Source organism: Haliotis asinina, chromosome 2, assembly GCF_037392515.1.
Source record: "Haliotis asinina isolate JCU_RB_2024 chromosome 2, JCU_Hal_asi_v2, whole genome shotgun sequence".
NCBI classification, from domain to species: Eukaryota; Metazoa; Mollusca; class Gastropoda; order Lepetellida; family Haliotidae; genus Haliotis; species Haliotis asinina.
Window position 1 is genome coordinate 14,340,953 of NC_090281.1, and position 115,210 is coordinate 14,456,162.

Sequence of the window (115,210 nt, forward strand, 5' to 3'; positions counted from 1 at the left end):
ACAGTGTACAATACATACACGGATGTACAACATTATACAATACATACCAGGCTGTACTACATTGTACAATATGTACCAGGCTGTACTACATTGTATAATATGTACCAGGCTGTACAACATTGAGCAATACATACCAGCCTGTACAACACTGTAGAATATACCCGGCTGTACAACAGCATACAATATATATCCTGCTGTACAATACTGTGCAACATACAATCAGGTTGTGCAATATTGTTATATATACTTCACACTGTATGTGACTGTACAATACACACTAAGCTATACAACACTGTACAGTCTACACCGGGATATTCTAAATATACAATCATGTAATAAAAGAAAAGATAAACTATCGCGGTCAACATCGTCAAATTCTTTCTCATGAGGCACATGACTAATCTGCTAAACCTTGCTCGATATGCTTACCTAGATATTTTCGGGTCCGATCTGAGATTGTTTGTCCGCACTGAGGGACCCCTGTGGAATAAAAATAACCACAATGATGTCAGTGAGTAACACTTCAAAAGAAGTCCATCTGTGTTCAGTGGTTGCAGATGTGACTAAGATCATTAAAAATATTCACCAATAAACAAACAAAAACAAAAATTAGCTGCTGACTTAGGTTCTAATATCTGCCTTCAAGGTCCAGATAACCCTGTCAACATTGGTCACCCTCAGTCATGTTTAACCAAGCATCCCAATGCTTTCATCCTGTCCATGTTAGTGAGTATCAAATGTCAGTTTATGACTTACAACAGTAACTGTGGAAAGATTAGTTTATAACTGGTTCCCTAGTTCTTGTATTTATGCATTTACTTTATTTCCCAAATGACAAATTAACATGGAACCCCACTTGCTTGATACCACAGAGTGATTGAGCTGTATCTTACACTGCTTTTAGCAATATTCCAGCAAAAGGGATTGCGAAGGGACACCAGAAATGGGCTTCATACTTTCTACCCATGTGGGAATTCGAACCTGGGTCTTTGGCGTGATGAGCAAACACTGAACCACTAGGCTATCCCATTGCCCTTAGATTCCATAGAAAAACCATAGAAACAATACCTGAGAAAGAAATCCTCGTCAGAATCATCTCCATCGAGCAGTCCTTGCTGAAAATACCAACAAAGGATTTGTATTACATGATATCATATAAGCTGTATAGTTATGGCAATGTCATGCTGACAAGAAGGGTTATATAACACTGTCATGTATATCACTGATGATATACATCATATCATGTAATGTAATAGAAAAGTGTGAAAGAAGGATGAGAACGTCCTTTTAATTTACTCAAGTTTATATGCTTTCCATCATAACAACTGTAATCAGGGTAATATGTATTTGTGCATCAAAATATATACTACCGCCATCTACTGGCAGTTGGTTACCATGGTTACATGTTTCTCTGTATGGTCAGGTTCCATAATGAAATTGTTTCATACTGCATTATTCAACTGACAATCAACATGATATTCAACAACTCACGTAGACAATAAATTGAATAATGCTAAAATCATCTGCCATATGGCAACTTGTGAACTAATACTCTAAGTAACTAACTAAGCATTTAGTTCCTCTAATCATTAATCTGTATTTGTCCATAATACCCTCAACATATTATATATAATTATATAATATGCTGTAAAACTGTATTGCAAATGTAAATGAATTATCACCATTGGTCAAACTTGACGATGTGAGCTTATGTTTGCTTAGCAGCAAAGCCTGAATAGACAGGTTTTCAGTTAACCGGGACAGAAAGTCACCAGCAATGTAACTTCTAGTGTCACAAACTTTTCAGCAATAGGATATGCTAATGTCTGATACATTTGTTGTATCACAGTGTTCTCGGAAGGATAAATTCAACAGATATTTTCTGTATCCGTTAGGGTCATATACAGATACCGATGCAAATTAGACGGGTCATATGCAAATTTTAGGAATTACTTTCACAGTGTAAACAAACATGGCGTCAAGGGTCGGTGATCGTGTCCGGATTGACGGCCATGGTTACAGTATGGTCAGTCCTTTGATCCATGGTTATGACAGTTTGAGTACATTATGAATCAAATATAGAAATCCATAGGTTTGCGAAGATACCAAAGACAGTTTCTCAACCGACTGTCAGTGTTAGCGAGAGGATGGCATAGGAATCCAGGTGCACAATGTCACGCGAACATTAAAGTGTATTTGGTGTTCAAAAGGGTAATTGAAATCTTCTGAAATTCCACACAAATTTTTTTGTTATTTTTCAAACATAAGCTAAGATTTGTTGACAACAATGCGTTCTTTAACATAAAGCTTACTGGGAACTAGAAGACGTAATGCACTCAAATGAGTGATCAGTACAAACTTGCGTCACCAGGCTTGTGACGTCATGTATTACTACACACATACTTGTGACGTCATAGATATGCAGGCACATCCCATGAAATTTAGTTTCATGATCTGAGGCAAATGAAATCGTATTTTTTTTAAATTATAAAGTAAGAATGACACTGTATGGTAAATAGGTTATCACGCTCATGTGTGTGGGGATAGTTAATATCCTGCATTACGAATAAACACTATGCATTTAGCTCGCCAAGGTTTGCTAAATACAATGTTTATTCCTAATGCAGTATATTAACCATTCCCATACACACTCATTTGATAACCTATATTGCTCAGAGCCAGGTTCACCTTCCACAGGGTGATCTGGGAACAGAAGCCAGCTTCTATGCTCTCACTCCTACTGATGCCATTGTGTTCACATTGTTTAGTGATGGAACATTTAACCAAATCCCCAGTTACAGAGATAGACTGGTGTATCAGAAGAACACAGTATCCAGGAATATCACCTTCACACTCAGCAGACCATGAAGGTCCGGGTTTGAATAAGCCTTCAGTAACCCATGCTTGTCATAAGAGACATCTAACGGGATCGGGTGGTCAGGCTTACTGAACTGGTTGACACGTCATCAGTTCCCAATTGTGCAGATCCATGCTCATGCTGTTGCTCACTGGATTGTCTGGTCTAGACACAATTATTTACACACCACCAACACTATAGCTGAAATATTGCTAAGTGCAGCATAAAACTAAACTCACTGACTCACTCACACTCAGCAACATACAGACATCAATAGAGAACCTTGTCTGTATGAAGGCAGGAGATTGAAAACAGCATATGTTTCTTGGGAACCATCAAGTGTGCCAATAAATTAAACAATACTTATGGAAACTGAATGACTTGATATCATATCATAAAGCTTATGGATTTAGGAACGGACAGATAAGGGGTAAGCATTATCTATAATCAAATGCCCAAGTTGCCAACAACACTACTCCCTACCATTGAAGTTACAGTCCTAGACTAACTAACTAGAGAAACATCTAGTTTCTGAAATGAATGGACTGTATACAAAAATTGTTTCTTTGTACAGTCAGTGAAACATGTGGTAATTTAAGTTTGCATGAGCACCATTGGGTGTACTTGTTTTAGGGGACTATAGTCTGTCTTAAAGTCTCTCCACCTGCACCACATTATCTCCTCAGCATGTTCTGCAATGCTTAGCCCTAAATGAAGAAAGTCTGGACTTCCCAACTCACATTGGGCTCCTTTTCAATTCAAATGGAATTATTCGTTTCCACCAAACTTTTATGAGGTGTTAGTTTAGACAGACTAACACCAATGGGTTAGTCACAAGTCCACAATGTCAGTATTGTTTGCTATGAGTACCATGTTACTTTGCACCCCTGAATACACACACAACTGAACCAGATCAAGGAAACGGAAAAAAAATATTTTGAGGAATACATATGTTTTCCTAAGGATTTGCACTCCGTGAACACGGAAGCACTCAATAACTCAAAACATCAGGTACCCGTTCGACGTCATGGGCTGATCTGAGGTCCGAACTGTCTGGTATTCTGGCAAACTTGGGAGGCATCTTGAGGTGTAAAAGCGGTATCAAATGCACACAGTCGTCAAAAAGCAATTTCCTTCTTCAGCAAGGAAGTACAAGAAATAAAAGCAACGTTGTTTACAAGTAAAGTTACTGGTTTTCGGCCGATACCATCATACCAGTCGATCATGTATCATAAGTCGCTCTCTTGGTTAACAGATTAACCAATCACCGTGGAACCCATCACGAAGCAAATCACAATAAAACAACTAATCCCTTTCGTATAGATTTTCTTTCGTCGTAACGTGACACATTCAGTTAGAAGCCTTCTTCCAGGAGAGTTCTCAAATGGGAGGTAACTCGTTGTATAGTTGTCTCCCTTCTACTATTACGCGTTATTTGGTGCTGATCTTATGAATCTATTGAATGATTTGGAAAAAATAGATATGGTTATGAAAATGTACAGATTGGCAAATTTGATGTCAGGGACATAAAATTACAACATATTCCCTCCATCAAGGTCAGATCACAGGTACCAGGTGTAAGCATGCTGGTGCGCTCTTTGTATGAAAGGATTGCGAAAAGTGGAGGGGGTGGGGGGGTGTGGGGGGGGGGGGTCCTGGGACAATATGATAACTTGTCTTTTTCATTATTGGAGTATTGTACGAATACTTGGAGGTTATTTTGATACTTTATCTGCGCATCAACAGTGAGTATAGTCAAATTATAGTAACAGCTGGATTGATGATATCTGTGTTTTAATGAGGAATGATAAGCAGTGGTGTTGCTTTCTTAATTATTGGTTAAGCTGACTTAGATTAAATATCCTAACATCAGGTTTAATGTCTTATTGCCATCCTTTCAAGTTTCCAATAACAATCTCTGTCAACTCGTGCATGATAGAATTTCCAGAGAATTGACAGAAGCGTTTTATTCCTTACATCTCCGGGTACTCGATTCCGTTTGGGGTCAATACATGCGGGTACACGATTCCAATTTTCTCCTGCCAGTCTCAGCCTTGCATTGAATGCTGTCTTTTAGAAAATATAATCATCATGGTCTCAAGCACCGTATCGCTTGTTGTGTATCTTTTGTCACGTTAAGGCAAATGTGTTCGAGAATAGGCTCAATCGTTGATTGCCATCTTGTCAATCACGCACCTGACGTTAGACTGATCACCTGATAAGCGACATTGTTTACCGCCCTTTATCTACAACGATACATGGACCTCCCGCCGTATGGTGTAACGGGCGATTGCTGAGTGTCCTGTTTATTTCCAAATTGATAAACATAATCAATCAGTTTACCCCTGCTGACATGATTACCGTGATCGTGCTCTACTGTCAATCAAGATATGATGAACACTGCCGAGTGTCAGGCTAACACCTGGTTTTGTCACTTATTGTAAAGAGAGAGAGAGAGAGACAGAGACAGAGAGAGACAGAGACAGAGAGAGAGAAAAGAAAAAAGGGGGTGGGGGATGAGCCCGTAATAAGATTATTAATTGTCATGAGTTTAATAAATAATGAAACTCAGAGAAAATTGGCGAATTCTTAAAAAAAAACTTTACACAAAAAAGGCAACTGTCAACATGCATGATATTTGCACTAGCATTTAAGCAATTTGATACCGACCCTCGTGAAATTCATTTTCATTCGGTTTGCAGTTGGTTCCTCCAACTTAGTGGAGTAATTCATGTTCGATGTCACCACATATATACACGTAACATAAGTGCTTTAGGCGAATCTAAACTTTTGGTGGGTAGTGTATAAATTGTTCTATACTGGTGCATTTTTACAAAATGTTAACGGTAAATATAATAATCTGTTTCCAAGAATCATACTAATCGCTCATAATCACTTGGTATATACCTATAAGCTACTCACTGCTCTGGTCTTTTTTCGTTGTATATTGTCTAATACTAATAAAAGAGCAATATGCATGAAGTGCTTGTACATAAAGTGAGGCTTTAAAATAACACAAACACCAGCAACTTTAAGAAATATGTCAGTCCTGGACATGGAGATAGAGAGGAGGTAGGGAAAATGAAAAATAGAGGGAAGGGGGAGTGCAGACGGGGAAGGGAGTTGGAGGAGATTGTTCTAGACAGGCACATACAGGTGATATGGCCTGATCACGATGTAAACCTTCTAAAATGCCAAGCAAACAGTTCCGCTGAGGAAAAATATCACAGTACCTCAGAAGACGAATGATTGCAAAATGTGATGAATGGACCTCACGCCATTCACTGGCGATATGGCGTGATCACAAATTCACGCTATTCCGGGTATGCCCACCCACGCCTTTGTTTATATTAACCATCTGCACGGCCCCTGGTAGCTCCATGAATGGGTCGACGCAGGGTGTACTGTATCAGCTGATACAACCTCTGGGCATAAAAGCACTCTAGTACAACAGCACGTATCCTTCGACTATCCATCTGTTGTGATATAGGGTGTTTGGGAAGCCTGATAGTTAAAGCGTTGGCTCGTCACGTGGAACACCCGGATTCGGATCCCGACAATGTGTGAAACCCATGTTCCCCGCCGTGATGTTGTTGCTTAAACCACAACTCACTAACTCAGTCAGTCAGTGTTGTGATATGAGGGACCATTCATAATTTATGTACAAAATCTGTAACTCCCCTCTCCTCATACCATAATTTCTAAGCATACCTTTAAAACATTTTTAGATATGAAATTGCCCATGTACAAATAAATTATGGACGGTCTCTAAACTGGCCAAACTTCACACCAGTAATTACGTTTAGTACCTGATTAGAAATAATCGACGCACAAAATAAAGGCCATCCAATCAAATTACGCCCATCAGCCAGATGGTTTCTAGATGGATTCTGTGCAAAGTTACTGATAAATATTGGTTAAAGTGTTCGCTCGTAACGGAGGTCCGGGTTCGATTCACCACATGGGTACAAGGTCACGATAACAGCCAACACTTCACACGCTTTCCCTAACACCCCTACAAACACATCCTATTCCGGAGGTATCTACCTGCCAACTCTGAACACGCCATGCATATACCTACAGTGACAAGAGCGTCTGATACCTTCTTACCTGGAGAGTAGATGTCGTCGACTACGGAAGGCTGACAGTGATGTTAAACGCACTGATCCTGAAGCAAGGCTGGGGAATCCATCTATGTTTTTCTACAATTACTGCATAGTTTATGTGAACGTAATCAGACACATTAAACATAACAGTGAACAATCACGACATCTGTTGCACGACCTATGCCACATGGCGTGGTCTGATGTGCTGGAACAACACGGCCTGATTTTAGCTGGAACACTGACAACGAGCATGCTGATTAATAATCTAATGAGTGTTTTAGGCGTTTAACCAAGTTCTATAGGCGCTTCACAACCACAGACCCCTGTGTCGGTGCTTGCATATTTCAGACACCAATCACACATATATATCAATATCCTTACTTTGTCTGCAGACGGACGAGGTTAACCTCACTGACCAGGAGCCCGTTTCACAAACCTCTCGTAGGCTTAAGGTCTCGTAACTTTTCTCGGAACATTGGTACCTCCTATGTTACGGTATAGGAGGTAGTGATGCTACGAGGAAACTTACGAGATCTTAAGCTTACGTGAACTTTATGAAATGGGCCCCAAGGTGCAATCTTAGCAACGCAAAAAAACTTAGCAAGGCTAAGGTATTCGAGTTGCGGTCGCCTTAGCGTTAAGATCGCTTTGTATAACGGCGCCCAAGGCGTCCGACTAAGACCATAGGTAAGATCCATCACGGGACTCGGTCATTATATGGTATATAACGTTTACAACTATGGTTTCTTGTTTAGATCCTGATTAGAATCGGCCTCCAGTAACTCATGCTTGTCGTCAGAGGCAACCAACGGCAACCTAGCTGTGGTCAGACACGCTGACTTGGCTGACACATGTCATCGGTTCCCAACTGTTTAGATCATGCTATTGATCACTAGAATATCTGGTCCAGACTCGAATATTTACAGACAAGACCTTATAGCTCGAATACTGCCGAGAGTGGCATTATAAAACAAACACCTTGTTGAAATCTACGGTGTAAGCAATCATGGATATGGTCAGCTCTACTCTCCTCTGCAATTTTAGTGTAATCACTTCAACAAATGACGCCGCTCTAAAACCAGGTACCGAGGAAGTAAACTTCATTTCAATATGCAGATGCATGGGCACCTCCATTAACTGGACACATAGCCAATGACAACGCGAATGTGTTACCGACAGAACCGTGGCACTACCATATAGTATGACATATCTCTGGCCTGAACAAAGGACGTCACAGCCATCTAAAATATGAATTGTCCAGATGATACTTGAAAAACAATCTGTGCTTGGGACTACTGTGAAGAAAGTGAGTGAGTGAGTTTAATTTTCACTCCGCTTTAAGCAATATTCCAGCAATATCACGACGGGGAACACTAGAAATGGGCTTCTGTGAAAATGGAAAATGTCTACCAGGATAATATAGTTATATTTTCTAATGGTTGGTTTGGAATCTGCAGCAGACAAAATATCCAATTCCCACACAGAACATACATAATAATGTACCCCCGCTATGTAGACAAACCCATTCGCTTGCTCAGAATTTGAATGTCACCGCTTTACATAAGGCATAAAACAATAAAGGAAGTCTACACATTGTCAAGCAACATTAACAGTTGCTTGTGTGTTGCACGTTCACAGCTGCGTTTCAAAAAGTGAGTGAGTGTGGTTTTGCGCCGCTTTTAGCAATATTCCAGCAAAATCATGGCAAAGGATATCAGGAATGGGTCTCACACATTGTACAGATGTGGCGAATCGAACTCAGGTCTTCAGAGTGATAATCCATCTTTAACCATTAGGCTATTACCTTGCCTTTGGTGTAATCCCGTTCGTACCCTAGACACTGTCCATTTTGGGCTACACTTCGTTCGCAATGGCCCAGACTCACAGTGCCTGAACCACTTCCTTCGACCAGATCTTTCAGTCATGCAATAGCGTTAAATGAAGCAAGTGTAGATTTTCTTTGATTCAGCTGCAAGTTTTGAATTTCGATGGGACTCTGTTGCATGTCAGTAGGATATTTTTGTTTCAAAATCATCAATTTTCATCAATATGGGTTAGACTAACGTGGGTCCCATGCAGGTTTCGGTTTACAGAGGTTCAACTGTGCTGTATGTGAACACAATCTTTGCCTTTCGTGCATCTTGACACAAGTATTTATATCAGCACAAATGTAGTGTTTCACCGCAGCTAAATGACATTTATTCTCACTAAACTCACAGGAACGTCGTGACCGGCACGACCATGTATTTTTACAAAACAGACGTTCCCGAAGTCTGACACATCCCCACGGTGACACATGCATCTGATGTGTAAATAGGGGACTTATGTAAATATTCATTGTTAGGGCTAATCCATGTAGTTAACTGGCCCTGAATAAGGACTATGCCCAAAAGCATATCAGTTCACAAAACTCATTCACATATCCAGAGTGAAAGGTGTCCGTAATAGCTTTCGAGCCCTGACTAGCGTTGTCTCTCTCGGTTAATCATACGTGGGTATATGCTGCAGTGAGTCATTCTATTCAGACTCAATACTACACTTGATTTGATCGTAGGTACAGTGTACTGTGAAATATGCATATAGTTTATGCATCGGGAACCTGTAACACATGTATGGAATTGACAGTGTGTTATTATAGGTTTATGCAATAACTCTAAAATGTTCACGGTATGCGCACAGGCTTCACACCGTATTAAGGCAGATATGCCGTATGCACCGCTAGGGTGTCTGCGATCTCTTCCATGCTTTAAGTTACGCACAAAAAATGTACTTAACACGTTTTATGAGCAGTTTTTAGGTAGTTAGATTATACAGTGTAAGCTGTCTAAACCGGCACTCACTAGGACTGAAGAAATAATCCGGTTTAGGCAAGGTACCGGATTGCAGAGCTGATGATAAGTGTATATGTCATGAATGGGACTGAGATTTTATGCCAGTGTTGACAACTTGCCGGATTGGAGATATGCCGGTTTTGACAGCTTCCACTGTATATCATTGTACATAGTAGTATTTATTTGTTTCCTACAAAATGATAAAGTTGCTACTACGTTCTATGAGTTTCCGTTCGAAAGGTTATATACTGGCGGAAAAAAGTAAGTGTGCACAACTTAAAATTTCATTAAATAAAAGTTATTGGAAAAATTCTAAACAAACGCTAAATAATATGTAGCTAATCAGTCTGCATGAAAATTGACGTCACATATCGCACGTGGAACGTACACTTTAATCACAATGAACTTACTCAGTTTTGTATGTTTTTTACACCTGAAGGTCACACTCCTGATATTGAAAAGTGTAGAACCTTGATTCTTCTTTAACCTCAGAGTGTAGTGGAAAACTAGTTTATTTCATCCCAAACCGCGCGCACGTCATGTCACGGTTCAGAGAAACTCAAAGTTTGCACGCGGTGGGTATGCTGGACACTGGAATGGCTCACAATGAAGTGGCCAGACATTTTGGTCACATCATCTTAATGTTGACGTTTTCACCATAATGGCTAATCCTGAGTTGCTCCCATCTAGTCCCAGCATGGTACCCTACCGACTGGAGATCACCGACAGGCACGTTTTATCTGGTGCCAACAGCATCTACGGTACAGGAGTCAAGATGAGGATTGTGTTTTGTTCACTGACGAGTCGAGATATCATCTAGACAGCTCAGACGGCAGGGCAAATAGTGTACAGACGGAGAGGTGAATGGTGTGCGTTTTTCAACGTCGACAGTTTGGATCTTTGGTATGCGTTATGGTATGGGTAGCCATCACATCGTCGGATACAATGGTCGGATACATTTCGTCATTGGCCTTGAAAATCAAACATGGTCTTCGTGTGTTTCAGCACCATGGTATTTCGTTGTTTTTGACAATGTTTCAATTCACTCAGACGCAACGAATAATGAATCAGTTGCTTTACTGTTTGTTCTAACATGTAGATTAAAATGCCTATTAAGCACACAAAAAGTTGCATTTAGGCATCCCTGCACCAGGTCGACGAACATGACTACATATTTTGCGGCTTGTAATAGTATTCATTTACAAAGTAACCAAACATTTCAAGAGTAACTATAGTAACATTAACAGTTACTGTCCCTGTTAAACAATGGCGGGCAATATTTTATCGAGTTAGGGCAAACAATCCAGTGAATGACACCATGAGCATTGATCTATGCAAATTGCATGCATTAACACATATCAACCCAAGTTACCCGATCCGCCTGTTACGACAAGCATGGATTCCTGAAGACAAATTGCAACACGGGTCTTCACCACAGTCTATGCGTGGTGGACAAATGTATTTAATAGAATTTGAGCGGGCAATCAAAGTTCATGTTAGACTGATTTTATCCATCGTGGATGACATGACTAGAGCTGTTTTGCTGGACGAATAACGTGCCAATAAATTATCTCATACTATCTGGTTCCATTTGATACGGTCACGTTGAAGCTACGAGCACGGTTTGGGGAAAACGAGATTTCTGTAGCAGTGACTTTCCCACACTAAACTGTCTAGACAAACAATGAATCGATTTGTAATTCACGCGGGCGGGCCTTATCAAATGTGAATGAAACCCTTCCTGTACAGACGTCCCACAAATCGGTCGCATAAAAACGCAACACTCATTTCTCAAGACGATTGCTACGAAACATTGTCTGCCGACGGTGGTCACGTGACGAGTTCATTGACTCGCGTGTTTGTTTGCGCCTGCACCTGACTCTTGTGAATGGCAGGTGCAATGTACACCAATGTACATAACACTGTACCGTAAATCCTTGTATCATGTTCGCTTCGTGTAGTTACATGTCAGGTCTACGTTCGATACAGTGATGTTATAGAATGGCAGCGTGTGTACGAATGTGTAACGATCCCGTCTGGTCTTTCCAAAATGTCCAGCATAGACGCTCAAAGACTCTATGGGTCAGGTCGCTCGTCCTCGGATTATGTGACGTTTTCTTAGACACGAACGATCAAATAATTCAATCACTGACCATTTTTGCCGCATATTATATTTACCGTAAGGGATTAGTTTTACCAATTCCCCACTATTCAGCGCCTCTGAATGCCAGATAGCAGGAAGAGTGTTGTTAATGCCAAATGTCTCTGGTGAGAGCTGACGCAGATAGTTGTTGTATCCCAGCAAAATATCTTACCTTGATGTGACTGATTTAAACATAGCACGTTTTTTCCTGCGTTGTGAGAAAACTCGAAAAGTGAAGAGGTCGAGCTGTCATTATAGAATATAAATCCATTGACTATCACATCATAAAAAATGCTAAGACTGAGTTCTATAGATAGACCTCGGCTGAGAACAATAGTTGACCGAATGTATTTGACACAGTGGTGCTCGACAAAGGAAGATGTCAAATTTGTTGACAATGATTTAGCTGCATGTTCAAAGGGCGACTTTGCATGACTAAAACAATCTTGTTCATGTCAAAGATGTCACAGAAGCGAGTTATTTTGTTTACTTTTCGATGGGTTGTTGACATTCTGCAGATGTCAGGGTACATTGGTCGATACGTTCAATGTTTCACAGTTTGTGATTAGCGGACGATAGAACAGATGCAACCAAACCCAAAATGTTAACGATCATTGTATCTTGTTTTCACATTTGTCACTATTCTTTTCGCACCACCAAAACAGCCATCACTATGACTGAGCAGACACCGGTATATATTCTGCAACAGAGAACAAAACAGAATCACTGGAGCAATGCACTAACGACAATGCACCGGTGAACAGGACGGCTGCATGCACACACACACACACACACACACACACACACACACACACACACACACACACACACACACACACACACACACACACACACACACACACACACACACACACACACACACACACACACACACACACACACACACATGAAAACGCCTAGGCTGCCGACAACTCTGACCTAACATGGCAAGGCGCTGTATGGGGAGTAGAACAAGTTCCCATCAGGGGCCTCTCATTTACAGTAGGGAATGAACGTGTTACAAATCTTACCCTCAACGCATTTTAAAGTGACAACTTTGATTATCCTAACTTACCCCTTCGTATCTCTACATCGTTGCTCGGACGGGGGTAGCCTTGTGGTTAAAGCGTTCGCTCGTCACGCCGAAGACCCGAACTCGATACCCGGCATGGGTACAATGTGTGAAGCAAATTTTCCGATGTCTCCCGAAGTGGTATTGCTGGAGTATTGCCAAAACTGGCGTAAAACCATACTCACTCAACATCGCTCAAAGTCATACAATCTACTATCAATACCCTTGTAATGTGTTATCACGCAGCTAGTACCAGGAACTAATGTCTCACAATCGCGTTGGAAGTTATATTCAAGTATCCCCTCCTGTTTTAAGAGTATAGTGGTGTCGCGATCGGCGGTGTGGAACAGGTGGTGGTATTAGGTTTGTTCGCGTTAAATTCACCATATGTTGTAGGCCGAAAGATTACCAGGTTGTTGTCGAACTGCTCCATATATTCTGTCTCTTGTCAAAGATGGCATCGACGCGTGTCCTTACACACAGTTTGTGCCAACGGTGTCCACAGGGCAAACATGCCATTCTTCTTTCTTTGTTTGTTTGTTTGTTTGTTTGTTTGTTTGTTTGTTTGTTTATTTATTTATTTATTTATGCTAACTGGAAAATAACCACTAGTGTATAAACGTTATGTTCGTTGTTATAGGAAATTGGTGAGTTTTGATTTACACCACCAGCAATGTACCAGCATTACCACGGCGTGGGACACCAAAATGTGCCCATGCGGGGAACCAAACCCGTATCTTCATAGTGACGAATTGACAAAACTGTATTTATTTCTTGTACATTTTGGCAGTGTACATGACAATAGTATATGTCACCATGTAAATTTAAACAATAATCTGCATTACGTTATATATGCCTGGCTATTATAATTTGTATGTTTCCTTACTCTTGTATATGTGTCAAACTTGCCCGAGTAGATCCGAGTAAGATTTGATCTTCAGCAATCATAAGAGGTAACTAACGAGATCGGGTGGCCAGACTCGCTGATCTGGTTGTTGACACGTGTCATCGTATCCAATATGCGTAGATCGCTGTTCATGCTGGTGATCACTTGATCTCTGGTCCAGACTCAACTACTTACAGACCGCCGCCATATACTAGTAACTGGAACACTGCTGAGTGCGGCGTAAAACTAAATTCACACACTGCCAAGCAATTGCTATAGTGAGTGAGTGAGTTTAGTTTTACGCCACACTCAGCAATATTCCAGCTACATGGCGACGGTCTATAAATAATCGAGTCTGGACCAGACAATCCAGTGACCAACAACATGAGCATCGACCTGCTCAATTGGGAACCGATGACATGTGTCAGCCAAGTAAGTGAGCCTGACCACCCGATCCCGTTAGTCTTACGACAAGCATAGTTGCCTTTTATGGCAAGCATGGATTGCTGAAGGCCCATTATACCCCGGGACCTTCACGGGTCAGCAATTGCTATAAAGATCGTAAATGTTCATCATTTAACTTACAGAAAGCGGAAACACCTAAAGTCACCGAAGAGCGTCTAAAATATCATATTAACCTGCGAAAGGCATTTGGTATGGAAACTAACTCAAATACCCGATTGTTTAGCGAAAACAATCCATATATTGTAAACCACTACCTTATTTTGAGGAATATGAAACCAGAACTTGATGCCGTGAAGATCGGGGTTAGAACTGAAAACATTGCATGTCCTATAAGGCAACTAACCTTTAAGGCAACTAACAGCCTATGAGCTCTTCCACTGCGCAAATCATTTATTTTCTCAACAACAAATTAATAATGTCCTGCCATGGAATTGGCCAGACTTGCTACTATGCAATATTAATCGGTTTTAGTTAGGAATAGAAGGGAACCGGTCAAGATGACCACGTGTCAAAAGCCTCCCGCCAAGACGTCAAACAGATCAAACAAACTCTACAACAACAGACACCCATCAAGACGTCAAACAGACCAAACAAATTCACTGCAACAGACCCATCAGTATATCAAAAAGACCAAACAAGTCCACAGCAGCAGTCCCAAAAAGACGTCAAACAGACCAAACAAACTCTACAACAACAGACCCATCAAGACGTCAAACAGACCAAACAAACTCTACAATAACAGACCCATCAAGACGTCAAACAGACCAAACAAACTCTACAGCAACAGACTCATCAAGACGTCAAACAGACCAAACAAACTCTACAACAACAGACACATCAAGACGTCAAACAGACCAAACAAACTCTACAACAACAGACCCATCAAGACGCCAAACAGACCAAACAAACTCTACAACAACAGACCCATCAAGACGTCAAACAGACCAAACAAACTCTACAACAACAGACCCATCAAGACGTCAAACAGACCAAACAAACTCTACAACAACAGACCCATCAAGACGTCAAACGGACCAAACAAACTCTACAGCAACAGACTCATCAAGACGTTAAACACAATAAAAAAAACCTCCACAGCAACAGACCCATCAAGACGTCAAAAAGACCAAACAAGTCCACAACAACAGACCCACCAAGACAAACAAAATAAACAAAAACGCCACAGCAACAGACCCATCAAGACGTCAAACAAATCAAACAAACTCTACAGACTCATCAAGACGTCAAGCAGACCAAACAAACTCTACAGCAACAGAACCATCAAGACGTCAAACAGACCACAAAAACTACAGCAACGGGCCCATCAAGACGTCAAACAGGTCCACAACAGCAGACCCATCACCACGTCAAACAGACAAAGCAAACTCTACAACAGACCCATCAAGACGTCAAACAGACCAAACAAACTTTACAACAGACCCATCAAGGCGTCAAACAGACCAAACAAGTCCACAACAACAGACCCACCAAGACAAACACAATAAAGAAACTCCACAGCAACAGACACATCAAGACGTCAAACAGACCAAACAAGTCCACGACAACAGACCCATCACGACGTCAAACAGACCAAACACACTCTACAACAACGGACCTATCAAGACGTCAAACAGACCAAACAAACTCCACAGCAACAGACCCATCAAGACGTCAAACAGACCAAACAAACACCACAGCAACAGACCCATCAAGAGGTCAAACAGACCAAACAAACTCTACAACAACAGACCCATCACGACGTCAAACAGACCAAACACACTCTACAACAACGGACCCATCAAGACGTCAAACAGACCAAACAAACTCCACAGCAACAGACCCATCAAGAGGTCAAACAGACCAAACAAACTCTACAACAAAAGACCCATCAAGACGTCAAACGAACACAAGCTCTACTGAAAAGGGTCGCACCAAACACTAATGGAGCTCCTGAAACACACATATTCCAAAGCCGAGGAGCAAGACAAAGACTATAATTGTGACACATAATATCCAAAACTACATATTTTTGTATTGACTGTTGTAATATGTGGCAAGCGAGAATCAACAATTGCGCCAAACTCTAATAAAGCTAACATAATGGAGGTGTTAGTAATGTCTCCTTTGTGAAAATATTCAAGTCATTTGAAAATATCCGCTTAAATCCCTCCGCCTCAGTGCGTCATATTAAAGATCACAGAACGAGAAACTACTTTTTTCAATAGCTGTTACTACATTAATCTGTACTTAGAGTGCAGCCAGTGCGAGAGGGTTGTCCCATGCAACAATGCACTTGTATTTAGTATATATGTTCGTATTGATGACAGGAGCTGCGTCTGGCTCCCATGCTGAGCGAGACAGTAACCTGATACACACAAAGCTTGGTGAGTGATTTATATTCAATGTCAGTGAAGTATTCCGCTTGACTGTTCCCATAAACCGTATTTCTCATGACGTTCGTAACGTCGGATTCATTGAAAACAGAAACTAGTTGAATCATATTTGTGAAGTTTACAGTACTTTTTGATAAAATCCTTATGCGCACGCCATCTTCACTTAACAGAAAGTGCACACATGCGCTCAAATGCAACGACATGCACATGCGTTGACGCCCACTGTAACAACACGACATACAGAGTTACTTCCCTTGGATTATACCGTGGTCGGTTGGTTCGTATCCCAAGTGTCTCTGGTGATGACCAAGGCTCGTTTGTTTTTTATCAAAGTTATGAAAGTGACAAAACATGGTACAGTGCTTACAAACAAAGCTAATTCGTCCATTTAAATGAACAATTACGCTTAGAGGCAACACTCATCTCCGTCGGGTTAATCACAAACCGAGTGAGTGAGTAAGTTTAGTTTCACGCCGCTTTCAGCAATATTCCAGTAACATTGCGGAGTGGGTCACCAGAAATGGGCTTCATACAATGTACCCACCGATACAGTTACTGTTTTTCGGCAATGTCGTTTCACGTAATTGTTTAACCTTTACATTACCACAACATTACCTAAACAACGTATGAAGCAATCATTCTCGTTATTTAAGATTTGACTGAAATATATTTCACGTTTGTGAAGTGGGACATAAAACAACGTAATGTTTGCATACCAGTTTGTATTTTAATAATTCCGTTTAAACAAATGAAATAAACTCATACGAGCGTGTAATATTACTCGTCATAAAACTATGGAAAACAATAAGAAATATGGTACACAGTTCAACGTAGTAAGCAAGTGTATTGTCAGCCAATCAGGTAATAGTATTTCCTCAGTGGGCGTGGCCTAATATTGTTCGATTCTTCAAATTGTGCGATTAGCCAACTAAATGCCGCAGAATCACTAGACACTTATACAGATAGTTTGTCCAAACTGATCACTCGGTATTCTACTGTATAAAAGTCATACACCCTTAGTAAGAATGTAGCAATACTATGACGCACTCATTTGGGTTATTTATTTTCAACAAATCAAAAATTAAAATAACTTATAAGATACACCCTATTTTGTCTAGAACATGTATTTTATTAATTTCAGTTGTTAGAAGCCCTTAAATAATAAAGTGCTATCGATGAATATATCCCATCTTCAAAATTTTCAAAATCGTCTTACTGAAAGTTAACGAAACTCAAAGTTAGGCTAGTAGAATCAACATGCTATTCATTCATGTTGTCTCATGCACCTTCTGGGCTGTCTGTGAGTTGGGGGTGGCCTAGTGGTTAAAGCGTCTGCTCGCCACGCTGAATATCTAGGTTCGATTCCGCATGGGTACAATGTGTGAAGACCAGTTGTGGTGTTACCGCCCTATATAGCTGGAGTGCAGATTGTATTCTTCTTTTATAAACTTATCAACTAATCAACTTATAAACTTCTGTCAAGATATGTTCAAACTGTCACTTTTCATAACCATCTCATTATTTAATAAGGTCTTGAAAGGCATTTAGAAGTTGGACAACATGAATACGACACTTATTTTATCGATAACATCTTTTTTGTTTTATTCTGATTCAGAGCTAATTACGGCTCCTTGCACTTCACAATTATTAATCACGCGTTACATGAATATATAATATATCGAGTCAAAATATTAAACGTATACTTATTAAACATCATACATTGCCTTTGTACAAGATGGTCCTCCCACTCTACAACAAAAATCTTGTATTACTTGGATACTCTGACTGAATGATTAATTGGTCTGCGATATAGGTAAAGAATTTTGGGTTAATAGCTGTTTACAAGAAAGAGCAATGTACATGCAATTACTTACAAAATATTTTGAAACGAATTCCTTCAAGCTAATTTTATGTTTTTAAACAGTTCGTCAAGACTGAAACAGTCAACACGGTATATGAATTCACTTCCGACACAAGGCAAATGAATTTTCTTGCTACATAAAACAAATGAATTACTCTAAATCTTTGCCAGAGGGCACTGAGAGATGAACGCCGCTCAAAGTCGGTGGAGCGATTTATGTAAGTGTGCTATGGTTGTGATATACCGTGTATCGTTGCGTAACCAGCAAATAAGGTAAAGTACACTAGCGTAGCATCGTTCATTTAGGCGACTAGTTTTCTTTCATAAAGAGAAGCACACAAAGTAGGCCGCGATCCCACGAGGAGGGTTTACGGTATCCCTGCAAAGCCTTCGCTCAGCAAAAAGACATCCCCTTTTACCCACAATGCAGTGGTGATTTGGTCGTGAGAGAGCAATGGCGGCGTACAGTGCAGCCGGGTTGCGACAGACAACTTCGAAAAGTTGTTCGAATGGAAATACTCGAGGGAAGATGGTTTCCTTTGTTTTAGCCATCTGTCTGGGACTTTTGATGAGGACTTGCGATGCCCAAGAGGATCCTCCAAGAGGCAGAAGCAGTTGTTACGATCGTCAGGGTAGAGCTCAGCGGTGTATGCCTGAGTTTGTGAATGCAGCGTTTGGACTGCCAGTGGAAGCCACAAATACATGCGGAGTTACTTCCACCAACGAATATTGTCTGCAGACTGGAGTAACGGGAGCTACCAAGTCCTGCTATTACTGTGACGCGAGAAGACCCGGGTATAACCACCCACCCGAGTTTATGACTGACTTCAACAACAACTACAACTGGACGTGGTGGCAGTCGGAGACGATGTTGGAGGGAATTCAGTACCCAAACGTTGTCAACCTTACTCTCAATCTCAGTAAGTGCTTCTATAATTGTTCATTTTCAGTTCTATCTATTTTCCATACTTTTAAGAAAAAAACAAAACAACTACACTTATTATACACTTATAGAAAATTAGAAAGTTTTAATAGTATTTAAAGTGGCTTTACTTTCAATGACAGTTTAGAAGTTAGAGAAACTTTAATCATTCGGAATACAATCAAGCAAATTTGAAAGCCACTATTGTGTATATGATCCAAAATTCAGAAAAGTGAAAAATATGATTAGTAGTTTACATATTTTTTGAGAAACTAATTAAAACCCAAGTTGTGCAATGTTTGTGTTGCTCACCCAAGAATTTGCAAGTATTAATAAGGATAAAGTAACTGTCTTTTCAGGATTCAACTGTTGCCATTAATTTGAAAAGTATGTTCATGTACATCAAATGCAATTTCATGATTGACACCAGTTGTTCATTTTGACAGTACATTGAGTTGAAACTAACATCAATGAGTCATAAGTAATATTATAATATTTTTATACCATGAATATAAAAATACAGCTTCAAACATTACATCAAATATGAGCTTTTACTATTCCTAATTATTAGCTATGTTAACATGTAAATAGAAACTTAACAAAAATAATGCATAGTGATTAAATGAATCCCTCCAAATAAATACAATATTCAATATGCTGACTTGCCACTCATAGGGAACAATTAGTGGAGGTGCAATAGGTCACTGTGAGTTACATAATAAGTAAGCCTCTCACAGCACTCCTTGCCTTCTGTTGTATAGGGGCAGTGATGCATATATTTGCTTTAGACTGAGTGTTGGAAAAGCTTGTTAATTAGCAACTAACTATTGCAGCATTGTTCTTTTCCATCCGTGGGGGAAAAAATGGTGAATATAGGTTATTATAACCTGGCGTTTATTCATCCTGAATTATTTCAGCTCATAGATGTGACAATATATTTACTTTCTGGTGGTGTTAAACACAGTAGCAGATAAATGTATTAACTATGTGATACAGTATTAAAAATCTAGTCATACTTTCGCCCGTATTCCCCTACATTTCATCCATGAGGAAAAAGATCTATATATATTCAGGTAATATGATATGACTAGAAGGGGGATACAGGTGGAAATCTTTCCACCGTTATAGTTTAATACATTCTGAACATGATATGTCATGTATAGGAAGAAAATAACAAACTTACAGTCATAGTTGGTATAATGCTTGTCAGTGCAGCTACACTGAAAGTGAAACATCTCTCACATTAACAATAGAGAAGTTGTATGGCCTCAGAACACCCACCACCACTTCCATTTCTTTGTTAACCAGAAAATATTTTAAACATTTTAAGTTCAGTTACGGAGAAATTATCAACGTCTTGTTTACATTATAGAATGTATGGTGTATCCCCCGTGCAATTATCGTGGCTCTTCTCCACACACGAGCTGTAGGTCACACATACAAGCTGAGTACTACTTCCAGTGAGCGCGTGAAGGAATATGTCGCATAAGCAAAATTTTTGCAGAATCTGTGTCAGTTGCTGCTGTTATGATCTGCTTTTAATCTGTATATCTTGCTCAGGAAAACAGGGGATAAACTTCTATAACATTACATAATGGAGGCATCCTTTATCATGAAACACTGACAAGGCGTACAAGACAAAGAAAGAACATTCATAAGAGCTAACTTTGTGTCAATCTACTGTTTATGTAAATGGCAACAGAATCTGATAGCATAGCTGGAGCCCTGGGCCCAACTTTATCTATGACACATCAAGGGAAGGGGGTGGGGAATTCATTACGCAGGGGGAGCTCTAAGAGGAGGGAAGAAGGAACCGATAAGGGGGTCAGGATCTTGGCTACTGAAGAACAGATAAGCCAGACTAAGTTTCCAGGGGGACTGATGCTGCTGTAAGCCATCTTGAGTGTGTTACAGGGAGACTGTGAACCACATGCAACTGGTGGTTTATAGTACAACAATATTGTTCTTTACTAGAACACAAAAGCCTGAAATGAACCATCTTCCTTCTCACAGAGACCCATTTTCAATAATGGTATTTAATTGATTACATCAAAATATTCTCTCTTTTTGTTTAAACTAAGCATTAGTTTGGTGTTTCGTAATTCAGTTTCACAGTCCCTGAACCATGTTATATTTCCCTTTTCATAATGTAAAGTATCTCAGTGAAGCCAGTCTTTGTGTTTAGCATCTCCCATATTATAAGGCTCCTTTCCAATTACAGTATTGTTTGTATGAAAAAGGTTTTTTTTCTCAAGAGGTGTATATGGAAATTTTAGAGTTTCTACGAAGATTGCTTCAAACTCAAAGGCAGTATTGGGTCTGAGGTCAATTTTTGCTCTGGTTTGTTAGTCTAACTGATGTATCATGATATGACACAAATGATGTTCACATTTGTGTTGAAACCTACTATCATGCATAGACAGGCTTGTCTTCTCTGATTGGCATTCTAAAAGCTGGGTTAATGAAGGATGAGGACTATTTCTATGGATATACAACTTCTTTATTCTGTGTAGGCGTCATTTCAACATAGATTCTAATGGCATCATCATCACTTGATTGACAAGGACATTAGAATCTGTGTTGCAACATTGTGTATGCAGAATGAAGAAGTTGTATATCCATAAAATAGTTCTCATCCTTCATAGACAGGCTTGCACAAGCAGGAAGTGACCTATTCCATGGTGTTGATTTATTGCCCTGGATCCAGTGCCATCTGTAGAGAAATTGGTTTATACATTAGTGTGAGGTGGTCTTTGTTCATGATCACTGGGCCAGCCGAAATAATCCCACATGTGTGATGAGTTAAGAACCTGAACATTCACATCCTGCATGTATAGATCCCGAAGATAGTGTTAGAAATTAATGATGGGTGTTTGGTGATCCTTTTAATATGCCTAATAATATCCACGAGAGGTTTGATTAAAAACCAACAACATAGAAAACTTGGAGGACCTCATAATGTTCTTTCACTGAATGAGCTTCAGTGAGTTTCACTCTCATACTGATTCTTGTCTTCATGTAACTCTTCAGTTTAATGGCTTATGAAGACATGAAACATTTTTGGGCATCAACATCGTTGTGTATTAAACTTTGATAAGCAGTACACAAAGGAAATAGAAGTTGCCCTGAAAATTGGTCATGTTGTAGCAACTTCAAACGCCAACCAAAGAGTTAATATCTCATGCTGTATAATTTTGGTAGCATCCATCTGACTGTCATAGTAATGAACTGTGCAACAGTTGTATAACATGTTACATGTGAAGCCTACAAAGGTGTATCAGCCCTCAATCTGTAACACATGTTGCTTGGTGAATCACACTGCCACATGTTACAACAGTGTTTATAATCAAGGTGGAGGATATTGTTTATATTGCATACTTGTGGTTTCAGTGGTTTAAGTATGTGTTTCCTTTGGGAAGTGGATGTCCGATGTGGTTTGATGGGTTCATTCATGATATGAATCATATCCTACGTAGCACTGTCATTAAGATTTTATGTTTGAAAGGTTTTATATTTGTAGGCTCAGTACCCTTACAAGGGACATATCCAGGACTCCAGACAAATGGCTATGGAAGGCAGTTTGGGAATATATTTTTTTCTCAAAAAAACCCAGATTAGTCAATGAAGTACATGTTAGTTTCTCCCAAAGCTATAGCATTAGCACCAAATAAGGAATATGAATCAAGAAATTTGTGTTACACAAAATGACTCAAAAGAAAGAAAGAAAGAAAGAAAGAGAAATCTGTGATCCAATTTGACAACTTTTACAGATCAGTTAATTTGTAAGTATAGAGCACCTGAGCAAGTTCAGTAATCTGTCATACAGACCCTGAAACAAACATCCAATTAAGCCAGTGCAAGTCTAGATTATGTGGCATGTAGATTTCCACAGTTTCAGGAAGGAAGAAAATCTCACTCATTATGTTCTATTATTCTTTATCATGAATCTTCTTGGATAAAATCTGTTTAGTTCAGAGAGAGCTGTTGGTCTACAAATCCACATACGTTCTTGTTTATTATTCTCACTTAACAGTGATGCCGGATTAACCAACATGATGATAATATTTGTGTTGATAGGTGTGTTCATAGTCTGAAATAGTGTCAGGTTACCATTATTGGTCTGGACAGATCACCTTCGACTTTGACAACTTTTGGCATCATTCCCAGTAGAGATAGTGTCATGGACAAGCCATTTTGTTGACATAAGGACATTTTACTGGAGTTGGCGTGGCTGTGTCTAGTGGTTAACATGTTCACTTGTTATACACAAGAACCAGGCATCAATTTGCTACATGTACAGTGTGTCAAGTAATTTCTTGGGTCTTCTGTCATGATGGTAACAGAATTTTGCTAAACAGGGCATATGAGTATGCTCTTGCTCCAGATTTGGTCTTTGAGCAAGTGACTTGAGTAGGAGACTATGTTATCTTATCATCTGTCAGCTGGTATAATTATACTCTAAGGCTGTGTGAAAGGATTTTTTTGTTTTACAATCCTCACTTCCAATCACCCTGCCTCACATTGTTGTTTTGGACCAGTAGACAGAAAGTTTCTACTTATGTCTTAGCATCTTATGAATATCCTATGAGAAGTGAAGCTGCATGTTAATCTTGTACATTGTCTAATAATTTAAACAATGTCTTGAACTTGGTTTATCAATATATCATAGAGTTTTCAATGCCACCTGTCTGACATTATGAAATGAGTTGGATGAAAAATATTTTTTGGCCTTAATGTTACAGTTGACAGTCACAACTATTGAACTGTTGAACATATTTCATGTCAGTGATAAAAGATAATGATACAAAATTGTACATATTGACATAACCAAACATTCTGATAGTTAGGTTATCAATACAACAAGTAGTAGTGGAAATGATACAGATACATTTAAATGTTGGCTACAAATGTGACAATCAGTGAGGCATTGCACATGTACATGTAATAAAAAGGTTGTAAATTCTGGGATAGCTATCATGCCCAGATCCTCTGAAATCCACAGATTTAAATGCAGATCAGTTGATCTTGAGATTCATCTAAATAAGAGGAGAAAATATTTAGAAGGGGTGATGTCCCAGTTATCAACATCAAGTACCCATCATCTGTGTCTGTAAATCTGTAAACAAAGCCATGCTTCCACTTTCCTAACTGCTTTCTAAGCTAATACTTGATTGGATCACTTCAGTCAATGTAGCCTATTAGAATCACTGTTTTAGACATAAATGGGTAAATGCAGATGGCAGCATGAATGATGAAAGTTTCTTTTGGCGATTTATTGACAGAAATATAGTGGAAAATTTGATCCGTGATCAAGAAACATGAATCAGTTATATCGATAAAGAAGTGAGGAATACATTTAGATGAAAATGGCTTGAAAAAAAAGTAACTGTCAAAGTGAAAATTGGAAAAAACTTCAAGTGAATATCAGAAAATTTGGCAAACTTTGTAAAATAGGAAAAGCAATTTTTTCTGCGAACCCATGGAAATCCATTGATCTAAATGCAAATCAGTCGATCTCGGACCTTGCCCCCAGACCCTCTGCTGCTTTTCTGCAGAAATCACTTTCACCTGTTGCCATCCCTGTTAATTATAATATTCTTGTTATGATATGCAGACTGGTAAGACACATTAGGTATTTATGCCATGCCAAAGGAGTTGAAGGCTTCAAAACATACCCAGGAATACTGTGCCATGTATTTGCATATTTTTAGTTGTACATGTAGTGTGTTCAGACTAATCTGTGTTGTGATGTTGATGTGTTGATGTACAAGGATATAACAAAGTTCAGCTTGGCTGCCCTGGAGAATATTGCTTTGTATTACATGGCTAATGTTACTTGTGTCACTGAGGTTGGAGCACCCTAATCCAGACTTGTGAAATATTTTGACATTAAACCTGTTGAATGTGTAGTAGGTATTTCGGCATTTAAATATATGCCCATGATTGACTTGGACAACTTGTTTCAGTCATTATTGCTCTAACATCACTCATGAATCAAGTAAAGAGTGAGGTAAATTTCTTTTACAACCTATTAAAATCTGGCACTCTCTGGAAGTATATTTGCTGTACAAATACCAGTAGTTATGATTCAGTTGTATGAAGTTGAATGAGTGGGTGGGTGAGTGAGTGAGTGATTGAGTGAGTGGGTGGGTGGGTGGGTGAGTGAGTGAGTGAGTTTCATCCTTTCAGCTACATCCTACAGATCACACCATTAGACATGGGCTTCTAACATTGTACTTGTGTGGGAAATCAAATATTGGTCTCACGATGAGTGAACACCTAGATACACCAAAGCAATGTTAATAAGAAATGTTTCAATAACAGTACAGATCACCAGGTCCTAATATTAAGGCAACATGTTCTGATTTCCCAGAAATGAATACATGGACACAGTCCCTATGAATTGACTAAGCTTGTTTCCTGCTTGAGGATAGCGTTTCCTCTACCCAGTTTTCTCATGCTTGGAACATCTGCAGAATTTCCTGTAGCTGTTGGTGGTGATGGCTTGGGCTTGTCCTGTGCTGGTTCTGGGTTCCTGGAGAGTCATCAGAGCCAGATTTCTCTTCTACACGTGGTTGTGCTGCCTCTCTTCCTCAAGAACTTTCCCAGTTTAAATACTTGAAAGTTACATTTTATGCTGGTTTGTTTGTAAATAAGATATGGAGGAAATGAGGCATGTTCCCACTCTGGTTATTGTTGAACATGTTTCGTAACTGTGGTGTTGGAAGTACGTTTTTGTCAAAGAGGTTTTCCAGGATTTAAGAGAAAGACCATTTCAACACAGAAAGAAGAGTGATGCAGCCGTTCACAATATGAGATCATGCTAAAGATCTAAGTTCAGTACCCCATGTGGGCACAATTTTTTATTTCCATTTTGGGTGTACCCCTGTCTGCTGTGTTTCCACCTAGACTTTCACAAGTCTCTAATGTAGTAATTAATGGTTGAAATGAAAATTCCTAAAAAGATATACCGAGATAAATAGTGGCTGTGTATCTACCTTGCCTCTAGTTATTTTTAAACTAGAAAAAGGAAATTCCAAAGCAAACAAGAAGACAAATTTGTCCAACATCACTTCCTAGCCTCTGTCACTGTCACTTAACATGTTCTGCCTTGGGAATCTGCTTTTACAATATATGTTAATTCCTATTTAGCTACATCTTTTCAAGAAAAGCAGTTGGTACCGACCAAATTTTCGCACATTTGATACATGAAAATAGTAACATCTTTGAAACATTTGACATGCCGTGCGTCCCTGTTGGATGGTGGTTTAAGTAAATGTGTTGAATATAACTGAAATATTCTGAAAGCAGCATTAGACCAACTTAGTACTGTGTAACCTGGTTTTTGCTGACATACCACAAAATGCCATATTCAAAGACGTGAAAAAGACTTTATTAACCTACCTTTTGGTGACTGATTTAAATATGAAACACTTTTATATGAGATATGATTATTTATATCCTGAGGCAGTCTTTCCAGCTGATTCAAGATGTGGGTTAACAACTGAGCAGCTGGGTGTGGTGTGAGCCAGATTAACCTACTACTGAAGTGTTAGATGGGATGGGGTAATTATCAGATTAGGTTGTAGTAGGCTGTTTAGATGTAATCCTGGATTGTGTACCTGATATGGATTAGAATATTGGCCTTCAGTAACCCATGATTGTTGTAAGAGGCGACTAACACGATGGCGTTCTCAGGCTCGCTGACTTGGTTGACACGTTATTGGTTTCCAGTTTTGCAGATTGATGCTCATGCTGTTGATCACTGGATTGTCTCAGAAATTTACAGACTGCCATCATATAATTCAAATTTAACCTTTATGTAACCTTAGAATGAGGGCAATCAAAGAAATCCAATTAATATAACTTTGTTTTTCATGTCTAGGTATCCACTTGTTTATCTTAAATAAACACATGTTTATGACTTTTTATCTACCACGTGTATTGGGTAAATAAATATTCTTGCATAATAATAAAAACTTAAGCTAGGAAGGGACCACTTTGACCATTACGCATAAGCATGCTATTTGAGAAGATGAAAATAAAATTTGTTTTTGCACTATCACGATGCAGCGTGGTGTGCGAGCTAAGATGCCAGACTAGTAATCCAGCAATTCTGGAGGTGCCGGGATCGAGCCCACCTGTGACCGGGTGTGAAAAACCTAGGAGTCAACTTTGCGTACAGACTCTATCAGTGTTGTCACAACCCCTACTGTGCAGTACACAACTTTGTGCACTTAAAAGAACACACAAATCTCTTGGTACATGATCAGATGATGGCCACATGAATACGTACAAACACATAGTTGCGAGTACAGCAACGTGCAGTAAACATGGATAAAGTACTGTGACTATGTGTCCCAGTCCACCCAGCTGTGAATGGGTACCTTGTGAGGATAGGAAAGCCACATTAGCTCGATGCACCTAGTAGTAGCAGGCTACAAGAGTTGTGTGCTCTACAGGGAGTTGAGATGAAAAGAACCTGATGTGCCATTGTGATTGACATTGAGGAAAAACAAAGCGCCTTTGAGCAGTTGAACTGGCAAACTGGATATTGGTGCTACACAATGTTTAGTATAATAATAGTAATATCACACCTTATCTGTTAACATGACACGTTCAAATGAGCACATGGTAACTTCATACTTATAATTGTTTTATGGCTGAAAGAATACTCGTATCACCTTTAACCTGTGTTTTCTCACTTAAGCATTACTATCAAATTATAACCCTACCATCATTTAACTAGGCACTACATTGTCAGTTCAAGAGATATCGGGTTAATTCTTTTTTCATTTTGTGGGGGAAATCGTGTGTACTATGTATCTGTCCTTATCTCATATCGATCATGTGGTCCCTTTACCGGAGACCTTACCCATGTTTTATGCTGATATATAAATATGTATTCTTTTATTTTATCAGCATATTTGATGATTGAACATTGCTTCTTAACAAGGCAACATAGTTGATATTGAAATTTCTTTTGTGATGTTGTGATGCCTAAATACTCTGTCTCAATACTGTGATAAGTAGATACATAGTCACATAGTAACACTTCTATGGGCTAATTTCATTGAATAAAGATGCAAAACCCTCACAATGCTATGGAGGGCATTGTGACATTATCAATTAAACTATCACTTGCAAACAGATGTCAGTGAAGTAGTATAGGGAATGATAGTCCGAAAACACTTTTCAAAAACCCCTCTAAAAAGCCTCATTTACTAAATGAGGCTTTGGTGGGACCATTAGCTCTTGCTATTATTGCCCCTACTACAAAGCCACGCCATCACGTTTACCGTGACTTGGCAGGCGGTAACACTGTGCCGTACGGTACGATCAATAATTCTTCTCTTACAAACCCCCTACCCGGCCCATCCCTCAAGTAGTACAAGTTAGGTTCGTCGGCTTTTATATCCACTTTATCTATGTTGTAAGTTTTGACTGACCATATAGGATCGGTGGCTCGCTTACGGCTATCGCCCCTATGTTATGTTTATATCGATGAAACAGTTTAACGTGAACCGCCTACGATCTCTTTGGTGTTCATAATAAAGGCTTGCTGGGCTTTTTGTATTCCCTGTGCTATGTACTTTTTTTTCTCATCCTCGCTGATAGCAGACTTACGAGACTTGGATCGAATATCTTGTTTCATTCCGTTATATTTTTTGAGTTCAGAGAGGATTGAACTAAACTCCTCTTCTGAGATCTTACTGTCAGAGAGTGCCGTGGAAATTCGCTCACTCACTGTGTTCAGCTTTGCTTCGGCCAGAACCCTGATCTCGTCGTGTTTCAATACCTTACGATTAAGTCTGCGTGATACTAACTTAAGCGCCAACCCTACCAACCCTGTCACCCCAGCCGTTATTTCAATACCTAGCACTATAGGTGCAGCCACGATGGTAGTTAACAACCCAACGCCTGCCGCCCCTAGTCCCATGCTGGTTGCCATAAGGGTAGTGTCAGCCCCGTCCACGATATTGAAAGCTCTATTATATTTTTTACATAGTGCTTTCCGCGTGTCACGGTCTTGTTCTAGTTGACGTTTCATATCACATAACTGCCTCAAGCGGAACCCATCTACGGTTTCCAATGTCTTCGCTACTTCCTCTACAACTGGGTACAGGCCCATCCTATAATGTATATTTTGAAAGATATTTTAATTGGGGTTCAGTTAATATTCTATCAATGTACTTGAAGTCTACAAGTTCTAGACTACTAGTCAGGGCAATAGGTGAGAGCCTAATAGACTTTTCTGTTGTAATAGAAACCCCAGGGAGGCTTATTAAACGTTTTATAGAACCCGTGGGGGTATCCTGTTGTATAACAATACGACAATATTGGTATATGTAAGACCAGCGTATTGACACCCCGGGTAAAATTTGGTGTACTATTGGGGGGTCTCCATCGAATGAATCCGTAAAGTAGACTTCTATGATGAGGGTGAAAGGGGAGGATATTCTATCAAGATTACTGCTAAATGTTAATTTATTGTTTGGATAAACATTTAACCCCTTTTTGCCGTGACCAATAGATGGTATGTGTACTAATGCCCTCTCCGGAATGAAATCCCCGGCCCAGATACCATTGTTCTTAATCTTAGAGACAAACCCATTATTTAATGTGATATAAGGTGAGGTGAATGTTAAGTTGATCAGCCATTTGGGCTCTTTTAAATCTGGTAACGGCACCCGTCTGTACACGTTGTCTTTGAAGTGTAGGATGTATAATTCATCTTCCTCACCAGGCTGATCGAATCCCTCCGTATCTCCCAGGTCGTTAAGTGTAGTGTTGGGATGATGACTAGTCATTATTATACTATTATGATATAATTTCCAACTGGTTTTCTGATAATAATTCAGGGGTTAACTTAATACCCATGAAGTGTATGTTGTCAGGCAGGAAGATATTGATTAGTGATATCTTATTTTCCACGATCACGTTGACCCCCTGTAGACTGGTCTTGGAGTCGACACCCACCCGCACGTAAACGTTGCAAACTTGATACTGGTGTCGTTTCACCCACCCGAGTTTGATCCCCTTCACGATCTCGACATCATTCACCGATGGTTCCCCTAGGTAGACTTTGATGAATAGTGTTGAGTTTGCCGGTAGACTCTCTAGTATCTTGACCACGCCTTCGAATTCAGACACCAACTGCAATTTCACGTTTTGTATGGCTGGTTTACTCGATAGCATGTGGGCTGCTATAGTGTTGACTGGGCTGACGACTATGCTACGCCTCTGAGTTGGGACGTAAGCCACGAGCAGGGTTCCATTGTTTACGACTTTGTTTAGGTGGTTGTCTTTGTTATCCGTGAACACGTAAGGGGAGACGAGTCTAATATTGAGAAACCATTTGTTATCGGGTAACAACACCCACTTGTCATCTTCGGTGAAGACGAGCATATATGGTTTGTTTTTGACGACGGTAGTGCTCTCAACATCGTCTAAGTCGAACAGTTTACCTCCGAATGATGGGTATATTCTCCAGTTGTCATCACCGGTGTTGACGAGGGCGTACTTAGTGTTGGCTGTTGCTCCTGTGGTATCTATCATATCACTTAGGGCTCCACCGGAGGGGATTTCAACGCGTTTGTAAATGTTGTTTTTCAGTTGCAAGGCGTACGATTTACCATCTACTCCGGGAGCGTCGAAACCGCGTGTGTCTCCGAGGTCGGAGATCCCGATATTGACGCATTTTTTCACTCCGGGCCCTTGTGCGCTGGTCATGTTACGTGAAGCGTTAAGCTGAGGTATCCTATATTTACAGGATTATGATTTATATCTAACACCGATATTGTCAGTTCAGGTATGTTACCCTGGGTTAATCTCTTATACTGCCGTGGTGAAAATGACTCGGTTCTACCGTCGTTGAATTTCTCAGTTTTCACCGGCACTGCTCTCAGTATAGTGGAAGGGTGGCCTCCTTGAATGTTATACGTTGTGCTCACCTGACCGAGATGAATGTATAGCTCTCGGTACGGTACTAGTTCGGGTAACTTCGTGCCTGTGACGGTTGTTGTTGGTTTTATCTCGTCAGGAGACATACCGAGTATCCTCGCTAATGGTCGGCCGAGCCTCAAGGAGGTTCTTCCGTTGTTGATTAACACCACTGTGCCGTTTGAGTCGTTCATCTTGAGTTCGGCTCCCAGGGGTTTGAAGACCTCATCGTTTAGCGAGCACACGCTGTAGTAGCCGTCAGTTATTTGACTGCGAGTTCCACTGACGAACAGCTTATTGTTGCTGATATTAATGTTAGTCCATTGCGGTAGGTAGGTGATATCGCAGAGTGCGACTTCGAGTTGACCTGACGTGTTATCGATCGCGTGCGTCAGCTGAACGGCCTCACCGCTCGTTATTCCTGGAAGTGTTATGTACATATTATAATATATGAATTATAAATTATAATATGGATTTAGCACACTTGAAAATCGTGGTGAATGCAGATGGTACGGGGTTTAAAACAACCTTTATTGATATCTTTGAAAAGTATGTTGTGTCTGTTAATAACGCGCAGGCGGTGGTAAACTGGAATCAAAACCCAATGCAGTTTTGGCAGAACCAACTCAACTTTGCTGTGTGGTGTGCGACGACAGGGTCGGGTGTGAAACCAGACTACGGTATAGACGAACTGAGTAAGGCGGTTATTTTGTTTCATATTTATTATCAAACGAGACGAATATTGAAGGAAATAAGTGCTCCTCTTCCCCAAGATAAAGCGTGGAGTATGACGAATAACCCCTATGATAGACGCGCTTATGAACGTATTTGTGGGGAGTTTGAGATTCCAACGAATAAAGACTTTCGCCTTCCTGGTGTGAACCATGGTCTCGGTATAGTTCTCGTGTACTTCTACAGGTCCGGAAAATATTATGCCGGTTCTAAAGATGGTTCATACAACCCAAACCGGCATACATTTACAGGCCCCACAACGAATGAAAAGATCCATGTCAGCTGTATAAAGCAAACCAGTCCTGATGCAGCCACAGCCTGGACTAAAATGATCTCAAAAACATCGAAAGGATTCACTCGTGCTGGTACAATACGCTTGAACGACTCGATTCGAACGTACGTGTGGGCGCTGTTGGGTGCGCAGTCGATGACGCGTTCTAACATCCTCGGTAAGGGAACTGCTTACGACGCTCAGACACAATTCGTTTCCAACGTTGATGATGCTATCAATTCACCAGTTGATCTCCCGAGGGCCATCGAACGCTACCAAAACGTGTTAGAATACGCCAGATCGAAAGTCAATTACGTGTTCGGCGTGGGGTTGTACATGGCCCCGAGTGATATGCAACTGAGAATAAAAAAAGTGGTGGGTTATAACAACGAAATAGTCATAGCCACGAAGGATCAAAAGTTGGGTATCAACCCCGATATTAACACCCCACATATCCCACACACCCAACCACGTGAAACGGGTATAGTTGCGCCACCACCGGAGCCTAAAGTTCATGTGGAGGTACCCCCGGGGGGTGTGGGGGTTTCCACCACCTATCAGCAGCATATTGATAATAAAACAGCCTTAGTGGTTGGTGGGGTAACTTTGGGACTTATTTGGTTAAAGATTTCTTAGCCGCTACGTACACCAGACCCACCACGGCGACGATGGCTGCCCACAGGTTTTGACTGAGCCACATGGCAGTTTTAGATAGAGCGCTCAACAACCACGAGACGATGCTACCCAGGATGCCGGGAAGGGCTTCGGCGGCTTTACCAGCCAGTTTAGCTAGGCCTTCCCCGAGTTTTTTGATCCAGTCTTTAACACCACCACCGCCACTTGGAGTTCCGCCGCCGCCGGCAGGCCCCACAGGGGTTCCTCCCACCAGTGACACCACCAGGGTTGATATGATTAAACCCAATGCAGTCAGAATGCTGGCGATGGTGATCCCTTGCTCCCGGAATAATATCCGAATCCTGTTGGCTAAAGTTGTATCTTCGTTCAGTATTCTATCGATTGTTTCCCGAATGCGACTGATCTGGGATCGAAGATGTTCACGATTCGAGGAAGCGGCTTCCAAGCGTGTACGTCTCTCGTCTTCTAAATCGCGTAGTCGTTCATTGATACGACTCTTCATATCATCGTCGTCAGTTTCGGTGAGTTTGGTTTTTTCCCTAGCGATGTGCTCGTCGATTTCGTTCAGTTTCCCCATGTTGTTCACGAGTTCTCCACGCACGCGTTTCACGGCTTCGTCTAAGCCGCGCAGTTCCCTTACCGGAAAGTCAAATCCCGGTAACGGTTTGTCCCAGTAGGTGCTCAACAGTTTTTCTATGCTGTCCGAGGCTTCTGTAGCACGCTCTGGCGTCATTTCATCTATAGTGGTGAGGTGGGATCTGGTAGCTTGCAGATCTTCTTTAACGGTCTTAGGTATTGCACCACCGTAATCAGGCATGTTTAGATGTTCACGGATAAATTCAGCACCACCATTGCGGCTGGCTAGAGTTGACAAGGCCAGTGGTTTTTTATTGATCTTGTTAAAGAGGTCAACCCCTGGGGCAGACTTAAGACGTAGAACACCCTTTGTATCAACAAAAAAATTCTTATGGTATATACCCTGTGGTTCAACGTAGTTTTTATCTCTTCTTAAACTTTTGTAATAATCATTTACCGTTGTTTCCAAGAGTTCTTGGTTCAATGGTGAACTAGTAAATGAGGTCTCCTGCTCATCAGATGCCTGGGCACTAGCGCCCCGCATATCATCCATAGGTATGTCTTCATCCATTAGTATTTAAATATATTTTATTTATATATAACAATGTACGGTAGAAAATTAGATCCTTTCAGAAAATTGAGAGAGCCATTAGGTGCCAGAGCCGTGCGACAGTCGGTGACCATCACCAACAATCCCAGCAAGATAGACCAGAACCAAACTCTGCTGGTTAGATTTCCAAACCTTGGTGAGAATGACCTCATTGTACCAGGCACTGTTCGACTGGCGTTCAATATCACGTTGACCTCCGACAACGACAAACGCGAGCTAGTGCGGAACGTGGGTCGAGCTATCATCAAGAAAACGACCGTCAAGATAAGCGGTAACGAGGTACTGAGCATCGACGACAGCGACGTGTTTCACTGCTACAAGGATCTCTGGAAAAGCGAGAGAGAACGAGTCAATGATGTGTACCAGGGCATCAGCAAATCAACCCGGGCGCGCATAGGGTATGTCTTCACGCAAGACCAGCAAGACAAGCTATCAGACGGTGAAAAGGCCATAGCTCTAGCATACGGGAATCGATTCTGCGTGCCGCTCGACTTCGAGTTGCTCACGGGACACGCGCCGTTTTACCAGGCCGCGCTGGGTGATAGGCTCGAATACGAGCTCACTTTTAACGACTATAGCAAAGTAGTGCGTACGCCGAACGGTGATGAGGCCAGTTATTCCATAGACAACATCTCTCTGGAGTTCGACATGGTCACTAGCCCGGAGCTGGCCAGGCAGGTTCGAAGTCAGTACTCTGGGAAGATGGCTATCCTGTACGATCGCGTACTGAGACATAGATCAGTCGTGCGAGATAAGAGCGACACTGTGTGGAATATCAACCTGAACGTGCCGGCGCGATCGATGAAAGGTATCCTGGTCGTCCCCGTGGAGGATTACGATCCATTCCGGAGGGACAGCGAAAAGTTTTTCAACCCCGAGATTGAAAAGGTGGAAGTTACCATCGAGGGCGTGCCCAACCAGCTGTTCAGTCATGGTATGAGACCACACCAGCAGTGGGATGAGATAAAAAAACTACCAGTGGGGGATTACATAACAAAGGACCTGGACCTCGGCTCCGTGCAGATCGGTGAATACCTGACCACCAAGTACGCCCTATGGTTGGACATGCGATCCACGGATGATGATAAACTGCACGGTAGCGGGCGCCGTATAGATAACGGCAGCGAAGGGATAACCATCCAGATTACTAAGAAGGCTCAAACCGCTGGTAAGTTGAAATTATATCTGTACGTTATTATGGACGCGCAACTTAATATAGACAATGGGAGATTCGTGCAAGCCATCTATTGAGGGGGGGACACCCCCCCACACCCCCCGAGGGTACCCACCACTACCCACTGACCCACACTGCGCTATCATATGCGGGCAGACTGGCTGTGGGAAGACCGTTTTCGTGTTGGATATGTTGGAGGGTTACTACAAGGATGTGTTCGATAACATCGTTATCATGTGCCCTACTCTGAGCATGAATAAAACGTACGCGCGACCTTGGGTGATGACGGACCCGGATGTACACAAAATCGACCCTGGAACACGCCTGCAGGACTGGTTGAAAGCTCTTCACGAGAAATTTAAAGGGGAACCGACGCTGTTCATACTGGACGACTGCAGCGCTAATCGCGAGATAACAAAAAAGAGAGACATGCTATCGTACCTGGCCTTCTCCGGCCGGCATGCAAATCACAGCGTCTGGGTGCTAACGCAGAAGTTCAACTCGGTGTTGAAAGACCTCAGGGAGCAGACGCGATGGGTGGCCTTATTTCACTGCAAGGACAGGGATTCGTTCGAGGAGTGTTTGAGAGAGAACGATGTGATGAGTAAATTAGAACGGGAACGGGTGAAGAAACAGCTCGCTGAAACTAAACACGCTAAGCTCGTTCTAAAGACCGACCAACCAGTAGCATATATAGTATGCTAAAGCTAAGCAAAGCTAAGCAAAGCTAAGCAAAGCTAAGCATATAGCTATGATATTTGAAGTATTTGTCGTGTGCAACTTAACTTTCATTTCTCTGTGTTTTGTCTGCATCGGGTATTATATAGTTAAAACTAAATCTTACTTGTTATATTATAAGATGGAGTGTGAGGAATTGCTCGAACAATTGTCGCCCGCAGGCCCCACTGATGACAAGCGAGAGAAACTGGTGGCGTTGGCTGTTGGTGGCAAAGCCAAACATTACTTTGGAGACTACACTCCGGATAAAATTAACAAAATGTCAGCCGAAGAAATCGATAAGCTGTACGCTAGATACGAGTCCCGGCTCGGAGCAGAAATGACAAAAACAATAGGATCGGCTATGACCCAGATATACACCGGTATTGTATCACAATTCCTTCCCATTCCACCAGAGCGCCGACTTTACCTGTGGGAAGACCTCGAGAAAGACCCTTTTATCGAACACGCCGTGAGCTCTATCAGCTGCGGGCTGTACCACAAATATGGTATGTTGTTGGCTCCAGTGACGGCGGCGATTATCACGGCAAAACATTGTCAATTTGAGAGAAAGAATAATAATAATAGTATAGATGGATGCTGCACAGGAAACCCCAGTGAGTCCCGAGGTGACGGAACCAGTGAGTCCCGAGGTGACGGTGGAGACCACTTCAACAGTAACCAGACAGAAGAATCCTAAGAGAGTAGCTGCCGGTAAAAAAAGGTGGTGTAACCAACATAAAGTGGCCAACCCAACCCGACTGTTGTTGGCTGTAGGTGTAACTGCTGCCTTGGCTATCTCATGGTTATATACACGTGAGGGACGTGAGGTGGTACCTGAGGTGGTAACCCCCACTGTGGGGGGTACCCCCACCGTCGACCCGCATATCATGTTATAATTTTAATATTTTATATCATATACATAATGTCTGAGGGGAAAACGTTCGTCAACGACGCATACCACGCCACAGTGGTAGCCAGTCTAGCAGTAGGGTACGCTCGGTTGACTAAAATGGTGCTTAAACAACCAACTATCAAGCTAGATTTCAACCTGCAGGATATGGGTATGCTCATAATGAACCTTGGTATGGCGATGGCCACAAAAGACATCCTAGTAAAACAAGGAATAATACCTGATAATATAATGAAATAAATATAGGGATGGCCACGATAGCTATGATGGTTGGTGGGGCGTTAGTGAATGCCCTGGCATTTTCCGGGAGTAATTTCCTCTTCTCGAAACTACGAGATGATCACGCGGCTGAAATACAGGAAGAAAGGAAGCGACACGATCTCGCTACTGAGAAATTACAAAGAGCACAGGCTGAGTACGCTAAAAAACGCCTCCAGAGGATCGATTTTATTAATGAACAACTCACGCGTGAAAACCATGCCGTTCAAACATTCAACGATGTCGATGAAGCAATGAAAGAATACTATCTACTAACTGGTAAACAATTGGAACCGCTCAATAAACCCACACTCGCTCAGTACTACACACCATCCAAGGGACAAATGAATCGTGAACTGGGCTTCATAGTGTTGGGTATAACAGCTACTGCGTTGGTTGCTAAGCAATTAAACTAAAATACCTATATAAGTAAACATGAGACCCGCTCCATACCGATGCGAATATATACTTATGGGGAAGACCGAGGCCTGTGGTAGGAAATGCAGGAATCAGGGGTTCTGTTGTTTCCATATGGGAAGTCCTAACTACACGTGTTCTGTGTGTGGTATCGGGGTTAAAGGGCACTACTGTTTATGTAAAGCTCACGGAGCGAACGTAGTCAGACATCAACTCATATACGAGAATAAAAAAGGCTACATAAAAGAACGTAGGCGACTGCTCAAGATAGACTCCAATTAGAGATTATACACACCTACGTATAGCTATGTCTGTGGAAAACATATTCAAATATGAACTGGCCTTATGGGGCAGCTTCAGATTTAAGATAATAGTGGACGTGGTATGGATTAAAGAGGGTGTTAAGTATACTCACCCCTTCGAATGGGAGCGGGATATCGCGTCTCAATACCATATAGAACGTTTTTCGAGTATAAGTGAATACAAGGAATACTATACCCAAGGCGAGTACTGGATTGAAACAGCCACACTATATATTTTACCAGGTACGTGGGGCGATTTGACAGAATGTCTAGAATTGTACCCGGCCACCAGAAAATATTTTTTAAGAGTTACCTCCCCTTTACTGCCGACCAATTAGACATTGATTCTCTTAGGTGTAAACACTATGGCTACTGTGCGCGAGCTCAAGCGGGCCGCAAAGCAGAGAGGTGTTATCGGGTATTCTAGAATGCGGAAGCCAGCATTGTTGAGATTACTAGGTTTAGAACTCCCTCCTACGGTAAAACAGTTAAAAGCACAAGCGAAACAACTTGGATACACGGGTTATTCAAAACTGGGGAAAGCCGGGTTAACCGCATTGTTATCACATGCCCCAGTAGCACGTCCAACTGTAAAACAACTGAAAGCCGAGGCACACGATTTGGGGTTAGGTGGGTACTCCCGTATGAGGAAACCACAGCTTGTAGAATTATTACGACAGAATAGAGCTGTTGACCTGCAGTTCGTTCGCACTGAGCGCGCTGTAGGCAACTATTTGAGAGGTTGGCGCATGCACGTTGATAGAAACATAGACATTACGGATATAAAGCCTCTGATAGCTGATAAGGTCAACCAGGAACTAAACAACCTAGGAAGTATCAAGTTTCAGATCACAGTGAAAATGTCGCTCGATAAGGAGGGCTCCACAGGGGTCACTGAGTACGTTCAACCTTACTTCCGAGGTAAACAAGAGGTCGTCACACATACAGAGACCATTGACGCATCAATCGATACAAGTTTTCAGCAGATACGAGAATACCTAGAACGCTACACGCACATGGGGTCCGGGTGGGCTGTAGATAAAATCGATAACGTCTATCTAGATATAGCTAACTACGTGCCGTTCAGAGGTGGGTCATACCTAGCCTTGCCTCCCTACTATAAGAACAAACAAGCCATAGTAAACGTTAAGAATAGAGGAAACGATTGCCTGAGGTTATCTATCAGGTCAGCTTTATTTCCAGCTGCCACTAATCCGAACAGGCCTTCTAATTATCCACAGGACGATGGGCTCAACTGGGATGGTATAGATGAACCCACCCCAATATCCCAGATCACTAAAGTAGAAAAACAGAATAATCTGGCTATAAATGTCTTTGGACACGAAGGTAACACAACAATAGTACACAGGGTCAGCCCGGTGAAGGATTGTCAAGTTATTAATTTATTCATGATTCAAAAAAGTGAAAAGTATCACTACACGTGGATAAAACATCTCAGCCGGTTGTTGCACGACCAGTCGAAACACGTTGGGGAAAAACACTTTTGTGTACGATGCCTACACTGTTTCAGTCGGGCCGATTTATTAGAATCCCACCTGGAGGATTGCCAAGGTGTTGGGCAGACGGCCATACGAGTCGACATGCCTAAGGAAGGTGAAAATATCCTAAAATTCGACAATCACAAGAATCAAATGTCTGTGCCTTATATTATATACGCCGACTTCGAAGCCTTAGTTGTAGGGGAATCATCCACTAGTGGGAGTTTCACACACAAAACACAAGAGCATAAAGCCTGTTCGTTTGGATACATTGTCGTCCGTTGTGACGGGGAAACGAAAGCTCCGGTAGTGTATAGGGGCCCTGACGCGGCTGAAAGGTTTCTAAAGTGTTTGCAGGAGGAAGAAAAAATTATTAGGAATACATTGTATAAAATCGCTCCAATGCGTATGAACCGAGCCGACATGCTAGCTCACACCAGTAGCACTAACTGTCACGTGTGCGACTCGCCACTTAACGGTGATTCGGTGAGAGATCACTGCCACATAACTGGTAAGTATAGAGGCGCCGCTCACAACGCGTGCAACCTCAAGCTTAAAATCAACCCTAAGACAATAAACATCCCCGTTGTCTTTCACAACTTGAGAGGGTACGACTCACACTTGATCATGCAGACCATCGCGAAAATCGATGGTAATATATCGTGCATCCCCAACAACATGGAGAGATACATCTCCTTCAGCTTAAACGGACTTAGGTTCATTGACTCGTTTCAATTCCTCCTGTCGTCACTCGACAGTCTGGTCAAGGCCAACAATACCTTCCCTATCACAGATCGATACACAGACGCCGAGACTAGACACCTGCTCATGAGGAAGGGCGTATACCCATATGAGTACATGGATAGCTGGGCTAAGTTCACAGAGACCAGACTACCTCCTATCGACTGCTTTTATAGCAAGCTGAATGAGGCGTCCGTCTCACGAGACGATTACTCGCACGCGATTAACGTATGGAATTAACTGGGTTGTAAGAACCTTGGCGATTATCATGACCTGTACTTGAGGACAGATGTACTGCTGTTAGCCGACGTGTTCGAGACGTTTCGGCAAACATGTTTAAAGCAGTATAAACTCGACCCCGCATGGTATTACACCAGCCCAGGTCTGTCGTGGGACGCCTTGCTTAAAAAGACCGGAGTTAATTTGGAATTGCTCACAGATTACGACATGCACCTATTCATTGAGAAAGGCTTGCGAGGTGGGATTTCCATGGCATCCAAACGATATGCGAAAGCAAATAATCAATACGTGAAAGGTTACGATCCTAACAAACCAACCAATCACATTCTCTACCTCGACGCAAATAACCTGTACGGCTGGGCCATGAGCCAGTATCTACCTACAGGAGAATTCGAATGGGTACCAAACATTGATATTATGAGCATTGCACCAGATTCGAACAAAGGGTATATCCTCGAAGTTGACTTAGAGTATCCCAAGGAATTACACACATCGCACAACAGCTATCCCCTTGCACCCGAACGTATGAAAGTTAACACAGACTGGATGTCTGAGTACCAACATAACTTGTCAGGTGGTCGTGTGGCGGACGTTGAAAAACTCGTGCCTAACTTAATGAATAAGACCAAGTACATAGTTCACTATCGCAACCTACAGCTGTACCTGTCATTGGGTATGAGGCTGACCAAAATACACAGGGTGCTCATGTTCGACCAGAGCCCATGGATGGAGCCCTACATCAGAATGAACACAGACCTACGAAAAAAAGCCACCAGTGATTTTGAGAAAAATCTCTACAAGCTCATGAACAACTCGGTGTTTGGTAAGACTATGGAAAACCTTAGGAAACGTGTAACCGTGAAACTGGTTAGATCTAGTGAGGAAGACAAGCTCAGGAAATTGATAGCCAGTCCGGCATTCAACCGTAATAAAATATTCACAGACGACCTAGTTGCCATACACATGAAGAAAAGCCACATAAAATTCAACCGACCTGTTTACGTTGGGATGAGTATCCTCGATTTATCCAAACACCTGATGTACGACTTTTACTACAACGAGCTTAAGAAACAGTACGGCGACAGGTGCGAAGTGCTGTACACTGACACGGATTCCCTGCTGATGGAGATTCGAACCGAGGACGTGTACGAGGATATGAAAAAACACATCGATTTATACGACACCAGCGACTATCCTAAGACCCATACCATGCACAGCACGGTAAATAAAAAGGTCCTAGGTAAGATGAAGGACGAGTGTGCTGGCACGCCAATAGCCGAGTACATAGGTTTGAGACCTAAGATGTACTCCATATTGAAAGCCGACAATAGTGAGATCCGAAAAGCTAAAGGGGTTAAGAAGTATGTGGTGAAACAACACATCAAACACGCCAGATTCAAGGAGGCCCTGTTCAAGACCCGTACCTTTAGGCATAAGATGAACACGCTTAGAAGTGATGGACATAAGATATACGGACTGACTATAAACAAGACGTCCCTATCGCCTATGGACACGAAACGTTGGATAGCTATTGATGGTATAAACACATACGCGTATGGATATGAAAAAATTTGAGGCTATTTATTACAGCCCGCGTGGATATTGGAAAGGAGCTAGCGCAGTAGATAAGCTAGCTAAAATGGCGCGAGTATCACCGGAGAAAGCCAAAGCGTGGCTTGAAAAACAAGCCCTGTGGCAGATCTATTTGCCAGCGCCACGCTACGTACCTAGAAGGAGTTTCGGAATTAACATACCTAATAGAATTCACCAGGCAGACCTACTGTTCCTACCTCATGATAAGAGGTACAAGTATGCCTTAACCTTAGTGGACGTAGCCAGTCGTTACAAGGAAGCCGAACCCTTGACCACGAAAGATTCGGCCCAGGTAGCCAGAGGATTTGAACGTATATACAAACGCAGCCCGCTGACTTGGCCAACAGAGCTGCAAGTTGATCCCGGACGGGAGTTCATGGGTGCCGTTTCACAACTGCTAGCCAAACACGATACAAAGGTCAGACGTGGCACGGCCGGAGCCCATCGCAGCCAAGCTATAGTTGAGAGATTTAATAGGACTTTGGCTGAGCGCTTGTTCGGTCATCAATATGCTAGGGAAATGACAACCACTGGAAAACGATCGACTGAATGGGTAGCGAGGTTACCCGAGGTGGTGTCGGCAATCAACCATGAAGTAACCCGGCTCACTGGTAAGAAACCGGCAGACGCTATCAAACTAAAATCAATAGTTGCAGAGTCGGCCGCTCCATTGCGTGGGAAGGAGAAACAGATACCAGATAGGGCCCTAGTGAGGTATCTATACCAGCCTGGGGAACACGAGGGTGATAGCCGTAAGCGAGCCACCGATCCTATATGGTCAGTCAAAACTTACAACATAGATAAAGTGGATATAAAAGCCGACGAACCTAACTTGTACTACTTGAGGGATGGGCCGGGTAGGGGGTTTGTAAGAGAAGAATTATTGATCGTACCGTACGGCACAGTGTTACCGCCTGCCAAGTCACGGTAAACGTGATGGCGTGGCTTTGTAGTAGGGGCAATAATAGCAAGAGCTAATGGTCCCACCAAAGCCTCATTTAGTAAATGAGGCTTTTTAGAGGGGTTTTTGAAAAGTGTTTTCGGACTATCATTCCCTATACTACTCAGTGAAGAAAGATGTGTCAAGGAACTTTCTCCTTTAGCCTGGGATGTTCTTGAGTCTTACTGGGTGACTAATTCCAATAAGACCGTGGTATATTTCTTATAGCAGCATGCTGGGCTGTATAATAGATAGTAAACTTGGTTTCTCTGTTTATTGTTCAGTGGAGGCACAGGGATGTGGGTCAGTACATGGAACATTTGTCTGTGCCAGTTGTCTCTTCTGCAGGAGAGCTGGTATCTGTTAGATAAGTCAGCTGTATATGATTAGTATGAACCAACCATATTTATAAAAAATTTGTATAAAGTCCAACAATGAGTCAGCGGCATGCACATAAATCTGAAGTAAACAAGGTGGTACAAGATGAACTGAAGACTGAGATTATGAGCATTTATCAACACCAAAGCGGAATGATTATATGCCTGATGTGTCAGAAACCCTGAACAGCCATTTCTGTTTCAGTTGTCTTTAACATGCATGCGGTACTACAAGGGATTTTTCTGGGAATGCTTATAAAGAACTGTCAGAATAGCCACCATGTAGACTAATGCTTAGTCTCTCTGTAATTTATGATTTGATAGTAACAAATGATCCCATTTAAATATATATATTTAACATTAGTGAAATGGTTCCCCAAAAAGTGATTGTACACATTCAGTATTTCTGAAATCTTGTATACAGGGTACCGTGTAATTTTATACCTGACAGTCGAAACTTTCAAGATGGACATGAAACAGCATATATACCTCACACCTGAGGTGTACAGTGACAAAATAATTGGATTATCAGAATGGCATTGAATTTCTTTCTATGCTTGCATTGTAGAGATCCCTTTACCTAGAAATGTGACATGCTTGAGGGGCTTTGCCTCGGTTGTAACTTGACCAATGGTCATCTGTATTGGATTGTTGCCCTCCTGTTGATCCTTGCTTTCTTGAGGTGACCCCATGTCCCTTGGTCAACACTGAGGGGAGAGGATACTGTCCCATGTGACCATTAGCAGCACAGCCACAGGATATGGCTGTTTTGGGAACACTTACAGTGTTTGTGCATGTAGACTTACTTCCAAGACCTCACAAGTGGGGTAGATATACACTTACATCCAAGGCCTTACAAATTTGGTAGGTATGTCCATGTATTTGCATCCAGAACCTGACAGACTTGGCAGTAAATGGACATACATATCAAGACATAACAAGCTCCTAACATATGAAACTTTGATAGTGTACATCATAGCATAATTTAATTGTGGGGGACTGGAATGAGTTGTTACGCCAGCAGGTGCCTCATTTGCTGATAAAGGACTTCTAAACCAAGCTCTACTGGGTCCTGTCCCATAAAGCTTATGTGCTCACAAGTCACAATCTTTTACATAGACATATGATTGCTTTAGGGAACTGGTCCTTGGGTTTTAAGAATGAGCCTGTGAAGCATGCCCGACACCCAAGAAGGGGTTAAGTGGCCCCTCATGTCTCTTGTTGCTGAAGAAGCAGCTGGTAAAGATTTAAGGGGACAATAGGATTAATGTGATTTATTCATGGCTGGCTGAATCTGTTCAAGGCCTGTTGTTACAAATCTGCACATTGTTGTAACGGTGGTTCAGCCTCGAGAGATTTGAGTGATGGTCTTTTAGTGGCTGATGGCTCTGTTTGCTTTGGTATGAACTTCCCAGACATGTTACATGATAGGGACAGTTGGGGGGTGGGGGGAGTGGTTAAAGTGTTTGCTCATCATGCAGAAGACCCAGGTTCGATTCCCCACATGGCTGCAATGTGTAATTTTGCTAAAACTTAAGTCCAATATGGAGACATCCCAATATCCCACAGGCTGTATGTCTCATAGACTTAGGGCAGTCATTGCATTAACAATGCTCTGCGGACAGGAGTCGGGTGCTTCCAGTAGAGTGAGTTTAGTTTTACACTGCTTTTAGCAATATTCCAGCAATATATGAACTGTGGACTCCAGAAATTGGCTTCACACATTGTCGCCACATAGAGAATCAAGATGACGAGCAGATACTTTAAGCTCCCGACTACTTCCCCGTCCCTCCAGTATAGAAAAGGCCTGAGGACTCTTTAGACTTATGACAGTCAAGGGTCATATGGTATCCTCTCATCTGTGACACTGAAACAAATATATCCAAGACGGCCCATGAAGGGTGTGTGTGTATATACCCCTGCACACTCATGACCCACCCCTCACCCCCTTTGGGATCCAAATGTGTTATGCACATTTTTTTAGTAAAATATGTCAGTTTCAGAGACTAGATTAGTCTGGGTAGCTGCGTGGTTATTGCATTTGCTCATTTAAAAAGACGATCCGGGTCACTCACTCACTCAAAGAATGGTTTAAGTTACTCATTCTGACTTTTGTTTAAACTTTGAAAGGCATTTGGTTGGAAACAGTTGATACCGAGAATGTATGTGTAGTATTTAAACTGCATGACCATAATCTAACAATGAATATTTTTGTAGGTATTTATACAGTGACCATACAATCTTGACCAGCCCCTTCTTTGCCCTTATCTACCTTCATCTAACTGTTGACTCTTGGCTCAGAGGTGTACAGTTTGGGCTAAGTACTATGAGCATATCTGTGACCTGTCCAGTCTCTCCTGATAGTACCTGAATGGGTCTGATTTATGGTGTATTTCACTCCCTTTATCAAGATCACAGCACTTGTACAACCACTCCACTTCACAAATCGTGACCTACATCACAGACAAATGTTTTTTGACAATGTGAGTTTTGCTCTTGATTATACAGTGTGCTGCCTAGGCATCAGATACTGTTTCATTAACATTAAGTTGTGTTTGTTTACTAATCTGGCTTTGTAACCATGGTCTGTAAGCAACTGATTCTGTTTAAGCTGATGAGTCTGCACCAGACAATCCAATGATTGACTTCATTGTATGATGGAAGGAAGTAACAGGTATTAATAAGGGAAATTGCTATTCATACAAAAGGATAAGGAAAACCTGTATCTTTCACATTACTACAGCTGATCTGTCATGTCATTATAGGCTGCAGGAATACAAATTGTGCATAACTCATCAACTGAAATAATAAGAAAGAATCATATATTTACATGAATGCTTGTGCTAAAATATGCATGGTTAGAAAACACAGGGTTTCTTTAACATGGATAACAATTTATTGTGATATCTTCGCAATTAACCCCATTCCACAAACCTCAGACGTCTACACAACAGAGGCAAGAGAACCCAGTGCATGCTCATTGATGGTAGTCCTGAACAAATTCTCAAATTTTCAGTTTTCTTGAAAGAACAAAATTGACTCCAAGCGTGAACACTGTAAACTCTGAGGACTTGTGTTAAATAATTTCCAAGATTGCACATGTAATTGAAACGAATTCTTCACATGGTTTCAAAGCTGTTTATATGATCTTGATGCTGTTGAAAGTGATGCAGTGCATTGTTTAGGCTATCTGCAAAAAGCTGAGAGCCTTGCTGGATGGTGGTAGATGGCTGAAAGTGTTCACATGTTGTCAGCGATGGCCAGCAGGTTCCCTAGCTGGGCATTATGTTACACCATCGGAAGTGAGTGAGTCAGGTCTGAAAGTGGCTCAAGTGCTAACCAGCTTCTGGCGATTGCCAGCCTCCTTCATAGGGAAACAGTAGGATTTATTTGTGTTGATTTTCATCAAGCATGTCTGTTTTGTTCAGTGTTGTATATTGTGCATTTGGTCAAAGTGAAGATAATAAACCTGTCATAGTGATGCTTATGTATGTGATCAGTATGATCTGGAATTATTCAGATCTGCTTAGAGGTAGATATTCAGCCTCAAGCAGCGATAATTCCATGTAGGTCACAATTCCCAAATGGTGAGAACAGATTTCATAGTCACCCCCTCATGTATTACTCAAACTTGACTTTGTACAGGTGACTTTTGTGTGGCTGATCTATTTAATTGTTGGGTTTTCAGATTCACAGCCAAGTGCTCTAAGGTTAGAAGCAAAGGTTTAAACATGACTGTGAGGTTTTGGCAGTAAATGTAGGATGGACAATCCTTCCTCAGTGGGTCTACTTTTGGTACCAGATTTAACCTGATATGTTTTGAAATGTACTTCAAAACCTAGGTTTAGAAATGACCGGTGCAAAGTCACAGCAGAGGTCTACCTGATTCTGGAAGGAACCTACGTTACTACAGACAAAATCTGAGATAAGTTTATAATCCAGGGTATGCAGTCATAACAAGGCATCCTGTCATGCCCGTTTTGTGTTCAAGGTCAGGGAAAGTGTCAGTACCATAATCTTGTGAAACGGTCAAAAAAGGTGAAGATCAAGTAGTCAAGTTGAGGTTACATGTGATAGCAGGACTAGCCGTAAGTTCTCTGGCACACATTTGAACTTGATCTTTAGCGGTTTTAGTGCAACAAATCATGTCACTCTTAGGTTCTTGTTTGGTCTTGAAGCCCATTCTGGTGTCCCCTGTCATCATATTGCATGAATATTGCTAAAAGCTACCAACATGCAAAGACCTTCTTAATTAAGTTGTGATTTCAGTTGCATTTATTTCAAAATATGTAGTTTTCACAGAACTGAAGCAAATGTCCATTGAGGCAATACTGAAAGCTGCAAGTAACCACCAAGAAGGGTTCAAGCTGGTTACATTGCCTGATGTACCGAGTGCCCTGTTGTCTGGTGGCCCCATGCAATGACCCTTGCGGATCAGTGGGTAATCCAAGTGAATTCCTACACATCTTCACACAGACACAATAACACCTGGCTGATAACTGGTGGCTAAACAGACAGCTGGTGGTTCCGACTTGAGACTTTTGTCTCTGAGTCTGTGTTGGCAGGGTTGACTGTTGTTGCTGGGGCTGACTTATGCTGATGGTTCAGTGTTGGTGCAGCTGAATTTTGTGCCACAATGAAGCACATACAATACCTTAGGCAAGTGAGTTTGTTCAAAATTGCCAATGATCAACCAGCAGAAAATGGGTACCAAATGGGATAAAGTCATGTCACTAAAACCGTCTAGAGTCTCACAGGTAGCTTGGGTTAACCGTGGTAAAAGTGTGCATGGAGCAATGAACAAGAGGTCACAACAAGCATGGTGTAACTACTTCATCAACAAGAGTTCAAACTAACCATGGTGTAACTGCCTCATCAACACCAGGTTACAGTAACCATGGTGTAACTTCCTCATGAACAGAAAGTCACACTAACCATGGTATTACTGCCTAACCAGCGTAATACTACAATGGCCAGTGTAACAGCTTCACTAACTTGTTAAAGTGATGGTGTAAGTTGAAATACTGTTAAAAACAGGGATTAAACGCACACCACTCATAATTGCATTATGCGAAGTCGTGACCTGATGTTTTTCATTCAGGACACAAATCTTTTGATGTTTGCAGTGAATTAATAGGTGATAAGTCTGTTCTCTTTGATGATGAAATATTTCTGGAAGTAGCTCTCCCACACAGACATTCACTCGGCACACCTGAAGGTAGTTTCATTGCAAAATGTAACTAGACATTTGTTGTGTTGGGAGATGTGTGCATTAAATGGAAAGACTCTGGATGATGTGTACCAATACATAGTTATCTGAACATATACAGATTGTCAAAATGTAAATATTTTATCATGTTCATGCTAAAAAAATATATGACAGATGAAAATTGATTTTGATAACCTCCTAGTGAGATGTAGCCAGTCTGTCTGATCTGTGAAATATGTGAACCATTTGTGAGTCTGTTTCACTGTTTGCTTGACTCAGCCCACAGACATGCTGATCTAGGCACTCTGCATGCCTTTGCTTCCATATTTGGAAGTTACAACATATTTTCTCGTCTGAATGTTCCAGCAATAGATCTGTTAGTGTAGGTGTTGAGGGTACGCCTGCTTGTTAGCCTGATGACATCAGCTGAGTGGACATGAAGGCTGCATATCTGTTATCAGTGGAGGAAATTAACTGATAGCGATTGTCAGATATCATATTGGCAGCTGGGTTGCATTGTGTTAAGTGCATTAACTTACTTTGATTGTTGGGTTGATTTTATTGGTAAATAGACTCATCTGCTGAAATTCATCACTGTTCTGTGCTCTGTTTGAACTATATTTTAACTTCTTTGAGAAATTTTCTTTTAGAAGATGTTAGTCTTGTTTCATGACTTAATCTTTGTCACGTTCTGCAGCCTGAACCTCTCTGGCAAGGGTGTGTTTGAACATGCTGACCATGTGTAATGTTAAATTTATCTGTTCAAGCAGAGATGTCTCTCGTCTAATGACACAGTCATCATGTTTACATACATTTGATCGCTTGTGTACCTCCCCACTCCATAGATTGTATTCTGCCCATGTTCTCAAGAAGGTCATCCAGAGGTCGTCATGATGGCTGCCTCATTGTGGCTGACCAATGACCAGTCCTGACTGAGTTGTAATTGTCCTCATTGACTACTCTTTTACTCCTGTCAGGATAGAGGTGTGTGGTATGAGGTTCATCTAAGTGCATTTGGCTTCCTGTACAAAGAACATTGTTGTCATCTGATTTCATGGCCAGAGAAAATTGAGTTTCTGAACACTGTTCCCAGCCAGAAAAATGTCATGTTCAGCTATTAAATTGAGCTGTTGTCATCAGTAAGTTCAGGTTATTTTGGTTACTTTCCATTAAGAAGCAGATGCAGTTGACAACACTGCAAAGTTATTTTATATTAGAATCAAAATAACTGTGTTGGCTGGCAAAAGATGTTGCAGTGAATGCTGCTGTAGTTGGTGTCTTTTGGTGATATAATGTGGTACTATTTCTTCTTCTTTTTGTGCAAGATAAACGTATGCAGTTTATGTCTGTGAACGTCAGTATGTTTTTCTCTGTTTCAGTGATGTTGGGCTGGTTGTTCATTTTTTGTGGCCTGTTGTTTGGGTGTAGGTGGACCTCTGTAGGTGCTACGGGGCTAGGTGTTGGGCCATGACTACTGCATTTGCCAGAGGGTCTCTGTCAACAGAAATAAGTTATGATTCATATTTTACCTGTGTTGGGCACTAAACATCACCTATATCCCCTGGACAGTCATAAAAGAGATGTATATCACACAGAAGGGCCATTAAGAAGCATAATGTACCATGTCCATAATAAACATGCTCTCCTGGACAATGTAGTGTTTAGTATGTCATAAACAAGCACCCGCTGGACATGTCAAGCCATGTTTAGTGTATGTAATAAACAAGCACCTGTTAGATGCTCTGTTCTGTTTTTGATATTGTCATGATAAAACAAGCACCTGTTAGATGGTTCTGACATGATGGACGGTCAGCACGGTTGTAGCCAGTATGTTCAAGATGTATACCCGCATACAGGATATGTTAGGACATGTTGGGACATGTCAGATCTCCATTCAAGGTGTTGTAATACATGGCTTCCTGAAATGGACATAGATGCACAACTTCATGTGTAAGGCAACATTATTAATTGTCAATAATCAAGCTATCCTTGTCTTTGCCGACTAACTTGTATGTGACATGTCAAGCCATGTTTAGTGTATGTAATAAACAAGCACCTGTTAGATGCTCTGTTCTGTTTTTGATATTGTCATGATAAAACAAACACCTGTTAGATGGTTCTGACATGATGGACGGTCAGCACGGTTGTAGCGCCAATATGTTCAAGATGTATACCCGCATACAGGACATGTTGGGACATGTCAGATCTCCATTCAAGGTGTTGTAATACATGGCTTCCTGAAATGGACATAGATGCACAACTTCATGTGTAAGGCAACATTATTAATTGTCAATAATCAAGCTATCCTTGTCTTTGCCGACTAACTTGTATGTGACTTGTCATTACCATGGCAGCTTTATCCATTGCAGTGAGGGCACACACTGCTGTGATGGACAGATTTGTGTGATTACTAATGTTAACCTATTTGCTCACAATGTCACAGACAAGGCCAAGCAAGTTTCACTTACATGGAAAAATGCCAAGCAAGTTTCACTTACATGGAAAAATACCCAGCAAGTTTCACTTACAAAGTTTCACTTACAAGGAACAAGGTCCAGCAAGTTTCACATATATGGAACAAAGCAAGTTTCGGGATGAATCGAACATGGTCCAGTTAGTTAGGTTCACTGTAGGATGGATAAACTTAACCAAAGTCCATTGTTAGGCCAGTTTGTCACAGAAAAAGTTAACATCATATACAGTGACAGTGTCTTCAGGCAGTTCCTGATATTCTCATCATTCACTTTGTATGCTGAGTTAGCTTAGTGGTTAAATCATTTCAAGTCCATGAAGCTGTGTAAAATCCAACTCACTCACTCCTTCAAGCCAGATTCACTTCACAGAAGATGTCGCCCTCATACCCTGTCACGTCACCACTTTCAAGATTCCCTTCAGACTATGTGCATCTGTCGTAGGGAGATCCCTTCAGAGATGTTCATATGGGCTCTAAAAGGGGTTTCAAATGGGTCCAGATATATAGGAGACACAGACAACTAGGAGCTGAACAGTAGCCCAATGAATCAGTATGTTAATTACCTGTCACACTGATGTAGACAAGATAGTGACAGGTGTTTCTTGTATGGCCCACTTCAGCCGCCACAGATATGGGAGGAATGTTTGTGCCGGCTGTCTGGAAATACTGATGTGTTATGGTCAACTTAACTAGTTTAGTAACTCTCATAACAGAGATGTTAGACTTTATGATGGTGCACACGGATGGAGTAACATAGTGTTTCCCACAGGATACAAAAAGGTCAGGGTGATGTGCATGCAAGTATCAGTTTATCCATGCATATTATTTTTCAAGGCTCAAGGAGCATCTTTTTTCACTTAACTTCAACATAAAATAAAAACTAAGAACAACCGGGTGTTGATATCTATTATTGTATTCTTCGTACACAAATTTTTTGTAGAACCAGCTGAAAGAACTGTCTCATTTTCTTCCGTTCTTCATGGACAGAAATGTGACAACTTTGTCAGAAAGGCACGGTGTGTCAGAAAAAGGACAGGGTGCAAAATAATAAGGGTAGGGTGCTAGCCCTGCGCCCTGCTAAAAATAGAAACACTATGACATGTTCTGAAAATGATGGTCAGTATCGAAAACTTAAGCTTACAACCTGTGACACTGATCAAAGTAGTTGATCAAAGTAGTTGATCAAAGTAGTTGATCAAAGTAGTTTTTAATTAAAGTGACTGATATACAGCTGCATGCTTTCAGTTGATATTGAAAAGCAGACATTCTTTACATTTATAAGTCTGTCCTGACAACAGGGTGCATAGAGGTCTTGTATTATCTTCATAATGTTTCTGACAAGTCTCTTACCGGCATTGTTGTCTCCTAGCCTTCAGGTCTGGTGAGATACTTAAGGTAATCCTGTAAATTGAACTTTCTAATACTTAAGCACTGGTAATGATGAAAGTTCATAATGCTATCCCAACACCTACCCCACACCCCTAAACCCAACAAAAGACTCCACCTACCCACACCCTTCAGTCAAACAAAAATCTTATCCAGCTTTTATAACCTTGTTAATATTGTCAAAGCGTTTTATTTCAAAATTTAAAACCTAATAAAGTATCTAATTAAAGTCCAATATTTAATTCAAGTGACCATTTTGAATAGAGTTCAAGGGTTACCGAGGGGCATGGAGTGTATATCCACATGACAGCCACTACCCATACATAACCATGATTTTGGCCAAGCCACACAGTCTGTGTATGAATCACATTAATTCAGGTCATGTGTAATACACCTCAGTATGGAACAGCATTCATGGTTTTAGTGCATGTGAATTTTGTTCGTTCTGATGTCCAGAAAGCATTATATAATCGAGGTCAATGCAAATTGAATACTTACAAGCTATACAGTTTCAAGTTAAGGAAATAAAAATGCAACATGAATAACTATAGCACCTTCTTGTTAAGCTCCCTCTTGCTTAGAGACATTTTTGATCAGGTTTTATGAGTACGCAATGTGTACCATCTTTATAGCCTTTCCGCTTCAGGAGGCAAGAGTTGATGTTAAGTCGACAGTAAAGAAGGCTGTATGTCTAGCCGGATAGCCATTGTATTAAGAAGTCAGATCTTATATGTTTACAAATTCCATGAAATATGTAGACTTTGTCAGATGTGTAGCAGTGTATGTAAGATCTGGATTCCAGATAAGAATTTGTCTTTGATTTTAATAAACGGGATATGTGCAATTGGTTGGTTTATATCCGTGATTTGTTTGTTATTTTACCACTTTATTCAGTATCGGAATGGTCAAATATATGTGTCAAGGTAGAGACTGCAATTTGGTAGAATCAGAGATTCTACTGGTAGAAGTTGCGATTGGAATCTCCACCAGTCGAGATGACATATGCATATGTTAAGGAGTAGTCATAATGGGAAGACACTCACCTGGTAGTCATATCTGTTGCTAAAGCAACAGTCACTGGAATATCAGGTCCTGCCTTGAATGTTTACCTGGAATGTTGCTCATCATACATCAAACAAATATTTAGACATAATAATTACACTTAAATGATATCAAAACTATTATGTGGTTTTGAAGTCTTACTTCAAAGTGGAAGGTCCATGGGTTAAGTATTCATTTTCAGAGTGGAAGATTATGGTTTGCTGGGTAAGCTCAGTATTTGCAGGTTTCCTGTTGTTAATGGTATTGTGAAACCCATAGACATTTTCAGTGGCTGTTTTTATGGCTTGGTTTTATTTTCAAAGTGGTGAAAGGTTTGTTTGATTTGGTTGTTGTTTAAGTTTATCGCCACACTCGACAATATTGCAGCTATACGGTGGAAAGTGGTGAAAAGCAATGCTTCAGGGTGTCACTTGCTGGGTGCAAGACATGGGCTGTGTATATGCAACTTCTGAGTAGTATTAGTACTCTAGCCTTCTCAGTAGTATTAGTACTGCAACCTTCTTTATAGTATTAGTACTTCTACCTTCTCAATAGTATTAGCACTGTACTTTTCTCAGTGGTATTAGTGTGACGTTAAATTTTTACTCACTCACTCACTTAATGGTATTAGTACTTAAACCTTCTCAATGATGTTAGGACTGCAACCTTCTCAATAGTGTTAGTACTTAAACCTTTTCAGTTGTATTAGTACTGTGGACCTAAGAAGATCTGGGTATAACAGGTCTTCAACAACCCATGCTTGCCACAAAAGGTGACTATGGTTGTCACAAAAGGCGACTATGGTTGTCATAAGAGGTGACTAACAGGATTAGGTGGTCAGGCTCGCTGACTTGGTTGATCACCAGATTGTCTGGTCCAGACTCAGTTATTTGCAGACTGCCTCCATATGGGTGGAATATTGCTGAGCATGGCGTAGCACTCACTCACTGTTCAAGGTAGATGACTCAACACTGTGTGCATGGAATCCCCGCGTTTCCTTGCCTTAGATCCCCTTGTATTTCATCAGCATATCGAATAGCAGAAGTTATGATGAAAGATGAACTATGTGTGAATGTGATGTGGGAAGTCTTATGAAAACATCGCATGAAAGGTGAAGGTCATAGATCTGTATCACTCATCATGCTGAAGGATATGGGTCAAGTCATGTCGATTTGCTCTTCTCCCAAGAAATAAACATAACAGACAGGTATAATGTTTTGATACCAGGTCATCAAAGGCTTGATCAACAGATGGCCATTGTTTGTGGTCAACAGAGATTTGGACACACACTTGTGAGATAGCGGGTTTTAAGTGTGGGAGGCCAGTGTTCTTATTCGGTACATATTTTACCCTGGAGAATCCACCTTTTTGCATGAGATTTTCAGAACATTGAATTTTGCATGCTCCTATAATTCTTTAAAAAGGAATATGTGAGGCTTTTTTCGCAGCATCAAGTTGATGTGCTACAGTATAGCTGGAGTACTAAAGCTGTATTGAAGCCAAATCATAATTTCACTCACTCCTGCACAATTCACTCACTCTGCACAATTCACTCACTCCTGCACAATTCACTCACTCTGCACAATTCACTCACTCCTGCACTATTCACTCACTCTGCACAATTCACTCACTCCTGCACAAAAGCACCCATTTTCTACCTCAGGCTCTTAGTCATCCATACACCTACTTGCTTATGCAGCTGCTTGCTCGCTCGCTCACTCACTCACTCAAATTGTTGTGTTGCCCATAGAGACATGTGATAACTGAGCTGGGTTTCAGTTCTATTTCAGTCTGTTTTCAGCATCAGTGCATGCTCTGGACAGGAAATGATTCAGATTAAGAGTACACCCACCCACACAACTGTGCTTATCCAAGATGGGACATGTTGCCTTCTTTCTAGCCTTGTGAAGTCACATTTTATGCTCTTTGAAGCTTGTTTTATGTGTTTCTTACTGACTTTAATGACAGCAAGTCTAGCTGAAACTAATGTAGTGACATATTTATCAGGCACACTGACAAAAATATTTTCATACACCTGAGTTGCAGGTTTTAATACACATTCTTCTTGATGCAAGACATGAATTTTGATTATTTTATGGTGAATCCTGGTCATTGATACAAGCTAAGTGGGTCACAGAACCTGTAAAGATAGCAGCTACTACTGTAAAATCTTAAGGATACTTTAATCTATCATTTTGACATTAATGCTAAGTTAACCCATCTTAAAGGGGGAGTGTGCTCTGCCAAACTGGCAGTCCTGGCCTCTTGCAGATATCCATAAAATTATATTCCTTTACTCTACTGACACACATTTATGATTTGTATTAATTAAATTGTTACTGTATGCCATAATTAAGTGAAAACCATTGTTTAGGCATGCACAAGAAGGGGGCTGAAAATGTTTGTCCAGGCCTTGACAGGTTTCAGGCTTAATTTCTCCATATATGGATATGTGTTTACAGGTGACACATTCTTTATCGTTTTGTGAAGTTTTAAAAGGGTTGATGAGATTATGTGGATTCAACCTAGGTGTTTAGTAAATTGTTCAGAGTGTCCATAATTAATCCGTGTTTCTATACAAGTGCTTTGTATGAAAATGAGTGTTCTGTGTGATCTGAGGTGGAACAAGGCCAGATTGTCAAATGATGACTACAGAGTAAGGGCAGAGTCTATGAAATGTATGTTTGTTTATGTAAGCTGATATTTGTCCTGGCAAATACTTGTAAACCCAGTTGCGACTGGGCCTTACGTCAGTGTTACAGCTATATATAGGAACGTTAACAATGTACACACAGGTAAAAGTGGGTCAGATGAGCTGGTCGTTCACCTACCTGTGTCATGACATACTGGATGTGGTTTTTAGCCCGATGTCTGGGTCACATAATCTACAAGTGTGCCTTTCAACATTCAGAAAGGTTTGATCTATAAATCATACCCAATCTTTGAAAGTAAATGTATACAGTCAGGTATCCAAGTTTCCCTAGAAACATGCGACTCAAGTCAAACTGTGGGAAGACCTAAATAATACCATATTTATGAAGGAAGTGGATTGGTATTGAACACAACTACATCAGTGACAGTGTGTGGGAGAGGCCTGACCCCATTTCTGTTCTGAATCAATGGACATCTGTAAATCTGTGCTTACTATAGGCAGGTTTTGATAACCAGAAAGTACAAGGAAGACAGTTTTTTTCATGGAGACAGCCTGTTTTTCTTGTTTTCCAAATAATCCAGAATTATGACTTTGATAAATAGCTAATATGTGTTTGTTGATGTAATGTTAGTCTGTGCTCACAGCAGGCAAAGCTAGATAACCAGTGAGCAAATTATCATAAAATCAACATGAATTTCGATCATTTTGGCGATTTTTTTCTCTTGCTTTTAATAAAAGTCAAAGAATCATACTGGGGAGAAAAACCCATATTTTTCCGTCATGGTCACCTTGAGAAGTTTTATGTACCTGTTGAAAATTGATCATTGCAAAAATAATGGAGGTGCCTAATTTACTTCTTTGTGTACATTACTGTGGCAAGACAGATTGCTGATAGTACCCTGAAAAAATCAGACGTTCTTTCACGACAGATTGCCAGTAGTACTGTGAAACAATCAGATGTTCTTTAAAGATATATTGCTGATGGTACGGGGAAACAATCAGATGTTCTTCAAAGATATATTGTTGATAATACTGGGAAACAATCAGATGTTCTTTAACTACTTAGTTGTATGTTAATCATCAGCTGTCACCATGGTACAGTAGAAGGTAATGGGCGGTGCAGGGTCTATAGATAGAATGTAATGTAGTAACTTCAAAGACTACTATCTTGGCTTACATCAGAGCTCCTTCCAACAGCTGGATAATCCATCACAGATGAGGCAGCTTCTGTTCTTTGAACATCTTTATTCTGACATTTTTTATGTCTTGTTACATCATGGATTTGGACATTTATTTGGGAGAGACTGTTTTCTGTAATTCATGCAAAGCATTAAAACAATTGTTCCTTTGTTATAATTGTTTACATAGAGGCTCATAGTGACATCATACAATGCAGTACATATATTCACATAAACGTGACTGTGCACAGTTAGCTGTCTGCATGAACAATAACACGTAGGATCACTCAAAGTTTATACATTATATGTAAAGCACTGTCTTTGTTCTAATGATTAGAGGTCATTATTTTAAAAAAATGTTGTTATTATTTAATTTTAAGTACAAAACTTGAATCAATATATAGTTACTGGTGTTGTCAGGACATATCCTGAGTTGATTATTATTCAGTATTTGTTGGTGTGAGCTGAAAGGGATATGGTGAATTCTACCTTCACTTTTCCTCAGTTTAAGGGGAGAGGAGGGGATGGTTGGCTAGTGGTCAAAGTGTTTGCTTGAACAGGGCTTAATTTGAACTGATTTACGTCCCTCATTAAGTTTGTGACATGAAAGCGACTCCAAGGACTGACATGTATAGGGCAGTGTAATCTGGTGAGGTGTAGGCGGCACCGTTGACTATACTACATCAAAGTGGACTTGACAGGTAGTGAAGATCACAGATTGCAGGACAGACACACTCCTGATGAACTTTTACCTTTACAGGCTGACCTGTGCCCAGAGACAGTGTGTCTGTTCATCTTAATATGAGCTATACAGAAGACATTGTTTATATTTCAAGTCTTTTCTTTCATTTTTGATGTATATCCATTAATTGTTATTGAAATGAGGGATGAAGGGGGTAGCCCAGTGGTTAAAGCATTCACTCAGCATCTTCAGAGACCCAGGTTCAGTTCCACTTTGGTACAGTGTGTGAAGCACATTTCTGGTGTGAGTTATAATATTGCTGGAACATTGCGAAAAGAGGTGTAAGACCTCACTCCCTCCCTTACTCACTCACTCTTTTGAATTGAGTGCAGTGGTTTCACTATGTGTTGCTTGGGGCAAATCAAAGTGTTGTTGAAGCATTGATGAACCAATTTCATCTCTGCAGAGTTACATACCTTACTTGTGCTAGCATCCTATGACCATATGTTTGAATCCACAATTTGCCTTGGATATGTTTAGCCCCATACCTATGCTCATGGTTTCACACCAATTGTAGTAATAAGCTATCTGCATCACTTCCATGCTATGATTTGAATGAATTACTGATTAATGATGCTTAAACCTAACTCGCTTGCTTCTTGAGATTTTGTACTGAAGATGATGGCATGAAACTCTGGTGTGCCCCAGCTTGATATTGCTGGAATATTGCTAAAAGTTGCATAAAACTAAACTCACTCGCACGGAAGATGATGAATTGTTCCAACTTGATACGGGTGTCAGTCTGTGTTGAATGTTTACTTGTGGTAGGTTATTATGTACTGTCTACCACCTTGGGTATGATTATACAGTATAAACACACAGGTAAATAAAACCCATATCCACCAAAGTACACATATTTTAAAAGGGTTGTGTTTACAGTAGATCTTTTTTAAAGTGATGTGGATCTGAATAGAAGGTTTTATTGGCATTATATATTTTGTTTAGGGAAAGGGACAGTTGTACAGATGTGTGTTTTTCTGGCCTTGTACTGTCAGACTGGATGTGGTGATCATGTTAGTCAGTCTGGACAGTGAAAATAAGACAAACACCGACCAACATGTGTCACACATCTAAAACAGGCCCCAAACTGCCCCAAATTCCCCTGTCAATATTGACTTGGCTTGTTATGTGACATTTGTGACTAAAATTGGTGTGAATGAGGACAGTATGAGTAATATACACAGACTGTATGTTGATATAAGTAATATTTGGTGTCTTCTGCCTCGCTATTAGCCAGATTTAACACTGGGGGTTTAATACTCGAATCGCATAGCTGGTAAACCAGACAGTGATGTTACATACTCCTCACCTCCGGGCTGATGACTTGAAGTTTAAGGAGCTGGTTTAGCATTTCTTTGATCATATTTGTTTAGTGGAATGACCTAATACCTGTGTGTATGTAACCCCCTACAAGTGCATTTCAAAGAACTGCAGGTATGAAATATAGGAGAGGGATATAAAGAAAGCTGTCAGAACAATTTTGTTAATAATGTTTATGTTTTCTGGGACTAACTGTTTATAGTGGAAAGTTTGAGATCATTATTTCTTTTGTATTTTTTCCAAGTAACTAAAGAAGTGAACACAATATACAGCATACCATGGATTTGACAAACACAAAGTAATTTTAGTTCTTTATGAAACATTGTTCATTATATGTATGTTGAATGAGATGTATAGCAAATAGACCCAATAAAGATCCAGGTTAGAATTGATCTTCAGTAACCCATGCTTGTCATAAAAGGCGACTAACAGGATCGGATGGTCAAACTAGCTGACTTGGTTGACACAAATCACCATATCCCACGTGTAGATTGATGCTCATGCTGTTGATCACTGCATTGTCCAAACCAGACTTGACAACTGCCATATAGCTGAAATATTGCCAAGTGCAGCATTGAGCCACAAACATTTAACGATAAACTGGCCAGGAGACCAAGATATAGTTTGTTATAAGCGTATTCATTATAAATTTAGTTTATTGTAGGATATAATGGTAGGTTATGCTGTATGAGTCATGTTGTTTTTAAATAACACAGATACCATTAGGATAAATCAGTCCTATCTCTGTGATTTCAAACTTCATTCCTCATCCCGTCATCTTCTCACAGTTGAGGTGTGAGATTATTCATGGTTGCTTTAGAGCTTGAGGGATTTGTACACCTCGATAAATTGTTCTACACCAGTGACTTCTAATGAATCATAGGCTATGATATAACCACAACGGATTATATTGCAGCTCAAGCGACAAATGTAAGTAAGTCTGCTGGCGATGATTGTAAGCCTTTCCAACGTGCATCACATGGGCTAGTTGCCCCATTGAGCAGGTCAAGTAGCCGGCTTAGTACCGTACATGCTCAGCTGGGTTAACTTTCATGCCAGATGATTATCTCATAATAATAAGGTCGATTATCGTGAGACAAATTCCATTCATTAGATACATGGTCATATTTCCAAAAAGCACTCTCTCTCTCTTTCTCACTCACTCACTTTCTATCCTTCCGGAAATGTATCCCTGTATGTAGTTTTTTTGTCCCTAATGGTATCTAACTGACAAGTGGAGTGAATATTTTTAAATCTTCACTTGATAAAGAAGGTAGTGCTTTAGATAAAGAATGAAATATTCAAATAAAAATAATAAAATCAGTTGGAAGCATGTCTTTAAGTTTGTATGTTTCTCTTAAGCACTATTGACTGAATACCAAGCAATCCCCTCTCAAAACCTTTATCAGAACATGATCCTATGATTGCTTTATGTAATCTACGGTCGATAGAAGGAGAATGTAAATCCTATATCAAGTAGAAGGGTCATGTGTTCAGCATGGTTGAAAGTACTGACCACAAAAGCTCCTTATCACTGCTTACTGCTGGCCATTGTTGTTGCAAGACACTTCAGACTTGACCACCACCCTCTCCATCTTTTGTCTTTTGTTGATCATTATTACCTAACACTGAGAGCAAACCATTTCATTTCTTGTTCGGGCAATAAAAGGATTACTATTTCGCCTTAGATACATGGAAGTAGTTGTTAGGAAAACTTATGTCATGTGTTAGGAACACATCATTTTATCTTATCTTTGATCTTTTTAGGATAATGGTTGATGGTTAATTGGTATACACTTCAATTAAAACATGCTCGTTTAAGGTTTCTTTCTGAATTCAAACAGACTCCAGGTGGTAGGAATTCAGTGGTGCTAACTGTTCTTTAACGATTGCTCTTTTTCCACTGGGCATGCTGGAAAAATGGTTCACCAGATTATGTTTCAAGGTTATTCAGCACCACAGCTAAAGCTTGAATCTGAGATAATGGAGTACTGTTCAGAGTGACAGCCTAGAGGTTAAAGTGTTCACTCATTGTCCTGAAGACCGGGGTTCAGTTCCCCATATGAGTACAGTGTGTGAAATCCATGTCTGGTGTCCCCTGCCGTGATAATGCTAGGACATAGTTAAAAGGGTAAACTTAACTAAACTCAAGCACTCACCCACTCAATTTAGGGACATTTAATCCAACTCACTCTCTCAATCAATCTCCTGTCCTTGTACTTCACCCAAGTTTTTCAGGTCATTGAAAGAAATATTGGTCAATAAAGTGATTATGGAACTATTTAGAATATGTTTAATTTTAACCTCTTCTGAAACAGCTGTTAAACTACTATTTTCACCTGTTGGTTGTCATGTGAATTTAACACCTGACCAATCGCTTTCATCTCCCACAATTCTCTGTCCGACACGGCTTGAAGGTTCCTTAATACATGCATGGTGTTCCTTGTCATTTATGCCTGCTACAAAAGCAGTCTGCTTCATTTACCTGCCATTTTGACTTGTATTAGAAGTGTAGTATTTTCCTGTCTGCTATTTCCACCATGTAATAAGCAATCATAAAGGACAGAGGGAGTCAGAGAGAATTCACCACAGGGGTGTTCAGGGGGTTGGGATGACTTTGAGAAGGACTATGGGAGGTTGAGTCTACCTAGGAGGAACAAATAGGGTCAAGAGTTGGCCATATTGTCCCACACGCCAAGGGCAATGCAGGGGAAGGGGACCTTGGCAATGCAGGGGAAGGGGAATAGTATCAGCCGTACAGATCACATTTCTGGCTTGACTGGACCTGTTGTTCTTTGGTGGAAAATAATCATGAAGTGGTGCCATGTAATTAGTATTCTTTTTTTCCATGAACAGAGTAGATTGTTTCTCCACTGATGTGGCAAAATATCACATTGACAGTTAATTGACCTATTGAAAAAGGTTGAATGGATTAAATTGCATGTTTTCATATTTTGACTTAGGCGTAACAGTCCTGTCCTTCAAGGTCAAAGGTCAGTGATAAAAAGACCATACTACCTGAAATGAAGAATGGAATCCACATACATTTGTTTTTAATGCCACTAGATGACCTACTTCTGATACTTAACTGATGTGGAAAACCAGTAGCTTGATCTCCTGGCAAAGTCATAGGAATAGAGGCTGACAGATATTAGTAGATAGCACTTATTGTTACCCAGTCTGTGGCTGGCATTAAGACTGATAGAACAAGGACTGGTGGTGTATATTCTTGTTAAACTGTGGCACGGTATCACATTGTGCTGGCACTAACTGATGAAACCCACTCACTAAGGCTCTGTCATCGTCCTTTACACATGAAATTGTCTGATTAACAAGGATGTTGGACGAAATAAATGAGACAAAGTAGCATTTATTTGATTTGCTACCAACAAAAGCATCGGATAATGCTGATTGTTGGATATACGGAGGTCGGATAATCAAGACTTGAGTGTATATGATGTTTCCACATGGTGTTGTGACAGTAACATTGTTTAAGGGTTGGGGATGTGGTTGGGTAGTGTACTGGTTAAAGCGTTTGCTCGTCATGTCGAAGACCAAGGTTTGACTTTCCATTTGGATACAGTGTCTGACGCCCTTTTCCGGTGTAATATTGCTGGAAGGTGCGTTTTGAAAATATTTATATTTTACAGATGTGCATGTTGGCTTGCCTGAAACTGAAACAACTGACACATGTGTTTGATATTCATAATGTCATGACCTATGAAGGGTTGGGTTAGAACTGATGTTCAGTAAGTGACTGATGTGATCGGATGGTCAGACTGACTGACTTCTCCGTTGTGTAGATTGATGCTCAGACTGTTGACCACTTGATTGTCAGTTATTTATAGACCTCTGCCATACAGCTGGAATATTGCCAAGTGCTGCTTAGTTTAGTTTTCACTGTTCTTCCAAGAGCCATGCCTAAAGGTCCTTCATGTTCAAACACTCTGTTAAACACAGAGATTGATTTGTAATAAGAGCATCATGGTTTAGGCATGTTTGTGTGTGGATCGGTACTGGAAATATTTCCATCAAGTTAGAGGATATATGTGACCGTAGATTACCAGGTGTGTTGAACTCCTGGTGAGGGTTGATAGCAAGGTCAGAGCTGTACCTTGAGGGTGGGTACCATAAACACTTGACGATGTCACCCTGTTGTGTCAAAGTTAACACACTGTTAGATTGTGGTCTCCTTTTTGATGTTATGGAAGTACTATGACACTCACTCAATGAGACCTGTGAAGGTCCAGGGTAGAATAGGCCTTCAGCGACCCATGCTTGCCATAAAAGGTGACTATTCTTCTTGTAAGAGGTTTCCAATTGTGCAGATTGATGCTCGTGTTGTTGATCACTGGATTGTCTGGTCCAAACTCAGTTATTTACAGACCTCTGCCATATAGCTCTAATATTGCTTAGTGCTGCTTAAAACTAATTTCACTCACTCATTCATAATGTTACTTTTTGTTCTTAGTTCCATGTCTGAAGTAAAACATCTAGTGAGTTCACAATTCCTTCTTGTTGTAGAATGTCAAGATATTGGTCAACTCCGCTAACAAGATCATAAAATGTATTTACTCCCATCAATAACGTGCGAAGCCCTGAGCCAACACATTGAAGTAGCATGATATATTGCCCGTATTGTAGTACTGTTAACCTGCAAACAACTCCTATACTCCTTCTGTAAAGGGGACTTTGTATTGGGGAACATGAAGCCAGCTAAACTGAAAGCCAGTAACAGCCACGGCCTGAGCGCTATGGACATCTGCTTCCTCGATATGAATAGAAACATGAGGATTGTAGATTTACAGGTGCTTGACCTGGCTGGCAAACCTTGGACAATTATAGTGGGTAGTAGGAAATAGAGACTGTTTGCCTCATTCAAATAGCAATTTATGTGTTCATTTCCATGTGTAGAACTGTTGTGATAATAGTGGCACATTTGTTGGATCTTGATTTTTTTTTCAGAATCAATAACAAAGAATTAGATACCAAAATTTTCATTTATATTTTTAAGACATATTCTTTTCTTTGACAAATCCATATGCATCAAAAGACTTCCAGGAATATGGGGTTAGATGAGGTCCCCCAGCAGCAAGTTAATTGGTCATGTGATCAGGCTCTGTGATCGGGATCACTGTTCATATATTCATGGAAACACTTGTACTTTCATGTGCTCCTTTGTTTTCATGAGTACTAGTATATTATCAGTCACTGAATTGTCTGGTTTAGATTTGAAAATCTACAACCATTAAAGTGTTGTTGAAGTTTGTGTGATAGTAGTGTCATGCAGTACCTTAGATCTTTGTAAATGTCCTTTTTACACGATTTTATCATGAAATTAGTGAAGAAAAAATACCAGAAAGATTAAAGCCGCCCCAAGGGTTTTCTTCTGTCATTTGACAAAAACATAAAATAGAGTATCAGATACCAGCCTCATAAACACATTGAGACATACTGCTTGGGGCACAACAACACCTCATACCAGGCTCCCAGTTACCTGTCTCAGATGGAGACATCTCCTGTAATTGATTGGATGCAAGCTGACTGTAGATAGAGATCACCTGGTATATATCAAACCTGTATCGATTCCTTTGAGAGACATTTAGAACCAGGGATGATAAACAGTAACGACTTTTTTTATAGACCGACAACTTCCAACTTTGTATCCATTGCAGTGAAGACGTTTGTGACTATCTATTAAAAAATAGTTTGGTTTATGTTAAAATGAAAGACTATTCATGTCTAAGTGCAGTATATAACTTCAGCAACCCGAAAGACATTTGCTTCAAGGAAATTCATTCACAACCTTTTATTCATGGATTGTAAATGTCTAACTATTGATATTTCTGAAAATCGGATATGCATGTGAAATAAAGATGTGAAGGCAGTGATCCAGATTCAGGTCTACGAATAGCGCAGTAATTTTATGTAAAGTAATGTAACAGTGACAGTATTTTAATGTGACTTTACATAGTATACACAATTCACTCTCTCTTATTTCAGCATCATGGGCGATGGGGTAGCCTAGTGGTTAAGGTGTTTGCTCATCAGGTTGAAGACCCAAGCCATGAAGCCCATTTCTGATGTTTCCAGCCATGATATTGCTGAAATAGTGCTAAAAGTAAAACCCCTATTCACTAGCTCACTCAGTGATTAAGCATTTAATGTTTTATGCTGCTTTTGGCAGTATTCCAGCAATATTCATGCTGCCAGTGGATCCCTGAAATGGGCCTCACTAAACACATGTGGGCAATCGATCCAAGGCCTTTGGTGTGATAAGTGAATGTTTTAACCACAGTGCTACCCCTTTGTTTAGTCTTGGTACTATGGATCATAGAGAGTTTTGACAGACTAATGCAACAAGTTAACCTGACAATGTTGCTGCTCACATGACCATATTGTGTCATAGGGCAATAGGCATGTATGCCTGATTTTGTCATTTATTGTTTGGGGTCAAGGAATGTGAATGCCAACTGATTATAGCATTTGCCTATCATGCCAAAGTTCTTGGTTTGATTCCCAACATTGTTACAATAGGTGAAGCTCATTGTGTGTGCCCCTTGTCATGATGTTCTGGAAACATTGCTAAAAGTATCGTAAAACCCAACTTAGTCATTCACTGTAATTAATTTTGGCCTTTGAGGTAGTGTTTTATAGTGTCTGAATCCCTCAACCTTGTAATTTTGTGTGAACCCATTTCTTTGTAGTTTAGTTTTCACTGTTCTTCAAGAGCCTGCCGATCCCAAGCAAATAAAAGACTGTCGATAAGAGTTCAGCAAGTATGTCGCTCTCTGCTGACAAAGAAAAGCCAGGAAGACACACCACTCTATGACCACCTCACTGTCTACATCAGATAATACACCCTTTAAGATTAGATAGCTTGATACCATGCCTAAAGGTTCTTCATGTTCAAACACTCTGTTAGACACAGAGATTGATTAGTAATAAGAGAATTATGGTTTAGGCATGTTTGTGTGTGGATCGGTACTGGAAATATTTCCATCAAGTTAGAGGATATTTGTGACCGTAGATTACCAGGTGTGTTGAACTCCTGGTGAGGGTGGAAGGTCAGAGCTGTACCTTGAGGGTGGGTACCATAAACACTTGACGATGTCACCCTGTTGTGTCAAAGTTAACACACTGTTAGATTGTGGTCTCCTTTTTGATGTTATGGAAGTACTATGACACTCACTCAATGAGACCTGTGAAGGTCCAGGGTAGAATAGGCCTTCAGCGACCCATGCTTGCCATAAAAGGCAACTGTGCTTGTTGTAAGAGGCGACTATCAGGATTGGGTGGTGCGGCTGACTGACTTGGTTGACACATATCATTGGTTCCCAATTGAATGCTCATGTTGTTGATCACTGGATTGTCTGGTCCAGACTCGAATATTTACATATCGCCACCATATAGCTCGAATATTGCTGAATGCTATGTAAAACTATACTCACTCACTCTCTCACTCACTCACTCACTCACTCACTCACTCACTCACTCACTCACTGTCCATGAGGACCTGAGTCAGAAATGTTTATCGGCAACCCATGCTTATCATAATAGAACAACAAACAGGATACACACACTCACTCCAGTACCAACTCAGTCTGCTCTCTTCTACACCAACTAACACCAACTCACCTACAAAGTGAACAAGAAATAAGTTACAATCTTTCTAATTAGTCTTAGCTTCTATTCACTCTGATGACAACACCTAAATGGGAAACATCAGTTGTGCCAATAGAAATAACTCCCAACTCCTCATCTGAGTATCACCCTATTTACTTGGATAAATAATGAAATATTTGAGCAGTGTGGTAAACATATACCTGCGGAAGTCCCCTGCAGGGACAGCAGGTTTTCCCCTCCTTTCTACCATTCATCTCACAGAGAGGGCTTCAGGTAACTACTACTCCAGATCAGCTACATACCTGCCCAAATGAGAAATGTAGATCACCTGGGTGTAAAAGTTTTCAGCTAATCGTGTACAAATCAGTATTTTCAGAACCCCCAGAGTGTGAATGAATGAATATTGCTATCAACAATTTTGTAGCTTCAGACTGTGATGTGAGTTATTATGGAATTGTGTATATTCCCAGTGTAGGTGTTTCAATTTGTGTATTGTCGTAAAAGGCGACTAACGGGATTGGATGGTCAGGTTTGCTGACTTGGTTGACACATCATCAGTTCCCAATTTCGCAGATAGATGCTCATGTTGTTGATCACTGGATTGTCTGGTCCAGACTCGATTATTTACAGACGGCGTAAAACTAAACTCACTCACTCACTCAATTTGTGTATCTGTATACTGGTCAAGTGTAGGTATGCTAGTACTTTGACTCATCTATTGCTGTAGATAGTGATCCAAAACAGAAGTTATACAAATATACCCAGGTGAGCATTGATGTATGGAATACCCAAGGAAATCCAAGTGCTTTTAAAATTCAGTAGCTGTAATCATCACTGTCCCGGGACAGTTGGCAGGAGAATTTATACAATATATGAAATGTGTCCTGGACATTGCTGCATTAATGCACTGGTGAATGTGTATCAATAGTGTGGAGATGGGTTGTCTCCTTAAGACCACCCAGGAATTGAAAATGTATTGAGTGTAATCGGATGGAATGTACTTTTCTGTATCCTCACATGAATGGGTAGAACTGTTACGGTTTATGATTCTGATCTATCACTGAAAGCAGATCATTTGAGAGTTTTTGAATGGTTGCTGGAGACAAAAGCCTTTCTCTCCAAACTTACTTCTAAGTTTTAATGAGACTTTAATCAGTCCATAAGTCATTTTATAACCTATTTAAACTTTCAGATATGTCTACATATTTCTGAATTGACATGCCAAAGTGTAAATTCCTTGGCTGGTTGAACCTATGAGAATTAGGCCACATCAGGGCTGTTAACAGTTTTAACAGCCTGTCACAGGGCACAAATGCTCCTGTGTTGGAGCCTTGAAAGTAGCTTCTGACAGATAAGCAACAAGTCTGGTTTATGACTTATGTAACTGATGACTCAGCAAAGCTGTACTCTAGCAGTCTTCCACCACCCAACTCTCAACCCTATCCTGAAAGGATTTATGAAATATTTCAAATTAGATACCTGAGAAAATGTTTATTTAAATCAAAATTGTGATATGGTTGAAATAGTGTGGGTTTTTTTTAGGGTTGAAGGTATTTGGCACACTAATGAAATATTAAGCCCTATCTTTGTATTAGTTTTATATCAGCTGAATACAATTGATCACATTGGTTGTGACCTGTATAATGAGTTGCTATAATTGCCATTAAGGCTAAAAGGGTACATATTATGTTGGATCCTTTTTCCCTATTCCCCAGAAGAGAATACAGAGTCTTTGATGTAAGTAGGTTGGTGTATAATTGGGGTGGTGGCCAGTGAGTTGATGTATTGATGACAGGGGTGGTGGCCAGTCTGTTTTCCAAAGTCAGCACCTTAAGACTGACTCATGTCTACCTCCTCTGCAGCTGTCCATGGTTGTCATGTTTGTAAACTTGCCTGAAAGGAAACAACTCACATGGTATATTTGGAATGTCAGGCTGAATTACTGTGGCCTCTGTGGAACTCTGCACACTTCCTTACAACTTTTGTACTTGGTTTAACAGTCTTGCCTTCTGACCCCATGGGGACTCCAAGCTAGAGCCCAATCCATTCTTGTCACTTCTGAACCTGCATTTTGTGACTTTAGGCAAGCAGAAAAGAACATGCTAGGCCTAGACTAGCAACTAGTTTCTGAAATGAACAGGTTTTATAGAAAAAAGTGCTCATTGTAAAAAAAAATAAATTTCCAGTACCTGATTCCTGCTGGAGAATCCAACTGGTCTCTAGTACCTGATTGTTATTTCCTTTTGGAGATTCCAAAGAATGGAAACTCCTTAAGATACAGGTTAGAATTGATCTTCAATAACCTGTGGTTGACGTAAGAGGCGATTAATGAGATCAGGTGATCACGATTGCTGACCTAATTGACACATGTCGTTTCCCAGTTGCTTAGGTCAATGCTCATGCTGTTGATCACTGAATTGTTTGGCCCAGACTGTCACCATATAGCTGGAATGTTGCTGAAAGTGGCCTTTGAACATGAGTATTTCTGAGAAATCTAATTTAGGCTATTTCATTCTGATTATAGATGATTATGTTTTTGCAGTCATCTGTCGTCAGGTTCTCATGCAAGATGTTACCATCAACATTGACGTTAATTTTGTGTTCTTCTTCTTGCAGAAAAGACCTACGACATTACCTATGTGAGGATACGCTTCCATTCCCCGAGGCCAGAGAGTTTTGCCATATACAAGAGGAAAAGTGATAATGATGAATGGGTCCCATTCCAATTTTATAGCGCTTCATGTGAGAGAACATATGGATTACCTCGACGAGCAGTTGTTACAAGGGAGAATGAAGCCGTTGCACTCTGTACGGATGAATTCAGTGATATATCCCCTCTGACTGGGGGTAGTGTGGCCTTCAGTACGCTGGAAAAGAGGCCCAGTGCTTATCAATATATAGACAGTCCAGTTTTACAGGTATGTCTGTGTATAGTCTGTCACAGTCCCTGAACAACATTATTTTCCTTATAGCCTAGCCCTCCCTGCAATGTTGTCTGTTACATAGTCCTTGAATCACGGTATTTCCCCTACAGCGTACACACAACCCATCCCCATCGGTGGGGTAGCCTAGTGGTTAAGGCAGTTGCTCTTTGTGCGTAATTCCCCAAATGGGTACAGTGTGTGTAGCTCATTTCTGTGTCCACTGTCATGGGTACATCCTCTTCCCACTGAGGTTACTTCTGTCATATCTTCCTACGTAACCTCTGTTCTACTACGGCCCTTTCATGGTGCGAGTGTTCAAGACTCGCGATTGGAGGCGTTCAGATTTAGTTGTGCAATTAGAGGCGTTGTTTCAAGAGTGAACATTGCAAGATCTCAGTTATTTCCGAATGCATCGGGAAAACTTGCCACTACCAGTTTTTGTTTCTACACACACATCATGGCAATTGATCCCTGCACTCTCTATTGCCAGTTTCTGATTTTCAGTTAAATGTGAAATACCGAATCTTTCCTTTGCACGTTGATGAACCAACTCCATGGGGCTGCCATATTGGAGCTAAGTCTATTTAACGTGTGCTTTGATTGGATAGTAACAAGGGAGATAATTCCTGCTGCGATTTTTTTTTGCCGCAAGGGGATTTCTCGATGACCTGGAAATATTGCCGTAGGAAGATATGATAGGAGTAACCACTGTGGGAAGAGAATGGCATGGGTATTGCTAGAATATTGCTAAAATCAATGTAAACCTAAACACACTCACTCACTTACTCTGTGAATGCTGGGATCTGTAAGAGCTGGTAGAATCTGTGAGAGGTGGGATCTGTGAATACTGGGATCTATGAGAGCTGATAGAATCTGTGATAGGTGGGATCTGTGAATACTAGGATCTGTTAGAGCTAGTAGAATTTATGATAGCTGGGATCTGTGAGACCTGGTAGAATCGGCAATCGAGTGGATCTGTGAGAACTGATATCTGCAGGAGCTCGTAGAATCTGTGAATACTGGCATCTGTGAGGTAGAATCTGTGAGGGGTGGGATCTGTGAGAGCTGGTAGTATCAGTGATAGGTGGGATCTGTGAATTCTGGGAACTGTGAGAGGTGGCAGAATCTGTGAGTACTGGCATGTGTGAGAGCTGGTTGAATCTGTTATAGGTGGGATCAGTGAGAACTGGCAGAATCTGTGATGAATACTAGGATCTGTGACAGCTGATGGGATGTGGTCTGAAAGATGTGGGATCTATTAATGGTCATATCTGTGAGAACTTTGGGGTCGGTGAGAGCAAGGATCCATATTTCTTGAATTTCTGGGACTTGTTAGAGAGTCTGCAAACATAGCCAATAAGGAGTTGACTTAGAGATTAGCCTGCGATGTGATAAGAAATGGGGTCAGTGACATTTCGTTCACACTGTTGACTTAAATAGGAGGATAAATATTCCTACATGTATTTCAAGGAGAAACAGGTTAGAAGGAACCACATTGTTGTTTATATCTTTTATGAGCAGCTTGTAAAGTTGTGCATTAGGTTTCCATCACTAGGCTGGGGTTGTATGTGTTTGAGTTGATAAACAGTAGATAGTGGATGTTTGAGTGGGAAGGAGGGCCCAACGTTAGTGTCTGGACATTGCAAGATATATTCATCAGTTGTTAAAAGGAAACAAGTTTCTGTATTATATCTTGGGAACCCTATCCCTACCAATATTATAAGTGTATGCATGCACATACACCAGAAGTGCAGTGGAAGGGAATTCGTATCTACAAGAAATGCCTCTCTTCCCAAACATGCACCTGCACACTCACTCTGAGAGCGGAACTACATGTGTAGGAATCCCCTGTTGCTTGAACAACTCACTACTGGCTTGTATAGTTACCCTCCACTACAAAAGTTGGGAATTCCCTCCTACACATGTAGCGATGTCCAAGCATGCAAACTCGCACTGTTACCAGAGCTACCGGTGTTGGGGATCCCTAGAACTTTCTGAGGTCTTTAAAGTAATATGATACGTAATAGTTTAAATGATAATTGTCACAGACTGGCATCCTTATAGACTAACTACTAGTGTCTGATATGAACATATTTTACAGATAAAAACAGTTCATACTAAATGATACTAAATCAATACTCAAACAGTTTGTCTATGAACATGTGGACACTGTTTCAACAGTGGACTGAACCCAGTCAGGTTTTAGAAACCTGACATCTCCTGTAGCAAGTTCCACATTTGAAAGAATTTTTGGAGGGTGGGAGGTGTCATACAAATTAATGAATAACACATTTACTGCTGCTGAGAGATGCTTAAAGATAGCTACTTTTCTAGCATTTGGCCTAGGACTGTTATCTAGACTTGCCTCTTTAATGGATAGAATTACCATACATCCATGGGCTTAGCATTGAGTAGAGTCTTGGAGCAAGGTTAAGAATAATCCTATCCCTCCCACACCAGAACTGGGGAGTAAAGGAACCTCAGACTGGGTCAACAATGAGGTCACTGGTGCCACTTATCTATCCCTCTCACAGAGATGTAGGTTAACTACACAACATGGAGGGGCACCTGCTGCCAGTCCACTCTGGTGCTATCAAATATCCCATTGGTTTCAAGAGCTCCTAAAGTCATGCTGCACTAGAAGGTCACTGCTCAGCTTACGACATTAGGCTATATTTACAAATTATAAACTAGCTTTGAATGGTGTAAGTGTGAAGTGTTATTAGTGAGAGTCGATCAGTGAGCTTTAGCAATATTCCAGCAATATCACTGTAAGGAACACCAGAAATCAGCTTCATACACTGCACCCATGTGGGGAATCGAACCTGGGTCTTTGGCATGGTGAGCAAATGCTTTCATCACAAGTATACCCCTCCGCCCATGAAGCTTACAATGGACACTCACATGAAAACTAATTACAGTGGCATACATCATTTCAACTGTTTATTAATTTCATGACTTGACTTTCACAGATTTGAAAATGGCCTTCTCAGGATTGACTTTCTGCTTCACATTAGCTTTCCATCTAGTTTTTAAAGAAAATTGGTTTATCAGTTAGAAGTCAGATATAGGGCCCAACCATGGGATCTGCCTGCTGACCACATGGGGAAGACTTCTGTAGTTACCATGGAATAGCTTTGTTGTGTTCAACAGGAGGGAGCCCATCTTGTCAGATTTCCACCAGATGACCTTTCATCTTCCAGGCAGTGAAAAAATACATAAAGCCTATCATTTCTGGAAGACCAGTTAGGTCACATTAGCTTATTTCCTGAACTGGTAGAGTGGAGAAAAGGATGGTTTATCATACTGGCTTGTCTGTGTGTTTAAGTATCTCTATGAGTGACTGAAAGAGTTTCATATATATGGGTTAAAAGTTTGGAAGGGGTCAATTGTCTGTTGATGTATGGGTTAGGGGTTTGGCCATATTAAAGAGGAGGGTCAAGATTTAGAAGCATACTCTGATGAAAGATGAATGCGGTTAATGAATTGGGAGGGTGACATAGAAGTTCCTATCTCATAGTGGGTCCTGTAGCATAGAGGGGTCCTGTAGCATAGAGGGGTCCTGTAGCATAGAAGTTCCTATCTCATAGTGGCTCCTGTAGCATAGAGGGGTCCTGTATCAGTATCCTGGTGGGAACCAGGTTGTGTAGGTGCAAGGGATTGAACACTTAAAGGCAATTCATCAGTTGAATGGGTACCTGTACCTTCAGGATGTGGGGAGGGGTTTAAACACTGATGGGTCCTTTAGTAGGGGTGGATATTGCAGAGAATTTTCTTATTTGGATATATTGCAATTTGAAAGCACATATTGCAATATCTGAAGATTTCCAGGTTTTGCGAAGTTTTATAAATTCATGTCAAAGTACCAGTGTTTGATCAGCCCATCACAATATGGATCGATTTCGTGTCTGAACCAGTTAATACCAGTAAATATCAGTACACTGGTTACTTTCCTTATCACAATATCAGCTGAATCAGAACAATGGCCAGCAGAAGAGTGGATGCTAGGGTTTCGACAGAGAATGGTGTGGTTCAGCAGTTGAGTGAGGGCCAGGGGCTGGAGGATGTTCAGGAGGGAATTTTTACAAGCAGGGATCCTGCCTGAGTTGAATCAGAACCAGAGGCTGTAGGATGTGTGATAGTAAGATTTAGACAGAATAATCTTCCCTTTATTCTGTTTCACAGTCCCAGAACCAAATTATTTTCCATTCCAGCCAGCCCTTTCTGTAATGTTACAGCCTTAAAGGAAGCAAGATATCCCACATTCAAACTAAATCATTTGGGTTCCTTTCTATTTTAAGTAGGTTTATATGTTACTATCCCAATTATTTGGGTTCCTTTCTATTATAAGTAGGTTCATTTGGGTTCTTACCTATTTTAAGTAGGTTTATATGTTACTATCCCAATCATTTGGGTTCCTTTCTATTTTAAGTAGGTTTATATGTCACTATCCCAATCATTTGGGTTCCTTTCTATTTTAAGTAGGTTTATATGTTACTATCCCAATTATTTGGGTTCCTTTCTATTATAAGTAGGTTTATATGTTACTATCCCAATTATTTGGGTTCCTTTCTATTATAAGTAGGTTCATTTGGGTTCTTACCTATTTTAAGTAGGTTTATATGTTACTATCCCAATTATTTGGGTTCCTTTCTATTATAAGTAGGTTTATATGTTACTATCCCAATTATTTGGGTTCCTTTCTATTATAAGTAGGTTTATATGTTACTATCCCAATTATTTGGGTTCCTTTCTATTATAAGTAGGTTCATTTGGGTTCTTACCTATTTTAAGTAGGTTTATATGTTACTATCCCAATCATTTGGGTTCCTTTCTATTTTAAGTAGGTTTATATGTTACTATCCCAATTATTTGGGTTCCTTTCTATTATAAGTAGGTTTATATGTTACTATCCCAATTATTTGGGTTCCTTTCTATTTTAAGTAGGTTTATATGTTACTATCCCAATTATTTGGGTTCCTTTCTATTATAAGTAGGTTCATTTGGGTTCTTACCTATTTTAAGTAGGTTTATATGTTACTATCCCAATCATTTGGGTTCCTTTCTATTTTAAGTAGGTTTATATGTTACTATCCCAATTATTTGGGTTCCTTTCTATTATAAGTAGGTTTATATGTTACTATCCCAATTATTTGGGTTCCTTTCTATTTTAAGTAGGTTTATATGTTACTATCCCAATCATTTGGGTTCCTTTCTATTTTAAGTAGGTTTATATGTTACTATCCCAATTATTTGGGTTCCTTTCTATTATAAGTAGGTTTATATGTTACTATCCCAATTATTTGGGTTCCTTTCTATTTTAAGTAGGTTTATATGTCACTATCCCAATCATTTGGGTTCCTTTCTATTTTAAGTAGGTTTATATGTTACTATCCCAATCATTTGGGTTCCTTTCTATTATAAGTAGGTTTATATGTTACTATCCCAATTATTTGGGTTCCTTTCTATTATAAGTAGGTTTATATGTTACTATCCCAATTATTTGGGTTCCTTTCTATTATAAGTAGGTTCATTTGGGTTCTTACCTATTTTAAGTAGGTTTATATGTTACTATCCCAATTATTTGGGTTCCTTTCTATTATAAGTAGGTTTATATGTTACTATCCCAATTATTTGGGTTCCTTTCTATTATAAGTAGGTTTATATGTTACTATCCCAATTATTTGGGTTCCTTTCTATTTTAAGTAGGTTTATATGTTACTATCCCAATTATTTGGGTTCCTTTCTATTATAAGTAGGTTCATTTGGGTTCTTACCTATTTTAAGTAGGTTTATATGTTACTATCCCAATCATTTGGGTTCCTTTCTATTTTAAGTAGGTTTATATGTTACTATCCCAATTATTTGGGTTCCTTTCTATTATAAGTAGGTTTATATGTTACTATCCCAATTATTTGGGTTCCTTTCTATTTTAAGTAGGTTTATATGTTACTATCCCAATCATTTGGGTTCCTTTCTATTTTAAGTAGGTTTATATGTTACTATCCCAATCATTTGGGTTCCTTTCTATTTTAAGTAGGTTTATATGTCACTATCCCAATCATTTGGGTTCCTTTCTATTTTAAGTAGGTTTATATGTTACTATCCCAATCATTTGGGTTCCTTTCTATTTTAAGTAGGTTTATATGTCACTATCCCAATCATTTGGGTTCCTTTCTATTTTAAGTAGGTTTATATGTTACTATCCCAATCATTTGGGTTCCTTTCTATTTTAAGTAGGTTTATATGTTACTATCGGTGTTATGTATATTGAACAACAGAAGAAACACAACTGACTTTTCATCAAGCTTTTAAACAGATGATATGAACATGAACGTTTTCTTTTAAGAAATATAAAATTTTCATGACTTTCCTTTGTGTAAATATTCAGCATTACTCTATCTTCCAATCTGTGTGGTGAGTGGTTTTGTATACTTAGCTTCCCTATCTTTATGACAAATCAGGTATCAGCTGTAACAACAGTGTGTGAGTGAGAGAGGTTCACTTTATGCCACTTTTAGCAATATTCCTGCATATCATGCCAGGGAACACCAGAAATGGGCTTCACACATTGTACCCATGTGGGGAGACGAACAGGTCTTAAGCATGATGAGTGAACACTTGAACCACTAAGCTACCCAGCCTCAGGACAATTTAGTTTCATTGTGTACTGTTCACATGGTTAGACAAATTACAGTAGCGTCTAACCAACAGCCAGGATGGATCTAATGCCAATCATACCATTTTCCCCCCTCCCTCCCCGTCAACTCCATGTTGTGTCCATATGTAAAAAAAAAATCCAGTGTCACATGCAGGTCATATTAGGTGATCATGGTCTGGACATTCATCACTAAATGGTGAATGTTTTGCACATTTCTTTTATGGGTCTCTTGGCCAGTCCCTTGAATTAGCTTTTTTGTGACTCGCTATCTAACATGTTGATCTTCACAGGCGTATTTACAAAGATATTTTTGTGTGCAAACATTCTATTCAGAAAAGGTGACAATGTTATATATGTCCACCCAGCTAGCATGTGTCACAAATAGACAGAACTACAGTACACGAAATCCCTCTCTGTCAGTAACCCACATGTCCTACCCTTCCTGTGCCCAAATAGACAAAACTACGATACACCAAATCCCCACCTGTCAGTGACCCACATCTACAAAGCATCAATAGATATAACTACGGTATACCAGATCTAAGGTACACCAAATCCCCATCTATCAGTGACCCACATCTCCTACCAAACGTGTGCCCAAATAGACAAAAATACGTTACACACCAAATTCCTATCTATCAGTGATCATGACCCACATCTCCTACCAAACGTGCCCAAATAGACATAGCTACGGTACACCAAATCCCCATCTATAAATGACCCACATCTCCTACCCAACATGTGCCCTTACAGATATAACTACGGTACACCAAATCCCCATCTATCAGTGACCCACATCTGCCAGTGTTTTACAGCACTGTATGAATGAAGGTATGGATATGGGCAGAGCTCACCACATGCTCAATGGTGTCCCAACTCCATTCACTACAAAATCAAAAGCAGCTTGCAGACCTGGCTTTAATTAGTTCTGCTAGCTTCAACAGGCTCTGTAGTCAAGGACAGGTTTTGATGTGGCTGGAATACAAACTAGGGATTATTAAGAGTGGGAAGAGTATTTATTGAGTGCTGTAGGATCTGGATATCTCAAGTCTTTGCTTGTCCGTCATCAGAGGTCTCTCTATGACTAAAGCAGTTAAAGGGTCTTGTTACTTGCATGCTGGCCATTAGAAAGAGGTCTTTCTTGACCAATACTCAGTCACTCATTCACTCTCTCTCAGTGATGGGGAATGTAATCCTGATGTAATTATCAAACATTTACTAAATTGATGAAACTCTAGAAGATGTACTGACAAAGGAACAAATTTGAAGTTGATAATTTGACAATCCTGGTGGCATTAAAATTGTCTGGTGACAGTAGGGTAATATACACATCCAAACTTGCCCACATGTATTGTCTTACAAAAAATAAATCCTGATTATTACTTTTCAGTTTGTGTATGAAAGTGAAATAGTGTCAACAGTAGCAATGAGATGCTAAACTATCAAAGCACTTTAAATAAATAGTCCATATAGAGTCCATATTTAAGTCCGCTTGTGTGAAATTTTAGAGTGTTTACACCTGACAGGAGTTGTGCTTCAGTGAGCTAGTGTAAGGAAGTGGCAAGGTGTGTTTAACTTTGATCGTATGTTGTCATCTGCTGGGCCCAGCATGTCACCCCACTGGATCACCTCACATCGGCCCACAACGACATTGGTGCAGGTGTTGACATGATCAGCAGTCATCACTGCTGCACTTTCTAAACTTTATAGAAATGAATGAAATTTTAATCGTATTTACCAAATCATCATTAACATGACAGAGAATGTGGAAAGCACTTATCTAATAATAATATGGCATTCGACAAGCTCTGCTGGTTCATTCATAGAATCCTAGCGTTTGTGTTGACATTTAGAAACTGCATGTGAAAATTGTGGGTGTATGAATATGCATTGAATGCATGACCCCCGCTATGCTGAGCAGTACTTGAGTTCATTTGTGTATTTTCAAGTTACTGACGTTCGTCATTGTGTCATAACCAATCCCATGTCTGAAGTCCAACGACAGCAATATAATGGTATTTACATTCTTTAGATCAGCCTTGCTGAAGGCTTGACATAATTTTTTACACAGGTCCAAACACTTGAACATCTTAGCACAGTTTTATACAGAACATAGGTGTGATATCAACCCATTGTCTATTCATGTCCAGATTGTAATGTTTAATTTTCTTAGCATGTGGTGTGATGTCAATCTTTCTGTACAACCCATGATGATCAGGTTAGAATTAATCTTCAGCAACCCATGCAACTAACAGGATCAAGTGGTCAAGCTCACTGGCTTGGTTGACAGACCATTTGCATAGATTGATGGTTATGCTGTTGATCACTGAATTGTCTGGTCCAGACTCGATCATTTACAGACTAATAGCTAGAACTAGTCATGTAGGTAGAATATTGCTGAGTGTGGCGTTAACTAAACTCACTCACTCTCCCCAGTGACCTGTTGGTGCTGTGAATGAAACAGTATACCATAGTATTAGTAGAACTGCAGTATTTGTCTGTATTTTGTATACTGTTCATATTGTTCTGTATACTGTAATGCAATCCAAAAATTCTGTATTTTTGGTTTCCATACCATCATTTCTGTCTAGTCATAAAATAACAGTTTTGTTCATTCAAAATAACAAAGATTTTTTTATGGTTATTTTTTCCACGTTCTTAAACAATGTAAGGTTTGTCTGTTGTCATTATGGTTATATGAAACTGAAACAGACCAAACCAATGTCCTTGTATCCCAATACATACTGGACCCATGAAGGTCCCAGTTTGAATAGGCCTTATGGCAACCCATGCTTGCCATAAAAGGCGACAAAGCTTGTCATAAGAGGCGAGTAACGGGATCGGGTGGTCAGACTCGCTGACTTGGTTGACACACGTTTTCGGTTCCCAGTTGTGCAAATCAATACTCATGTTGTTGATCACTGGATGGTTTGGTCCAGACTTGATTATTTACAGACCGCCGCCATATGGCTGGAATATTGCTGAGTGCGGCGTAAAACTACTCTCTCTCACTCACTCACTCACTCACTCACTCACTGACTCACTTAAATTGAGACATGATGATGTGATCTTAAATAATTGGTTACATGTGTTTGCCAAGGCTTCTTTGCCAACATTGGATAGGTAGAACAAAGCAGCCAATCAACATGAAACAGAGGTGTGATGCTCCGTGAGAATTGCCAATAAAGTAGTTTTTCAGATATCTGTTTAATGTCTGTCTTTCTTTGGTTTCCAGGACTGGGTGACAGCCTCAGCCATCAAGATAGTACTGACTCGTATGAACACTTTTGGAGATGAAGTATTTGGGGACCCACAAGTCTTAAAATCCTACTTCCATGCCATCTCTGATTTAGCTGTGGGAGCCAGGTAACTCACTCACTCAGTGTTATGATTGTCAATTCCTTTTTAAAACATGTTTCAAAGCCGTATTCCTATGAAATGTCAAGAAAATAGAGAAATTTCTTTTTTTATTAATTCCAAAGAGAGCAGCTTTAAACATTTTACCTTAAACTGATCTTAATTTCTTATCTAAGTAAATCTTTCAACCTTCACTTAATGCCAGTTGTTTTTTTATTACTGCATCTCTTAACAACTCTGAATTTATAAATACTGTGACTATGTATGAATGAGCGCAGCTAAGTTCTTTTTGAATTCCAATCTGACTTAGAACATTGCCCGTTACATTTCTAGAGTAAGTGAGCTCTAAAGCCTTGTGGTTCCATATGTGTAAAATCTGGAATTGATTATCAGTTTGACAGGAAACTTGAGTATGCATAAAAAGTAATGTTTCATAATTTCTTGTGTTTACATGTACTGACATGTGAAGAGTTATTTTGTTCCTGGGTGTCTAGTGAAAATGTCAACACAGGAAACAGTGATATTGTGTATTTCTGGGGCTCCTTTCATGAAGCAACCTTTACTAAGGTTAACCTTAAAGATCACATGCGACGTAAAACACAACTTTGCAGATTCTGATACCTTTCAGTATGCACGTACCCAAACAAATCATCAAAAATGCCAATTCAACCTGTAAAGTTGAAAAAAAAAAACACTATGAAAATAAGCCAGCAAAATTGGAGTTAAACAATTCACTGATTTTTTCCCCCAGCACTAGGGGAAAAAGTGGTTTCAACTGCTATGCTGCCCTGTGTTCATATTGCATGTGCAGTGAATAGGTTCATGGAGCTTGAAACAGTATGCATGCCCAGAGTATGAGGTCATGAGCAGTAGTCTAATCTTGGTTGTCTACACAAAGAAGTAAATTATTTACTCATTACATAAAAAAACATGTTGATTATGATAAGCAGACACTGTCACAGAGAAAAGTCTGTTTATTGGCATCTATATGTCTGCCTGCCTGTCTGATAATGACAATATGCAATGCACAAATTCAATCATTGACCACATGCAATTTGAAATTAACACCTATCGGGCTTATAAGCTATAAACAAAGAGCAGGCTAAACATATCGGGAAATGAATCAGTGGCCAATGAAAAAGTTTTGTTACACTTGAGTGCATTTCCACCGGCTTTCACTAGGTTCAGTGTCGGCTCTGCTTTGTTTCGAGGGAAGTAAACTTAAGTACAAAACATTACACTTTTCATTGGTGATTATATGCATAGAATTTTGTTTATTTGTATTTTCTTAATCAGCCATGCATTTTACGTATCATGAATAAGTGATAACTGTGTTTTATTTATGTTTGATTTTTTGTTGCATGTGACCTTTAACTCCCATTCTTTACGATTACAATCACCTTAGTGCTTTGTGGAGGGCGTGGGGATAGCCTAATGGTTAAAGCATTTGCTGGTTGCACCAAAGACCCAGGTTTGATTCCACACACTGTGAAGCCCATTTCTGGTGTCTTCCACTTTGATGTTGAAGGAATATTGCTAAAAGCGATGTAAAACCCAACTCAATCACTCACTCACTCACTCACTCACTGTGGGTGTAAGTGTTACCATGTTCACACCTGTAAGAGTGAAGCGTGTTTCTGCTATCTACATGTAAGCATAACCAGGTCAGGAAATTGTAAGAGTTTTACACAACACGCAAAGTTTTGTCAAGTCTGCACAAATGTGCAAAAAGGATACAGAGAAAGATTCACTGCTATCAGAGGGCCACACAATGTTAATCACTGCAGCCACAAAACATCTGTGACTTTGCTCAGTGTTTGGTGGTTTCTCACAGAGCAGTTATGTGCATCATTTCACCCGTCATGGTCAGTGATTCATTCAACATTCTAAAAGTAACTATCAAAACATACAGTTCTCTACACTGTTACTTCACAGGACCCACATTTAGCCAGCAAGGACCATTAAAACTATTAATTTAGTGATCCCAGAACCCCTATTATTGTGAGTCTAGGTAAAACCCTGAGTGTACTTCTGTTGTTCAGGTGTAAGTGCAATGGCCACGGCAGTGAGTGCAAGCAGGTGACCAGCCAGGGTCTGGAAGATGAGCTCATCTGTACATGCGAACACAACACGCAGGGACCAGACTGTGGGGAGTGCCTGCCCTTCTACAATGACATACCATGGGCCAGAGCCACTGAATCAGATGCACACGAATGTCTGCGTAAGTTTCTGTTACATGTGAAAAAGAAGTTTTACCGTGAATTTTGAGAATTGTCATCACAGATTGAAGTATTTATTTCCTTTTCGTGAGTTTGCAAAAGTGTTCTGGTACATACTAGTTCCCTCACATAGAGTTGGTTAGTTAAGTGTAGTCTTGTTCCTGAGTATTACTTGGTCGGAGGTTTTGACCAGCCCTTGAGTTGTTTCTTGGGCTAGAAGACCCTACCTGAAATGTTTATTGTGTTGGTAATCTATGAAATCACATGCTGTTATTTGCCTGCATCCCATAGTGTAATGCATGTTAGAAAGATTTGATTCTTATTTAATGCTGTCATTAATCTGTCAAAGCATTACAAATTAACCCCAGGTAATAGGAAGGAATATGCTCATCTGAACCTCTTCTGAGATTTACAAGTTGAAAAGACATCAGGCACCCGGAAGTCAACCTTTTTTTGATCTCTCTGTAGATAAACACAACAGATGCTAATAAAATGTTTAAATTCTCACAAGTACTAATTTGGGGACTTACTTGCAGATTTAGTTAAGCTTAACAAGTTAACAAGTTATTGCATGTATCTTGAAATGGGATGGGATGGGATGGGATGGGAGGGGGGTAGCTGAGTGGTTAAGGTGTACATCATCCCGAAGACCCAGGTTTGATTCCCTGGGAAGTCACCCCTCCATGAAATTGTTGAAATACTGCTAGAATCAGCCTAAAACTAAACTCCCTCGCTCACTGAGAGTAAGGGAATATGTATATGCATGGAAATAAGCATTTACAGATTTTTGCCAGCAGTGCAATACATACCTTGTGATGAAACCTAGAAAAGAATATATACTTTCATGTGTTCCCATATTTGTTTCATGTGTGTCTGTAGAACTAGATAATATTTTGTATACATGTTCCTTCTCTGTTCTGCTGCATTTGTACAGATTATTTAAGGTAAGATGTTCTGCTCCCCATGGATTGCCTGGCAACTTTCAATTTTCCGTATTTATTTTTCATGCATTTTTTTATTTGTTTTTGTTTTACCTTCCTTTCTCACATTGATATACATACATGTTATCATTTATAGTGATGCTTTACTTTCCTCTGGTCGCTGTGACTTCTTTTAGTGGCATTATAGAAGTTTGGACAGTTTGATGACTATGGATGACAATTTCTTTTATTTTTTGTGAGACATTATGATGGTAAAGTGGGTGACCTGATGATTGAAAAGTTATCATTGCCGGGGTATTAAAATGAACTCTATGCATAAATGCAAATTTGTCTTTTCCGGAACTGAGCATAAGAAAACATGCGCTATTTCTTCTTGAAACTTCGCACATAAATTGATCATGCCATATAGCTGGAATATTGCTGAGTGCAGCGTGAAAGGAAACTCACTCACTCATTGCCGCATACACGCCTAAACATTTTGCCATTGCTGGGGATATTGATGACGTTATCTTCTTGTTTGATTATAGCAGTTGAGCATGGGATCTAGTAGGTCCTCAACAACATATGTATCTTAATATGAAGAGCTTAATGAACTGGGTTTGCAGACACAATGAGACCCTGAGAAAATTTAAGCTTGCTTCATTTAGGGCTTTTGCTTTACAATAAAGATTTAGTTGAAGGGAACATAATACAGTTTGTTGACAGTGAGACAGACTGTGGTTAGAGTGTATGCCTTGGCAATGGAAGATCAGTGGTTAAAGACCTCAGTTGTGTTATATCAAAGGGCACCAAAATATGGTACTTGTTGTTGCCCTGCCTTGTCCTTGAGGATAAAACAAAGACTGATAATGGCTTATTCCTTAAAGAAATCACAGCACTAAAAAGATCGTAACTCCCATGCTTTAACATAGACTTTCGACTGTCACAGGGCTACAATTGCTTTGAGGTCTGCTCACTAGGTCTGGGTGTTGTTTACAAACTGCAGCAGGTTATCTCCGTGTGAGAATCGGGATTGTGACAATAGAACCCATTTCACCTCAGCAAAGACTCGGTGACCTGGTTGCTGTGTGTCATCATACACAACAGCTGAGCGTGTTTACCACAATATGCACTGGATTATTACGGGCAGCTGTCATGTAGCTTGATTGCTCAACAGAGGCATTAAAAAACTATTGAAAAAATCTTTGGTTGCAGTATAGGGGAATTTAATTAGTACCTGGTTGCAGTATGGGGAAATGTAGTACCTGGTTGCAGTATGGGGAAATGTAGTACCTGGTTGCAGTATGGGGAAATGTAGTACCTGGTTGCAGTATGGGGAAATGTAGTACCTGGTTGCAGTATGGGGAAATGTAGTACCTGGTTGCAGTATGGGGAAATGTAGTACCTGGTTGCAGTATGGGAAAAGGACAAGGTATGATAAGTTGTTGCAGTATGGGCAAATTTAGTAAGTTGTTGCTGGTAAGTTGTTGCAGTATTTTGGAATTTAGTGAGTGGTTGCAGTATAAACAAATTTAGTAAGTTGTTACACTATATTGTAATTTAGTGAGTTGTTTCAACAAAACAATTTGATGGGCGGTTGCAGGGTAGAGGACAGTATTTGTTATAGCAGTAATGGGTAATATAGTGATTGGTTGCCACATGGGTAGCCACTATAGGGGAACTTTAGTGAGTGTTCGGAACACTTTGATTTGACATGCAGTTGTAGTATAGGAATTTAATTTCAAGATTGCTTGAAGTAAAAGTAATTATTGAGCTGTTGTAATGTATGAAAACTTAATGAGTATTTGGAGTAAGATAATTTACAGAAAAACTAAATTCGGTAGGAGGTTCCAGGAGAAGGGAGTTAAGCTGGTGGTTGCGAAAATTTCATCTTCATGCTAGCAGATATAACTAACGTTATCTGAATATTTACATGAGATGCAGATCCAAGGCAGAATCATGCGTATGCACAAATCTATGACATATTTCTTATGTTACGAAGGAATGTTGCCTTACTTGCCACCATGTTTTCATTTCACGCCTAGCTTATCATACGACTTATCAGCTATAACTGTAACTGTCTGAAGTGCCTCTTCATTTGGCATGAACCTAATTTCAGACTCCCAGGATCATTCAGGCAAACTTTTATTGGGTCATATTTAAGACCTCTGATTGATGTTTTGAAAAAAAGACTTTGTGTTACTAAGATGGGGTGGTTTATCTTAGCATGTGAGAGATGGTTTGCATGGCAGCATGTGATGTTTGTTATGTAACTAAATTGTCCATCAAACTGTGTCTTTGGAAAATGTCAATACCCAGAGATGGTCACTGTACCATAAATTGAAATTAGGTGGAAAAATAGAAAGAAATGTGTATTGAGCGTGAGTTGCTAGCCATAGCTCGTGATCATGTTTTTGTACACTGGCACCAAAACATATGAGTCTCTCAGAGATTGACATTCTACATTACCTTCCTTCTCTTTATGTGTTTTGTTAAGTATGTACTTTCTGTCAGTTAATATGTGTCATATTGGTACCATGAGTTTAAAAAAATGAAACAACCTTTGCAGTTAACTAGGCTAAGGCCTTGTTTCTCAAAGTTATGGCAGTGCTATGACAGTCGCAAGTTGCGGTCAGCTCTGTGACCACTTTGAGGAATGAGTCCCTGTATTTGAACATACTGGCATAGTGATACATTGCTAAATTGGTGATGTACATTTTTGTCGTTTTCTAGTTCGTGACAGGCAGTATGTACCTCAATAACCTCACAAAACAATCATAGCACTACGACTGTCGTAAGTCTGTGTTAAAGTGTGGGAGTTACGATCACCTTAGTGTGAGGTAGGTTTGTGAAACAGGGCCCATATGTGGTGTGCTATGATATCTTCTGTCATGATGATGTGTGTGTTTTGTTACAGCCTGTGACTGTAACAACCTGTCCAACAGATGTCACTTCGACCAGGAGCTGTACCTGAGAACTGGCCATGGCGGTCACTGTGACGACTGCCGTGACAACACCGATGGCCCTCACTGTGAGCGATGCCTGGTAAACCACTACCGCAGGCAACCAGAGAATAGATGCATAGACTGTCAGTGTAACCCTATAGGTATGTGCCCATAGATTCAATCATAACTTACAGAAGTTTCAAAACACCAGTAAAAACCCTTCATGGACGTAATCAGCATTAAGTCTTCATAGGTAATATCCCCTTCAAATCACAATTATATACCATTGTCAGTATAAGCCTTACAGTATATCAACAGATGTCTCTGTGATTTTAAGACATTTGTAGTCTAATTAGTAATTTCTGTAAAATTATTCTACATCTATGTCCATTTACAAGTTTCTGAGGTTTCAAATCATAATAACATGCCTCTGTCAGTCTAAACCTAAGGTATGCCCTTGTAAGATTCCTCCCACACAACCAGAGGTTTCAGATCAGTGATACTCTTCAGTTTACCAATGTAGCTGCTACCATTTTCTTATTATTTATGTAGGATCTGAAAGCCAACAGTGTAACGAACAAGGTCAGTGTAGGTGTAAACCAGGAGTAACTGGTGACAAGTGTGACCGATGTGAAGCAAACTACTTTGACTTCGACCAGTATGGCTGCAGGTGAGTAATGAAAATGTTTTCAATTGATGTTCATTTGTAAAAGTTCATAATAAGTAATTAGTTATTTTTTGTGTAGTGAATCCTTGTACCTTGATGGCTTAGAACATGTGAAGATCACTGTTAGAATTGGTCTTCAACAACCCATGCTTGTCATGTGAGATGACTAACAGGATCAGGTAATCAGGCTCGCTGACTTGGTTGTCACATATCATTGTATCCCAATTGGGCATATTGATGCTCATGTTGTTGATGACTGGTTTGTTTGTCTATACTTGATCATTTGCATCATATAGATGAAATATTGCCGAGTTTGGCATGAAAATAAACTAATTCACCTGGCCCCAATTTCTCAAAACAAACTTAAATCTGAGTTTTGACTTAAGTTAGCATTTTTAGGAAATACATTTCCCAGAATGTATTGGAATTGATATTAAACTAAAAAGTAGAAGACAGTTTGAGTTTTGTGACTATATTGCTAAAGTTGTTTGGGCTTTTCTATTTTATAAATGCAGCTGAATTTATAACTCAGCTGGTTCAAATTGTCAAACTCAGTCTGAAATTTGAGTAAAAACTGAAGTTTGTTTCACGAAATTGGGGCTTGTTTATACAGTGAGTCCTTGCACCTTGCAATTAGCAGGATTGGGTCATTAGATTTGCTAGTTAATGTGTATTCTAATACCCAAATCATGTAGATAGATGCTTGAGATAGCAGTTTGTGGACCATCTGTCCCAGACTCAAATGTTCACAGACATATAGCTGGAAAATTTTCTGAGTGTGACATTAAGCAAGAAGCAGAGTACAAACAATTGGAACAAACTTTCCGAGATATCTTAATTGGTGTAGTGCTGATTGTCCAAGAATATACTTGTTCATACACTGGTTCAGTCTTGTGCATAGTAACCCAAACTGAAAATGTGAATTACATTGCTTTCAGATATTTAAAAGTATAAACAGATCTTTTTGAATCAGCTGTCATTCACAGAATTCAGGGCACTCATCTCAGTTGATCCTTAACTTACCCATTTAAAAGTCTGGCAATTGATGCAGAGGCTTGTAGTTCAAGTCAGTTACCACTTAGCATTGTTAGTAGGTATTTGGTTACATTTTATGAGCCACTATGTGACAGTGCACCTTAGTAGATGTAAGGGAATAGTATGTATTACTCTCATTTAGCTATCTCAAATTCTGCTGACTGTGCACAATGTTCATGACATATGTCAGTGCTGTTCCTCAATAGAAGGGGTAGTGGGGTAACCTACCGGTTAAAGAGTTTGCTTATAACACTAAAGCCTGGGTTCGATTCCTGACATGGGTACAATGTGTGAAGCTCATTTCTGGTGTTCTCTGATGTGATATTGCTGTGAAATTGCAAAAAGCAGCGTAAAACTAAATTCACTGTACTGGAAGCACCCAACAAGTATTGAGGAAACTGTCAGAGATTTTATGAATGCTTCAGGTATTGCTGATTTCTCACTAGTAGCAAGAACAGTTAAAGTTACAGGAACAGAAAAATCATTTTGCAATAGAATGTAACTAAAACTAATTCGGGTCTGCTACCATTTTATTGAATGCATTCATGCATCTTCCTGATTCCTGAGACCTAATGCCAAAGGCAAACTGCTTATGAAAATGCTAGCATCATCATATGTGACACTTTAAACATTATCAGAGACCTCTGAAGATCCAGGATAGAATAGGTCTTCAGCAAACCATGCTTGCCACAAAGGCAACTTTGCTTGTCACAGGAGGTTACTATCGTGATTGGGTGGTCTGACTTGCTCACTCGGTTGACTCATGTCATCGGTTTTAAAGTGCACAGATTGATGGTCATGCTGATATTCACTGGTTTGTCTGGTCCATATAGCTAGAATATTGCTGTGTGTGGCGCAAAACTAAACCCACTCACTCTCTAGACAATATCTGAGAGTCTTCTGTATCAGCTAGGCAGGAACCTATGGTTATATGACCAGGTACTTTATGCATTTGGGTAACACACTGCTAGGGTTTGAGTAATCATGCTGTTTGAGTTGAATATGTGTTGTTTCTTCTGACTCACTTCCTGAAGGTCACACAAAACCACAGCTGCAAATTCACATTTTCGTTTAACAAAAAATGTATTCAAGTATCCAGTTTCAGATAAATATATAAATTACACAATCCTTGATACTATGTTGAGTACATACCTGTTTTTTGCTCGGGTGCGAAATAATGTTTAACTGCTACCTATCAAATGAACTTTTGTTCGTATCATAGACATTTTTATCATGTTGCAACGTTAACACTTTAACAATAACACTTTGTATGTTATAGACTTTAACAGACTTTCCAAATTTATGATGTTTAATTGTATTATGCTGCCATGATATTATTGGAATATTGGTAAAGCAGTGTAAAACCCCTCCCTCCCTCCCTGCTTAAGCCACCATGACATTGTGAGGGGCAGTGGGGTTGTGGTTAAAGTGTTCTCTCTTTATGCTCAAGGTCCAGGTTTGATTTCCACATTCAGTGCGAGAATTATCCACAATGTTCCCCACAATGATTGTGCTTTAATACTTTCTTAAGTGTGTAAACTGACTTTCTACATCTTATGGTTACATTCGTTTCTAAATGGATGTTAAATTGATAGTCACAAGCGAAAATGGTTTGCCATTAATGTATTGATTTTAAGTATGCAACATCTGTGATTTAATTTCTTTCAAATGTCAGTGCAAAGAATCATATGAGAAAAATAACTCCTGTTATTATGATTGGGAATGTGTTCTCAAGCACAAGGTGACCTTTCCTTCATTTAAAAGATAAAATACTTTGTTACGAAAGCTCTTCTTAAGCAGAGTCACACAGCAAAGGTTAATGGTTTCCATGCTTTTGTACACTGTGTAGCAGCCATTGTAATGATCACGAGAATATGCGAGGACATGTTCACTGCGACCTTTGCTGTCCACCTTCGTTCCAGGGGGGAAGTATTAGCGGAGACAATGGGACTCCTGTACGAGTTTCAGGGTTAATTCCCCTTCTTGAGGGCGGATTGATGTGCATGGAATTCCTCTAGTCATCTTAATCACTCTAGGCCTCAGGATGAGGTCATTTGCACAAACATAGTTAACCAACTTGACATCAGGAAGTGAGGACTTTATATTTACGCCACTTTTAGCAATATTTCAGGCAGTAGGCACAAGATGTGAGCTTCACTCACCCTACCCATGAGGGGAATTGAACCCAGGTATTCAGTGTGATGGGGAAAGGCTTGAACTACTTGGCTACCCCAGTCTCTTGGCATCTAATGAATGTATAGATTGATACAGATCTTGTTTCTATGGTGTGGAAATAAGAACATATCTTGAATTGCTGTTTGCAGCAAAAGGATGTTTGTCACTCAGAACTATGTGTGTTTTCCACTCTGACATCAAAAGTTATGTTATATATTGCTTTTTAATACTATACAACAGCCATAGCACGTAGATGTATACACAAGTCTGGACTTTAAGCTGCAAAAAGAAAACAGAATTTTGTAAGACTAGCCCCACTTCTGAGAACAGGACGCTCACCACACACCAACCCAGTATTGTCCCATTGGCCAAGTCCCTATGGTGACATTGGGATGGTGTGGTAGCCAGGTAGTTAAAGTGTCCACTCATTATGTTGAAAGTTTGGGTAATATTCCCCACATGGGTACAATACGTGAAGCCCATTTCTGGTGTCCCGTCGTAAAATTGCTGGATAGATTAAGGTTTAATATCATCCAACCATTGATAGCATGTGTCTCATTCTACTGGAGCATCCGTCCAAACAACTGATTCTTAGTAGAGACTGTTGAACCTTTAGCTGATCACTAGACCTTTATCTCATATGTTGTAGTTTGCAAGGTTTATTATGTGATTCCCTATTTCTGGTGACATTGCTGGAATATTGTTGGAATATTGTTAAAAGATTCATATGAAACTCACTCACCCACTCACTTACACTCACTCACCCACTCACACTCACTCACCCACTCACACTCACTCACTCACTCACTCACTCACTCACTCACTCACAGGGTTGTCTGGTCCAGGTTTTATTGTTGACAACATTGCTTGGAATGTTATTGAGTATGACCCTCAAACTAAAAACAGTCATGTAAGGATTGTCATTTGTATATGTGATACCCCAAGTTATGAAATAGGTAAGTCATAGATTGAGTTAAGATATGTCTTGTTTTGTGTTGTAGACCATGTTCTTGTAACCCATCCGGGAGCTACAACAATGAGCCTCGTTGTGACACACGCACTGGAGAATGTACCTGTAAGGAGAACGTAGAGGGACGCACATGTGACAGGTGATGATGATGATGATGATGATGATGATGATGATGGTGGTGGTGGTGGTTTTAAATTTGTCATTTTAAATCATTTGAGATCACAAAACGCATTTGAGGAATTATGGAACAGATAATGAGTAAATCCATACACATATTCGGACATCATCATCCAGATATGTCCATATTCTCTAGTCATTTACTGTTTTCTTTTGACATTTCAGCTGCAAACCAGGGTTCTTCGGTTTAAGTGAATCACATCCTTTCGGCTGTGTTCCCTGTTTCTGTTATGGCCATTCGTCCATCTGCCAGTCAGCACCAGGATACTACGCTAGAAATATTTCCACTGACTTTGAAACTGGTGAGTGTGTCTGACTCATCATTGCAGTTATCTAGGGGCAGTAGGGTAGCTTTCACTCATCATGTTGAAGACACAAGCTCTACTCCCCACACGGATGTGTGAAGCCCATTTCTGATGTCCCCTGCCATGTTATTGCTGGAATATTGCTAAAATGGGTGTAAAACCCAAATCAATCACTCACTCATTGCAGTAATCTGTATTGATGGGACATCTATTACAACATCGGAGAGACACTTTACAGAGTTGTTGTCCCTTAAACACAACTTGGATGTTCACATTAGATGTTTAACTCAACTCAGGCACTTTTGTGAATGTGGCATTAAACTTCAGTTGATATATGGCATCAGCATACTTCTGCATCCACTTAGTAGAGACTGCATCCCCAGTAATTGACGATGCCAAAAAATACTGCACACCTGTATGTAGCCATCATTTATCAGGATTAACCCTGATTTTGAACCTTTATTTGTCAGCCTGTATTAATTGTGTTTTGACCAAATACCAAATGTCTGTATCATTTTGTAGGTTCCTACCAACCTAAGCTGACTGCATATGATACCAGTCAATTCTGAACTTGCTTATTTGGACTGTGAAGATGTATTTCATGTCAATCTGTAATTGTTTGTGAATCTTAAGTATATGAAATTCCAATACACACTTGTGGTAATTGCAAGAACTGGTAACATGGGTTGAATGTTGCATATGAGTTTACTTTTATTATGTTTTTCTGTAGGCAAACAGCGATGGATAGCTGTTGACCGCCGCAATCAGGAAGTGGCCACTCAGTACAATGGTTTCACACAGAACCTTGGCGTGTCAGCTCCAGGAACTGATGCCATGTATTTCTCTGCACCAGGTAGGAGCCACTCTTCACTTTAGGTGGGGTGGCCTAGTAGTTAAAGCATTAAACACATCATGTTAAAGGCTTGAGTTTTACTCCCTACATAGTGATAAACCCATTTCTGTTATTCACAGATGACGTTTCATTGGGTGCCCTCAGATCATTGTTTAGTCCTAGCAAAATGAGATCCTGTGGTAGCATGGTCATGACCTTTGCAAGTTGATTTTAATAAGTGACTTTGTCTCTGACATTTCAAATATTTTGTCAATTCTACTGAGATGTAGATTTATTTTTTCATATTTTGCATCTTTTGTGCATACAAATGCAGAAGAGAATGCCAAGTTGATTTTTGCCTGTTCCAGCTCGGTATTTGGGAGATCAGCGTTTCAGCTACAACAGGTTCTTGACGTTCAAGCTGAGAATAGGGGAGGCAAGTGGAGCGAGGGCTTCCATCATTGATGTTGTGCTAGAGGGCTCCGGACAGAAGGTCTCAGGACCAATCTTTGCAGCAGGAAATAGGATGCCTGGTCTTATTCCCAAGACTTACCGATTCCGCCTCCATGAGCATCCAGACTACCAGTGGTCTCCTAGACTAAAGGCCTCAGACTTCATTGCCATCCTGTCGAACCTTACAGCCATCAAGATCAGGGGCACATACACTACAGAGGGTAGGTGTAGTCATCAATATGACAATCAAGATTGGGGGCACATGTTCTACTCACACTATGGGCAGGGTAGTTTTTCTCACAGTCCCGGAACCAAATTATATTCCCTACATCCAAGCCCTCTACACAATGCTAAAGCATTAAATTAAGCAAGTCTACATTTCCTCAGGTTCAGGGTCTGTTAACATCTACAAGAAAACTAACTCACTTTGGGTGTCAGGTTACACAGTAAACATATCTAACTGCCATGGCTGGCAGGACCAACATCCTCACCAGTGGTCTGAAATCTTGCCTTACATTTTCACCTGTCATCTCTTATTTAACAAGCACAGGGGATGACACAAGCTATAGTGGATGCCTTGTGCACGGTCTTGAAGAGACAATTCAAGCAAAATATTGGAGAAAGATTCCTCCTGAATGTTATGTTATTGTTATGAAAAGTATCATTCATTGCCTGACTTGGGTCAACACATGGCAGCTCCATTGTCAAAACTCACTACAGCCATCAAGCTTTGGGGCAAGGTCCAGGGTCATCAAGTCTCACTACTGCCATCACAGTTTGGGGCACATGTTCTACCCACAATAGGTCCAGGGTCATCAAGTCTCACTACTGCCATCACAGTTTGGGGCACATGTTCTACACACAATAGGTGCAGGGTCATCAAGTCTCATTACAGCCATCACAGTTTGGGGCACATGTTCTACCCACAATAGGTGCAGGGTCATCAAGTCTCATTACAGCCATCACAGTTTGGGGCACATGTTCTACCCACAATAGGTGCAGGGTCATCAAGTCTCACTACTGCCATCACAGTTTGGGGCACATGTTCTACCCACAATAGGTGCAGGGTCATCAAGTCTCACTACTGCCATCACAGTTTGGGGCACATGTTCTACCCACAATAGGTGCAGGGTCATCAAGTCTCGTTACAGCCATCACAGTTTGGGGCACATGTTCTACCCACAATAGGTGCAGGGTCATCAAGTCTCACTACTGCCATCACAGTTTGGGGCACATGTTCTACGCACAATAGGTGCAGGGTCATCAAGTCTCATTACAGCCGTCACAGTTTGGGGCACATGTTCTACCCACAATAGGTGCAGGGTCATCAAGTCTCGTTACAGCCGTCACATTTTGGGGCACATGTTCTACCCACAATAGGTGCAGGGTCATCAAGTCTCATTACAGCCATCACAGTTTGGGGCACATGTTCTACCCACAATAGGTGCAGGGTCATCAAGTCTCATTACAGCCGTCACAGTTTGGGGCACATGTTCTACCCACAATAGGTGCAGGGTCATCAAGTCTCGTTACAGCCATCACAGTTTGGGGCACATGTTCTACCCACAATAGGTGCAGGGTCATCAAGTCTCATTACAGCCGTCACAGTTTGGGGCACATGTTCTGCCCACAATAGGTGCAGGGTCATCAAGTCTCGTTACAGCCATCACAGTTTGGGGCACATGTTCTACGCACAATAGGTGCAGGGTCATCAAGTCTCGTTACAGCCATCACAGTTTGGGGCACATGTTCTACCCACAATAGGTGCAGGGTCATCAAGACTCACTACAGCCATCTCGGTTTGGGGCACACGTACTATCTTCAGTAGGTCCAGGGTCATCAATACTCACTACAGCCATCACGGTTTGGGCATCAAAACTCACTACAGTCATCATGGTTTGGGGCACATGTTCTACCTACGCTAGGCGCAGCTGTAAAGGTTGAGGACACATGTTGTACCTACACTAGGCGCAGCTGTAAAGGTTGGGGACACATGTTGTACCTACACTAGGCGCAGCTGTAAAGGTTGGGGACACATGTTGTACCTACACTAGGCGCAGCTGTAAAGGTTGAGGACACATGTTGTACCTACACTAGGCACAGCTGTAAAGGTTGAGGACACATGTTGTACCTACACTAGGCGCAGCTGTAAAGGTTGAGGACACATGTTGTACCTACACTAGGCGCAGCTGTAAAGGTTGGGGACACATGTTGTACCTACACTAGGCGCAGCTGTAAAGGTTGAGGACACATGTTGTACCTATACTAGGTGCAGCTGTAAAGGTTGGGGACACATGTTGTACCTACACTAGGCGCAGCTGTAAAGGTTAAGGACACATGTTGTACCTACACTAGGCGCAGCTGTAAAGGTTGAGGACACATGTTGTACCTACACTAGGCGCAGCTGTAAAGGTTCAGGACACATGTTGTACCTACACTAGGCGCAGCTGTAAAGGTTGGGGACACATGTTGTACCTACACTAGGCGCAGCTGTAAAGGTTGGGGACACATGTTGTACCTACACTAGGCGCAGCTGTAAAGGTTGAGGACACATGTTGTACCTACACTAGGCACAGCTGTAAAGGTTGAGGACACATGTTGTACCTACACTAGGCGCAGCTGTAAAGGTTGAGGACACATGTTGTACCTACACTAGGCACAGCTGTAAAGGTTGAGGACACATGTTGTACCTACACTAGGCGCAGCTGTAAAGGTTGAGGACACATGTTGTACCCACAGTATGTCCAGGACCATCAACATTTTAGGCACATATTCCACCCACAGTAAGTGCAGGGTCATAATGGCTCTCTACAGACATCAAGGTTTTAGGCACATATTCCACCCACAGTAAGTGCAGGGTCATAATGGCTCTCTACAGCCATCAAGGTTTTAGGCACATATTCCACCCACAGTAAGTGCAGGGTCATAATGGCTCTCTACAGCCATCAAGGTTTTAGGCACATATTCCACCCACAGTAAGTGCAGGGTCATAATGGCTCTCTACAGACATCAAGGTTTTAGGCACATATTCCACCCACAGTAAGTGCAGGGTCATAATGGCTCTCTACAGCCATCAAGGTTTTAGGCACATATTCCACCCACAGTAAGTGCAGGGTCATAATGGCTCTCTACAGCCATCAAGGTTTTAGGCACATATTCCACCCACAGTAAGTGCAGGGTCATAATGGCTCTCTACAGCCATCAAGGTTTTAGGCACATATTCCACCCACAGTAAGTGCAGGGTCATAATGGCTCTCTACAGCCATCAAGGTTTTAGGCACATATTCCACCCACAGTAAGTGCAGGGTCATAATGGCTCTCTACAGACATCAAGGTTTTAGGCACATATTCCACCCACAGTAAGTGCAGGGTCATAATGGCTCTCTACAGCCATCAAGGTTTTAGGCACATATTCCACCCACAGTAAGTGCAGGGTCATAATGGCTCTCTACAGCCATCAAGGTTTTAGGCACATATTCCACCCACAGTAAGTGCAGGGTCATAATGGCTCTCTACAGACATCAAGGTTTTAGGCACATATTCCACCCACAGTAAGTGCAGGGTCATAATGGCTCTCTACAGCCATCAAGGTTTTAGGCACATATTCCACCCACAGTAAGTGCAGGGTCACAATGGCTCTCTACAGACATCAAGGTTTTTGGCACATATTCTACCCACACTAGGTGCAGAGATATCAAGACTAGCTACAGCCATCAAGGGTAGCTGCTCTAATATCTGTAAGACAAGCTTCTGCCTTCTAGGTGTAGGACCACGAATAAGACATCAGCGTCAGCATCAGGGTACTTTTACTTGTGGATTCATTTTCTCCTCATGCACTCACAAAAATGAACCACTAGCTTATGGTGTCCTAGCTAGACTGTCACCTTTATAAAGGTGTTTGTTTTTGTAACTGTTTTATTTGTCAGTTTAATTTATATAGTGCTAGGAAGTTTTGTCATGATCGTGTCATTTACATAGGTGTTGGATTTATCGATGACATCAAGTTGGAGACAGCTCGCCGGGGATTCAATGCTGGAGATGAGGCATCATGGGTAGAACAGTGCACGTGCCCTGAGGGCTATGTGGGCCAGTTCTGTGAGTCATGTGCCCCTGGCTACAAGAGAGATCCCATGAATGGAGGACCCTTCGCAATGTGTGTGCCTTGTGAATGTAATGGCCACTCTACCAACTGTGACGTCAACTCAGGTAGGCTGGACAGATAAGTTTATACAAGAGTTGCTCGAGTTTTATCACTGATATTGCACTACTGAAAGTATTACAGGTTTAATCTGAAAATAAAATTTCACTGTTCTTCTGCGAAAAAAAAGTTCCCTGACTTGCATCCCTCTGTTGAACCCACAACTGCAATAATTAATAAGGCCATTGTTGTGTTCCTTTATGAAAACCTTTTAGCTATCAAAGCATTACAATGCTGGTTTCTTCTCCAGGGAGATGCATCTGTCAACATAACACAGAGGGAGACTACTGCGACCGATGTGTGACTGGTTACTATGGCAATGCACGTGAAGGAACTTCAGATGACTGTCAGCCATGTCCCTGTCCTGGAGGCGGGGCCTGTGTGGAGCTGCCCAATGATGTTGTCTGTACAGAGTGTCCAGAAGGATATGGAGGTAACCATCCCTCCAGAATCATCAGCAACACACGCTTTTACTACTGTCAGTCAGTTGTATTGTGAGGATTCCGGAAACTTAATATACTGAACAGCAAAAGAAACACAACTATGACTTTTTGAAAACGAAGACATAAGCATGAAAGCATGCTTACTTTTATGAGGGTTTTTTTTTTTCAAAAATTGTGTGTCTTTTGTTGTTCAGTATGTTTCTGGGGGGTTACTTGCTTGATTCACAAATCGTAAGGTAATCGTGTAATTAAATGTCATCATAACCTAGATATGTGATTTGATATTCATGATATCTTCCAATGTATGTAAACACAAAAGCAAAAGTTCATCAGTTTGAGAATAGTTCATCAGCAATGGATAAATGATTGCTTTGTATGCAATAAGAGTCATGTTTGAGGCATAGTTTCTTGAAAAGAACCTCAGCTTCACTGGAGAAGTGGTAGCCCAGTGGTTAATGTGTGCTGATCACTCAGAAAGCCTGGGTTTGATTCCATGAACATGCATAACATTTCAAGCCTGTTTCTGATGTCTCTTGTATTGATATTGCTGGAGTGTTGCTGAAGGCAGTACAAAACTCACTCATTCTACTTTCAGGAAATCGATGTGATCTCTGTTTGGATGGTTATTTCGGTGATCCTACCGGGAAATATGGTGACAGAAAAACCTGCCAGAAATGCTTCTGTAATGACAACATTGACCCAAATGCTGTTGGTAACTGTAACTCGTAAGTACAGGTACAAGGTGTTCATTTTAGACCTGGTGTCTTCATTGTGATATTGCTGGAATATTGGTAAAAAGCAGTATGAGACTCTTTCACTCTCTCACTCATTCACTCATTCATTCATTTTAAACCTCCCATGCAGTAATTCAAAAGTGTTGGTACAAACTTGTAATTGCTTATACTGTTTGTTCCCTTTAAACCTCTGTAAATAATAATGTTTGTTGAAGCTTCTGAAATGAGCACAACATCGATGTTGTTCATCTGTTTTCAGAGTGATTTACTGAGCTCAATGTATTTTTTTTACTGTTATTGATAAACTGACATGATGTTTCCCTTCCTTGGCTTGTGCTTCTTCTCATCAGGAAGGGCGATTGGGTAGCCTAATGGTTAAAGCATTGGCATGTCACCGGTGTTTGAATCTCCACATGGGTGCAGTGTGTGAAGCCCATTGCGTGATGTTGCTGGAATGTTGCTGAGAGTTACGTAAAACCAAACTCTATCAGTCAGTCTCATCAGGAAAGTATCTTAAGGGTATATTTTATGTCTCTTCCGTGACTTATATTGCAGCACAACAGGAGAATGTCTGAAGTGCATCCACAATACAGCCGGCTACTACTGTGAGAGGTGCCTGCCCACTTTCTATGGTGATGCCATTGCTGAACCAAAAGGACAATGCCAGCGTGAGTTCTCACATCAATTATCATATGTCTTCAATCACTGCTCTGAAAAGAAAAAACTATCTCTGTGGTAAATTTATCTCTAGTTTAAATCAGACATAGAAAATAAGTAAAGTGGTGTGACCGTAAACAATTTTGTAGTACACAGATGTTCGTTATATTGTGGTGTTGCCAAGCAACTGTTTCGTTTCTCCAGCTTGCAGCTGCTACGCAAACGGCACCAACCAGATTGGCCTGTTGACGTGTGATGACAGCGGTCAGTGTCCCTGCCTCCCCAATGTCCGTGGTCGGCAGTGTGACATGTGTGATGATGGCTACTGGAACCTTGACAGTGGCACAGGTAAGGAACAAAGGTGTCATTGCAGGAGTATTTTTTAACACGACTGTATGCAATATCTAAAGAATAAAATACTAATTTTGAGTTGCAATATTTCAAATGTTCTTTATTCATGATGTTTTAGCTTTGGGAAGGTGACTTGTATCACTTATGGTTGATAGTGTACCGACAGCATGGTAACAAATTGTACCCATATCATCCATTGGTTAAGTCCGAACGCTTGTCTAGTGGTTAGAAATCATTGAATCAGACTTGTAAGTACTTTAGTTTATGCACTTCACACTTCCTCACACTCACAATCACACGAACACTCACTCTTCCTCTCACTCACCCTCCACAGAATTATGGTAAGAATAAGGAATACCCAGGGATCAAACCTTTTATATTTTATCAAACCAGATATCTGTCTGTTTGACTGACCAAAGTTGGACACAGCTGTATTTTGCTGCTCTTGAAACCTCATTATGGTCCTTATTCTTGAGACATCATTGTAATAATTAGGAGATAAACATCATGTGTTGGCCAATTTCTGGGTGTTAGTGAGTATTTGAAGCACAGGAATGCATTTGGAACCGACGGCGTCAGCCGGATGTTTCAAATGAAATATTCCCGTGCTTCAAATACTCAATAACACCTGGAAATTGGCCAACACATGATGTTTATCGACATTGTAAACACAAAAGTAAACCAAAGGGTTTTACTGTCTGCACTCATTTACATCGAGAACAAGTACAGCAGTGAAGTGTCATCAGCTGGCCGTTTCAGCTGGTTCCCATGGTAGCATCTGGAGTTGCTCATTTGTGATGTCAGTCTAACTTTATGTAACAATATGATTTGAATGACATCACCACTGTTGATGATGCAACAAAACAATTGTTTGCGAGATTTCTACGTGTCAGTACGCAGTAAATAGTCTTGCACTTTCTGGGAATCTAATACCATTTGATCATGTTTTTCAACCAATCAGATTACAGAACACAGTGACTTTTGGTTTACAATTTTTGTTTAACAACTAAGTACTACTGCTGTTAATAATAATATTATATGCTAAATTCCATTCACTAGGTGAATACTCATAATGCTCTACTATCTCATTATTTTCATCCTGCATAACCCAGCTACCTGCAAGGTGCTAGAAGGTTGTCACTTGAGGTATCCCACCAGGTACCAGTTTCTACTGTGAACAGGATATGTTGAACAAACTCACTTGCCTATGGTGAGACCATGTGTAACCTGTTGTCCTGTCCTTCCACTCATGCTGTGTGTTTGCTCCCATGAAGATACGGGTTAGAATTAGTCCTTAACAACCAATGGTTGTCGTAAGAGGCGACTAATGGGATCGGGGAGTGATGCTCACTGACTCGGTCGAGACATGTCATCTGTTCCCAGTTGCGAGGATCGATGCCCATGATCTTGATCACTGGATTTTCTGATCCAGACTCAGTTATTTATAGGCTGGTGCCATAAAACTGGAATATTGCCAAGTCCGGCATAAAACAATCTCGCTCACTCACTGCTGTATGTTTCCAGGTTGTGAGGCATGTGACTGTGACCAGATCGGATCACTAAACTTCACCTGTCAACTCCAGACAGGACAGTGTGAATGTAAGCCTGGAGTCACTGGCCGCCGTTGTGACACCTGTCAGCGATTCTACTATGGCTTCTCAAGGGCAGGATGTCAAGGTAAGGACAGATAACTCACCCACCAGGTCAAACAAATCAACCCAAAAATATTCTTGAATGTTTCTTCCTATAAAAATTACTGCGTCTCTAGTTCATTTGGTAGATCATGTCTGGCTTGGTATGTAAGTGAGTTAAATCTGTGAGAGAGAGAGTGTGTCTGTCTTAGCCAAGTGTCTTCTGATGCCAATTATATCACCATGAGCTGATAAAGTCACAAATATCTGAGTTATGCTGAGGATATTTTTTAACTTTTGTCAACAAATGTTGACATATTTGTTTTCTGGAGACAGGAGGGTGAGATTCTATTTATTGTCATGGATCACTCTCCATTAGTTTTCAATGACTTATACATCTTTGAACACAGTAGTGCCATGAAAATTGCAGCGCAGCGATGTCATAGCATTGTGACATCATCAAGTTTTTGACATCATAGCATTATGGTTTAGGTAATTGATGACATCAGGGCATTGTACAAAATCTTTTGTCTTAGGAGATATTGTTTGATCCCTCTCTAGTTTTTTATTATTAATCACCACTTCACCCTGCCCCTGTAGAAAAGATGTATGAGGACATTTATGATGTTATGACTGCTTGATGTGTTACTAATGTGTGTTGCAGCATGTAACTGTGACCCAGTCGGTTCCCTGGACTTGCAATGTGACGAGTATGGCAACTGCCCATGTCGTACCAATGTAGGTGGACGTCGATGTGATCGGTGTATGGAGAACAAGTTCAACATCTCTGCTGGATGTATAGGTATGTCACGCTGTTTATTGTGAAACTGAATTTCAAAACCAAGAGGTTATCAAATACCTTCAACCAAAGAATATTGTAGGCATGTTCATCTACAATAATAATATTTTCGCTGTCTGTTTATGATATGTATAATGTGACCTAAAACCTTGTTAGAAAAGAAAAAAAATGTGTTTCATCAGTAGTTTTCACTTGCAGTAGATGCACTGGTATATCATAGTTTATTCATTTCCGATCATTTCCTTCTGGTTTTAGGCAAATGAGTTATCCCATTGTTTACATATTTAGCTCAAGATCAAGAGTTGGTTTTGATTCCCCAAATATGGTGCTCCTGTCAAGATCTACAAAAATATTTGCCAATAGCTGCCTAAAACCTCACCCATTCAATAATATACCTTATGTTCACCATCTGACTGTTCCTGCAGATTGTCCTGCATGCTACGACCTGGTGCAGGACCAAGTCAACATCCACCGTGCCAAGCTGCGAGACCTCACCAACCTCATCAACAACATTGGCAACAACCCAAGCCTTTTCAATGACACAAAGTTCATCAGCGTCATGGGAGAAGTCAACAAGACTGTCAACGTTCTCCTTGATGAAGCACGGGGAGCATCAAGTGAGTATCTTTTTCCCAGCATGGTTTACAGGATAACTGTATGTTTGCAGGAGAATTTCAAATGATTCATGTCGATGATTATCGTTTTCCGATAGCACCTGTAGTTGGACTATGGTGGTGGTAGTCCATCACCAGTATATATCCATTGGCCTTGCTTGTATACTACTGTTAGTGAAGCAGTGGGGTAGCTTTCTTTCATCAAGAATCCCAGGTTTTGGTAAATTAATTGAAGTCCATTCCTTGTGTTGCCCACTGTGATATTATTGGAATATTGCTAAAAGAGGTGTAAAACCTTGGAAGAAAAATGGGGAAACAATCTAATCAGAATGAGGTGAGAATCATGCCATTAAACAAATTTAATCGTGTCAGAAGATGATTACTTAGCCATGAAATGGGCACAATGTGAGAAGCCCATTTCTTGTGGCCCTTGCCGTGATATTGCTGGAATATTGCTGAAAGCAGCATAAAGCCCAACTCTTATCCATGATTTTATGCCATGATATAAGCATTGATTGGTAGCTCAGAAGAATTTTGTTTCCTTTCCCAGCTGGTGATGGGTCAGTGGGGAGACAAATCCAGGAGCTCCGCAAGTCTCTCGGTGAAGTCATCTACAAAACCGGTCAGATTGGTAATAGTATCTCATCTGCTAGTCAAGTCTCCAAGGAGACAGAGCATGACCTAAGACAGGCAGAGCAGGCTATTGAACGTGCTGAGATATCACTGAAGGCTGCCGAGGACTACATTGACAGAGAAGGTCGGCTAGCCCTGGACCGGGCACTCCAGGCTCTTGGGCGCTTTGGGAGGCAGTCAGAACAGATGACAGAAATTGCAAACAGAGCCAAGTTAGAGTCTGAGAGGTGAGTTCAGACTGCAGAGTTAAGTTGTGAACAGGCCCTCAGAGCTCAGACACCTGCAATACTTCTATTGTAGCATCTGAGTTCTGAGAGGAGAGTTCAGACTGCAATAAGGTCTTAGTATTGTTGAAGTCCACATCAGAGAGTTGAGTTCAGATGACTGTCCTGCCATGCAGTTATTGTTTACACCATTTGAAAGGTGAGTTCAAACAGCGATAAGGTCATACTGTTGTATGCTGAACTCACCATTCTGATGTTGCATATTTAATTGACTTTAATCACTTTAATCACCTTGTTTTATTCAGTCAGCTGGAATATTGGTTAATGCAGGTTATCAACATTCCAACAAAATCTGTAGGACTGAAATATTTCAAAATAGTTTAGAGCTGCTGCATGTACACTGTTCTTGTAATTGAAGACATTCTCATGTAATTTATGTTTTCACATCTAGACAAATGGCTGAAGCTGATCGTATAGTTGCTGTTGCTGATGATGCCCTCAACACGTCCCGTGAGGCCCTGCGGCTTGCACAAATGGCCTTCAGTATGCCAGGACAGACTGCAAGGGACATACAGAGGCTGAACTCAGAGTGAGTTACACATCTCATATCTTTAACTAAGTTCTACAGGATCATTGGATTACCTGTCTTGATGATGAATTAAACCACTTGGCAGATATGTCTGAATTGACGGGTGTTGCATGATTGAAATCTTTGCAGATTTGTCATGCCTCTATTGTTACTGAGGTTGTTGAGTAGCCAAGTGGTTAAAGCATTTGCTCTTTGAGCCGAAGACTGGGGTTCAAATCCCCACATGGGTACTATGTGTGAAGCCCATTTCTGCTGTCTCTGAATGTGATATTGTTGAAATAATGCTAACAGCAAATAAGACCATACCATAATGCTGTCAACCTTTACCATCTATTTGACATTCTGACTTTTCATACTTTTCTTTTTGGTCTTTTCAGATTTTGTCCCAAAATAATTCAAAATATAGTTTTGAAGAGAAGTTGCATATTTTAAGCTTTTGCCTTAAACTTGAAAAACCTCATGATTGGCTGATGTGACTTTGTGTTTGTAATTTTTCTGTCCTTCAAAGTTAAGGAAAGGATGTGACCTCTTATGGGAGATGCTAGGATCTTTGGCCTGCCTGTAAATATGGTATATGTCTGTCTGTTGTGTCTCTGAAGTCTACTTGTACGTGACACTTATATCTATGTATCCTGCAGATACAACAATGCTGACCGCCTGTATGAGCAGACACGGCAGCTGGCGGAGAAGGCATCGGAGCTGGCAGAGAAGGCCCAAGATGAGGCTCTGGGGCTTTTTACAGAATCCCAGCAGCGTGTGCCGAGTGTGGATGTGGAGAAGCTTCTCAATGATGCTGCTAACATTAAGATTCAGGTATGGAGACAATTCTGTCCAAGCAAACTTGTTGGTTCACTTTCACCACGCAATTTTCACTTTAAAGGACATGAATGAGATGATTGGTTATTAGTGCTGAACCTATCAAGTGTAGGCCATTCAGACACTAGAAAATGCTAAGAGATTCGAATATGTCTGGATGAAGTCATTGTGTGATGAGGCAGTTGGGTAGCCTAGTGGTTAATGCATTTACTCATCATGACAAAGATCCGGGTTTAATTCCCCACAGGGGTACAGTGTATGAAGGCCATTTCTAGTGTCCCATGACATGATATTGCAAAAAGTGATGCAAAACTAATTCATTCATTAACTACTTTGAGTGGCATTTAGAAGCTGGTATTATGAACAGGAACAATTTTATGGATAGACTTCTTTATTTCAGTGGATGCAATGTTTCCATTGTGAAGTACAAACAAGTGAAATACAAACTTCATTCTCATTTGAGTTCTTTCATTTTCATGTCATTTCCATATGGGTACAATGTGTGAAGCCCATTTCTGGTGTCGCCGATTTGATATTGCTATATTTAATATTGCTAAAATTGGCGTAAAACCAAACTCCATTCATTCGTTCATTCATTTGATTCCTTCGTTTGTTCATTGTTAATCATGCCTTTATTTTTACCACAGGCCAATCTGATCAAGGAGGAAGCGGAGAGACTGCTTGAGCAAAATGCAGACCTGATGGCTGAGGTGACTGATGGTAAGATGAAGGCTGAAGACAAACTGGATAAAGGAATTCATCTACAGCAGGTACACAGAAATTTGTTTGAGTGGCATTCTAGAAGTTGGTGGTTTATAGATGGCAGAATTATATGGATGATATAGACCGTTTGGAATTCCATTTTCTGCATCTTATCTATGAAATTGCTTAAGACTTCAAGACATTTCCCATTCCAGTTGTTGGTTGTCATGGCCCTTATGAAGGCTTGAAAACAGTATGAGAAGCTATAAAATGTCACTATTGTGAAAATACAGTTTCATCATGTCAAGGTACACAGTACTCTGTCGATATGTTCATTCACGTTGCAGTGAATTCTACATCTCTGATAACAGGACAGGTAATGACACATAGTTCTGAAATGGATTGTTTTGCATTAAGACTGACTGATTGTAATTGTTTGAAGGAAAATCGCATATCCTTCACATTCCACGTACTGATGTTGTCTTCTCTCAGAGAACTGATGAGCTGCTAGCAGAAGTTGACAGTGCTCGTGAAAAGGCTCGTGATGCTGTGGAGATGGGGGAGAAGACACTGAAGGAGGCCAATGAGACTTACCAGACACTGGCAGGTAGGGATATCTGTAGACATGATAGGGCAGGGAGGGATCTGTGCAGATGGTGGTGGGGCAGGGAGGGATCTATGTAGATGGGTGGTGGGGCAGGGAGGGCTCCATGTGGATGGTGGTGGGGCAGGGAGGGCTCCCTTCAGCTGTTGATGGGGCATGTGGGCCCGATATATGGTTATTTGGCAGATAGGGCTCATAGTAGATGGTGAACATGAGCACAGATGGTGGATGAGCTAGTCAGGCACCCTGTAGATGAAGACAGGTTGATAATGAAGATGGGGTTGACACAGCTTGCTATCCCCAGCCCCTTGTTTAACACAAAGCGAGGGATATAGTATTAGGCCCCCGTCCCTACAAATTGGAATATCTTCAGAACTGATGACTAGATTCCTTCTCATTTTTGGTACCAAGGTCCTTCAGAGTTTAGGAAAGGTCAGGTCAGCTTTTGTGACCCTGATCTTCATTTCAAGGTCAAAGGGGACTTTGACATTTTACCCTTTTCAGCGAGATATCTCAAGAATGGTTAACTGGATTTTCTTCACATTCAACACCAAGTTTTATCTAGGGAAAGGAGCAGGGCACATTTGATTTTGGTGACCTTCACTTAATTTTCAAGGTCATGGCTACACTTTGAAGATTTCAGCATGTTAAACTGCATGCTAAGTTTGTCAGCAAGATATCTCAAGAACCGGTCAGTGGATTTTCTTCATAGAATTTCAAGACCACCCATACAAACAAACTGACAGGCATCAGATTTACAAAAAAAGAATTCCTCCAACCTCTTTCAGCAAAAATTTGCATTGTTTGTGTTGCCAAGTATAATCGGATTTAAGAAGCAAAAGTGATTGTGATCAGTATGCTCAAAATGCCAAGTGTAGATACCTGGTTGGATAAAAACCCAGCCAAGGTAGGTAATAAAATCACCTGGTCAAGCCGTAGATGCATCCAGGAGATACATAGATAGTGGAGATACATCTGAACGTATACCCTGGAGATTTTGAGGATGTTTGCGGAGAGACTCTACCATGATTTATAACTTGAGTCTCCATTCCTCTTCTTGATCCCATTGTTCAAATATTGTCTCTTGATTTCTGTGCAGGTTTTGAGGATCTGGTGAAGGGCAACAAGGACAAGGCAGATGAGGCTCTGAAGAAAGTGCCCCAGATAGAGGGCACCATCGACCAGGCTGAGAGGACAACCCAGGAGGCAAGAAATGCTCTCAGTGGTGCCAGTGATGATGCCAACCAGGCTCTCCAGCTGGCCAAGGATGCTCAGGAAACAGCCCTGGAAGCTAATGATGTAAGGACCATACAATTTTTTTGTCAGTTACTGCATGAAGATTCCAGGGCAGAGTAAGCCTCATGCATAAAGGGGCAGGAAGAAGTGTTTGTCCTGATGGGAATTCAGATGAGAATAAACACCAGTACCCTTTGCCCATCATCCAAAGGTACTCCAAATCAGAATATACTTTGATAGATAACTTTTGATAGATGAACAATTTCTGTTTAAATTGAAAAAGAGTCTCTGTAAGGTGGAAGATCCTGAAAATCCTAGAAGAAAATGTGGACTTGCCTCATTTAGGGGTTTTGCAGTAAGGTATGAAGAAAGGTTTAAACTGAAGTATTATTACATAATTCTCTCATCCCATTACCCAACAGGAAGCTAGTCGTATCCGTGGTGTGGCAAGCACAACAAAGACGAGGGCCAGCACACTGAGAAATGAAGCTGATCGTCTGGCCGAGGAAGTCAATGCTGCTGAGACTCGCTTCAATGAATATGATACTCAAAGTACTTCTGACATGGACCTAGCAAAAACAGTAAGATATCCTGGCCACATTCATGTTGAATGGGGGCGGTGGGGTAGTCTTGTGGTAAAAGCACTAGTGTGATGCACCCATGGCTGCAAGACAGCTAAATATAGTCCAAATGTGATCAAAATGAAGATTTTCAGCCTGCGTTTGATTGGATCATCATCATCACCATACCCATGCACTGCTGTGGCGGTGAGGTAGCCCAGGGGTTTAAGTGTTCGTTCGTCTTCCCAGAGGCCCATGTTCAAGTCCTCACATGGGCACAATGAGTGAAGGATTATTCTGGTGTACCCCACCATAATATTGCTGGAATATTGCTGTAGTCTGGCAGAAAATGTTTCAGGATGGTGTTTGGTAACTTTACTTTAAAACTATAAGTGCTGTCCGTTTCCAATTTGGTATGAGGCTTTATAATTCTTCTTCAATCTGCTCTTCATTCCTTCTCTGGTCATTAATTTGGGGTTCTCGTCTTCTACCTTTACTCCTCCTATTTTGTCCTCACCTTCTCTTTTTTTTTCTCTTATTTTTCTTCCCTCCTCTCCTGTGTCTTTTCTTCTTCCTACTCCTCTTGTTTTCTTTTTCCCCTTTTCTTTTGTCTTCTCCATTTCTTCTTCCTCTTTTATTATTCCTTCCTCCTGTTCTTCTCTTCATCTTCTCTTCCAATCTTCATCTCCATTTTCCTCTGCTTCTGCTCCACCACTTCTCTTCAAGGGCTTTCTCTTGTTTTTATATTATTATCTAATGATGTCGCTGGTGTTTCAGGCTCTGGAGAAGGCTAATGAAGCCAAGGACACAGCACAGAAGGCCTCATCAAAGGTGGAGGTTGCCCTCAAGACTGTCAATGACATCCTGCAGATATTAGGTACTATACATATCACTGATTATCATAGTCACCAATACCTAGTATTCGTTACCACTCCTCAATCAGGTTAGAATTGGTCCTCAGCAACTATGCTTGTCATAAAAGGTAACTAAAAGCACTGATTGGTCTGACTTGCATCCTTCATTCATACAAGGTGTTGTAACCTGAGGGGTATAGGACAGGGATAGAAATACTTTTATTGGTAAGTGTGCCTTTGGGCACCAGACAGATATTTTAGATGTGCCTTTCAAAAATCAAGTGTGCCCACATGTTTTGATATAAATTACTGTAGCATAATTATGATCATTTGAAATATATTGTTTAAAGTAAAGTTTTCTTTTATTCCTGTTTAAGATGGCTTTTGTAAGCTTCATCTGTTCTGTTATCACAGCGCCTTAAATACATAAGAATTTTGTGATACTCTTAGGTTCGCTTGTTCAGTATATCTGACAGTCACAATTTCATCTTCAATAACCGACCTATCAATACTCCCATCACTCAAAATGGAAAAAGAACCAAATTCCTTTACATCATCCGTCATAGTCCAAGTGATTTCCTGAGTGTGTTAAGAGTCAATAAATGTTTTTGCTTGTTTGTCGTTACGTACGTTTTGTTTGGGGGCTTGAATGACTAAAGATGCTTTATGTCTGTGATTAATTAGGCATGTCCTAAGGGTAATGGGAACATTTATTATCCGTGGCACTTCAATATTTGCCTGTATGGCTCATGAAGACCTAGGTTGGTATTGATCTTCAGTGACCCATGCTTGATTTAAAGGTAACTAATGGTATTGAGTGGTCAGGCTCACTGACTTGGTTGACACGTCATTGTATCCCAATTGTGTAGATTGATGCGTATGCTGTTGATCACTGTATTATCTGGTCCAACTTGATTATTTACAGACTGCCTCCATATATCTGGAATATTGCTGAATGTGATGTAAAATTAAACTCACTCACCATGGCACAATACAATCATCACTCACTCACCTGCAATCTGAGAGTAATGTCATCTTTGGTCAGGAATGAGAGCTTTTGTTCTCTTTAATCATACAAGATGATATAATGAGAACAGACATATGTTTTGATAAATACAAAGTGCCATTATGGCTTATATATATGTAAATATAATGTAAATGTATATCTAAAACAGGGACAATTTATGTTTACCTTGACAGTTTCAGTTACAAAGTATGAAAGTCAGATTTCATAAGAGAAATATGTTTATCAATATGAGGGTTTTTACAAAAATATATAGGGAGTATACTTTTTCTTATCTTTGCTGATGGACTATTACATCCAAAGAGGCTCTCTCAAATAAATTGGGATGGTGTAACAGCCTGATGGTTTAAGCATCCAATTGTCTCGCCGAAGATCCATGTTCAATTTCCCATGTGGGCGTAATGTGTGAAGCCCATTTCCGGTGTGGTGTGGTATTGCTGGAAATAGCTGGTAAGATCATACTCCATCACTCATTCAAGTAAATTATTTCTGTTTCAGATTCTTTTGACATGGTTGACCCAAATAGGCTTGATGCCCTGGAGGCCGACCTGGAAGAGGTTGAGCGGCAGCTGAAGGAAGCTGATATAGATGCTCAGTACAAATACATTTCCAGTGCCAATGACAATGTGAAAAACCTTGTACGTAAATACACAGAGGACTATTCCCAGTTGAAGGAAGATGTTGACAATATAGAGGACATCAAGAACTCACTGATTGATGGCTGCTTTAAGAGTATAGAGATTGAGTCTCCAGCAGGGGGCAGATAAAACAGCAGACCAAACTGTTGAGTTAATGTTGAAAGACATGGGGCTATGGTCAGTGTCAAGCGGAGGCATGGACAACTTTCTTAATCCTTTGCTTACTCAGGTATATGTCAGAGTTGCTGTGATCTTCCTACACCTGGAAACCAACTCAGTAGAGGGACATCTTGGCTAGCTTCCTCCAGGTCACTAGTCTTCATGTCAACCTTGACCTATATCAGTGACCGTTACCTTCAAGAAGACCTTGTTCGGCTGACCTCTTGACCTCAGCATTGATGGTATTTGTGCCTTATTACCTCTTGAATATAGCCATAGACCCTTATTGCCGAACAGCCTTTGTCGGAATGCTAGAACTGCATTTACTTTATATAAGTGTACAGTGTATCTTATAAATGATATTGAGGGAGCCTAGTACTAGAGTTTTATGTCACATTTCTTGCTATAACTGACCAATGTCCATGTCAGGAAGAATATGAAACAAGACAAACAGCTGGTGTTCAAGGGGCCAGTCTTATCTCAGAAACAGCTCAGCTGCTGTCTGTTGTATTCAGCAAACAGTAGTCGTCCATGCCTTCTCCCAGATTCTCTGTACATCTGGTAAGTCAAAATAGTCCTGTCAAGAACCCCTTTCAGACCAAAATTCCAAATAATATTTGACAACTAAGTTTGGTTGAAATGTGACATATAAAGTCTGAAGTTACATCCCCTTACCTTTGTGTATCTTTGTTTAATTCTGTATGTTCATGTATTCCGAAGCAATTATCATCATGTTTGATTAATTGAACAAAGTGTTTTGCATAATAACAAACTTAGAAGTGGGGTGTATTTGAATTTAAAGATATTTCTGTGATTCTCAACATGCTGGAATAATTTCAGAGTTTAATTGATTGGTGTGGCTAGACGTTCAGCAGTGTCTACCCCCTATGTGCAGGATTAACATTGGAAGTAAAAGTGAGGTGGCTTGTCAGTGGTTGCACTAGTGGTCTGCTGCAGGGAGTGATGAATATTCAACATGTCTGTAATCTCGGCACCAGGTCTGGCATTGCTCATCCAAAAGTGTCTGTCTGTCTGTATGTGTGTCGTTAAGGGCGATAACATCTACCCAAGCCTTTCCTGTATGTACAAAGCTCATTTGATCATGTTCTTTTCACCATGTGTAGCCCTTGATAGATGCCAGACTCAAATAACTCTTCAGTATCCAAGAGTTTATTTTTTCTTTGGTCAGGTTCATTCACTTGGTTGATATCATGTCAACCACTGGCACTGATCATTGCTCAGAATATCAGTCTTGATTGTTTGTTTGGTCCGACTATGTAAGTCTCGTTGACTTGGATTTCCTTGATGACCATACAATGTGTATCCGAATGTATCTGTAGTGATAATGTCACAAAAGCTGATATTAAAATTGAACTTGGTATTAAGATTCATGTGAGTTGAAAAGCTCTAATTAGTGTATACTTTGTGAATATAACATGTTTGCAAATAGCTTCATTTTCCCAAACTTTGTGTGATGTCATGGGATGCATGCATCAGATTCGACCATTCTACTTTCACAACTGTGCTACATATAAACGAGACATTTGATTATCTGTTTTGAGAGCGTTAGTAAGTCAAATTTCATTTCTGGTGTCCCTTGCTGTGATATTGCTGGAATATTGCCTAAAGCATCATGAGACCTCACCCACCTGATCTTGTTTAATCCAAGAACTGTGCATTAGGGAAAGGCTTGGAGGACTTGGTCTGACCCCTGGCATGTGGAGTATGTAGAGTTGCTGAGTTGTATTGTTACATAATTGTACACAAGCATTCTGCCTTCGGTCATCTCATCTCTTATGGTGCTATTTATGTTCATATTGTATGGTCCTCTTTATACAACCTCCATATACACCAACTATTCACTAGTTTAATGACAACCAATCACATCTTGCCATAATCAACGTGTTCTGAGTTCCAGCAGAGACCAGTCCATGGTCAGTCGGTCTAGATTCTGTGTACTTGATCCCAGCTGTAAGGCAAATTAGCTATAATGCATCCAGCCCTCTTTTGCATGGTAGAAGAATTAAGATGTAGCTTGTTTGGATGAGCATCATCCCCAGCTTTGAAATGTGCCAATGTGTTAGTAGAAATGTAGCTTTTGTACAGGCATCATAGATCTAGTTGACTCTTACAAGTTATTTATTATTTCATTGGAGGGCACTTTTTTAATTCCAAATTTATTTTGGCAATGTGTGTATTTCAATTGTAATGTTTTGATGATATATCATTATAATCTCACTGTAATCAGCTTAACTATGAATAAAGATCAAATTTAATGCTCATGAATTCATAACCACCCAGTACTAAAACATTGTTATTTTTGTACGATGAGAAATATTTTTGAAATTACCTGAACGAAATTTTATTTTTGATGCTCATTGTCTAATTTTCCATGTGCCTTGCCCCAGAGGGGAAAGTGAATCGTGTACAGTTTTGTTGCTCTGAAGTAGTTACATGATGTTTAGTGCACGAAGAGCTTGGAAACCAGTAAGCATGGCGTCATATATACCTTACCAGTTTATCCATAGGAAATCACATTTCAGATGTCATATTCAATCATGATGTTTAATTTTATTGCTGAGAAATGAAGAGATTAATATAGCATTAGGCCAGTCTATTTTCTCCTGTCTCTGTAGACATGTTCTGGTTGAATTTGTGTTGGTTCATCATGGACAAGATCCATATTTTACCTTTAATAGTGTTCCCAACAGTAGTGACAGAAGAATAAAGTGTATCAAGCAACATAATGGTACAGAACATGTGGCAAAATATAGATCCATTATTAGCAGGTACTTACTGATATTTTGGTGAATTGTTTTTTTAATGATTGAGTTCAACTTAAAATTTATTAAGGAACACATATAATATAGTTTTTTTTCATTCTGTTAATCTGTCAAGATAGATTAAAATGTTTTATGATATCATTTAGTCTGTCATGTTATTTTAAGACACATTTACTGTTGACCAGAAAAAATCAGATCTTTGGTGACTTTTTTATGTACTATATGCATTAATAGTTAGCAAGTGAAAATATGTTGTGAGTTTAAATGTGATCACATATTTCATTTGTTTGATTGGCTTAGTAACAGTAAAGGTAAGATATCTTATGTACGAGAACTTCAAATAGAACATGAGCATCATAATAGAATAAAGAAGTTGTCGTCCATAAAATGTCTTGCATTTAAGAAAACTGATTTCTTGACGCTAAGCACAGGTGATTTAGTTAATAATCAATGTGTAGTTTAATGGTTCTATATACACTGATGTTTATGAAAAGTTAGGCGCATGTCAGGATTAACATCCATGTGTTGCATACAGGAGAAATGAGTCTTACATTTGTTAGAATTTAGGATATGTAAACGCAAAAACCTCACTTTTCTTAAGGGCCAGTATTGTTGATATTGTAAGTGTGCTATCAGCTCCCATTAATGGGAAGGGTTAAGGATTAGTTTGCAACTTTTAGTATATTTCGATCTCTGTATTCTGTCAACTTTTGTACAAACCCATTGTACTTACTTGTATGTAACTGTATTCTGTAGATACAACATTTGATGTCCTAAACGGAGTCTCTTTTCTACATTTTTGTATTAACATGCAAATAAATCTTTTTACAAATACAGTTTTTTGTCCACCTTTCGTCAATAGTGGAAAATGCAGAAATAGTAAAAGTGAAAGTTAGAATATGGAAATCAGTGTGTGTTAAATCATGAATTAAAATCTTTTTGTTGCGTGTGGTTTTGTTCATAGATCTCAGGTCACAAATCAGGCACAAGGCAAGAAAATGGTTAGTAGGTGTTTTGGACAGAATCAGAAAAAAATCATACCTATGTTTTTAAATGGTAGCTACGCGTCTGGAAGTAAAGCAACATTTGACATAGAAAGTAGGTGACCACATTTGGCCGGACCTTAGTCCCGTCCACACTTGACAATGGAACATATCTTCGAAGCTGTCAAGGCCTGAAAACGTGTTTATTTCTTAGAAATGTCACTTCACTAACTGGAAAGGCATGACTGAACATTCCTTGAAGAGTCCAGGAAGTTTGTTTTCATGTTATGTTAGTAATCACATTAAAAGTAGCAATGTTATACATATTGCTGAAAGAGGCGTAAAACCATACTCACTCACTAGTGCCTTTACTTTGCGAACTGATTGCATGGAAAGGAAACTAATGTGGATTTGGTATTGTGAGACGGACATGCTCCCATCATATCCCACTCAAAAAATAATTTCTTTTGCAAAGCTGACATGAAACGTAGACCCCTCGAAGACACGTCTGGTGGTCTTGGACTTCAGTATGTAACTGGTTCGCCCAAAGCTTCCGAGTTCCGATGCTGTAGTATATTTTCCAAGTCGATATCTAGTGTTATCACGGGTTTCATACACACTGTTACATCATAACGACCCGTTAAGGTCTGGGTTAGAATTTTCTTCAGCAACCAATGCTTGTCATGAGAGGCGACTAACGGGATCGGGTGGTCAGACCTATCATCGTATGTTCATGCTGTTGATCACTGGTTCAGATGCGGGTATTTACAGACCGCCGACACATAGCTGAAATACTGCTGGGCGCGGCGTTAAACAAACCAAATCATGTTGTTCTTGAGCTACTGACTGATAGTTGCAATACCGGTGCATGATACGGTTGAATGTCGCGGATTGCCGCGTCAAACAACAGCCACCGCAGTCTAAGTAAACTTATCCTCAGTACTTTTCGTTAGACTGCAGCCATCGTCACTTGCAATCTGAGAATGATCACAATCTGATGCGCGCGTAAAATATTTCACCTCGTCCAGATATTGCACTTGCACCCTCTGGAACCTCATACTTTCCGCCTGCGTTTGCAGTGATCGCATGCTTGTTTCAAATCTACTTGTTTCTGTACAGAGCAGAAAAGTCATCCATATAAGGGCATTCTCTTCCCACAGAGGTTACTCCTGTCATTTCGTATTTATACGGTGTTCTTCGTATTTCACAAGTGGTGACTAGACTTTTAACACCAA

General features: G+C 40.4%; 3 protein-coding genes across 3 annotated transcripts in view; 2 read left to right on the forward strand and 1 right to left on the reverse strand.

Annotated features, from left to right (window-relative positions):
• LOC137273279 (vesicle-associated membrane protein 4-like) overlaps positions 1 to 4,239 on the reverse strand; it is an 11,808-nt gene extending 7,569 nt beyond the window's left edge. Inside the window, exons 1-3 of the mRNA XM_067805823.1 lie at positions 3,873 to 4,239; positions 1,069 to 1,115; positions 430 to 480 (exon numbers count right to left, since the gene is read on the reverse strand). Coding sequence (XP_067661924.1) covers positions 430 to 480; positions 1,069 to 1,115; positions 3,873 to 3,938 — 164 coding nt within the window. The 5' untranslated portion in view covers positions 3,939 to 4,239. The remainder of the gene's footprint in view (positions 1 to 429; positions 481 to 1,068; positions 1,116 to 3,872) is intronic.
• Positions 4,240 to 14,857: 10,618 nt separating this feature from the next.
• Positions 14,858 to 15,865, forward strand: LOC137271585 (putative uncharacterized protein DDB_G0282129). The gene has a single exon (XM_067804029.1). The coding sequence runs from the start codon at positions 14,858 to 14,860 to the stop codon at positions 15,863 to 15,865; it is 1,008 nt and encodes a 335-aa protein (XP_067660130.1).
• A 3,132-nt stretch (positions 15,866 to 18,997) lies between these two features.
• LOC137273283 (laminin subunit gamma-1-like) lies at positions 18,998 to 113,824 on the forward strand. Its single transcript, XM_067805831.1, has 27 exons — positions 18,998 to 19,534; positions 69,720 to 70,021; positions 79,924 to 80,054; positions 82,088 to 82,266; positions 86,102 to 86,290; positions 86,682 to 86,799; positions 91,008 to 91,115; positions 91,319 to 91,455; positions 92,189 to 92,311; positions 92,659 to 92,964; positions 96,722 to 96,949; positions 97,192 to 97,374; positions 97,980 to 98,109; positions 98,674 to 98,786; positions 98,980 to 99,123; positions 100,651 to 100,803; positions 101,422 to 101,559; positions 101,982 to 102,173; positions 102,721 to 103,030; positions 103,479 to 103,616; positions 104,255 to 104,429; positions 105,080 to 105,202; positions 105,627 to 105,741; positions 106,838 to 107,037; positions 107,397 to 107,555; positions 108,312 to 108,411; positions 109,911 to 113,824. The coding sequence occupies exons 1-27, from the start codon at positions 19,069 to 19,071 to the stop codon at positions 110,177 to 110,179; spliced, it is 4,929 nt and encodes a 1,642-aa protein (XP_067661932.1). The 5' UTR covers positions 18,998 to 19,068; the 3' UTR covers positions 110,180 to 113,824.
• Positions 113,825 to 115,210: the final 1,386 nt, after the last annotated feature.

What these genes read in the sequence shown, in the direction of transcription:
- LOC137271585 (XM_067804029.1), top strand. Translation starts at nt 14,858, where the DNA reads ATGACCACGTGTCAAAAGCCTCCCGCCAAGACGTCAAACAGATCAAAC.
- LOC137273283 (XM_067805831.1), top strand. Translation starts at nt 19,069, where the DNA reads ATGGCGGCGTACAGTGCAGCCGGGTTGCGACAGACAACTTCGAAAAGT. An exon ending in CTCAAGGGCAGGATGTCAAG is followed by an intron (nt 100,804 to 101,421) that starts GTAAGGACAGAT and finishes TGTGTGTTGCAG; the next exon opens with CATGTAACTGTGACCCAGTC. An exon ending in TGACATCCTGCAGATATTAG is followed by an intron (nt 108,412 to 109,910) that starts GTACTATACATA and finishes TTTCTGTTTCAG; the next exon opens with ATTCTTTTGACATGGTTGAC.